The 144,179-nt window shown below is 34.7% G+C and overlaps 11 protein-coding genes, 2 long non-coding RNA genes, 2 other non-coding genes and 1 pseudogene across 21 annotated transcripts; 8 read left to right on the plus strand and 8 right to left on the minus strand.

Moving 5' to 3' along the window:
- Positions 1-10,912: 10,912 nt before the first annotated feature.
- LOC130975593 (uncharacterized) lies at positions 10,913-12,901 on the minus strand. Its single transcript, XM_057900364.1, has 3 exons — positions 12,616-12,901; positions 12,350-12,441; positions 10,913-11,881 (listed from the first exon to the last, which is right to left on the minus strand). Exons 1-3 carry the CDS (start codon positions 12,899-12,901, stop codon positions 10,913-10,915), a joined length of 1,347 nt encoding a protein of 448 aa, XP_057756347.1.
- Positions 12,902-18,629: 5,728 nt separating this feature from the next.
- On the plus strand, positions 18,630-22,187 carry LOC130973174 (ATPase GET3A). 2 transcript variants are annotated; one of them, XM_057897612.1, is made up of 7 exons: positions 18,630-18,977; positions 19,822-19,946; positions 20,440-20,590; positions 20,811-20,921; positions 21,122-21,260; positions 21,366-21,481; positions 21,710-22,187. In XM_057897612.1, exons 1-7 carry the CDS (start codon positions 18,717-18,719, stop codon positions 21,746-21,748), a joined length of 942 nt encoding a protein of 313 aa, XP_057753595.1. In that variant the 5' UTR covers positions 18,630-18,716; the 3' UTR covers positions 21,749-22,187. The 2 variants fall into 2 exon arrangements, with proteins under 2 accessions (XP_057753595.1, XP_057753594.1); XM_057897611.1 differs by having other exon boundaries at positions 18,632-18,977; positions 21,727-22,187.
- Positions 22,188-23,195: 1,008 nt separating this feature from the next.
- LOC130976247 (digalactosyldiacylglycerol synthase 2, chloroplastic) lies at positions 23,196-26,534 on the minus strand. The gene is made up of 5 exons (XM_057901052.1): positions 26,382-26,534; positions 25,658-26,003; positions 24,991-25,257; positions 24,536-24,885; positions 23,196-24,231 (listed from the first exon to the last, which is right to left on the minus strand). Exons 2-5 carry the CDS (start codon positions 25,937-25,939, stop codon positions 23,628-23,630), a joined length of 1,503 nt encoding a protein of 500 aa, XP_057757035.1. The 5' UTR covers positions 25,940-26,003; positions 26,382-26,534; the 3' UTR covers positions 23,196-23,627.
- A 1,304-nt stretch (positions 26,535-27,838) lies between these two features.
- On the plus strand, positions 27,839-30,645 carry LOC130976400 (uncharacterized). The gene is made up of 7 exons (XM_057901263.1): positions 27,839-27,958; positions 28,799-29,144; positions 29,237-29,330; positions 29,703-29,824; positions 29,935-30,078; positions 30,185-30,274; positions 30,391-30,645. The coding sequence occupies exons 2-7, from the start codon at positions 28,818-28,820 to the stop codon at positions 30,439-30,441; spliced, it is 828 nt and encodes a 275-aa protein (XP_057757246.1). The 5' UTR covers positions 27,839-27,958; positions 28,799-28,817; the 3' UTR covers positions 30,442-30,645.
- Positions 30,646-31,304: 659 nt separating this feature from the next.
- Positions 31,305-32,616, plus strand: LOC130976466 (NAD(P)H-quinone oxidoreductase subunit S, chloroplastic-like). The gene has a single exon (XM_057901342.1). The coding sequence runs from the start codon at positions 31,520-31,522 to the stop codon at positions 31,973-31,975; it is 456 nt and encodes a 151-aa protein (XP_057757325.1). The 5' UTR covers positions 31,305-31,519; the 3' UTR covers positions 31,976-32,616.
- Positions 32,617-33,156: 540 nt separating this feature from the next.
- Positions 33,157-35,814, minus strand: LOC130976348 (uncharacterized). Its single transcript, XM_057901198.1, has 2 exons — positions 35,580-35,814; positions 33,157-33,918 (listed from the first exon to the last, which is right to left on the minus strand). Exon 2 carries the CDS (start codon positions 33,892-33,894, stop codon positions 33,316-33,318), a length of 579 nt encoding a protein of 192 aa, XP_057757181.1. The 5' UTR covers positions 33,895-33,918; positions 35,580-35,814; the 3' UTR covers positions 33,157-33,315.
- Positions 35,815-40,937: 5,123 nt separating this feature from the next.
- On the plus strand, positions 40,938-43,538 carry LOC130975594 (uncharacterized). The gene is made up of 2 exons (XM_057900365.1): positions 40,938-42,131; positions 42,858-43,538. The coding sequence occupies exons 1-2, from the start codon at positions 40,938-40,940 to the stop codon at positions 43,536-43,538; spliced, it is 1,875 nt and encodes a 624-aa protein (XP_057756348.1).
- A 21,999-nt stretch (positions 43,539-65,537) lies between these two features.
- On the plus strand, positions 65,538-68,341 carry LOC130973501 (uncharacterized). Its single transcript, XM_057898058.1, has 2 exons — positions 65,538-65,807; positions 68,020-68,341. Exons 1-2 carry the CDS (start codon positions 65,622-65,624, stop codon positions 68,104-68,106), a joined length of 273 nt encoding a protein of 90 aa, XP_057754041.1. The 5' UTR covers positions 65,538-65,621; the 3' UTR covers positions 68,107-68,341.
- Positions 68,342-71,127: 2,786 nt separating this feature from the next.
- LOC130976322 (NAD-dependent malic enzyme 59 kDa isoform, mitochondrial) lies at positions 71,128-78,459 on the plus strand. The gene is made up of 19 exons (XM_057901160.1): positions 71,128-71,420; positions 72,255-72,351; positions 72,600-72,718; positions 72,797-72,964; positions 73,777-73,905; positions 74,196-74,256; positions 74,611-74,714; positions 74,799-74,882; positions 74,996-75,102; positions 75,243-75,345; positions 75,639-75,746; positions 75,861-75,926; positions 76,101-76,173; positions 76,292-76,378; positions 76,512-76,566; positions 76,663-76,734; positions 77,182-77,244; positions 77,945-78,059; positions 78,206-78,459. The coding sequence occupies exons 1-19, from the start codon at positions 71,292-71,294 to the stop codon at positions 78,275-78,277; spliced, it is 1,812 nt and encodes a 603-aa protein (XP_057757143.1). The 5' UTR covers positions 71,128-71,291; the 3' UTR covers positions 78,278-78,459.
- Positions 78,460-94,693: 16,234 nt separating this feature from the next.
- On the minus strand, positions 94,694-97,261 carry LOC130975595 (uncharacterized; annotated as a pseudogene).
- A 9,233-nt stretch (positions 97,262-106,494) lies between these two features.
- LOC130975596 (uncharacterized) lies at positions 106,495-106,902 on the minus strand. Its single transcript, XM_057900366.1, has one exon. It carries the CDS (start codon positions 106,900-106,902, stop codon positions 106,495-106,497), a length of 408 nt encoding a protein of 135 aa, XP_057756349.1.
- A 6,166-nt stretch (positions 106,903-113,068) lies between these two features.
- On the minus strand, positions 113,069-113,176 carry LOC130978434 (small nucleolar RNA R71). The gene has a single exon (XR_009086078.1). It is a non-coding gene; the product is annotated as a small nucleolar RNA R71 (small nucleolar RNA).
- Positions 113,177-118,664: 5,488 nt separating this feature from the next.
- On the minus strand, positions 118,665-118,772 carry LOC130977610 (small nucleolar RNA R71). The gene has a single exon (XR_009085296.1). It is a non-coding gene; the product is annotated as a small nucleolar RNA R71 (small nucleolar RNA).
- A 10,317-nt stretch (positions 118,773-129,089) lies between these two features.
- LOC130973881 (uncharacterized) lies at positions 129,090-129,514 on the minus strand. Its single transcript, XR_009084312.1, has 3 exons — positions 129,362-129,514; positions 129,216-129,270; positions 129,090-129,132 (listed from the first exon to the last, which is right to left on the minus strand). It is a non-coding gene; the product is annotated as an uncharacterized LOC130973881 (long non-coding RNA).
- Positions 129,515-133,977: 4,463 nt separating this feature from the next.
- On the plus strand, positions 133,978-137,245 carry LOC130973302 (uncharacterized). Of its 6 annotated transcripts, none has more exons than XR_009084104.1 (6): positions 134,053-134,197; positions 134,735-134,902; positions 134,983-135,245; positions 135,572-135,647; positions 135,816-136,599; positions 136,689-137,245. It is a non-coding gene; the product is annotated as an uncharacterized LOC130973302 (long non-coding RNA). The 6 variants fall into 6 exon arrangements; XR_009084102.1 differs by having other exon boundaries at positions 135,816-136,834; positions 137,106-137,241; XR_009084103.1 differs by having other exon boundaries at positions 135,816-136,834; positions 137,085-137,239.
- A 4,922-nt stretch (positions 137,246-142,167) lies between these two features.
- LOC130975597 (uncharacterized) lies at positions 142,168-143,337 on the plus strand. The gene has a single exon (XM_057900367.1). The coding sequence runs from the start codon at positions 142,168-142,170 to the stop codon at positions 143,335-143,337; it is 1,170 nt and encodes a 389-aa protein (XP_057756350.1).
- The last annotated feature ends 842 nt before the right edge of the window (positions 143,338-144,179 follow it).

A 144,179-nucleotide genomic window follows, 5' to 3' on the forward strand; every position in this document is an offset into this window, starting at 1 on the left:
CCTAGAGCAAAAAGAACTCAAAGAGACGGATAGCTAAGAAAAGGTTTCAGAAAAAGAAAAGATCAAAAGAGGTATCAGAAAAACATGTATGCAAAAGGTAACTTAAAACCCTTATCCAAAAAAGGGTATTTATAAATATTTTTTGTTTACGGCCTTAAAAGGCCAGAAGAAATTGTTCAGTAGCCACCACCACAATGCAAATAAATTTAAAAAAGGGAGACCCACAGGCCGGGCCCCCAAATAACCAATAAATTATTTTTTCATAGAAGGAGTAGACAGATCATCACCACCAGAGTCAGGAGGAGCGCCACCAGGACCGGGAAGAGAGGCTTCCATAGGAGATGGAGAGGAAATCGGAGGAACTGCTGAGGAACTCGGGGCGTCCTTCCCACGAGGAGGAGACTCAATAAGTCTTTGCCCTCGAGTCTTCAATTCTGACTCACTCACCACCTCCGGAACAGGGGGATCAACTATGGCGCCGTCAATGACAACTTTATCAGGATGTAAAGGAGAGAGATCCAGGTCGGGAGCAATGACTCTGACCTGCTCCAAGAAAACCCTCCAAGACTCCTCGGCGCCATCAGCAATAGAGTCCTCCAACTCGTCATATGCCTTCCGAGAATTCAGCAGGTCATTCTTCACAGACACAAGATCATTGAATAAACTTTGATAGCTGGCCTGTGCTGCCTTCCTCATATCCACCTCCATGTTGTATTGGGCCTGCAAATCCTTCCCCTTCTCCCGGAGGTCATCCCTCTCCTCCTTCAGCTTGGCGATTTCCTCCTTCAACTCCCTCTCCTGCTCTTGATATGAACGAAGCCTTCCTTCCAGCTCCTCGACCCTCGAGGTCATCCCTAAAGAGCTGAGAGGAGCCTTCTCAAAATATCCAAGAGTTTACCACAAACCCCCGCCGCTTTGAGGCTCTCCTCAATCAGAGTGGTAAGGTGGTTCCGAACAGAAACATCATCCATGCTTATACGAGTATGAGGATAGATGTTCTTTCGGACGAACGCGCGAGCATCCGCCTTAACCTCACCAGAAGAGCCAGACTCTAAGGTCTTACGCTTCTTCTTCTCTGGCTCAGGGGAGGGTCGGACGACGGGGGGCGGTTGAGAGGAAGCTGAAGAAGAAATCACAATGGGCTTGGAGAGAGTCCCAATGTTCCGAGGAGGAGGAGGGGGAGAGATAACCCTGGCACCACCAGTCCTGGCGCGAGACCTTGCTTTGGCCTCCTGGACTCTTTGGTAAGATTCCTGGGCGTTCGTCTTTGCCATTTCTGAAAAGATAAAACAACAGCTAATGGATTAAACAAGTCGGAAGGATCAGTTAACAAGTCAGGGATCTAACAAAAGAACAAAAGCTACCTAGCTGTGCATGGACAAAGGTCGAAGACCCCTGGAAAAATTTTTTAGTGTCCAAGTAGGGGGCCCTCCCCCACACTTCTCGGAGGAACCCCACTATGGCCGCCTCCAATTCATTCAGGTCCTCCAGACCATATTTCTCACAGGGGGAGGCTTCCAGCCAGTATAAAGGAAAGCGGGGAGAAGAGTTATCATCCAGAAAAAAGGGGTGGTGACCCTCTACAGCCTGAACTTTGAAAAAATAATTTTTGAAATCATGGAAGGATTCATCAAAAAGGGTGAAGACCCTCCGACCTTGTATGGCTTGGAAGGACACCCATTGCTGCTTATTGTTTAGCCCACTGAAGGGCTTGGTCATGTGGAAAAGATGAAAAAAGATTTTCAGAGAGGTCGGAAACTCCAAAGCCTGGCTAATAAATTGGTAAATTTTCAAAAAACCCCAAGAGTTGGGGTGAAGCTGGGTAGGGGCAACCTGACAGTGTTGCAAAACAGACATCTCAAAATCTGAAAAAGGAAGAAAAACACCCAAACGGGTGATCATACACTCATACATAAAGAAAAAATGGGGAGCCGCCTCATTGACCCTCCCATGGCAAACCCGGTCTTGTGGACTCGGGACCACCAACTCGTACTTCGGTTCATCTTCTTCAGAGGTACAGACTCTGTGATGAGTACGGAGATGGGTAACAAACTCAGCATCAACCAATGGCTCCTCCCCTAGGACAGTGACATCGACCCAATCTACGGAGGCCATTTCTTTTCTTATAAAAAGATGAGGGAACCTACAAAGGAAAAAAAGAAAAGAAAAGAAAAGAAAAAAATAAGGTCTCTAGAGGGGAGAAAGAAAAATCAGACAGAAGTCTACACACCTACTTGTCTACAAAATAAAGGCATGAAAGAGAAAAAATTGACCTTTATCTAAAGACGAGGGTTGCAGGAAGTAAAAGCTTCAAGACGCAGAAGTGTGGCACAAACGAATGAGGAAACGAAAAGGAAAATTTGAAAAATCACAGAAAGGAAACAATGAAAGAGAGGGAAAAGTATTTATAAATACACTAGGGGCATAATGGTAAAAACGGGGCAGTCATTAATAAAGAACGCACTGTTACCAAAGCCATCAATCCCTATGCGCATCCCTAACGGACACGACGCTTGAATAGATGTAACTGTTAGAAACAAAAGGTCGCAAAATCACGTCGGTTTAAAAACCCTCGTCTCCTCTAAGCAAGTCGGCTACGAACCCGAGTCAAATACTCGAACCCAAGTCTTAAAGAGATCTTGGACTCGAGTAGGGGCATTGTTCATATCCTGGCCCAATAATAAAGGCCCAGGTCCAAACAAAAGGCCTAGTCCAAAGGATTGAGCCTTACTACGCACCGACCTTCGCTCTAAGAAGTCAGTCTCGACTACAACTTGCTCTAAGAAGTCGGGACGGAGAATAGCTGGCAGATAAAATGAGTAACTGCCCCTAAAATCTCTCTAACCACTTCCAGGAGCCATATCTTAACCTCCCTAAGATAAAGGGACGGTTATCACCCTAAAAGGGTGGCACTACTTCAGCGGTGGTTATTGGCTCGCCACTATAAGTACACTGACACCTCTCAGGTATCTCTAAGTCCCAATACTCTCTAGACCTGCTCACACCCTTGCTGACTTAGGTATTGGAGTGTCTTTGCAGGTACCACCCCCATTCTTTCACGCTTACAAGTCGGACGAAGGACTTCAAAGTGCAAGCCCACTCGAAGATCTCCTCCTTCAAACGATTGGACCAACCCACACCATCTAGCCCATTGATCTCCGGTTACCTACCGTAACAGGTGGCAAGAAAGTTGAAACTTTTAGTGCAAGCTAAAGAGGAGGATTACAAATTTACCAGACTCACTACACTATAGCATTATTTAAGGAAACAATAAAGATTGATTGAATAGAACAATATAGAGAATATTAATAACAACTCCAATTCCCGATAATACCGTTTAGCAGTAAACATTGCAACTAATAAGGGGCACTCCGGACACTCTATCTGCCACCCATTCAGGCCCTGCCGGGATTCATTGTATCCCCTCCTATCTCATTTATTGATTCTGATCCCTCAATCTTTTCTGTTTCACCCCCTATATCATTTCAACTAATTATTAAATATTTTTAATTTTTAGTGTCTTTAGTAAACTTTTAATAGTAAAATTAAAAAAACTAAAAAAATAAAAATAAAAATATCTTTTTTCAAAAGTTGCCATTCATATCTTTTTTAAAAAGATTTTTATTTTACCTTAAAATAGATGTTTTAACATTATAAATAGAAAAAAAAAACTTTTATATTATTGAATCTGATTCAAACATAATTGATAGATAAAAAGATATTTTTATATGAAATATCCAAACATAAAATTATTATTATTTTTGTAAAAAAAAATTTAAAAAAATTATTTAAAAAAATATATATTTTTAGAAGTTCACATAAACAAGTGTTTGGATTTGTTTCTACTAGAAATAGAGGTAGTTAAAGAGAAAAAAATTTGCAAAAGAATTTTTTTTGGTGACTATTTGCAAAAGAATTAAGATTATAAATTTATTCTCCTATATTTTAAAAAATAGAACTATTGGGTGACCACATTAATTTTGTAACAATATCTAGCTAAACATCTCCAAACATGTTTTCTTTCTTATCTTACGCGATTAGTTTTGAGTGTATCTTTTTTTTCGAGTAAACACCCAATTTGTTCCTTGTCCATTTTCACGAAGGACAAAGCGATTTCTGTCTAAAAAGAAAGGGACACTTCAACCCTCAATCTTTTTATTTTGGGACAATACAGTCTCTCTGTTAAAAAATTTATTAAATAATAATAAAAATTAGTTTTGTGGGAGTTTTATTTGTATTTTGTGGGGTTTTAAACCCCCACAAAAATCTTTTCAACAATATAACCATTTACTACCACTACTACCATTATCTTTTTCATCCTTATTATTATCACTCCTACTTTATTATTTTTATTGGATAACCATACTTTATCATCACCATTTTTTCCTCTACCGTCATCATCACCAATATCAATATTATCAACATTAAAATTCTCTTCTTTCATTTTTTATTCGATGTTATTTTTTTCTTTAAAAAGTATTGTACTATAATTACTTTTTTTTGTGGCATCATTTTTCTCAATGATTTTTCTTCACTTAACCACTATTAATGAAGGAATTTTTTAAAAACAAAGTTATTAATAGTTTGTGGAGGTTTAAAACCTCCACAAAATACAAATAAAACTCCCACAAAACTAATTTTTATTATTATTTAATAAATTTTTTAACAGAGGGACCGTATTATCCCAAAATAAAAAGGTTGAGGGTCGAAGTGTTCCCTTTATTTGGACAAAAATCGCTTTGTCCTTCGTGAAAATGGATAAGGACCGGATTGAGTGTTTACTCCTTTTTCTTCTTCTACATCTTTTTCCTCCAACTTCCTCTTCTTTTTTTTGGTGTAAAAGGAGGGTCAAGGACCCAAACAACAGGAGAAAACACTCAAATGGTACCTCTTATCCGAGGGCAACCATGAAAATCAGAAAACAGAAAATGAAGAGAATCAAGTGGTGGTGCATTAAAAATGTGCAGTCCGTTGGGGAGCTCGTGGCCCTTTTTGGCTAGGCAATCAGCAACAGTGTTTGCTTCTCTAAAAATGTGATTCCACTTAATAGAGGGGATACGTCCTGCAAGGATATTGATATCTTTAATCAAGGTCGCGCAAGGATGAGAATCAAGACATCCGTTTCTGACAAAATTAAGAGCCATCTTAGAGTCTGATTCGATGATGACATAATGAATATCATTTGCCGTTGCTATTTGGAGGCCTTTGATGACGGCCCATAATTCTGCATGCATTATGGAACAGCTGCCAAGGTTGCATGAAAAGCCTTTTAAGAATCTACCCCATTGGTCTCTAAAAATCCCGCCACAAGCGGTGTTATTGTTGTGCGAGTAAAACGAGCCATCAACATTGATTTTTATAATACTCTCCGGCGGTGGTATCCACCGGATGAGGTGATCTGACCTGTTGGGCTGCTCCTTGATAAGATTCTTTCTCAAGCAATTTAATACTTCAGTTGTCCGTTTGTGAATAGAAATAGCAACCGTACTTGAAGCAGAGATTTTTCCTTCGAAAACCAGCTTATTTCTATCATACCATAGGGCTGATATTCCCATTCCAAAAGTGCATGGCCAGTTACCTCTTTGAATCAGATTAAACAAAATCCACTCCCGCAACTCTGTGTTGAAAAACTCACTCAAACGATCTTGAAGAACTAGGGATGACCATACTTTTCTGGCGAATTGGCACTCCAACTTCCTCTTCTAATCTACTGTGTTGTTTCCTTCTTCTCTTGGGTGGATCTTCTATTCTTCTTCTACGTTTTCTCCTTTTTATGTATCTTTGTTTTTCCGAAAAATTTTATGAAGTATAAAAAAGAAAAGCAAAATAAAAAATAAAGAAAAAGATGAAAATCCTTAAATAAATAAATTTTGTGACGATAAACACATATATTTTTTGAAGGTAAATACAAATTTTTAATAATATTTTAATCCAAGATAAATGAGCAAATATCTATTATATAATTAAAATAAAATTTTTTCAATTATTAGCATGTATAACTCACGTAGCATGTTCTTGAAAGTATTTTTTGATTAACTTTGTCATTTGAATGTGTTCATTAATTAATAATTTAAAATATTTACATTTATTTATTATTATATCTTTTTTATAAAATATAATTGAAAACATTGACAAAAAAACCTTTAATAATATCCCCTATTTTAATTTAAAACTAACTACCTTTTTAATTTTAAATTATAAGTCTCACAAAATTTATAGTTTAAATTACAACTCTTGAATTGGACTAAAAATATTTAAATTTTAAATCTCAATTTTATTTTAAACATAAGTTCTATATAAGGAAAGAGGATATATAGAGGAAAATAATAGGACTCGTCATTAGTTAGAATCTGCAACGAACTATATGGGTTGTTTTTGTTTCAGTGGTGGTGAAAAGAAGAATGCTGAAGAGAAAGTAGATAATAAGAGAGATGCACGTACAACAAAAACTGCTCCAAAACCAAAATCTCATAGAAGCGGTAGCGGCGGAACCAAAGACGGTGGCTTAGTTATTATGACAGCTTCTGCTTGCGGTGGCAGAAGGGGTGACGGTGGAGGTCATGGCGGTGGTCATGGAGGTTGTGGTGGTGGCTGCGGCGGAGGTTGTGGCGGAGGAGGTTGTGGTGGTGGCTGCGGTGGTTGTTGAAGTTTTATTTTGAATAGGTGAGGTTAGGCTAGTCCGGCGGCTATGGAGAACGTGGGTTTCAGTAGCTGATAGGGTTCAGTGTGGGTCTGTCTTTAATTTTTTCTTTCTGTGTATTTTGAAATTGGTTTCAAACTTCCTTTGCTACCAAACTATTTATGTTTGATGCATCAAACATAAGAATCTTAGTAAGGATATGTGGTGTTATAATGTTTAAGTATAGTATATACTTTGTATACACTTTAATAATTTGAATGAAAAATATATCCCTTTAAACTTATAGCTTCTGCCGCCGTCCATTGCACTCAGGGGCCACCGCCACCGCCACAGGGAGTAAGAAACTGCCTTTATTCGCCGCGTTGTCGTCCTGCTCCAAGTCTCCCTCTGTTCCCTCTCACGGTCTCACCAATTGCAGCTTCTTCTTTCTTCTGCTTAGCCCGCTGTATATGGCTGCCCGTGGTGGCTTCGTGGACCGTAGTAACTAAGAAGATTATAGCTCCGCTTCGATGTGTTGGTTGCATGATGATGCAGAATTACGTAGGTACGAATTTTGTCTCACAATAGCATTTTTTAAATTAAAATAAAATGATTACAATTAAATCAAAAATTAAGAATATCTTTCATTAATTACTCGTCATTAGAAACTTTAGACTTTTGAATTTTGGACAATTTTCTATTAACTAAGCCAGTGATAGTGACTCTTTAATTTCTTTGATTTATCAAGGAGTTTACTTGAAACTATTATTTGACGTAAAAACTCACTTGTAGTCTTTACATGAAAGTTGTTTTTGGATAGATGATATATGTTACTGTTTGATTTAAAAAAATCAATTTATTTTATACAAATGATTTAATTAAAAAAACCAATTGATATAATTATGACGTTAAATTTTTTCAAACAAATTAACTAATTTAAATTGAGAAATTGTAGTTAATTATTTATTATATAATTTTTTAACCAAAATTATAATTAAAAATTATTAAAAATAAAATTATCTAGTATATTAGACCAACTTAATGTTAATAAGATTTTTTATTTCTATTATAAAATATAAAAAAATATATATTCTAAAAAAAATTATGTTATTTTTTAAGATTTAATCTTTTTTATTGTGTTTTCATGAACTTTGTACAAAATTTACCTGTCACATTGATTAAACTTATTTATTTACGTAAAATTTGTTTATAAACTTCAAACTTGTTTACGTTTTAATACGATTTGAATTGGTATTATTATATTTAATTATTTTATATTTATTTAATAAGATTATTGGCCTAAAATGAAGAAGTTGATAAAATGGTAAAGTAAATAGTTAATCACCATTAATTTTGTAATTTTTATGAAAGGTATGACTCACTATTTTAATTTAAGAATAAAGTAAACTACTATTTCTACCCACGAAAGTTGAATAGGCTGACATATATACCCATACAAGAAGGAAATTACTATTTATACCCATGAAACATGAGTTCTGTATAAAAAAATAATCCAAACACTAAAAAAAATCTCAAATTACCCTTCTCTTCGTCACTACTACCATCATCTCCCTCTCTCTCTTTTCGTTTTTCTTTTTTTATTTTTTCTATTTCCCATTTTTCTCATTCTCACCCATCTTCACAATGGACTTCTGCTGCTGACCTCCCCAATGCTACTGCAGTAGTCAAAAGACTCACAATCACCACCACTACACCTTCTCTTCCATCTCTCGAGGCCTCCGACGCCCTTCCACTCCCGATCTGCTTCACCGAAAAGCAAACCCTATTTCTGCCTCCAAAAACCTTGAGTTTACTGGACTCCTTGAAGCACTGTCGTGTGACCTCCATCAGCCACAGCGACTTCAATCCACCAATCATCAGCACCGTCGTGCAACCTTCATCAGCCACAACGAGTCGACGTTGCATAGCGCGAAGACGCTGTCTCCGACGAGGATTGGACTCCGTGGCTTCGCAAGAAGATTGGAGGAGAATTTCATCCACCGGTGGTTATTTTATCGTTTTTAATATATATTTTATATTTTAATATTACTTTTATATGTATAACTGATTTAGTGACTTATTTTAATGTATAAATAACATAATTGAGTTACAACTTAGTCAAATTAGTTATATCAGATTAAATTGTTAGATTAGTCATAATAATGGAATTTCGATGTCAATATGTTGCTCAATAATAATAATAATAATAATAATAATAATAATAATAATAATAATAATAATAGACAAAAATAAAAGATTAACAAACTATAATTCAAATAACATAATCTCACAAATTCGAGTCTCACTCCTAATTTTAAAAAAATAAAAACGAGAAAAAAAATGAAAGGCTAGAAGTGTTGCCTACAGTCCTACACACATTATATAAAGGACCCTTCACGTATTGCATCGACACATAAACATAAACATAAACATAACCATATAACAATTGTGACCTTTTTGAAACTGAAACAAAATTTAAATGATATATAATTTAAATTTAAAAATTTTAATATAATTTAAACAATATAATTTGAATATTTTAAATAATAAAATATATGAATACTTTTATAAAATTTGTTATATTAAATTGGTAGTTTTAAATTATGTACTTAAATACATAATTTTAAATTACATAATTTGAGTTAAAATCGTTTATTAAAATCGTCTATTTTTAATATTAATTGAAAACGCTCCAATCAAATTAAAATGACTATACCTTGGATTTTGAGTTAAAATAATATTTATTTTGGATACCTGAATCCCCATCACAAATTGTTAAGATGCTGATATTAGTGCATGTTTTTATCACAAGTGCATTCGAGATATGACTGACCGTTATTCTATTATAGAATGGGGTATGTGCATCTGATATATACTCATTTTTTTAATTCCCTTAGCATTCGAAATATAAATGAGTATGTATTTTTGTAATTATTTTATTATTTATTTATTTTCGTAAATATTATATTTATTTAATTTAAATAAAAAATCCAAAATTTAAACCTAACACGTTTTTAAAATATTGAGTGTCAAATAGACATTCCCCAACCTACTCTTCAAATTATCAAATTATGTTCATTGTACTAATTGTTATATTTAAATAAAAATCTAAAAATTGTTTTATTTAAGAAGAAAACTTTGTAAATAAAACACTAAATTTATATCAATTATAATGAAATTATATAGAATATGTGGGACTCTCTAATTGTACTAATGTAAAGATAAGTAATATATACTTATATATATATATATATATATATATATATATATATATATATATATATAAGGTCTAGACCGGAGTACCATGGAAAATAAACAACCTCAATATCCGGTTCTTATCTTAAAAGGTGGACGGAGTAAGTAGGATGAGGCGGCCGGAAAAAGCAGAATAAAATCCATTTTTATTTGAAGAAATTTTTCTGATCTATTAAAGAAGTATCAAAAGAGTATCCTTTATTAGTACGACCACATCCATGATTCTGTCTTTGCGAAGACTGATTACTCACGGCACACACGCTATGGTTTTGTTTGGATATAGAAAAGAAAATGGAAGGAAAAAAATGAGAGGAAAGAAAATAGAAGAAAAAGTAGAGTTATTTGTATATTGTTTGGTATAAGAGAAAATGAATGGGAAAAAAATAGAGAAAAATTTTCTTTTGTTTGGATGGAAAGAAAAGTGAAAAGAAAAAAATCATAATAGTGTAAAATTACATTAATACCCTTATATATATTATATGTAAATTATAATTTATTAATGATAAGGGATAAATGTGTAATTTTAATCATATTGTCCCCATTTTTCTTCATTTTCTTCTCATGCGTGGAGAGAAAATAATTTTGTGGGTTCCACACTATTTTTTTCTTTCCTTTTTATTTTTTCTTCTCATCCAAACAACAAAAAATTTACTTTTGCATTTATTTTCTTTCCTCCCATTTTCTTTCCTTTCAAAATCCCTCAATCCAAATAATGTGTTTCCCATTCCCCTTGGTTAGATTGATTCCGTTGCCGAGGAATTACCAAAATGAGGAGGCTTTGTTATATTTAAATAAAAATCTAAAAATTGTTTTATTTAAGAAGAAAATTTTGTAAATAAAACACTAAATTTATATCAATTATAATGAAAATATATAAAATATGTGGGACTCTCTAATTTTTTTTTTTAAGATATGAAATTTTATTAATAAATTGCAATAAAGCAATATTAGTCCATGTCTGAACTCTAGCAAGGATAAGGTGGGCATTAACCCAAAGAAAAAGTATGAGAATAACCTAGAAGGAAATAAAAAGGAAAACTAACAATGACTTGTCTTAAGGTGAAATTCTTCGTTCATGTTGTGTGCCTCTTCCCAAATACCAGCCGGTTCACTCCTTTTGCCATCAAAAAGCCAATTGTTTCTAGATATCCAAATCCTCCATAGCACCATCGCAAGAAGACTTCGTTGCTTCTTATTAAAACTCTCTTGTTTTATCTTTACCTGCATCTCCCTCCACCAATTGACAAAACTATCCTCTGCATCCACTCTATTTGGACTGTTGAACAAGAACCCCATGTGATTCCACACTTGTCGCGAGTAAATGCAATTAAGCAAACAGTGGGTCAAAGTCTCGTCCTCCATTTCGCATCTTGGGCATATCGCAGGGACAGCTTGAATGCGGGCGTGCAGTTGGTGCCTCACCGGAAAACCATTATGGAGAGCTTTCCAGGTAAAGACCTTAACTTTGGCTGGACAGTCAAGATCCCAAATCGAATTCCATAGATTTTTGTCTGCGAAAATTGGTGGAAGACTTTCGAGTGGCGGGTGAAAAAAATTGAAGCATACCTCATATCCTGACCTAACAGAGTAAGAACCCCCTTTTTCTCTGTACCAAATCAAGTTATCTTCTTCTTTAATATTTATTTGAAGTATTTCCTGTGTAATTTCTGATGTGAAGTTGTTGGCTATAAGATGCTCATTCCAATTACCTTCCTCAGTGATGAGTTGAGAGACCCAAATTAAGCTTGGATTAGGCTCCTGATTCTGTCTCAGTGTCAATGGTCCTTGTCTTCCAACCCAGCAATCTTCCCAAATCTTCACTGCTGATCTCCTCCCAATCTGCCAGAAAATCCCCTTTTCCAGAACCTTTCGCCCTTCTAATAGACTCCTCCAAGCCCATGACGGATTGTATCCAATGTCAGCTTTTAGAAATGAAGAATGTCTAAAATACCTGCTTCTGAATACTTTAGTCACTAGGGAATTAGGTCTGGTCATCAATCTCCATCCCTGTTTTCCGAGCATGGCAAGATTAAAAGCTTTTAGATCCTTAAACCCCAATCCTCCTTGATTTTTTGGTCTACACAGTGTGTCCCACTTAATTCATTGAAGTCTCTTTTCTCCTTGTTTCTGTCCCCACCAGAATTGCATAAGCAGTCTCTGAATTTCTTCTATAAAAATTTCAGGTAGTTTAAAGCACCCCAAAGTGTATATCGGGATAGCCGTACCCACAGATTTAATTAGAACTTCACGACCGCTAACCGACAGTAACGATCTTTTCCAGTGCTGTAATTTTTTTGTAACTTTATCTTTGACATATGCAAATGTTGCTTTTTTTTATTTCTGGATTATTGTTGGTAAACCCAGGTATTTGTCTTGAGCGCCAACATTCGGGACTTGAAGGATGGCTGCAAAGGTTTTCCTCTCTGATTACGGTGTATTCCGACTGAAAAACACAGCAGATTTATTCAGGTTCACCTCTTGTCCACTTATACTATTGTAGTCATTCAACACCTGCATTATATTTTGGCATGCCTGAGAATTTGCTTTGCTGAAAATTATAGAGTCATCTGTGAAAAACAAATGTGTAATAGTAGGGCAACTACTGTTTAATCTGAGCCCTACAATATCATTAATCTGTTCTCTTCTGTGTAGCAAGTGGGAGAGTCCCTCTGCGCAAAGAATGAAAAGATAGGGTGAAAGAGGATCCCCTTGTCGGAGACCTCTTGTAGGTTTAAAGAAACCTTTAGGTTGACCATCCACAGTAACAGAATAAGAAACAGTAGTTACACACTCCTTCATCCATCCTATCCACTGATCACAAAATCCCAATTGACTCATAACCTTCCATAGGAAGCACCATTCCACCTTGTCATATGCTTTGCTCATGTCGAGTTTCAAAGCTAGATCCCAATCACCAAATTTTTTATTCTTCAAAAAATGCATGTACTCATGTGCTATTAGGACATTGTCACTAATCAACCGCCCCTTTATGAATGCACTCTGGTTATCACTAATTATCCGATTCATGATAAATTGCATACGATGTATCAAGACCTTCGAAATAATTTTATAGAAGACTGAGCTTAAACTGATAGGTCGTACCTATGACATGGTAGCAGCTTCGGGTATTTTAGGAATAAGACAAATGAGTGTATGATTGAAAGACCTCAGCATTCTTCCGCCTGAGAAAAAACTAGTGACTGCTTTTATAATATCTTCTTTAATAGTATCCCAAAAGAAGTGATAGAATTTCGCTGTAAAACCATCGTTTCCTGGGGCTGAGAAAGAGTTAATTGAAAAGACTGCCCTCTTAATCTCATGCTCACTAATTGGTCTTGTAAGGGCCCAATTGTTCTGTCTAGACACCTTCCTTCTCATTGTTGAGAGCCATGCACTTGGGTTAGCAGGGGAGCTCGAACTGAACAGTGTTTCAAAGTATTTCTGCGCTGTCCTCCCAATTCCTTCCGGATCAGAGTGCACCTCCCCTCTTTCATCTTCAAGTTTCTGTATTCTATTGTGCTTATTTCTCATTTGCGCCCTTGAGTGAAAATACTTTGTGTTTTGATCACCATATTTTAGCCATTGCTCTCTTGCTTTCTCTTTCCAATAACGTTCCTCACTTAGGTAGGCTTCTGTAAGTTCTTCTTCTAAAACCTTAATACAAAAGTTGTCTGCTTGCTGTGCTTTGCTTTTTTCTTCTTCTATCTTCTGTTTAAGCTGCTGGATCTGTCTTAGTGAGTTGCTGCCGGGCTGTTGTTGCCACTCAACAAGGCGATGTCGAACAATTTTAAGCTTTGTGTAAAGACGAAACATAGGTGAGCCTTCTATAGATTCCTTCCATGTGTCTTTTACAATCTGTCCAACCACCTCATTATCACACCACCTCTCATGAAACCTAAACCTCCTCTTAAACCTCCGTTGCTCGACCTCCGATTCAAACAGCAGTGGTCTATGAACAGAACCTTGATCATTTAAATGGAAGATTGCTGCACCCGAGTATAATTCCAATAAATTCATAGAGACCAAACACCGATCTAATCGCTCTCTTATCAAATTTTTCCCAAACTGCTTATTGCACCAAGTAAATTTGCTTCCTTCATATCCCAAATCAATTAGGCCTGGTACATTTATAAAATTATTAAAATTTTCAATAGATGCAACTGATTTCATCCTCCCTCCATCCTTCTCATCATGAGCCATTATGGCATTAAAATCACCAATAATCATATAAGGATCTTCCATACCTTCTAATTGATTCAAAATGGTGCCATACTGTTGGTTTCGCAGTCCTTCTTCACTGTGTAAATGCACTGCAATAACGCCACACTCCCTCTGTAGCCTCCTGTCTGTCCATCTAAAATAAACGAAAAATTCTGCACTTTTCACCACTGCAATATCTACACTTTCCCTCCATGCCAACACCAATTCTCCTGCTAGTCCTTGAGGTTCAACACAACTAACATTTGTAAACCCCAATTTATGGCATTGGCCTATCACAAACGAAGAACTATTCTTTGTCTCACATAAGAACAGAACTTCGGGGGAACGAGATCTATTGATCTCTTTTATGTTGTGAACTGTCAGGGGTTTTTCCAAACCCCGACAGTTCCACATCATCATCTTCATACCCCTTCGGATGCCAAATTTGGGCTGGCACCCTCCCCCCTTGTCTCTGAGCTTTCATCACTAATGCATTATTTTTTTCCTCTGTTGTCTGCTACCTTCTCTAATTAATACAATTAGTACATACAGCAACTCATTGATAAAATTATTTTTCAAATAATTTATTTAGATAAATTATCTATATAATAGCCAATTAGAATCCATAGTTTATTTAAAATACGTTGAGTACAAGTATGGATCTAATTTCTTCAAAATGAAGAATGATATGGGAAAAATTGAAAAATAGTTAAAAAACCGAAAAGGATAATCGTGTGATGGTGGCTAATATTCTGATTTACAAAATTTAAAATTTTTGGTAACAAGATTAACGAATAATTATGTAATATTATTTTAAGGTGTTTGTTACGGTACAATGATAAATTTATACGTACCGATATAATAAAAACGTGGACAAATAACAAAACGTCACGTGAATTATATTATCTCCGTCAGTATTTAATTTTTATTTTTTTAAAATATATATCTTAACATTAAATGCTGACGGAGATAATATATATTTTTATAATTTAATAAAAATAAAAATTAAATGCTGACGGAGATAATATAATTCACGTGACGTTTTGTTATTTGTCCACGTTTTTATTATATCGGTACGTATAAATTTATCTTAAATGCACAGAAATCTAACTAACCAATATCTATCTATTTTTATTAGGAATAAATCTCTAAATACAAGTAAATTAACCAAACCCGTTCAATAAGTCATTTGTACTCACGCGTGTACTTTTTTCTTTGTGTTCTTTTTGCACACATTCTTCTTCTTTTTCTTTTCTTTTTCTTTTTCTGCTTACTCCGCGTTCTTTTTCTTCTTTTTCGTCATCCCTGATATTTCGTCTTCTTTTTCTTCTCTTTTTTTTCATTATTTTTCTCTTTTGTTATCGTCGTCAACATCACCTCCTTCTCCTTTTCTTTTCTTTGTCGTTGAAATTTCTTCTCCTCCATCATCTTTATCATCATGATCATCATTGTTATAGTCATCATTGTCTTCTTCTTATGCGTATCGTCGTTATTGTTATCGTCGTTATTATTATCGTTATTGTAGAATTTTTGCCATATTGATGGTGTTGCCTGCTCCAAAATTGATTTGGATATGTTTTTGTTGATAATTCAGTTTTTTATGTGTTATTTTTAAACTCAGTTTGTGTGTCGTAATCATTAAAAAATATTTTTGTATATTTATAATAAAATTTCGGTGTAAAAACTAAAAAATTTATGTGTTGTTAACAAATTTCGGTATATTTATATTCTTTAAGTTTTGCATAATTCAAAACTCTTCTTCATCCTTCTCATCATCTTTTGCTGTTGTTTCTTCTTTTTTTTTTTCATCATCATCATGATCTTTTTTTATTCATCTTTTATTTTTGTTTTACATTCTCAAGTTTATTCTTACTTTACTCTTTTAACAAGAATAAAAAAAAACACATAATATTATAAATTTACTTGAAAGAAGATGAACATACATTCATTCAACTAAATGAAAGAAATAAATAAAGAGAAAAAAGAAAAAATGCAATAAAGGAAACATATTTATGCATTTGTAGCAAAATTTCAGTGTAAGAATTCTGAATCTGAATTATTATTATGATGAATTTGTTCCATTTTCGTTTTGGTGTATTTTGGAAAACCTTCGTTGTATTTTGAAAATATTTCGGCGTATTTTGAAAATTTTTTGGTGTTGCATAATTCAAAATTTTTTCTCTTTCTCCTTCTTCATCTTTTGCTGCTGTTTCTTCTTCTTTTTCATCATCATTATTATCTTTTTTTTTCTTATTCATCTTTTTCTTCTTGTTTTACCTTTTCAAATTTTTTCTTGTTTTACTCTCTTAACAAGAATAAAAAAATTAAATAAAGAAAAAGAAGAAACATATAATACTGCAAAATTATTTGGAAGATGATAAAACTACATTCATTTAACTAAAAGAAAGAAAGAAATAAGGAAAAAAGAAGAATAAAAAATGCATTAAAGGAAATATTTTTATGCATTTGTAGCAAAATTTCGGTGTAAAAGTTCTGAAATTGAATTATTCTTGTGATGAATTTGTTCCATTCTCATTTCGCTGTATTTTGAAAAACTTTTAGTGTATTTTGAAAATCTTTCGTTGTATTTTGAAAATTTTTCGATGTATTTGTATTCTGATAAGTTCTGCATAATTTAAAACTTTTCCTCCTCTTCTTCCTCCTTATCATCTTCTGCTGCTGCTTCTTCTTTTTTCATCTTCATCTTTTTCTTTTTATTTATTCATCTTTTCCTTCTTATTTTACCTTCTCAAGTTTTTCCTTATTTTACTCTCTTAACAAAAATAAAAACAAAAAAATCAAACAAAAAAATTATTTGAAAGATGATGAACCTACATTTATTCAACTAAAAGAAAGAAAAAAATACATTAAAAAAATATTTTTATACATTTGTAGCAAAATAGGAATTCCGAATCTGAATTATTATTATTGTGATGAATTTGTTCTATTCTCGTTTCGGTGTGTTTTGAAAAACTTCCAATGTATTTTAAAAATTTTCCATGTATTTGCATTTTGATAAGTTCTTCCTCTTCGTTCTTCTCATCTTCTATTGTTGCTTCTTCTTCTCCTTTATCTTTTTATTTCATTTAAGACACATCTTCAGATGAATAATATATATATATATATAAAGATGGAATAAAAAAGATAATAGATCAGAAAATATATACAAGTCAATAATTCAAAAAAAATATGTCTCCACAAAAAACATATGATAGGAAAAAGAAAAAAAAAAACTCTAACAAAAATCGAAAATAAAAAGAGGACAAACGCCATATAAAAAGACTAAGTCCGTTCATTGAAACAAATGCAAAAATAAAAAACAACAAATGAAGATGTAATTTTGTACAATTTTAATATTAAAAATTTTTGTATTACAAAATATTTTAAATAAAAAATACATCAAATTTAACATTAGTTTGTATTTATATTAATTAATTTCTAAAAAATATAATACTTACAAAAATATACTATATATTATTACTAATTTATCACTCTGCACATCACACGGATCTCACTTTAGTTATCCATAATTTTATAATATAATCTTATTTAACTTCTATTATTTTTTTTTGTTAGACTAAAAACTAACCAACTACGAATCTAAATTCCAATAAATTGACTAATTTAAATTGATTATTTGACTTCCATTATGAAATATCTAATGTCTTTTAACCAAAATTTGAATAAATAATTTAAAAAATTGAGACAGTCTTTTATTTTTATCAATTTAGACATTATTAAAAAAACGAGTAATTTTACTTTAAAAAAAATTTAACTCTTCTTTAACATTTTCGTTAAATTTATGATTGAAATATTAATAATGAATACAATAAATTTTCAAAGTAATTTTTAAGAAATTTTTAGTAGAATATTTTAATTGTCAACAAATTTTAATAATTAAATCAATATCTAAATTTTTATTTATTAGACAAATTAATTCTCAAATTAAATTATTCGTCTATATAAAAGAGTTAATCTAAAAATTTTAAAAAAATTTAAAAACTATTATATCTTTATCAAAGAATAATTCGTCTACATTTTTATGAGATTGAAAATATTACTTAATTCTACATTAGTTTAAGAATATTTCAATAGATAAACTAATTTGTCCCAAAATTTAAAATATGCCATGTTCAAGCATGATTGATCACTTAGCAAAAATTAACAAAAATACACTCAAATTATTTTATTATTAACAAAAATATTTTTAAATTTTTTTATTAATTAAAATATCTTCAAATAATTTAAAAAATAACAAAAATATTCCACTGTGATAAAAAATTTAGTCATTTTTAATTGCAATTTAATATTGTTATTATATTTTTAAATAATTTAAAAATATTTTATTAATAACAAAATTTAAAAGAAATTTTATGAACGGCAAGATAATTCAAGTATATTTTTTTGGTTTGTCCTTGATTTCTAAATCCTAATTATTTTTAAAATTTTATTTCAATTAGTACAAAACACAATGGTTCTTTCTTACTCTTCTACTCCTCCTTCTCTCAAACTGTGTTTTCGAATATTCCATCAAAGCCAAAAAAAAAAAAAAAAAAAAAAACATAAATCAGAGAAGAAAGAAAGAAAGAAAAAAAGAAAGAAAGAAAGAAAGGAGGAGAGAGAACACAGGAGCAGTGTGGCCATGGCAGATCAGCAGAATTTGCCAGAAGGAACGGTGCAGAACATTCTAGAACAAGAAACTCTCAAATGGGTCTTCGTTGGTGGCAAAGGTGGCGTTGGCAAAACCACATGCAGCTCAATACTCTCGATTCTTCTCGCCACTGTTCGCGACTCTGTTCTCATAATCTCCACCGACCCAGCTCACAATCTCAGCGATGCTTTTCAACAGCGATTCACAAAGACTCCAACTTTGGTCAATGGCTTCACCAATCTCTATGCTATGGTACCAATTAGAGCTTCCCAATTTTAGTGCTTTATGCCTTATTCGTGTGTGGTTTTCCTTTTTTGGACTCGATTATCATGCTGTTAGGTCAAATTTCTGAAATTGAGTCGAAGCTGAATGAATCAATGGCCCTGGGAATGGGGGCTTGTGTGAAGAGAATTTGCAACTTGCAAGAGGAGTTGCTTATGCTCCCTGAATTGAGATCTGTAGAAGAAAGCTTGTTGGTTTTGATTGTTTATCCAAGCAAAACACATACTTTATGTATTGTTTGTTGCTGCTGCTGTTATTTTCTATTTTGGAACTGGTGGTTTTGTGGATTTATAGTGGTTGTGCCTTTTATAGGTGTGTATGAGATATGCAATGTTCGCAATGTTCATGCTTTTTAGGTTGTTGCAGTGGTTTTCCTGTTTAGTAAAGGATTCAATTTTCACGCTTTATTGTTCAGAGAGAGATTGGTGATATAAGAAGAACATGTGAAGCTTAGTTTTGTGTATGATCTATTGTGTAGCCATGTTGTTACTTGTTAGGTTAGATATTAATAGTTTTTTGTATGAGTGTAGAAAAGTAAAGCCTTTTTTTTTGTTTGGGGGGGGGGGGGGGGGGGGGGGGTATAGCTATGATGATTCTGTTGTCATCGATGAGTCAATTATTTATCTGAATGATTAACTATTTCTCTTTTACTAATTCAGGTTACATGATTTGTCTCTCTTGGACCTTTTATTAATTACTGAGTGCTTCACACTTGAATCATTGTTTGTTTGAGTTTTTTTTGTTATCCAAAATGATCTTATTTTTATTTCATTCATCTTGGTGTTAGTTTTATCTTAATTGTTTTCCATTGTAGGAAGTGGATCCCACTGTTGAGCATGAGGATGTGGGCACTTCTGAAGGGATGGACGGTCTGGTCTCGGAGCTAGCAGGTGCAATACCTGGGATTGATGAGGCGATGAGCTTTGCTGAGATGCTGAAGTAAGAATGATGTCATCTTTTTTTATTTAACTACGAAAATATGACTTGATATTATGTCTACTATTGAATTATTACGATTGATATTTTTGATGTCATGTGTGTAATGTTTATGACGGTAGAATCAATTAGTTGGTAACCCATATATGAGGATTGGAGTCCTTCAAATGCCAAACAGAAAGAATAGAAGTATGGAAGATTACATTTTCTCATCAATTTCATGGGACATTTATGAATATACAAATTATACAATAGTGAATGTATTTATTGCCGAGCTTAGAATGTTGAATCTTGACACTTGATTTGTATTGACATTTCTGATATTTGGCAAAAGAAAAATCCAATCTCTTGAATGCATACTTGATTCATCTAGAAGTTTGTTAAATACGTGTGGTGCTCCTAGTATTTTTTTATTCTGATTTAAACATCCCTTATTAACTCAATTCAACTGTTTCTTTACTCTTCACTGTGGATTGATCTATCTTAATCGATATAGATTGGTGCAGACAATGGATTATTCTATAATAGTTTTTGATACTGCTCCAACTGGCCATACACTCCGACTCTTGCAATTCCCATCAATTTTAGAGAAAGGTCTTGGAAAAATGATGTCCTTGAAAAATAAATTTGGTGGTTTATTTAACCAGGTATGATTAAGGTTTATGAATTCCTTTTATTGCCTTGACTACTAAACAATTTGTGAAAAGTTCAATATTCTGGACCCTTAAATATGTATATTCCATGCAGATTTAACTACGAGTCTGTGACTATTCTATTTCCCAACACCAAACTATTTGGATTATATGTTCAGAGTTTGCATGCCTTCACCAGTCATGGAATAATTCGAATTTTGTTCTTTCATCACAGATGACTCGCATGTTTGGAATGGATGATGATTTTAATGAAGATGCAGTTCTTGGGAAGCTTGAAGGAATGAAGGATGTGATCGAACAAGTTAATAAGCAATTCAAAGATCCGGTAAGATTTTATCCCCTCATGTGGAAGGGTGTTTGAACTTATGACCTCCAGGTCACGATGCAACAATTTTACTATTGCACCGAGGCTCAGCCTCGTATCTCCATTTATGTAAAATTGAATCTTTAATGCATAAAATTTTAACCAGTTGGACTGTTGAAGGCTTTCCAATCACCATATCTGCTTATTTTCCTTGATCACAGGACATGACAACTTTTGTCTGCGTTTGTATTCCGGAGTTCCTTTCATTATATGAAACAGAGAGATTGGTTCAGGAACTTACAAAGTTCGAGATTGACTCACACAACATCGTTATTAACCAAGTGATCTTTGAAGACGAAGGTAGTGTGTTCCCATGTCTTTGATATCTCATTATGTCTATTTTTAATTTCTCTGTCTTGCATTATGAATTTATGAGTATTCTTGCCGCTTTTTATATGTTTGTAGTTGTTGAATCCAAGTTACTTAAAGCGAGAATGAAAATGCAACAAAAGTATATTGATCAATTTTACATGTTATATGACGACTTTAACATTACCAAGCTGCCATTGCTCCCAGAAGAGGTTAGTTCTCATGTCCTTGAGTTAATAACTAGGATTTTGTGAAGGAGAAAGTAAAAACATTAAAGACAATAATATCCTATTTTCTAATTCTGTCTTCTTTTTGCCTTCTTGTTCGCAAAATCTTAAAAATAGAAAATATTGAGAATGTAAACAAACACCAAAGTGGACTTAAAATTTTGCTTTTGAATTCAGCTGATTTTTGTGAACTTTTAGTAAATCTTTGATCAGCTATGGGATCTTTATAGGTTACTGGGGTCGAAGCTCTAAAAGGATTTTCAAGACATTTTTTGACACCTTACCAACCATTATCTAATAGAGATCAAGTAGAATGGTTAGAGAGAAGAGTATCAGAATTGAAGGATCAGTTACAAGAGGCTGAGGAAGAATTGAATACACTCAAAAAGGGGAAGCAAAAGGTTTGATGACATCTTTTCATCAATAGTTATCATTGTAAGCTTTTTTGGTTTTCAAGTTTATAAACATAGATGAAGCTTTCCTATTAAGTCGATTCATTTAGTTGAATAATGTTGCTTCCTTGTATCTTCCAAAGTCATGGTAGTGCTGTTTATTTGTGTGTTGGATTCTTTTGGTAAGAAATTATTAGCTAGGCAAAGTCATACCATAGCATGTTTTTTGTACTCAAATTGTTATTGACTTCATTAAATTAATTTCAATGATAACTGCACTTCTATTATTGATATTCCAACCCTATGCATGTCAAATAAGGATTTACATGTATGCTATAGACTCTATTTAAAAATTACTCATCTCTCTTAGAAGACATTACTAGAAACACATTGGTTATCAACTACTAAGAGAAATTAGGTGAGCACTTACATGCAGTTGTTTTCATGTAAAGTTTATAGTTGAGAACCATTAGATGATAATCTAGTCAAACTTGTCAAATCATCTAACGATTCTCAAATGTCAACTTCATATAGAGACAACTGCATAAGAGTTTTCACCGAGAAATTGTTGCATATTTTTGAAGCGGCATTATTTTATTGCTTTTCTTCTTTTTCTTTTTATAACCAAAGACATTCATTCAAGAGAGGGGTTGAGAGTTGAATGGATAGTCTCAAACTCAAATGAAATGCAGGATAAGCTAAGGTCCAAATTGCTAATTGTTTTGTATTCATACAGGATGTATATGATTATTCATTTTGATAATAATTTACAATATATAAATTTGGAGAATTTATTTGGCGAAGAATAGAATTTGGTGCAAAGTGAAGATTCTCACTAATTTGTAGAGAACATGGGCATGTTCATGATCCTTTTTCTTTTTCTATTATAAAAAGAACAATCTTCACTCTTCTTTGAAAGATATAATGCACCATAGCATTATTCATAGATTTGTAACTTAATTGGTTAAATCACTTTTTAATTTTTCAAAAAATGCGTAAATTATTGAGTCCAAAATTAGGGCTATTCAACGGTTAGTGCAACTCGGATTTGGATTAATATGATATCAGAAACGAATAAAATCTAAAATCTCACCAATAAGATAAAAAGAAAAATAATATTTTAAAAAATACAAAATTTGCCATAAGAGAGGAAATTCTCTTTATATAAGTAATAGAAATATATAATAGAATTCATGATATTTACTGAATGATCTTTATCAATGGCAGCAGAACATGCCAAAAAGCCAAGGGATAACTTCCATAAGCTCATTTAGTGAGTATAAGTTTTGGCAATCGGTCCCTTGCTCTTCACAATAACATCAGGAGTATGTTTTGATAACTATACCATACAATAGAGATTTTAATTAGCATCACTCAAATAATATTCATTCTGTCATAATCACTTCTAACATAAACACTTTCAAACAAATCACATTACCACCAACTCAACTTTATTAAAACAAAATTTCAAGAAGCTGCTTTATTAGTGCCTTTTGCTATACTGGCTTTGAACTAAACAATGAGAAACTCAACAATCATCCAACAAATAAAATAGTTAGAACAAACTAATTTTGCAGCATTTTCATAGCCATAGAAGGTTTAGCCTAAATCAGCACTAATTTAAAACCTGCCTATGCTATACGAGGATGCTACCTTTACAAATAAAATTCCAGGCATGAATTCCTTTTTCCCCAAGTAACAAGGAACAAGAATTTCGCCGAATTATAAACCTCCCGATATCAATTTGGCTGGGCTTGTTTCATGGGAGTATTAGTCGTTCCAAGGTCCTTGCGTAGCACTTCATCTGGTTGCAAGCTATCTGGAGTTGCACCGTCTTGTTTCTTGGGAGTAGTTTTCTTGGGAGTATCAGTTATCCCAAGTTCCTTGCGCTGCACTTCATCTGGTTCCAAGGTATCTGGAATGGCACCGAATATCCTTCGCGAAATTTCATTCCCGGAAGCCACATGATGAACAAATGCCGATGCGTCCTCCATCCTCTCCTGCAGACTCATTGTGGCAGACATATAGTTTGAAGTAGTTCTTGACAGTTTTCTCTCCAAGGGCTTGTCAATTTCAGCAGTCTTAAGAAAACGTTCGGTGGCAGCCTCCCAAGAAAGGTCATGTATATGAGCGTCAGTGAGTTGAGCAGGCTCGGAGGCCAGTGCCTTATGTATGAGTTTAACAAATTCATTGCCATCGTTGAATGTCCAACAGTTCGGAAACTGCTTGAAAAAGTCGTTTGAGGTGTGGTTGGCACACACAACGATTTTTCCCATTGCTAAAGCTTCAGCTGTGGTTGTGCAAACCACATCTGTTGTGCTTGGATTTATGAACAATTTGTAACTGCAACAAAGGAAAAAAAAATGTATAAATTTTTTGCCTAAATTCTATCCCAACTCCATTGCCTAAATCTCATAGTGTAAATTTTTTGAATTCATTAATTTCCAACTAAATAATAACAATGAATATATAAATTTGATAAAAATCCAATTGAGCAATGAATATCACATCAGATTTCCATTTTTTTTCTTTTCCAAAATACACACCACAATACATCATGTTATCAATAAGCAAAACCTTCTATAGTAGATCATCTCAACTAAAATGGAGCCAAAACATAAGACGAGCAAATTAGTATGTAACTTACTCATGAAATTCAGGGTCAGCGTGATCACGCGCCGGGTGAACTCTAACTGGAAGTTCCAACTTTTCGGCAGCTTTTTTAACTTCACCTGAGTCCTCTCCACTGCCAACCAAGTCAACCTCAAGCCCAGCTAATTCCTTTTGATGAACACGAAGAAGTTTTAACAGCTCCTTGTAGCCTTTGCTCCATATCATCTTCCCAATAAAGTATGCACCTTTGGTAAAGGCCTTCTCTCCATTCTTTTGTTGTTCCCTCTTTTTCTTGCCAATGGCAATGAATTTTGGATTAACTCCATGTACATTACAAATGACGGAGTCAGAGTAATCCTGGGTGGCACCTGATAGTCTAATTACCTGAAATTATATAGCTAATTAACTCCAAGAAAACAAGCATGCATTGCTTGCAAGTGTAAACTTCTTTTTTTCTTTATGTAAGGCCTTGAGGATATAATAAATTACCTTGTGACAGTATATACCAACAACCCAGTTGTTTAGATATTTCAGTAGAAATGCTTGCACAGTTCCATTCTTCTCTCGCTTCACATATTCCAGATAATTTGTGTGAATAATTCCCACAACTAGCCTGAATTTAGTCTTCCATCTTTTCCCATGGTGATACCATGTCAGGTGCTCGGGCTCCTCAAGAACAGCAATATCTGCCTCTTCATCTGGGACAATTTCTGAAATATCTCCCACAGGAAGAATGCTCCTTTTATCTCTTGAAAACTACATTATAAATGAATCATGCATTAGCAACTACATACTAAATCATAAATTAGCACCACTACATAGCAATAAGGCATCGTGATAGCTGATTACAAAAGCAAATAGGAACAGAAATGGGAGAATTCTAAACAGTGATAGATGGTTACAATCTATGGATCGGATGACTTGAGAGACAAACATATTGGTACGAAAATATCAGTGATGAAGATCGCATATCCCCATTTAAAACATCCTTTATAAACCATTTAAAGAGAAAAAAAGCATATATTTTCATGATGGCCAACAACAGCTTCTGATCTCCAAATTGCACATCTGCATGTCATTTATGTTGATTTTGTGTGTTAACTTGCAATTATCCCTATTAAAGGGAAAGAGTAAAAACAATGAGAGGAATCATCACCTTTGCTGGATAAAACTCTATGTTAAACTTTGGCACAAAATCGATTCTCTCTTCGAGCCATTTACGGATATATTGCTCTTGCTCCGAGGGTGAAGCATATGTAATCTTGTTGGGGTATACTAATCCTTGATCTTTCAAAGATAGCCAAGGGATCCCCAAAACTACATCTCTTTTCCCATCTTTGGCAAAATATGCAGCGCGAAACAAAGGGTTCACAGCTGTTCCTGTTAGCCATGGAAGGCTGGCAGTGGTGAAAATTGCAATATGCTGTTTCTTTTCCATCTGATTTTCAGGTTCAAAAGCAAAATCTCATCCTACCTCAGAAAAATCACTTTAATTGCTTTAACTGTCATAGAGAACAAACATTAGCCTGCATTTATGTCTTAAACCATAGATTATAATAAAAATTAATTAATAATCATCAGTAATTTTTTATCTGCTTTTTCATTTCTATTGAAAAAAAAAATTGATCAGTGATCACTAATTAAGAAACCATTAACAAAAGTCAGAACAAAAAGAGAATCAGAAAAAATCAGGACTCATTTCAAAACCAAAACACACCTAATTGGCACTCACAGATACCAGTTTTGGCCCCTTGTTGTTTTACCAATCTCGATTACCCAAAAAATTCAGACTTTACATATAGATATAGAAACAATTGAAGAAAAATGGAATAATCTTGATGGCGTAAAAAGTAAGAGATTGTTCATAAGGGAAAATGTACCTTGAAGAAATCAACAAGAAAGGGAGAATGAAAGTGTTGTGGTGAAGGAAGGGACTTGAAGCTAGCGAGAGAAATTCGTGGAAAATCAATGGCGGAGTAGAGAGAGAGAATGTTGAAAACGCAAAGGAGGAAAGAGAATATGCTCGATGTGTATCGAAACGGTGACGTATGGCCTAGTCAGCTTTTCGAACTGTTAAACGGTTTTCTACCAATTACAATTTTACATCTAGTCCCCACAAATTATTAAAAGAAAACAAAATAATGGGTTAACCGACCTAGGGTAGTAAACTAGTAATCACCACCCCAAAAAAAAAAAAAAAAAGAGAAAGAAAAGAAAAAAGATAAACTAGTGTAATAACATTTTTTTTAAAAAAACACAAGGGTAAAGTATATATTTTTTATTTTTTTAAAAATTGGTAAAAATTTTAAAAATACATATAAGTTTTATTTTATTTTAATTTTATTTCAGAAATTTTTTATTTGCATTAAATATATTTTCGATGCCTAAATTTTTAAAAAATTTAAGAACAATTTAATAATAATGCATGAAAATTATGCTTAATTTGCTTATATTAGGAGTTGTTCTTATGAAATTGTTATTGAATTGATCTTAAATTTTTTGAAAAATTAGTTGTTAAGAGTATATTTGATGCAAATCGAAAATTTTTAGGACAAAATTAAAACAAAATAAAATTTAGGAGTATTTCTAAAATTTTTATCAAATTTTAAAGACAAAAAATATATTTTACAAACATGTTTATCTAATTTCTTTTTATTATTAATTTATCACATTACTAAAAATAATTAACCTTAAAATTTATTATTTAAAAAAATTTAAATACATAAATATAACTAAATGATTATATAAATTTTTTTTTATATTATTAGTATACTAAAATTAAATTCATCTGAATATGTAGTATAAATTTTAAATAATTAATTTTGTTGTATACATTTTATTGTTCTAGATATAAAACTCTAAAAATATCTAGGTAATTTTAAACTGTATTTAATATGTTTTTAAAATTTTATTTTTATATAACTAAAAGTATATTGTATTAATTAAAATTGTTATTATTTTATGTATTAAAATATATATATAAAATATATTTATGATATAATCATAGACAATAAAATATAATTTATCTTTTAATTTCTAGATGATACAGTAGAAATTACTCGATAATCGATATTAATATAAAGTCAAAGATAAGTTTTTTAAGTAATCTATTCTTTTTATATATAGCTTAGGAAAAAAAAATTATAATTTTTACATTAAAAAAATAAAAAATATTATTTATATATTAAAATTAATTATTAAATATCTATTAATATATTTATATATAAATATATATATAATTTAATTTATTTTTAATATATATTTTATATTAATAACTTACTTTAGTTCCTGATTTTAATTTTAGTGTACATCGTTAAGAAACATATATTTGTGTCAAATTTGGTTGGCACGTGTTCCTCAGCTGCCAACTCTAAGCCTAAGCTCCTTACATCGTTCTTCTGGAAACTCCACTTCACTTTGAGTTGAACGTTTGGTGCTCTTTTCCCCCAACTCCGAGGTAAAGTTCTCACCTTTCTCATCATATTCATACCCCCATTTCACTTTACTTGAAGAATTCGTAGTAATCTTTATTTTTTTTTTATAATTACTATATAGCTGTTTGGTAAAGAAGGAAACTTGATACCAACTTCAATTCGTGCTTCTGAGACAAGTGCACTGACAACTCGTTTCATGCTGTTTGTGTTTATTTCATTTTTCTGATCCCCCCTCCCTCCCCTTTTTCTTACTTAGTTATGTGAAGAAGGTTTTGTTGTTTGATTTAGCTATTGCATTTTGTTGTCATGTTTTGTCTTGAATGATAATAGTGTGGGAAATATGTCAAGTTATTTTTAAATTTTTTTAGATATGTAAATACGTTTAAAAAAGAAGAATTACTGGTAAGCTTCTTGGAAACTAGCTCTATGAGTTTTCTGTATTCTTTATAATGCAATTCAATTCAGTTCAGCTAAGTCAGTGTGATCATATGCTGCATAAACCCTTGTTTGCTAACCTTATGAAGTAGTCACATTTTTTTGGTGTTAGCAAAATTACACCTCTCTACTGAAGCAGCTGCAAGAATAGTAAAAGATTAGGTCCTAAGAAAGAAAACTAACCCTCGATGATACTTGTTCGGCATAAGTGCTCTGTAACTAGGAGATTACTGATCAGAAAAAATAGAAAAGAAAAAACTCAACTATGTGTGTATGTGTGCGAATGCTCGCCATGTCTCTATGTAGAAAACTTTGGAAGTTTTTATGTCAAAATGTTCTGTGTGTGTACTTCTTGAACGAGGAGAAAAGATTTTATAGTATTTTTGGACCTAATCTTTTACTATTTGTGACCCTTTACTGTTTAATAGTGGATCATCATTGGAAAAGATGTTGATGGGTCATGCAGATGGCCTCCCAGAACTGAGGTCACAAAAAGATCAAATACTTGCAGAACCTATGTCCGAATCAGGTGATGATGATAAAGGGCAAGAAGATTATTTGGAACAGATACTGTATTCGGCATCCTTCGAAGAACTCGCAAGCAATAGCCTTAAATATGATACGGTCATATGGCTATCTATATCATTGCTCCTGGCTTTGGCTTGGGGTGTTGGCCTTATTATGTTGCTCTACCTGCCAATCAGGCGGTATGTGCTTCGGAAGGATTTGTCCTCTCGTAGATTATACATCACTCCTACCGAAATAGTTTACAAGGTATGCATTAATAGTGTTGTATGATCACGAGTTTGTAATACGGGTAATGAAATGAGAAATGATAGGTGACCAGTTTTCTCAACCTTTGTAAGGTGTCAAGGCCTTCATATATACCCTTCTGGGGGAAGGTGACGATTGAGAGGCATATACCTCTTTCTTTGGTGATCGATATTATTATTGAACAAGGTACTCATGCAGACCTTATTTACCAAATCATTTCCTTGCCATGCTTTGTTTAAATTACGAACCTTTATCACCTTATTATGTGTCAACAGTTTCATTGTAGACATGATACATGATAGGATCTAATGGTGTCGTTTGATCCATATAGCCGACCCTACCTAGTGGGATAAGGCTTTGTTGTTGTTTGTTGTTGTTGTTGTTGTTGTTGTATTATCACCTTATAAGTTGTGTGTTAGGATGTTTTATATCATTCAAATTAAGAGAACACTTGTGTTTAAAATGGACAAAGTCCTAGCTTTGATCTTCTTGTTGAAACCTCATATACTTGATGTTCACTATGCACTCCAACAATTTTCTTCCCCGTTCTTTTACAAGGTTGCCTGCAGTCTATATATGGAATCCGTACTTTCCGTGTCGAAAGTATTGCACGTGGAAAAGCAGCACTTGTAGATGAACTACAGATTCAAGGAATTTCTGATCCTGATATTTTCAGAAAGGTGACACAAAATATGATCCTATACATTCAATTTCTTTTTTAACAGTAGTGGTTTTTTCCACTTTATAATACTAAAAGGGGGGATCATGAAGGACTGGAATTGATCTGCAGGTTATTGTAACGGAAGCATCAAAGAGTTTGCGAGATGTACGGAGGAAGTTGACTGCTCCGAGCACAAATGTGGAAAACATGGATCATATGCCTGCAGCAACTGAGGGATCAGTTGTTATGAGATCACCATCAAAAAGTTGGAAGGTATAATATAACAGCCATTTCTGAAAATGTTGCAGCATATAGTTCTAAGAGCTCTACACTGCTTGAATTTTTCTCATATAAAACACTATCATACTCTCATCTGCAGACGCCGGGTGTGGCCTATTCCGCTCTAGACCGCAGATCACCCGGAGGATTGCTGCTTAATAAACTTGAAGAAGTCAACAAATCAGTAAAGGTCTGTTTTTCCTTCTCTCAATATAGCATGGATTGTATCTATTAAAGAATTTATATTTATTTGTTCTGTTTGGAAAATTCTCTTTACTTACTGATTTTATGATTATTTGTGACCAGAGACTTGAGATGCTTATTGAGAAGTCACACGCTCCTCCCACCAGTAGCTGAAGTAAGGAACCATAGCTCAATAGTGTAAGAAAAGAATTGAAGTGAGTTTCAAAATTAGTAGTACTATTACACCATATTTGTAACTATGTAGAATGGAAATGAATGTCTGTTATTATGTTAATGGCTGAGAATGTTCTGTAGATGTTTAGAATCTCTAATCGTAAATGGAGCTTTGTTTTTTCCCATAAGTTTTCTCTATTTTCTTTCAATTCTTTTCTATTCATTATGATTTAAAAAAAAATATTTGTTAGGGTAAATTAGACTAACTTTTCTTGAGGTCAAGTGATATTCATGTTTGATGTATGGTTTGTTCTTTTAGTTTTGCCAATATTTTCTTTGAGCATGCATGGCGTTTGAATGCTGAGAATGAAGAGAGAATATTGTGAGTTTTGCTTCTACGAATATCCAAGGAATAAAAAAATTTCTATGTATTTTGTGAAAAGATTTTAAATATTTATTCATGTATTAACATATCAACAAAATAGTTTGATTTAATGATTTATTATGTTAAAAATTTTGCAAATATAAATATATGGCCTGTAATTCTGTATGGTCTTTACAAGTGTTGATTAGTTTTATCTTTTTGGGATAACTATTTTAGGGTCAAATAATTCTAATATAATCTTTTATAGATTTTTTTTTACAAAAGAAAATTTTTTTATTCATAAAAAATAGTCAAATGATACTTATAGATCGTATAAAAAACATTAGTTTTTAGTTTTAAAAAAAAAAAAAGATAAAAACATAGACAAGCTTATCAAAATTATATATAGAAAGTCATAAAACCATAGTAGATATTTTATCTCAGAATCTTAACACTTGGAACATCACCAATTCATTCAGCTTCTTTCAAATTTGCATGTTACTTGTCAAACCATACTTGTGCAGCTAAAATGAACCACAAACCATGTATGTGTATGTACTGTGTACGAAACTAATTTGTGGTTAGAATTAAATGTCAAATCTTTTCCATTTAATTTTTGTTTCTTTGCAAACATTAATATATCTCATGTATGTTTATATCAACAACTAGCATGCTTCTCTTTATCATAATAAAACGCAGTTGAAAATAAAGAGAATGGCTTCTCTTGCAACCCTTTATGGCTTCCATCATGGTTCTCTTCTAAGAACTCAGTTCCTAGGCCAAGATCATAACCTCACACACTACCCTCTAAAGCACCCTTCATATCATCACAACAAACCAAGTTTTGAACCTCATGCCAAGTTCAACATAGTTGAGATCATGGGAGGGAGAGGGATATGCAATGGAGAAAAAGGCCTTCAACTAGAGCTTGAAAGGCAAGTGGTAGTTGAAAGCCGGCAACAAGCGCAACCGCGGCCGCAACCGGATAGTGGTGGCGAAGAGGAGGAGGAGGAGGAAGAGAACTTTGAGGTATCAGAAGATGCTTTTGAGAAGGAAATGATGGGGCTAACTGGTGGGTTTCCTGGTGGTGAGAAAGGGTTGCAGAAGTTCATTGAAGAAAATCCACCTTCCAAATCCAAACATGGAACTCTTCTTGCCTTGTCACGTTGAGTAGAATCCAAATTCATCAATGGAGTCATAGGTTTTCAGTTCTCTTTCTGTAAATCCTCTCTTTCTTTTGTTTCTGAGTTATATGGTATTTGTACTATGATTTTTGACAAACTTGAATGTTTGTGTTACTCTTTAATAATTCATTCTTAAAAAAAATGCAGAACTTAATATCAATTTCATCTTAGTAACTCTCCCTCAATTTCAAATTTCAAAAATGTTGCAAGATAAATATGATCCAATGTTGTTGTTCTCACTTAATTTTTTTTTATGACCTGCTCTTCTCTGTGTTCTTGAATCAATTGAAGAACTTCATTTTTCATGGTCTAGTCTTGTGTTTCAATCCTATGCTTGTTCATTGCTTCCAACTAAAATCAATTCTTAATAACATGAAATTGGGATTTGAGAATATTTAAGTTGATAATTTTTTGTCAGAATTATAATATCAAACAGATATTAAAGAGTAGAGAGAATGTGTCTGTCATCTTCAGAATATGTGCTTGATAAGAAGCAGCACAACAAAAATGCCTCAGCATTCCTATTGGAAGCTAGATTTCTTCTGGCTAGAAAACATTCTCTGAGCATAACAAAATTATTGTATCCTATTCCTATGGAGACACTATTTACTTTGTTATATATCATTAAATTTTAATGTAGTCCAGATTCTTACACAGTCTTTTTTTTTTTAATTTAATTTTAGATTTTATTAGTGTTAAAAAAAGGCATAGCATAAATGATAAAATAACCTATATTTTCTCACGTTTCCGTGTAATGTTTGTTCTTAGTATATGTGCGAATGAAAATGGACCACAGCTTCATTGTCCTGATTTGGAAACTTAATTTCATTGACACTATTCAACTTGGCCATATTCAGTTAATCTTAATCACCACAAAATGTAACACGTCCCATGTTTCCTTTTGTCTGTATTTTTGTGGATTCTTTTCTTCAAGCCTAGGGTTATCCACTTATCCTCTTCCAAGGTGGACTCTAATTACAACTATAATTTGTTCAATTTTTTTTATAATTAAAATTGATTAAAAGTTATAATTGTTAATTTAGATCATTTTTGTTTTGTTTACTTTATTGTAATACTTCCGATTATACAACATGAATTTTTTTGTATTCGATTGAAATTATAAAAAAAAATTAATCTTGTATTGTTACAAGTTGCACTTATTCTTTTAACTTTTTTGAAACTCGTATTTTCCTTATAATAACTAATTACAATCGTATTGCACGTACACCAATAATTATAATAAATGATATAAAAATTAACTAAAATTTACAGTCTACTATATTAAGTCCTAGATATTCACTTCACCCCTAAACTGGAAACAAATAATCAAAGCTTTGTCTTGTATTGGCACTCTTGGTGGCCAACTGTCCTATTAGAAAGATTCACAGCAAAATCACAAGTTGTGGAAGAAACCACATGAACTTTGATAAATCCTAAGATGCTAACTTTACCTGACATTTTCACGAAAGTGCTGAGGGGCAATGAACCAGATATGACATCTGAGTAAACCTGAGAATTCGAAAGCAACCGGTCCGCCATGATAGTGAGGGTGAGGTTGAATCCTTTGGTTTCATCAGAAGAAATCTCTCCAGCAGGTATAGGGACTTCACCCACCTGTTGCCCTCTGTAAATGAGCTGAGCAGAGCTATCTGAGTACTTGAATCCCACCTTGTTTGGGTTCTTCACTGAGACATCCACATCGAGTGTCACGTTCAAATCGACACTTAGTCGGGCGATATCTAAGCTCACCTTCAAGTCCTGTAGCCTTAGTGAGTCAACTGTGTTGACAGGATGCTTGGCTTTGAAGACTGTCATTGCTAGTATCACTATTAGCAAGACGATTGCTATCACAACACCTGTTATCACCAAGCACACTTTTCGCCCTCTACCGGAATTTACCTTCATTTTGTTTTTCTCTTCCTCGTCAATCTACAACGGCAAGCAAAATGTGTTGGTTTCAGTTAACATAAATGCAATGCGACTCGCACCATTCTTTTATGTAAAAGACATGCCAGTGCTTGTCAAGCCATCATTTTTTTTTATCAATATGAATACAGTTAACTCGGAGTAATAAACAAGTTAGATATCTTCAAATGGTGAGAAGACTATTTAAAAGTAGCATGGGATAAAAATAAATGAAAACCCTGCATAATTTGTTTAATAAGTGCTGTAGTTGAAAATTGCATACATGATGATAAGAAGTTGCTTTATGGACATTATGGGTAGTTAAATTGAGGCAAAGAATTGGAAAAAAAGAATTTGGAAACCAAAAATCCAAAACACTCCAATCCCCTTTTTGTTAACTAGTGAATTAAAATGCACTAGCATACATATTGATCCACTTTTTATTTATTAAATTTGTGAAATAATACAAATATGAAATTAGTCAAGATGATAAATATTTTAAGATTTATGGATATATAGAAGGTATAAAAGAAGATATGGATGTAGAGAAGAAGATGATGACTATGATAGATGATGGATGTAAATGTATAAACGCTGAAGGGAAACATACTAGCTTACAGGTATTAAGTTGTTTTATCCAATAACATGTTTAATTAGTAAAAGCCGGTCTGGTAAATTTTTTACTTTTGGAAAGTAGTTTATTAAAGCTACTTTTGAAAGATAGTCTTTTAAAACTTGTAATACCTATATTTGATAAATCAAACTAAAAAGTAAAAATGACATTCAATAAGTACAAAAGAAAAACAATTGTCTTTCATGAAATGTTTAAAATTAAAAAAAAAAACATAATAAATATTAATATGAAAAAAATTGGATATCTGTTAATATATAAAGTTACACTAGACTTTCTAATTTTGAGAAGTACAATGAAAAACACCTCTTTAAGTGCATCGCTAACCTTTAAAAACGGCAAGGGCAAGCACGCAATCTTCTTAATTACCAAACAAATAATGAGGTGCACCTCTCTAAAAAAACACTACCAAATCAAGTCTAAATCTAATAAAACTGCGCAAGTTAATCACTTTTGTTTTATATTAGTAAACCAGAAAAGCAATGATACAAAAAGACACAATGATGTACTAGCATGGAGAACTTCAAAATTGACTTAATTTGTTGTCTTGCTATACATGCTGGATCTTAATTAACTCTAGTCTCTAAGCAATAAGCATGCCACCACCCTAAAACGAAATTCTTAGTTTCTAATTTACCAATTTGAGTTTGCCCTAATATCTTCTTTTCCTCCCCAATCCATATCCATTACAATCCACTTCTCAAGGTAGATGCATAGATCCAAGTAGTAAATACACTCATCATGAAGACAAATAGATAAGCGTAGTTTTTATTTTTTATTTTTTTTCTTTCACACGAAGAAGATCCTTTAATTTCTTCCACGTCTCATATTTCAGAAGGAAAAGAAAAAGATCTGATAGGGAACGATAGATTTAATAGAATGTGAGTACGTGGGAGAGTACAGGGGATTATAAGAAGAAATCATTCACTAATTGTACAAAAATTTCAGTCAGATTCAGGTAGATTTGGATGTGTAACAGTTCAATGAATCTCAAATTCAGTCGAATTAATAATTTCTGAAATTGATTCAGATGTGAGAGAATAGAGTAGCCAACCTGGATCTTTGGAAGGGAGGACTGCGGCGGCGGTGGATTCCTCAGCTGAGTGGTGGAACGTTCAAATTGGTAACCGTCCCAGCATAGATCATGCTACCGTTACTCTCTGATTGGGGAAGAACAAAACAAAACAAAAAAATGGAAAATAAGGAGTTTTGATATGGTTATTCAATTAAAGATTTCATTTAAGAATCCAAAGGATGGAGATGGAAGTAAAACTTATTATATTATTTTTTCAAGCCATTAATTCATAGTTGAGACTACGACTTTGGATTTAGTTATATGTACTTGTCCGCATAACAAAATTAATTTCATTGACACATGCTAAACACAAGTTAATTAAATGAAAAAGATACTACAAAATAATTATTATATTTTTTTTTATAGACAAAATAAATATAATATTATTTTAGAACAGATTGTATTCTGCCACTAAATATATTTAAGTAGTATATTCCAGTGCTAATTTATAAATATTTTCTTTTTTAATTATTTTGTAAGAGAGGCACTATTTATATAAAAATGACAAAAATAATTTTTTTAAAGTTATTATTTTGGCGACAGTACGAAAATATACTCTAAAAAATATAAATTAATACTAAAAGTATAAATTATAAATAAAATTAAGAATCTAAGAGAAAAATAATTATATTAGTGATTCTAACTAATATTAATTCAAATAATACTAAATTTCTTAAATCCATATAAAATAATTTTTTTCTAAAATTTTAATTTTCACAATAATTTTATTTAAAGAATTCAAAAATATAAAAATTACTAGACTAAAAATAGAACAATTAACAATAAAAATTAGTAAATTAAAATATAGATCTTCAAAGACAAAAAAAAAATATTAAAAAAATTATAACAATTGTAAATAAAAACTAAACTTGTAAAAAAGTTTAAATTCGCAAAATAAGAAAAAGTATCAAAATGATAATAAAATGAAAGTAGAAAAATAATATTATAAAATTTATAGAAAATAATAAAAATAAAACAATCTTATAATAAATTTTTTGTTAAAAATTTAAATTTTAAACATTAAAAAATTAGTATTAGAATCAAAGTAACGATTTTAAAAATATAACAACATTTTTTAATAAAAATAATACTTTTAATTTATGCCACGTGTTAAAAATTTAATACATGATAATTTATTTAATGGGCCAGATCAAACATTTTTACCTGAATCTCTATCTTAAGAAAATATTATTTAATCAATCATACATAAATTAATATTTAATAAATATTCATATTAAAATTTGTCAATAATTCTAATATTTTATTTTATATTTTTGGTATTTATTATTATTACGATTTTTTTTATATTTTAGTAAGTTAAACATCAATAAATAATAATTTAATAATTTTAATCATTATCATTATATTATTCTACAACGAATTACATTTTAGCACCAAATATATTAACATAATGTATTCTGATGTTAATTTAATTCGTTTTTCTTCTTAACCATTTAAAAAAAAGTATTATGATCAGTCATACAAATTAATATTTAATAATTATTTATGTTAATTTTTTCAATAATTCTAATATTTTATTTTATATATTTTTAATAATTATAATTTTTGTATATTTCAATTAGTAAATCATCAATAATCAATAATCATTGCGGGCACAGTATATTCTCGTGCCAGTTTTTATGTATTTTTCTTATCAATAAAGAATGTTATCATACACTAAAATCAATCACTAATGTATTTATGTATAAATATATGTATGATTTAATTTATTTTTAAAATGTATTTGTATTTCAATATATATTTTATACTGGTAATTAATTTTGATGGCTAATTTTAATCTACACGTAGCATAATCTTTTTAAGAAAGTATTATGTAATTAATCATACATAGATTAATATTTAATAATTATTTATATTAAAATTTGTTAATAATTATAATATTTTATTTCATATATTTTTTGTAATTATTATTATAATAATTTTTTCTTATATTTCAATAGATTAATAATCAATAATTCAATAATTTTAATCATTATATTATATTATTCTATATTCTGACGCTAAATATGCTGACATATCACATTTTGGTGTCAGTTTATATACATTTTTTTTCACATATTTTTTTTAAATATTATATAATCAATCATACATAAATTAATATTTGATAATTATTTATGTTGAGATTTATCAATAATTCTGTTACGGTCCGGCCCAAAGTCAGCACGGGTTGACCCGACCCAAGCAATACCCGACCCGGACACGCGCCCTCTAACCGACCCGGACACGCGTCCTGTACGGCTCACACACGGCTGCAGGACAGCGTCCTTGGGAATATGGGCCTGCCCCATAAGGGGCCCACTACTGACATATATATAAGGGGAAGATTGGCTCTTCCCCCGAGGTACGTCATATCTTTCAACCCTTCATTCTGCTCGCCTGCACATTGCTGACTTAAGCGTCGGAGTGTCTTTGCAGGTGGCACCCCCCCCGTCCATTCACCAGCACAAGTGCTCGTTAGCTCGGCAAACCCACAATCAGCGCGACCAAGGCTAAGGTATCCTCACCTGTCCACCCTTGCATCTTCTGTCCACCCGATCTGTTCGGAACCCGACCAACGAACATTGGCGCCATCTGTGGGGACCCTTTGCCTGAATGGAAGTCGCGCCAGGTCCCGGCGACCGAGCTCGAGCAGCCGGCACGGAGGGGGCTGCCTCCGTCGCCTCGCAAAGGGGAGGGCGGAGATCCCCCCGACAACACACGAGAACCCGACCATTCGGGAGAACGGGCGGCGATAGTGCCATAATAATGCAGGAGCTACGCCACAGAGTCCAGAACCTGGAGCGACAGCTGGCAGACAGGGAGAGGGACGGATGGTCTACCGATCCAAGCTACACCCCATCTCCCGGGAGCGAGGAGGAGAGCTCTCACCGAAGCCGCTCACGGCGTATATCTGCATCCCGGATGGAAGCAGAAAGCACGCGAGAGGAGTCACCCATTCCGAGAAGACGAAATGACACAGTCATCTACTCTCGCGGCAGACAATCCCGCCGAACGGCAAGAGGCCGTGAAGACGGAGAAGGGAGACCCGAGAGAACACGACAACCTATGATAATAGGCATCACGCCGTTCCACCGATCTATCCTCGAGGTCCGGTTGCCGAAACACTTCGACAAACCAACGGACATGAGATACGATGGAACACAAGACCCTCTAGAACACCTCACGGCCTTTGAGGCCAGGATGAATCTGGAAGGAGTAGGGGACGAAGTGAGATGCCGCGCCTTCCCGGTAACCCTAGCAGGACCGGCGATCAGATGGTTTAACAGCCTCCCTCAAGGTTCCATCTACAATTTCTCAGACATCAGCCGCGCCTTCCTGGCTCAATTTACAACGCGAATAGCAAAGGCCAAGCATCCTATCAACCTTCTCGGGGTAACCCAGAGACAGGGAGAGCCGACCAGGAGGTACTTAGATCGGTTCAACGACAAATGCTTGGAAATCGACGGCTTAACCGACTCGGTGGCCAGTCTCTGCCTGACGAACGGCCTCCTCAACGAGAACTTCCGAAAACACCTTACTACGAAGCCTGTTTGGACGATGCATGAAATTCAAACGGTGGCCAAAGAGTACATAAACGACGAGGAAGTCAGCCGAGTCGTGGCTGCCAATAAGCGGCAGTCCGGTTACGGCCAGGCTCGTCAGTCCGGTGGCGACGGGGAGAGAGCAAAAGAAAAGGCTAGGGAGGAGACATCAAACAAAGCACCTAGGCCGTTCCCTCGAGTCGGGAAGTTTACTAACTACACTCCACTCACCCTCCCCATCGTGGAAGTCTATCAACAAATAGCTGAAAAGGGAATTCTTCCGAAGCCCCGACCACTCAAGGACCGCACGGGTGGAAACAAGAACCTTTATTGCGATTACCATAAGGGATATGGCCATCAAACACAGGACTGTTTCGACCTGAAGGATGCATTAGAACAAGCGATAAGGGAAGGAAAGCTAGCAGCGTTCTCCCATCTCATCAGGGAACCGAGAAGGCGTTATCGTGATCAAGACGAGGAAGGCAAGACACGCTCGACCAAGCGGCGACAGGAGCCCGAAGACAGAGACCACGGCCTCACGGTAATAAACGTGGTAACGGCAAAAAACACTGCACCAAAGTCCCGGTCGGCACACAAGAAAGACGCCAAGGTTCTGGCGATCTCATCTCCACCGATACAGAGCACCAAAAAACCTCCGTCCATTTCTTTTGTCCCAGAAGACCAATGGTTTAGCGACGCCCCGGAAAACCCTCCCATGGTCATAACGGCCAGAGTGGGAACCGGCCTCGTCAAGCGGATCCTGGTCGACACAGGAGCTGATTCAAACATCATGTTCCGCAACGTGTTCGACGCACTAGGGCTAAAGGATGCCGACCTGACGACTCACCAGCACGGGGTTATCGGGTTAGGCGACCACTTCATCAAACCAGACGGAGTTATTTCCCTACCAATCTCGGTGGGACAGGTGCAAGGCCGAAGATCGGCGATGGCCGAGTTCGTAATCCTCCGAGACTCCACAGCCTACAACATCATCTTGGGAAGAAAAACAATCAATGATTTTGAAGCCATAATCAATACCAAACTGCTAGTTATGAAGTTTGTCACCGACGATGGATCCATAGGGACCATAAGAGGAGACCTCGAGACGGCGGTCGCTTGTGACAACGCCAGCCTTTCCCTCAGAAAGAAGTCCAAGGAAGCATCTGGCGTATTCCTAGCCGACCTTGATGCCAGAGTAGAGGACAAGCCGAGGCCGGAACCAGAAGGGGACCTGGAGAAGTTCAGCATCGGTGACGAGGGGGAAAAGTTCACATTCATTAACAAGAACCTCCCACATGAGCTGAAGGAGCCTTTGATTGAAATGATAAGGGCCAACAGGGACTTGTTCGCATGGACACCAGCCGACATGCCGGGCATAGACCCACAAATCATTTCACATCACCTAGCCGTCAAGCCGGAAGCACGCCCAGTGGCTCAACGGAGGAGAAAAATGTCGGCGGAAAGAGCAGAGGAGGTAGCCAAGCAAACGGCCGGCCTCCTAGAAGCAGGCTTCATACGGGAAGTGGACTACTCGACGTGGCTCTCAAATGTGGTACTGGTGAAAAAACACAATGGCAGGTGGAGAATGTGCGTCGACTACTCTGACCTTAACAAAGCATGCCCCAAAGATTGCTTCCCCCTCCCCAACATAGATGCACTCGTCGACGCCGCGGCGGGATACCGGTATCTGAGTTTCATGGACGCCTACTCCGGTTACAATCAGATACCGATGCACCGACCAGACGAAGACAAAACGGCGTTCATAACGCCAGGAGGAACTTTCTGCTATAAGGTAATGCCATTTGGCTTGAAAAATGCGGGGGCGACATATCAAAGGCTGATGAACAGGATATTCCACGACCTCATAGGAAAAACGGTTGAAGTCTACGTGGACGACATCCTGGCAAAAACAACACGACCTGACGACCTCCTAAACGACCTGGCAAGTGTATTTGCGTCCCTCCGTCAACACGGTATGAGGCTGAACCCCCTCAAGTGCGCCTTCGCCATGGAAGCCGGCAAGTTCCTGGGATTTATGATAACTCAGAGGGGGGTAGAGGCTAACCCGGAGAAATGCCAGGCAATACTCCAGATGAAGAGTCCGGGCTGTATCAAGGACATCCAGAGGTTGGCAGGACGGTTGACCTCACTTTCCCGGTTTCTTGGAGCCTCGGCGACAAAGGCCCTGCCGTTTTTTAACCTCATGAAGAAAGGGATGGCGTTTGAATGGACACCCGCATGCGAAGAAGCCTTTCAACACTTCAAGGAAATCCTGGCGGCACCTCCCGTTCTCGGGAAGCCAAGGGACGGGGAACCACTGTACCTATACCTTGCCATAACAAGCGAAGCCCTGGCCGCAGTACTGGTACGGGAGGACGGGAAAGCCCAACAGCCAGTCTACTTCATAAGCAGGGCCCTGCAAGGGGCAGAATTAAGGTATAGCAAGTTGGAAAAGCTAGCCTTAGCACTCCTAACTTCCTCGAGAAGGTTAAAACAGTACTTCCAAAGTCACCAAGTTGTCGTTAGAACGGACCAAGCGATCCGGCAAGTTCTCCAGAAACCCGACCTAGCGGGAAGAATGATGACTTGGTCCATCGAACTCTCTCAATATGACATACGATACGAGCCCCGGCAAGCCATCAAGGCGCAGGCCATGGCAGATTTCTTGGTTGAAGTAACGGGAGATCCAGGCGAAGACATGGGTACACGGTGGAAGCTCCATGTGGACGGAGCCTCCAACCAGACCTTCGGAGGTGCCGGGATCATCCTGGAAAGTCCGATTGGGGTTGTATACGAACAGTCGGTTAGATTCGAATTTCCCGTCTCAAACAACCAAGCAGAATACGAAGCCCTCATAGGAGGCTTGGCCCTAGCAGCGGAAGTCGGCGCAAGAAGACTGGAAGTGTGCAGCGATTCCCAAGTCGTCACTTCCCAAGTAAACGGCAGCTACCAAGCCAAGGACCCCTTGTTGCAGAAGTACTTGGAAAAGGTTAAAAGCTTGAGCCAAAAGTTCGAAGAGGTCACGGTCCAGCATGTACCCAGAGAAAGGAACACACGGGCAGACCTCCTATCAAAATTGGCCAGCACGAAGCCAGGGGAGGGGAACCGGTCTCTCATCCAAGGCATGACAAGGGAACCAGCGATTGCACTGCACGTAACAACCCTAAGTTCTTCATGGCTAGACCCCATCACCAACTTCCTAGAACACGGCCAAGTCCCTGGTGACGAAAAGGATGCGGCAAAATTAAGAAGAGAAGCGGCAAAATACGCCGTCATCCAAGGACAGCTGTTCAGAAAAGGGCTTAGCCAACCCCTACTGAAGTGCCTACACCCCGACCAGACGGACTATGTCCTCAAGGAAGTCCATGAGGGCTGCTGTGGGCATCACATCGGAGGCAAAGCCCTAGCAAGGAAGTTAATCCGAGCTGGGTACTACTGGCCGTCGATGGTGGCAGATTCCAAAGAGTTTGTCAAAAAATGCATAAAGTGCCAACAGAACGCCAACTTTGCCAAGGCACCAGCCTCCGAGTTAAGCTTGCTAACGACCTCACGGCCGTTCGCTCAGTGGGGAGTCGACCTCTTAGGGCCCTTCCCAGTCGGCCCTGGGCAGGTCAAATACCTCATAGTAGCGATTGATTACTATACCAAATGGATAGAAGCCGAACCACTGGCTAGCATATCCTCGGCCAATTGCAGAAAATTCATGTGGAGGCAGGTGATAACACGATTCGGGATACCAGAAGTCGTCATCTCGGACAATGGCACGCAGTTTACTGACAAGAAGTTCACAGAATTTCTCAGCGGCCTGGGTATAAGGCAAAGGTTCTCTTCGGTAGAACACCCCCAGACGAACGGACAAGTGGAGTCCGCCAACAAGGTTATCCTTTCAGGGTTGAAAAAGAGGTTGGACAATAAAAAAGGTGCTTGGGCCGACGAGCTAGCGTCGGTCCTCTGGTCTTACCGAACAACCGAGCAGTCCTCCACCAAGGAAACTCCTTTCCGATTAACGTACGGGGTGGATGCGGTAATACCCGTAGAGATCGGTGAACCGAGTCCGCGATTGCTTTTGAAAGGAGTGGAGGAAACTGTAGAAAAGGACCTGATAGATGAAGCCCGGGAAATGGCCCATCTGACGGAAACGGCGCTAAAACAAAGAATAGCTCTGCGATACAACACCAAGGTGCTCAAGAGGGAATTTGAGCCTGACGACCTCGTCCTAAGGCGGAATGATATCGGCCCACCAACCCCCGGAGAGGGCAAGCTAGCGGCAAACTGGGAAGGTCCCTACAGAGTCAAAAAGGTGATGGGAAAAGGAGCCTTTAAGTTAGAAAGGCTCGATGGCAAGGAGGTCCCGAGGACATGGAACGCGGACAACCTCAGAAGATTCTACTCCTAGAGGACGGAGCGACATGCCGGCTAATTTAGCTAAGTAGTAAATTTGTCATTTATAGTAACTTTCGAGTCCTTTATGTGGCTACCGAATAAGATATACTTGTGCAAATTCTCCACCCTATTCTATCTCCGTTTTTCAGATAAACCATCCCGTTATGACTAACGACGACACCTGACCCGGGACTGATCACCCCGGGAGATCATCAACTACCATTCTAACGAATAACTACACGAGAGGCCACGGGCCACCAGAGTAAACAACTATAAACCAAAAACGGTTAATAGAAACGGTAACGCAATCAGACAAGTAAGAAAAACATTATCGCGACAACACGAGCAAGCGACCAAAAAGTCATTGTTCACAAGCCAAAATAAAAACGGCTAAGATTAAATTGTTCATAAGCCAAAACGGCCAAAATCAACTGTTTACAAGCCAAAACAAAACGGCTAAACAAAAAACGATGAAACAAAGAGTTCATTTCTTGGGGGCATCGACAACTTGGCCATCTTTAATAATCTTAAAAACACCGATTGCCGACGTATCGAACTCAGGGGCAACGATTCTAATTTGAGCTTTCAGGGCTTCCTCGGTGTCCAAAATCGCGCCTTTGCCCTGTTTGACGACATCTTTGTACTTAGCTTTCCATGTTGCCAGTTCGGCCTCCACGGCCTGCTTCTCCTTCTCGACTTCGGCCGCACGCTTCTGCGCCGCGCCGACTTGTCTCTCCAAAGCCATCTCGCACTCGACTAAACGTGCAACCGTCGCATCCGATTCCTTTTGTTTTGCCTCAGCAGTTGTGGCCTTCTTTTCGGCGGCAGCGGCTTTCTGTTCGGCAGCGGTGGCCTTCTTCTCGGCGGCATCCAATTTTTCTGAAGATTGAGTCAGCTGCTCCCGAAGGGTCTCAACTTCACTTTTTAACTCATTATTGGCCTTCCCAGCGGAATCCAACCTCCGGCGGAGAGACTCCATCCCGGACAGTTCGAACTCGGCCTTCCGAGCTATGACCGCACCGCGCAGAAGAGTGCGGTACATCCACCTCGCCTGCCCGGCAAGGGATGACTCATGGAAATGCTCCTCGGTACCGGGGATCAGCTGGGTGTCTATAAAATTTGAAGCGTCGAAATTCCTTTCCATAACGATAAGGACACCCTCAGGACTGGACGACGCCGTGGATGTCTTCTTCCTCTTTCTCTTCAGGCTGGAGACTTCTACCACCTCCTCCTCATCATCCAGATTGGGCACCGAACCCCCGATCCCGGTCACCTCACGGATAGGGGAAACGTGGACCGCCCTCCCACCTTCAACCGTGGCGCCCTGAGCCGAGGTCCCGATCTCGTCGGTTGCGGTCCTCTGCTCGGGAGCATCCTGGCCCTCCGGAGGAGCATCAGGCCCCTCGGGGGCAGGCTGCTCGTCACCCTCCTCGTCATCACCACCGGCAAGAAAGGTTTGAAACAAGTCGGCAAGGCCCGTCACCGACGCAGACATATCCACTGCAGGAAAACAAAGAAGGTCGGTTAGTCGTCACACAATATCAATTAAAGGAAAAAAGACAAAGGGCAAAGTGGAAAGCTTCTCACAAATATAATTACGACCGGACTCCCGGTCACCCATGAGGAGATGGGGATTTACTGGGTTCTTCCCAAAAACTGCCATCAACACCTCGGCAATCTGCTTATCCACCTTCGACATACTCCTATAAGCTACCTTAATAAAAGAATTGGACCCTGCCCCGAAACTCCAATAAGTCGGGATGAGCCGTACCCCCTCCAAAGACAACCAAAAGGGATGACGACCTTTGGCAGGGCGGACCTTAAAATACTTGTCCTTAAACCCGTGGTAGGAATCTTCGAACAAACCGAAAATCTTCCGACCCTGGGCAGCTCGGAAGGACATAAACCCCTTTCTGTGCTTCCCCTCCTTGGAAGGGTTTGTGAGGGTGAAGAAGAAGAGGAAGACATCCACGGACACCGGCAGTTCGAGATATTCACAAACCATCTCAAAACAGCGGATCGAGGCCCAACTGTTCGGATGCAACTGCGACGGTGACACGGAGATCCGATTTAAAAGCGCCATTTGAAAGGCTGAAAACGGAATACGAACCCCGACTTGAGTGAACATGGCTTTGTAGAACCAAATCCAGTCGGCGACCTGGCGGGGTTGGAAGTTGATTTCGTACAATCGCTCGTGAGGAGCCGGGACGAAAACGTCGTAATTGGCCTCCTCGTCAGTCCCACCGCACAAGTACCCAGCTTGTCGGAATTCGGTGAGCTCCTCCTCGCCCATCTGATTGGGCGAATCCCTTATATCGGAGACGACCCAAGCATATTGATCGTACGCCGCAGGGTTAACGGATGCCCGGGAGACCGTGCGAGCCATACCTACATGGGGGGACCATCCAGTTAGTCTAAGAGATCGGTTGCTCAGGCCGAACACAAACACCACCCCCCACGACTTCCCGACTAAGGCCAATCAAGACTAAATGGCGAAAAGGACGAGGAAAAGCCTACCCTGGAATGGTACTTCCCCCCTAACACGTCTACTCGCGACTAAAAGGCTATACAATAACATCAAAGAACCGAGCAACAAGCACACAAAAATAATGCATAAAAAGGGGAAAGATTCGAAAGTTACCTAAATTGATGAAAAGAGGATGAAATTGCGAGTCTGGGAAAAAAGCAAGAAGGACGAACAGAGGCACCACAGCAACGCCTTGAAATCTTGCAGCGTACGATCAATATGCTTGGGTCGTCTCCGATATAAGGGATTCGCCCAATCAGATGGGCGAGGAGGAGCTCACCGAGTTCCGACAAGCTGGGTACTTGCGAGGCGACGGAGGCAGCCCCCTCCGTGCCGGCTGCTCGAGCTCGGTCGCCGGGACCTGGCGCGACTTCCATTCAGGCAAAGGGTCCCCACAGACGGCGCCAATGTTCGTTGGTCGGGTTCCGAACAGATCGGGTGGACAGAAGATGCAAGGGTGGACAGGTGAGGATACCTTAGCCTTGGTCGCGCTGATTGTGGGTTTGCCGAGCTAACGAGCACTTGTGCTGGTGAATGGACGGGGGGGGTGCCACCTGCAAAGACACTCCGACGCTTAAGTCAGCAATGTGCAGGCGAGCAGAATGAAGGGTTGAAAGATATGACGTACCTCGGGGGAAGAGCCAATCTTCCCCTTATATATATGTCAGTAGTGGGCCCCTTATGGGGCAGACCCATATTCCCAAGGACGCTGTCCTGCAGCCGTGTGTGAGCCGTACAGGACGCGTGTCCGGGTCGGTTAGAGGGCGCGTGTCCGGGTCGGGTATTGCTTGGGTCGGGTCGACCCGTGCTGACTTTGGGCCGGACCCGTGCTGGCGTCTCTTGGTTGCTTAAGCAATCGTTTCATCGCTTCGTTTCCTGCGCCGAGCATTGAATGCTCATAATGGGGTGAAAAACCCCGTTTGAAAAGACCCTTCTGCCCCCAGGCGTTTCGCGCTTTGGGAGCAGTTTTTAAACGGTTGGTTTCGGTGCTTTTACACCTTTTCACACTCCCCATTTTTTCCTTTCTTCCTCCCTGCTGCAAGATTTCAAGGCGTTGTTGTGGTGCCTCTGTTCGTCCTTCTTGCTTTTTTCCCAGACTCGCAATTTCATCCTCTTTTCATCAATTTAGGTAACTTTCGAATCTTTCCCCTTTTTATGCATTATTTTTGTGTGCTTGTTGCTCGGTTCTTTGATGTTATTGTATAGCCTTTTAGTCGCGAGTAGACGTGTTAGGGGGGGAAGTACCATTCCAGGGTAGGCTTTTCCTCGTCTTTTTCGCCATTTAGTCTTGATTGGCCTTAGTCGGGAAGTCGTGGGGGGTGGTGTTTGTGTTCGGCCTGAGCAACCGATCTCTTAGACTAACTGGATGGTCCCCCCATGTAGGTATGGCTCGCACGGTCTCCCGGGCATCCGTTAACCCTGCGGCGTACGATCAATATGCTTGGGTCGTCTCCGATATAAGGGATTCGCCCAATCAAATGGGCGAGGAGGAGCTCACCGAGTTCCGACAAGCTGGGTACTTGTGCGGTGGGACTGACGAGGAGGCCAATTACGACGTTTTCGTCCCGGCTCCTCACGAGCGATTGTACGAAATCAACTTCCAACCCCGCCAGGTCGCCGACTGGATTTGGTTCTACAAAGCCATGTTCACTCAAGTCGGGGTTCGTATTCCGTTTTCAGCCTTTCAAATGGCGCTTTTAAATCGGATCTCCGTGTCACCGTCGCAGTTGCATCCGAACAGTTGGGCCTCGATCCGCTGTTTCGAGATGGTTTGTGAATATCTCGAACTGCCGGTGTCCGTGGATGTCTTCCTCTTCTTCTTCACCCTCACAAACCCTTCCAAGGAGGGGAAGCACAAAAAGGGGTTTATGTCCTTCCGAGCTGCCCAGGGTCGGAAGATTTTCGGTTTGTTCGAAGATTCCTACCACGGGTTTAAGGACAAGTATTTTAAGGTCCGCCCTGCCAAAGGTCGTCATCCCTTTTGGTTGTCTTTGGAGGGGGTACGGCTCATCCCGACTTATTGGAGTTTCGGGGCAGGGTCCAATTCTTTTATTAAGGTAGCTTATAGGAGTATGTCGAAGGTGGATAAGCAGATTGCCGAGGTGTTGATGGCAGTTTTTGGGAAGAACCCAGTAAATCCCCATCTCCTCATGGGTGACCGGGAGTCCGGTCGTAATTATATTTGTGAGAAGCTTTCCACTTTGCCCTTTGTCTTTTTTCCTTTAATTGATATTGTGTGACGACTAACCGACCTTCTTTGTTTTCCTACAGTGGATATGTCTGCGTCGGTGACGGGCCTTGCCGACTTGTTTCAAACCTTTCTTGCCGGTGGTGATGACGAGGAGGGTGACGAGCAGCCTGCCCCCGAGGGGCCTGATGCTCCTCCGGAGGGCCAGGATGCTCCCGAGCAGAGGACCGCAACCGACGAGATCGGGACCTCGGCTCAGGGCGCCACGGTTGAAGGTGGGAGGGCGGTCCACGTTTCCCCTATCCGTGAGGTGACCGGGATCGGGGGTTCGGTGCCCAATCTGGATGATGAGGAGGAGGTGGTAGAAGTCTCCAGCCTAAAGAGAAAGAGGAAGAAGACATCCACGGCGTCGTCCAGTCCTGAGGGTGTCCTTACCGTTATGGAAAGGAATTTCGACGCTTCAAATTTTATAGACACCCAGCTGATCCCCGGTACCGAGGAGCATTTCCATGAGTCATCCCTTGCCGGGCAGGCGAGGTGGATGTACCGCACTCTTCTGCGCGGTGCGATCATAGCTCGGAAGGCCGAGTTCGAACTGTCCGGGATGGAGTCTCTCCGCCGGAGGTTGGATTCCGCTGGGAAGGCCAATAATGAGTTAAAAAGTGAAGTTGAGACCCTTCGGGAGCAGCTGACTCAATCTTCAGAAAAATTGGATGCCGCCGAGAAGAAGGCCACCGCTGCCGAACAGAAAGCCGCTGCCGCCGAAAAGAAGGCCACAACTGCTGAGGCAAAACAAAAGGAATCGGACGCGACGGTTGCACGTTTAGTCGAGCGCGAGATGGCTTTGGAGAGACAAGTCGGCGCGGCGCAGAAGCGTGCGGCCGAAGTCGAGAAGGAGAAGCAGGCCGTGGAGGCCGAACTGGCAACATGGAAAGCTAAGTACAAAGATGTCGTCAAACAGGGCAAAGACGCGATTTTGGGCACCGAGGAAGCCCTGAAAGCTCAAATTAGAATCGTTGCCCCTGAGTTCGATACGTCGGCAATCGGTGTTTTTAAGATTATTAAAGATGGCCAAGTTGTCGATGCCCCCAAGAAATGAACTCTTTGTTTCATCGTTTTTTGTTTAGCCGTTTTGTTTTGGCTTGTAAACAGTTGATTTTGGCCGTTTTGGCTTATGAACAATAGAACAAATTTTAATATTGTATATTTTTAGTAATTATTATTATGATTTTTTTTATATTTTAGTGAGTCAATGATCAGTAATTAATAATTCAATAATTCAAATCATTATTATTATATTATTTTATAATGAGTTATATTTTAACGCCAAGTATGTTAATATAGTACATTCTGGTGTCAATTTATTAACCTTTTTTTCAACTATTTTTTTAAAAAATATTATATAATTAATCATATATAAATTAATATTTAATGATTATTTATGTTGAAATTTGTTGATAAGAAAATTAATAGAAAAAAATAAGAGTAAGAAAACATGGATGAACAAATGAACCATAAGAAATGATAAGATAGAACAAAGGAATAAGAAAAGAAGAATGAAGTTGGAAGGACTAAGTAAAGACACAGCATAAACATAAAGATAAATAAAAGTAGTTTTTTATTATATTTTTAAGAAATTTATTTTTAGCAATTTAGGTTTATTAGAAGGATTTTTTTTATTAGACATTTAAAAAATTTGTCCTTAACAATCTAGATCACAAGACTAAAAATTAAAAGAATTAACTCTAAAAATTTATTTAGAGTTAGATCATTCAAATTTCTTCATATAACAAACAAAATAAATTACTCACTTTAATTGAATACACATTGAAAAACGTATATAAAGCAATTATGAAAATTTATTCATAAAATATTATGTAACTTATCTCACAAAAAATATTTAAATAGAGCCTAAAAATAGGCCAAATCTTCTTAAATATGACTCTAAAATTAAAAGATATGATAACTAATTTAAATTAAAAAAATTTTAAAATATATAATAATTAATTTAAATCAAATTTAATTTTATTAGATTAGATCCTATTTAATTTAAATTTAAAATACTTATAAATATTACTAAACAAATTAAAACAAAATCAAATCTTTTAATAATCCTAACAACAAATCAAAACTAAATGAATTTAGGTATATGTACAAAGGATGGAGATGGAGATGGAAGTAAACATATTATATTATTTTTTTCAAGCCATTAAATTCATAGTTGAGACTACACTTTGGATTTAGGTATATGTACTTGTCCGCATAACAAAATTAATTTCATTGACACATGCTAAACACAAGTTAATTAAATGAAAAAGATACTACAAAATAATTATTGTATTTTTTTATAGACAAAATAAATATTATATTACTTTAAAATAGATTGTATTCTGTCACTAAATATACTGAGTTAATATATTCTAGTACCAATTTATAAATATTTTTTTTCAACTTTGTAAAAAAGACACTACTTATATAAAAATGATAAAAATAATTTTTTAAAATTATTTATTTGACTATAGTACAAAAAATATACTCTAAAAAACGTAGATTAATACTAAAAAAATAAATTATAAATAAAATAAAAAATTTAAGAAAAAAATAATTTTATTAGTAATTCTAACTAATATTAATTCAAACAATACTAAATTTTTTAAATTTATATAAAATATTTTTTTTAATTTTAATTTTCACAATAAATTTTATTTAAAAAATTCAAAAATAAATAAAAATTATTAGACTAAAAATAGAACAATTAGTAATAAGAATTAGTAAATAAAAATATAGATCTTTAAAAATAAAAAAATAATAAAAAAATTATAATAATTGTAAATAAAAACTAAACTCGTAAAAAAGTATTAAATTTGCAAAATAGAAAAAAATCAAAATGATAATAAAATAAAAGTAGAAAAATAATATTATAAAATTTATAGAAAATAGTAAAAAATAAAACAATCTTATAATTTTTGCTAAAAATTTAAATTTTAAATAAATTAAAAAATTAGTATTAAAATCAAAATAACAATTTTAAAAATATGACAATACTTTTTAATAAAAATAATGCCTTTAATTTATGTCACGTGTTAAAAATTTTATACATGATAATCTATTTAATGGACGAGATCAAACGTCTTTATCTGAGTCTTTGTCTTTTTAAAAAAGTATTATTTAGCCAATTATACATAAATTAATATTTAATGAATATTCATATTAAAATTTGTCAATAATTTTAATATTTTATTTTATGTGTTTTAGTAATTATTATTATTGTAATTCTTTTTTATATTTGAGTGAGTCAATCATCAATAATCAATAATTTGATAATTTTAATTATTATCATTGTATTATTCTACAACGAGTTATATTCTAACACCAAACATGTTGACATAATGCATTCTGATGCTAGTTTACATACGTTTTTCTTCTTAACCATTTAAAAAAAAGTATTATGATCAATTATACAAACTAATATTTAATAATTATTTATGTTAATTTTTTAATAATTTTAATATTTTATTTTATATATTTTTAATAATTATTATAAATTTTTTATATTTTGATGAATAAATCATCAATAATCAATAATCATTATATTAATTTACAACGGGTTACATTTTGACACTAAGTATGCTGACGTAATATATTTTGGTATTAGTTTATATGTGTTTTTCTTTTCAACCAAAAATGATATTCGTACACTAAAATCAGTTATTAATATATTTGTATATAAATATATGTGTGGTTTAATTTATTTTTAAAGTGTATTTGTATTACAATATATATTTTATACTGGTAGTTGACTTTTTTTTGTGAGAAAGGGGGGTTCAAAGACCCCAAAGAGAACAAAATAAAACAACTAGACCAGTCCTCTAAAGAGGGAACAACAGCTATATCAATGACAAGAATATGTGCAATCTCAGCAGGGGCCGAGTCAAAAGTATGCAATCCAAATGAGAAGTGTTGTCCTTTCTTTGCTAAATGATCAGCAGCAAAGTTTGCTTCCCTGGGAACATGACTCCAATACACTTGAGGAATTCGATTAGCATGGATTTTAATCTCTTCAACAAGGGAAGAGCACGGGTGGCCAGCCAGACATCCATGAGAGATAAATTTCAGAGCAGCAGCCGAATCAGATTCCACGATAACAATAGACTGAGTAAGATTAGAGGCAAATTTAAGACCATGGATTATACCCCAAAACTCAGCATGCATAATTGAGCAACTTCCAAGGTTACAAGAGAAGCCTTTCACGAAGCCTCCAAGATGGTTCCTAACAATTCCACCACACGCTGCATTATTTATATGCGCAAAAAGAGAGCCATCAACATTTAGTTTCACAACACCTTCGCTAGGGGGAGTCCAGCATATTGGACGATCATGCTTAGCACTATAGGTGCTTAACTGAGTCATATTCCTTGTGAACCGGCTGAACTCATCACTTCGGGTTCGAATTTGAGCTAGGACTGAAGGTGCAGGACTGTTTTTACCTTCGAAAATTAGCTTGTTGCGGAAGAACCAGATTGAGGATGTAGCGACACCAAAAATGCATTGCTAGTTGTTGTGTGCGGAAATGTTAGCTTTAATCCAATCATGCAAGCTTGAATTAAAGAAACCTTATTTCCACATTGGGGGTAAAAGGGCATCCCAGATGCTAAACGCAAAAGCACAATCTCTTAGTACATGAAGTGTGGTTTCACTGTGATTGCTACATCTTGGACAGAGAGGGGAGTTTGATAAGTGACGACGCTGTCTCTCCGCATTAGTTAGGATTGCATTATTAGCAACTAACCAAAGAAAATGCCTGGTACGTTCGGATCCTCTCCAACGCCAAACAAGATAGAATATGTCATTGAGAGGAGGCTGATTAGTACAAAGGGCTTGGTATGACAGTTTGAGGTTGAAAGAACCATCCGATGACAGGTTCCATGCCACTTGGTCCGGCATTTTCCAAGGGGAAGGCGGGAAGATGGCCACAATCTTCTTTACAACATTCTCTGGAAGCTAACCATTTAGCTTGTTCACATCCTAGTTTCTTGAAACATCAAGAAAATTCATAAGAGAACTAGATGTATCTAAAGGAGAGTTATTTACCTGTGTAACATATTGTTCCAGCTTGCCCAAGTTAGGACCCAATTATGCTTCCGAAAACTTATCTCAGTGCCATCTCCTATCCTCCAAATATGGTTTTGCGAGATATCGGGCCATGCCTTACAAACTCCCTTCCAAATGTTAGAGCTCTTTAGTTTTCTATCCACGATAGGAATAATATCGTTTCCGGCTGTATACTTAAAACGAAGCACTCTAGCCCATAAGGAGTTTCTCTTCTCCACCAGGCCCCATCTAGCTTTCATAAAAAATGCATGGTTCATCAAACTTGCATGCCTAATGCCAAGTCCACCCGCTTTTTTGGGAAGGCAGACTCTTTGCCAGTCAATGAGATGAATTTTCTTTGATTGTTCTGTATCACCCCAGAGAAAGATCCTGTATTTACGATTCATGACATTACAAGTAGACACAGGTAATAGTGCAGTTTGCATAGTATAAAGAGAAATAGAAGAAAGGACAGATTTCACCAGAGTTGTCCTCCCAGCTAACGACAAGGAAGAGGCTTTCCAAGAGTTGAGTCTGGAGTTAAGCTTGTTGATAATATCGTCATAAGTGCGCTTAGATACTTTGGAATGCAAGAGAGGAACTCCTAGGTACTTCCCAAGGTTATCCGTCCTTGCAAACTGGAGGGTTTCACTAATCTCAGTTCTGACTTGGTTACCCACATTCTTGGAAAAATAGACCCGAGTCTTCTCATTATTAACTTTTTGCCCCGAACTATCACAGAACGCCTTGAGACATCTCTTGATGATGTCAACTTGTTGGAGATTGGCTTCAGCAAAAAGAATAAGATCATTCGCAAAGCACAAATGGGACAGACTAGGACCATTTCTATTTAGTTTGATAGGTTTCCAGAAGCCATGGTCAACTGCAGCATTGATAAGCTGTGAGAGACGCTCAATACACAGAACAAAAATGTATGGTGAAATAGGGTCTCCTTGATGGATGCCTCTGGACGGCTTAAATTCATCCAACTCCTCCCCGTTCCACAGGACTCGCATCCTAGCCATAGAAATGCATGACATGATAAGGTTGGTAACCTAATCAGGGAACCCAATATCTTCAAGAGTCTCTTGCACAAAACTTCACTTCACTCTATGATATGCCTTTTCTAAATCAATTTTAATAGACATCCAACCGTTCGGTCCTTTCTTAATTCTCATAGAATGTATGACTTCCTGAGCAATAATAATGTTGTCCGAGCTATGCCTACCCGGAACAAAACTGCATTGCGTAGGCTTCACCAGCTTTTCCATAAGATTTCTAATCCGATTCGCCAAGACTTTAGTAACAACTTTATATGAGACGTTACACAAACTTATCGGTCTCATCTGCTTGAGGCTTGTGATAGGTTCCACTTTAGGAATAAGGGTGATAAGAGTCTCGTTAATCTCATGAATTCTCTGAGGTTCTGCGTAGATGCATTGAATAAGGTTGCAAAGATCATGCCCAACTCTATCCCACTGATTCTGATAGAAAACTGCTTGTAAACCATCTCTTCCAGGAGCTTTGAAACTTCCCATTGTAAAAACGGCCTCTTTTATCTCCTGAATAGAGATACTTCCCCTATTATGTTGTGGTCATCCATACTTAAATAGGGAAAAGCATTATTAAGAACAAAGGGAACAACAGGTAGAGAGTCTGTATAGAGGTCTGAATAGAAAGAGAGAGCCATACTTTCTAGTACATTTTTATCAGTAACTAGATTACCTCTAGAGTCCTGCAAAGAGTGGATTTTATTTTTTCGTCTCCTCACCATAGTTGAACCATGAAAATACCTGGTATTCCTATCACCAAACTCGACCCATTTGCATCTTGATTTCTGGTACCAAAGAATTTCTTCTTGTGTCAACACTTCCTCGTATTTCTTCCAAAGTTGCACTTGAAGATCCTCAAGGAAAGAGTTGCTGCCCTGCATTAAACTATTTGTGATTCCCTGAAGTCTCCACAGAATTATGCTTTTACGTTTTCAAATGTCACCAAAACATTATAGTTTCAGTTCTTCAGGGAGTTCTTGAAATTTTCCAGGCCTTCTGACCAAGAACTCTCCATATGCCAAGATTGATGAATCAGATTATTGAAATCAGGATGCGAAAGCCAAGCTGCAAGAAACCTAAACGGCCTTCTCCCTCTATTCAAATCTGGATACATAACAAGGTTAAGACATAAAAGGAGTGATCCGACTTGAGAAGAGGAAGGTGTTTGACATGTGCCTCAGGAAAGGTAAGTTGTCAATTAAGATTACTCAGACCTCTATCTAATCTTTCCACAAGATTGCCTCTCTTCCAAGTAAAAGGCCAGCCAATGAAGCCTAAGTCAATAAGGCCACAATCAGACACACATTCTTGAAAATCACTGCAAGCACCCGAATTCACTCTATTAGATCCTCTTTGCCTTTCGTGATCATGGAGTAAGGCATTGAAGTCCCCGAAGAGGCACCAAGGGAAATGAATGTTCTCAGCTAAGGATCGAATTTTGCTCCACAGTGCTCTCCTATTAACCCGTTGCGGACTCCTATAACAAGCAGAAAGCAACTAAAAATTAGAGTTATTGCAAGAGATTTTAAGGTAAACTAATTGATTATTATGTTCCAAAACACAAACATTCCAAATACTATCATCCCAAAGACACCATATGCCCCCAGAATGACCAGTGGCTTCCACAACGAAGGATCCACTCAATCCAATCTTATCCCTGATGTTCTTCCCTTTAACACCGCTCACATGAGTTTTGAGCAAAATAATGAAACTAGCAGAGTATTATTTACACATATCTCGAATAAGAGAGTGGAACGACTTACTCCCCGCTCCCCGGCAATTCCAACAGATAATATTCATTAAAAACAAAAATAAAAGAGGGGTCACAGAGGACCAAACTCACAGCTGGGGGAATATCCCCTGCACCCGAATAACATTGCCCAAGGAAAAATTCCCATCTTTAGTCAAAATAGATTCCTTATCAACACTAGCACTCACTGCCATGTTTGAAGATGATGCCACCTCAGTCCCTGGGTCAGGTGGCTTCAATAAAGGGGTAGAATTTTGGGTTTGAGTAAGAAAACTATTTTTTACCACATGTGCTTCAAGCAAAGATGGACTCCTTCTAGATATCTCAAAAGCCTCTCTCTGTTCACCCTGAAGATGCCTCATGTGTTCTAGCATCACAATCTCCATGGCCGCCATCTCTTGTTTCTTCTCTGCATGAGTCACCGTTTCGGGAAGCCTCTCTTTAGGAAATTCCACAATGTTTCCCTTCTTTGGTTCTTTTGATTTAGGTGGGTCTTGATCCATGGATTTGGATTTCAGTTTGTTTCCTTTCTCATTGGGCCTAGGCCCAGTTGCCACATGATTTTGTTTTCTAATTCCTTGTGGATTTTTGCTAGCTCCCTGTTTAAGAAATTTCTTATATATGGGTTGGAATTTTTCAAAAGAATTTTGGGCCTTAGCTACATGGAGCCTATCTTATGATAAAGGAGTTTGCCTATCCATATCTTCTTGAATTTCATGCATGTTTGTGCCACCTGGTTCCTCTTCATAGAGGATATTATAGCGAGAGCCACTCCCCTCCTCATGATTCACATGATCCACACCAATATCATCACCGCCAGATATTCCGCCTTTAACATTTGAATGGACTGTTCCTCCTTTTCCGTACGTGATTGGTGTTTTTTCCTTCCTGATTTGCCTCCGCACCAACATCCAAGGGCCAAAATCTGGTGAGTTTTGATTTGCCCAAGCTTCATGTTGCCTTCCGGATTCCGCGAACTTGCCTATTTGGTCACTAGTATCTCCACTTTCCTTATTGGTTCCCTGTTGATCCCCGTTGCACTCCGATCCCCGATGCTCAGCAGACTCCACCACTGTTTTACTACACTGGTCCATTCTATGCCCATATCGACCGCACAAAAAGCAAATTTGGTAAAGTCCTTCATATTCAATATTCAATTCACTACAAAGCACCGAGATACGTGGAACAAGTTTCTTAGCAAGATCGATTTCCACACATATCCGAGCAAATCTTCCTCTTGAGTGGATGGAAGTATTACGATCAATTTTAAGCATATGCCTAATAGCCGATCCTACTCGCCATAAAAAACGGTGATTGTAGAGTTCAATTGGCAGATTTGGAATACGAACCCAAACCGCAATCTTCCTAACATGGTGCTCTGACTTCAGGAAGAAAGGTCTCTAGCGTTGCACAATGAGATAGTGTCCAGCAACCATCCAAGGTCCCTCCAAAAGCGCGTGTGAGTAGTCTTCCTCATCTGAAAAATGAACAAGAAAATAGTCACGATCCATATCGATAACATGTATCGTACCTTTCTTTACCCAATCTCTTTGGAGACGTTGCTCTAGGAATGCCAATCCCACACGCTTGCCTAAGACTTTTATGATAAGAGCATTCCGCCACCGTTTACACCAGTCCTCGAACTCTTCCTTCGATACCGGAATGATGGGGCACGGATCAAAAGGCCTGTCTTTGAGATCGTCCTTATCGGTATCCTTATACCAACGATCTTCCGGATCTGAAGACTCTTCATCAATGTCATCCATATTCATGCTTTCCTCTTCAGGAACCATGCCTGGCGATTTAAGAAGAGAATCCTTATAAGTGACTTTTGGTTCATTCTCGACATCAGCCTGATCTTGCACAACGATATCCATGCAGTCACTGGATTGATTCAAGTCAACTCCTTCACCCGTTTTGACTTTTTTAGTGCTTCACTCTTTCATATCTTCTTTCTGGGAGAAAACTCTAGCAAAGCCTCCTTTCATCCTTCCCTATTAGTAAGTTTCTCTCCACTGGTAGTTGACTTTGATTGCTGATTTTAGTATACATGTAGTATAGTATTTTTAATAAAGTATTATGTAATTAATCATACATAAATTAATATTTAATAACTATTTATATTAAAATTTGTTAATAATTATAATATTTTACTTCATATCTTTTTGTAATTATAATTATAATAATTTTTTTATATTTCAATAAGCCAATAATCAATAATTCAATAATTTTAATTATATTATTTTATAACGGATTATATTCTGACGTCAAACATGCTGACATAGCATATTTTAGTGTCAGTTTATATACTTTTTTCTTTTCACCTATTTTTTTAAGTATTATGTAATCAATTATATATAAATTAATATTTACTAATTATTTATGTTAAAATTTTTCAATAATTCTAATATTATATTTAATACCTTTTTAGTAATTATTATTATTATGATTTTTTTATATTTTAGTGAGTCAATCATCAATAATTAATAATTTAAATCATTATCATTATATTATTCTACAATAGATTACATTCTAATATGGCACATTCTAGTATCAGTTTATATACTTTTTTTCTCAACTATTTTTTAAAAAAATATTATGTAATTAATCATACATAAATTAATATTTAATGATTATTTATATTGAGATTTGTTGATACGAAAATTAATGAAAGAAAAATGAAAGACTAAAAAAACACAGATGAACGAATGAACGATAATAAATGATAAGAAAAGATAGAACGAAGAAGGAAGGAATAAGAAAAGAGGGATAAAATTGGAAGGAATAAGAAAAGACACAGTGGAAATACAAAAATAAATAAAAAGATTTTTTTATTATAACTTTAAGAAACCTATTTTTAGCAAACTAGGTCATGGGAAGAGTTTTTTTATTAGACTTTAAAAGAATTTATCTTTGACAACCTAGATCAAAAGACTGAAAACTGAATTATACTAACACTAAAGAATTACCGTAGGTTGAATCTTTTAAATTTCTTCATGCAACAAACAAAACAAATCACTCACTTCAATTGAATACACATTGAAAAACATGCATAAAGTAATTACGAAAATTTATTCATAAAAATTTATTCACAAAAAGTATTTAAATAGACCTTTAACAGATTAGCCTAAAAATAGACCAAATCTTCTTAGATATGACTCTAAAATAAAAATATATGATAAATAATTTAAATTAAAAAATTCTAAAAAATATGATAACTAATTTAAATCAGATTTGATCTTATTAGATTAGATCAGATTTGATTTAAATTTAAAATACCTATAAATACTACTAAAAAAATAAAATATTTTAACAACCTTAACAACAAATCAAAACTAAATAAAGCCTACATATATTCGAAAATAATTGCAAAATTTATGGCTTCTAATAAACTTGAAAAACACTGTTGGTCTCTTACTGTCTTAACTTAGTTCAATGTGCCATATGAGTTACTGTTATTTTAGCATTGCTGTTTTTAAAATGAACTCTTAGTCTTCTTAATGTCTAAAACCAACATAGTATAATTAGTCTAGTATTCAAATTTTTGAACGTGATAAAATTATTCTTCCTTTTAGCTCAAAATTGTCAAAAATACTCTTTTAAACACTTATCATTTTTCAATAATTCTAATATTCTATTTTATATCTTTTTGGTAATTATTATTATTATTCTTTCTTATATATGAGTGAGTGAATCATCGATAATCATTATATATTATTATATATAATGTACTAGTGGATGTAATTTTTACATAATAAAAGCCCCTTTGAGGCTTTGTATGATAAAATTGTAGATTATCACTTAATAAAAGTGGTTGGATGCACTTATTTTCCATTCTCGAGACCATATAATCGAGTTAAGTTTGATTATAAGTATGAGAAGTGTATTTCTTTTGGGATATAATAGTCAGCATCGAGACTACAAATGCATGAGTAAAACTGGCAAAATTTATCTCTCTAGACATGTTATTTTTTATGAGAGAGAATTTTTTACACTACTTTATTTACATCCCCTCATGATAGTTATACTGATAGTCCTTTTGCTTCTAATAACAATTCTTCTATTAGTCCTGTTTTTACATTTCAATAACCACAGCAATACTCTACTCCAGTTACATTTCATGATCTACAATTCTACATATATTCCTAATGATACATATATTTGTGATAACAATAGCGCGTGCCAACTTGCTGCCAACCCCGTTCTTCACAGTCGCTGCAAACATCTTGTGGTTGTTGATCAAATTGCATACATGTTCACCAAGCTCCTATCATTGATGCATCTGTTTTCTAAGTTTGAAGAGAAAGGAGGGGGGGGGGGGGGGTGTTATTGGCAGTAGCTAGTGAAGTTAGTAGTGGTCCATCACAGTATGTAATCTCTCACATTATATATAATGTAATGGTTGATGTAATTTCTAGTTGAATCAATAACAACTTTACCCTTTTCCTTTTTTTTTTGTTCCAAATCTTGTTCTTAAAAATTAATAATTCTGCATAATTAGTTCTAGCTGTAAAAAACTTTCAATATCATTATATTATTTTAAAGTGAATTGTATTCTGGCACCAAACATATTTTTAATAATTATAATATTTTATATCATATTTTTTAATAATTATCCTCATTCTTTCTTATATCTCAATGCATGAATATTATATATATTATTTAAATAATTTTTAAATTTTTTTATATATTTTGGATATAGTATATTTTTAATTTTGGAATAAGGTATATTTTTGTTTTTGAAATTTGTTGAAAATTTTAAAAATACCCTTAAATTTTATTTTGTTTCAATTTTGTTCTTGAAATTTTCAATTGGCATCAAATATATCATTGACAACTAAATTTTAAAAAGTTAAGGAGGAATCTAACAATAATGTATGACAACTATATCTAGTTTTCATGTACTGAAGGTTGTTCTTGTGAAATTTTTACTTAATCCTAAATTTTTGAAAAATTAGCTGCTACCGGTATATTTGTTGCAAATAAAAAACTTTTGAGATAAAATTAAAATAAAATAAAATTTAAGAGTATTTTTAAAATTTTGGATAAAGTATATTTTTTGTCATCGAAGTTTAACAAAAATTTTAAAAATATTCCTAAATTTTATTTTGTTTCAATTTTGTCTTAAGAGTTTTCGATTTGCATTAAATATATCTTTGATGGCTAAATTTTTAAAAAATTTAAAACCAATTTAACAATAATGCATAAAAATTATGCTTGATTTATTTATGTTGAAGGGTTGTTTTTATAAAATTATTGTTGAATTGATATTAAATTTTTTGAAAAATTAGCGGTTAGGTATAGTGGATAATGTCTTCAATAAGACTTGACGATTTTGCAAACATGTCACGTTAGGCTTTTGAATTAGACTAGGCTTAATCGAGGTAGATTGTAATGATTTATTTGGGACAACTTATTTTCTGTCTAATAAAATAACGTCGATTTGGAGAGTGAATTTTTTTTTTTATTTTTTTAATTATTTAATAAAATATAATCTCTTATTATTTAATATTTTTTTGGCTCATTTACAAAATATAAAATGAGAAATTATAGATTACCAAACAATTGAGAGAAAAAAAATGGAGAGATTCATTTTCCGTCGACTTGTGGGGAGATAAAATGCGTGATCAAAGGGAATTTAACCCCCCGCCTCCATGTGTCTTCAGAAAGTCCAAAAAAAAATCCTCATTTTCCACACAAAATTACTCTGAACTCTAACCAGCTATTACATTTCTCTCTAAAACGAGCTAACAAGACTGTGAAGTGAAGAGTTGTTGATGTTATTGTAAGGGGTCGATGGAGCTACTAATGGAGACTCAGATGCAGAGGTGAGTCTGGTCCTCTTTTCTCAAAGCTTTCTATGTTTTTCATTTTTAGTGCATGGTCCTAAATTTGTCGTGTTATGGTAGCTTTGGTTATGAAAATTAGTCTTCTAAGCATTGGTAGTAGTGAGAAAATTAGTTTTTTAATTTTTATTTGTGTTTCTATTTTTGCATGTAGATGTTGTATGAGATTGTTCTCGTTTTTCACCATGGTGGTTAGTTTGAAAGAAATTTTGATAGAGAAATGTATTATATGGATGGAAGTGCATACATATATTACATTAGATATAAATTATATAAATTTCATAGAGTATGAACTGATATTTAAGGAGTTAGAGTATCTTAGCTATAAAAAAATGTACTGATATGATACTAGTGCACCTAATCTAAAACCTGGATTCCATATTCTTAAAGCGATAAAGAGATTAATGAAAAATGTGATAAGAAGCTGCATAATACAAAAATTAATTTACTTTTGATTTATTTTAATCATCCTGTGAATAAGTCACAGGTTTTAGAAGAAGATAAAAAAGAAGATTTAGTTGAGGAAAGTGATTCTTCTTTCAATGACGGATATGAGAGTGTCGAGGTTGAGCCATATAAACCTCCCTAACTCTAAGGAAAGGGCTTTTTGAGAGTTGAGGAAAAGGCTTTTTGAGAATTGGATTGGAATTTCTCGTCGTAACTCTGAGCATAAGAAATGGCTGGTAGGTTTTTTTACAATTATTTAAAACATTTGGTTGGAACGAAACAGCAGAGTTTTCTAGAAATCAGAGATATGTGTTGATGGTATAATAAATAGGTCGTTTTTGAACTACAAGGAATGATGGGGTGTTGATCCGTTTGGTTGTTGATGGCTATGCCGGAGATGATGACGGATAATATCTTTTATCTGTGCTCATTCTCTCGTGTTTTCAGTTGTATTTTGTACCGATTCATGCTCAATTTTATTGTGTTGAGCTCTCTTTGTTAAAAAAAAAAACTCCCTAACTCGGATTTGACTCTGATAGTAAGTAGTGATAGCAGTATTGAGATAGTTAAAGCAAAAAATAAGACTGTCAGGAATAAGGGTGTGAAGAGGTCTAAAAAAGAGTCATCCAAGAATGGTGGTGGGACTCCTAGAAAGAAGTCTAATGTGCAATATGTGGGCGCTGATGGGTAGAAATGTCTCCTATGACAAGGGGGGAAAAAGTATAAAAAAGATGTACTTTCACAAGATGAAGCAAGGAATGGGCCAAGGAATAAATCATAAAATGGTTCTAATTGTGATGGAGATAAAATAAACAGTGGACTTAGAGATGGGCCAAGGGATAGTACTCCAAACTCAGAGGCCTGGGATAGACCCAACTCAGATCCAATTGTGGAGGAGGTGGACTCAGCCATATGTATATGAATTAGCGGCCTTTGACTCTCCTATTTCAAATGAAGATGATGATGGACCAAATTATCCAGACTTCAATGAGGATGCAGAATATGGTGAAGTGCAGTTTGAGTTTGGACATATCTTTTGTGCCACGACTTCAATAAAATAAGCCTTGAAGAACATCTTTGTGTTTAAAGGCAAAGAGCTTCAATATCTCAAGAATGAGCCAAAGAAAATCACAGCAAGATGTGCAAAGGAAGGGTGTCAATGGCTAATTTTCTGTTCCAAAATAGTGATATATAGTGTATTTTGTGTATTAGTGTTTGTCTTTTGATATCAATCTGAATACATTAGGTGCTTGACTTAGTAAATTTGGTCTTTTGGAATGGATATAATGTATGAAGTTGTTACTTTTGTACTGCTATGATAGCACCTTAACAAACTTAAACAATGGTATTTTGGGATGGTAATATATTGTTTATGTATGGAGTTATCACTTATGTGCTGCTATGATAATATCTTAACAAACTTAAACAATGATATTTTGAGATAGATAACATATTGTTAATGTATGAACTTGTTAGCTTTGGATGGACATATATTATGTTTTAATTTGTTGTATATATTGTTATAGAAATTATTTGTCGTGCCAAATTTATTCATAGAGTACTTGAATAAAATCAAAAGGTGATAATCCATTCATAAAAGCAAGGTTCAAAAATAGAGAAGGGCTTTTAGCCATAGTTCTCTTCACATTACACAACAACTCACTAGAATACAATATACATAAGGGAGTTATCCAAATGAAAATATTAAAAATATTTTTTTATAAAGATGTTTTGTATAAAAGTGTAATTTATTTATTTGTCCAAAGTTTAAATTAAAATAATATTTTTATAATATATCAAAATCTAATCCTACAATTCATCATCTAAGGATGAAAAAAAAAAAAGAAATTTTTTTACATAAAAACAATTATAAAATCTTTATTGGAATATCTATCTGTACATAATACCTATAAATATAAATAATATACACATAAAAGAATAACTATAAAAACTTATATTTTTCTCTTGTTTGTTGTTTCTTGGTTGCTAAATTCTAACTTTTTCTTTTAATTTTTCTATTTTATCTTCTAGCAACTTCACATATATTTAGCATGATTTTTGTACACATTGCTAAACTGAATTGAAATTAGCTCATCAAACCACACAAAAATTTTGGAATGTAGTCAGTGGCTCTGAAATAAAGTTCATTAAATCACTACAAGCAAACATACTAAAACTATCAACCAAGTTAATATCAAAGTTCACACAATATTGACAAATCTACCTTGAACTTAAACTACTCAAAACATACTTGAAGAAATAATGGATATCCACTTATATCATAGTAGCAGTAACCAAGATAAATTTTCTTTGACTTTTTCATTGTATGTAATTCTTGCATGTCAGCATACGCTCTATATTCGCATTTAGGGTGTTCGAATTTTCTTCTCCTATTACCTCCACTTGCATTGCTAGTCGAATCCATGAATTTTGCAATCTTCTTTCCTCCAACACGTCGCTGAGAAGTTGAAGATCGATATACATTACTCATGATTTGTTTTTTTGTCATAGAATTAGCTGTTTCTATTAGGTTATGTAATGGGATCTATTTAAATGACGACGTCATTTTGATTATTAGGTTGAGACTTAATTGTCCCAAACAAATCGTTATTATCCACCTCAGTTAAGTGTAGTACAAGTGGATAACTTAAAAACCTAACATATGTAAGTAAAATTTATCAAGTTTTACTTAAACATTAAAATATTTACACAAGAGAGTCGATGTGTCTAATGAAATTGAATTTTATGGACTGATTTATCTTTATTTTAACCAATAGAATAACAATGAAAATAGATTTTTTTCATTTTTTTAATATTTAAAAGAATAAAGTGTGATTTCTCATTTTTATTAATTTTATAAGTGGAATAAAAATTAAATAAAAAATATAATAAAAAATAAAATTAAACACTAAATACCATCTAATTTTTTTTTTTTATACTGGAGATAATCCACTCCCAACAAAAATTATCCAAAATTTCAAATTGAAAATAGATAAAGACCAAAAAGAGTTTTACTCTAAAATTAAAAAGGGTCAATTTATCAATTTTTAAAAATTTCTGAAATTGTAACCAAAAACATTTTTTTTTGAAATAATAAAACATTTTAACCTGGACTCTCTCACACATTCATTCTCATACCACTCTTGCTCCATTCTGTGACCAATTTTCCGAAAGAAAACCGAATCGGAAACAACCATGGGAGGAGGCGGAGCTGCAGATCACGGCCATGGAGCTCATGGAGGAGATTTCAGGAGCAAAGTATGGAGCATGACCGGAGGCCCTTACTGCCGCCCTAAGCACTGGAGGCGCAACACCGCCATAGCCATGTTCGGCGTCTTCCTCATCTGTGTCCCACTCGCTATGAAATCCGCGGAGCTCGAGGTCCCTTTTCTCAATCTATGATCTTACTTTTTTTTTCTGTTGAATTTGTTGCAGAAATTTTGAATGTTTAGGTCGATTTTTTAGGGTTTGTTGATTGATGATTTTATTGACTGATTGCGCAATCTGTTTGTGTTATTTGGGAACTCTAGGTGTGTTGATGGAATCTGGGTTTTCTAGTATCTTATTCTGGAGGTGGCTGAGGATTTAGGATTACTCTATTGAACTTTGTTCTTTATTTATTTTTTATTTTTTTAACATAGGATTGTTTTGGAGCCTAAGATTTGAAAGTTGTTTATTTTACATTGTTAGTTAGAATGCTGGAACGTTGATCTATGTTAAGATTGATGATTACATTATTATTCTTTGTTTCTCGTGCTCATCTCTAGGATGAAAACAACAACCTTTTCAGCCAGTTTTCCTTGTTTTCACCTTGATCAAGCATCTGTTTAGATTTTTAGATTTTTTATCAATCATTCAGTTGGATAGCGGGCACTGTTTTTCACATTTTGTCATTCTAGCTTCACTTTGTGCATTTTGTGAAATTGGGTTTGTTTGCAGATGAATTAAGTTACAGCTCAAAAGCATCAAGCATGTTATAAATTGTGGCTTTATTTAATTCAAAGGATGTAAATTGTTTACTGCTTTTCTCCAATCCATCGTAATTGGGTTCTGTTGCTGCGCTACCAGGCTATCCGAATTTTAGAGTACGTCTGGAATCGCAAGAATTTGAATTCACTCAATAATGGAATTCTTTTTCATGTTTTGGAATAGATAAAAATGAATTAAATTTCAATGCTTATTTTTACTTTATTTATAAATCAGACCAAAAAGGGTTTGATTTCCAAATCAATTCTCACAACAACCATACTTAACATTTGAAATGTAAAAAATATCCCTATTTATAAGTGATTGTTTAATGAAAATGATTTTATCAAGGGTGAAGTTGTAAAAGAAGAATTCAACTCGTTTAAAAATCATTCCAAACCAAAAAATTGAACTCAATTCTACTAGTATATTAAAGTCATTCCAAATCATAGAATTGAGTTTTAAGTAGAAATGAATTCTTTTCTCACATTAAAAACTTTCCAAAAGAGAAATAGTTATTACTATAAAGTTGAAGAAGTTGTGCATGGCTTTGCCCATCTCCCCCGCGTTCCTTTAATTCATAATGAAGATTGAGCAGTTTTGCTCAGCTTTTAGGAGATGAGGATGTTGTATGAGAATGAATGTTAATTGAGATGATGAGGATGTGGAGTAGGAAGCTGTTCAGATGGGGGGTGATTAGATGGATGAGTGCACACATTAAACTAGATAGAATTTGGAATAAATGTACCAGGAAGAGAGTTGGAATAGAACGGATTAGATGGTAAAATCTCATCCTATAGAAGACCTGGTATGACTCCAATAAGGAGAGTGGATTAGATGGAGGGTAGTTTTGCAGCTAGAGATATAGCAAGACCTAAGAAAAGTTTTGAGGCAGTTATTGAGAGAGATACTATGGGTTGTTTGATCTGTATGGCTAATCCCGTCTATTGGAATAAGGCCTAGTTTTTGCTGTTGTAACTAAAAAAGTAAGGTCGTATTGCTGTGAATAAGATGTTTAACCATCAAAGTTTAAAGTTACTCTAAAATGGCAATGTTACTCTAGAAAGTATTGGTAAATAGCTGAAGTATGAACCTCTAGGTGGAAATTTGGAATAAAGGTATATATGCATCAGCATATATCTAAACTACAAGTGGCAATGGTAGATGTTTATGGTCATTTGAAATTGGTTGTTTATTATCCGTATTTTTCCCATGAATGTCTCTCAGACATCAGATACTTATCCTCCACTATAAAGCATTAACCTTGTATATTAATGTCTAACTATTAATGTCTAACTGTAAATAATGCTTAATAGTTTGTTAGCTTGGAACATATTCTGTATCAGCCATCTGGATTTTATTCTGGCTTCCAGAATTTTGGTGGATACAAAATGGAATGTTGATCTGTTTTTACCTCAACCCTTGATTTACTTTCAAGTTTGAATGGCTGGATGAGTTGAACTGTTTCTTCTCATTTTTTAAGTGGTAGAAAAAAGTTGGTTCAACTCTTTAAGTTGTATGTTATTCTTTAATTTTCTTTCTAATGAAAAAGGGATGACACATTGTTTTCTTTCCTTTTATACTTTGGATCTGTTGGCTGAGAAGAATTGTTTTCTTAATGTTTCAGCAACGGCCACATCACCCTGTTCGGCCGATCCCTTCCCAAATCTGGTGCAAGAACTTTGGAACTAAAGACTATAAAGACTTTGAATGATAATATCTGATCGCTGTCGCGGGTGCTCACAGATTTGTTTGTTAAAATGCTGAGCATATGAACAACTTTAAAGTGTTGTTATTACTGTTAATGTTTAGTAAGCCTTGGATCATGTAATGGACATGCTTTTTTTTTTCTCTATTTTTAAAAATTATGGGTACATCCATTTTAGAACTCATGAAATTACAATAATTTGCTCATGTTGGCTACTTTAAATGAGAAGATTATTTGTCAATTTTGTCTATATCTTTTTTGTGTTTGAGCCAATAATTTTCTTTTTGTATATTAGACTCTATCTTTTGTCGAGAGATGAGACATAGACAGCCTTTACAGGTTTCGACATCCTTTTTATACTTGAGCTACTTTTAATTTTACAAAAATGTTATTTGTATATTAAAATTAGCCATTATGTATTTCTGATATATGTGTAGTTTAATTTATGTTAAGGTGTATTTTGTATTTCAATGAGTATTTTATACTAGTGACTGATTTTGGTGTTTAATTTTAGTGTACACTTAGCATAATTGTTAATTTTAATACTATAATTTGCAGTTTAGTGTTTTTTTTTTCCTCCACAAATATTATAGTAGGAAAATAATATGATCTGTTTCCATTGCTGAAGTGAAAAACTGGAGCTTTATGCTTAGATAATGTAATAATTAAGAACCTGGATTGTTACTTCTCTGATAATAATTTTGAACCTACATGCGTTATAGAGAATGATAAACATGGTATATGTTTACTAATGTGAGAAATATTGTAGAAAAAATATTAGGTGACCGATAACAAATTTTTTTTGTCTTATATTTGAATCCACACTAGTTAACTCTATACTTAATGATCTGTCCCAATGAGGAACAGAAGAGTAACCAATAATTATAAACTACTAACCAAGGAAATTATTTGGTGAGTTCAAATGTACAAATTAGGAAGTCACCAAAAATGTACAAATTAGGATGTAAAGTAAGTGATGTTGGCATATCGAATTACAATATCTAAAGAAAACTATGTGTACCAATGCATGATAAGATTCTGAAATATGAAATCTACAGGCAAGTGGCAACAAGGAAAACAATGTGTACTAATCATAAGTCCTTTTCGTTTAGTAGTAATAGATAGATTATCCTTTTTTAACCATATATAATGTAATAATTGTTCTATTCTTTTTTAATATTTAGCCATTAGTCAAAACAATTTTGAGCAGCATGAGAGAAAGAATCCAATGCTTAAAACTGGTGGTAATGCCATGTTATCCAGTATCCACTGATAAAATTCACAAAGGAATAGAATGTGCTGATGCTGATTTTGGTTCCATATTTTATAATGGTCAATCTCTCTCCATCCATTGCACTAAAATAATGGAATCAAATTCCTTTGATTTCAACCTAAATCAACCTGCTAATTGCATCCTTTTTGCCATTTTATCTTCCTAATAGTTCCCTAACCATGAGAAGAAAGGCTTTGGTTTAATGGTTTTTATTCTATGAGCCAAGTTATTCTAACCACTTTCTAAAACAGAATATGTTTTCTTGTATTCGAATAACAAATTATTTGAGCTTTGTATGCCTCTCTGGTCTCAATCAATCCCAGGTTTGCTCATAACTTTTCGTGAATGGTTCCAAAATAAGGCTGTTTTGCTCACTTTGCTGGCCATCAAATGTGGAATATGACATATTCCTTACTTGCTTCAAACTTAAACTTTCTATTAGCTTACATGTTTTCTATAACAATGCCAGATATAAAACTAATTCCCCCCCCAACTATTGTACAATCATTCATAAACACTTTTTATTATTTCTAAAATTACTTTATTTGGGTCAATTTCTGAGTATAAATATCAATAAAAATCGTAATTGTAGTTTAACATAGTTGTCTAATACTGGAATACAATTGTTAATATTTCTTGTAGCATTTTTACTTTTTTAGAATAAAATATTAACATTAATATAGTGAAATTTTTGTCTTAATCATGAATCAACTTAGAATTGAGAAATTAACATTTTTTTTTCTTGTTTTTGCCTTAATATTTGAACTAATGCTAGCCAACTCTGTTTTCTCTTACATTAAAGATATTGATTCCTTACATTTCCCAAGTAACCAACAGGGAACAGGTGCTTTAATTTAGTTAGTAAGGATTTGTATTAGCTTAACTAAGGACAAGGGACGAAGCCTCATTCATAGTAAGGGACAATGCCCCCCCAACTTCCCTCTATTTTTTTCCCTCTATAAATTATATATCTAAATTTCAGTTAAATTTTTTTAAAAAATATTTTAATTTTTATTACAAAATTAATTTTTAACTCTTTCCTAAAATTCAATCTAAGGTTTTTAAGGTTAAGTTCTATATATTTTGCTCATTTAATAGGTAAAGAAATCAATTAGATTAATCATTATCTTTGAATTTAACCATTATTAAAATGTAAATACAATGATAAAAAATATTATGTATACACTAAAAATTAGTCATTATATTTTTGTATAAATATATGTATTTTTTAATATGTATTTGTGTATTTTAATTTGTATTTTATATATGAGACTAATTTGATGATTTTTTTAGTATATATATAACATCGTAACTTGTAGAAGGATTTAATTGGATAAGTAATAAATACAAATACAAATATAAACTTTTTTACCAGAAATATATTATGATTTGATATTTAAAATGTAATAAATTTAATTTTTAAAATAAGTAAAACTATTGTACTAAAATCGAATTTAAGGGTTGGTCGCTATCTGTTTTAATTACCGACACGGACCCCTCTCTCTCTTTCTTTTCAGACCCTACCCAGATCTCACACGGGCAGCTTCCTCCAGCAATAGCAAACCTTCTGTGCCCTGCCCGAATCTCTCTCGGGCAGCACCTGAGTTCCGCCACTCGAACATTTCAAACTGTTCCACCTTTCCGAAACACAAATCACACACAAAAAAACAAAAAAGAAGGAAATACTCATCAGAGTCCTTATATATAGTAACCACGCACCACGTGCACTTCAACTAACTCTTTTTTCCTGGAAAATCATACCGAACATTTTTCACTTTCTCGGGAAAATGTGCCTCCTTCAGTTCACGTAATCGCGACATTAAACCAAAAACATTCGTTCTCTGTTTTCTTTTCTTCTTGTTTAGCTAGTTACGTCGTTGCAGTGCGTTCGAGCTTTTTTCGGATCGGTTTCTCAGTAATGTGGAAGCTCGCACGATTCGCCGCAACAAGTTTGGCCCGATCGCGGCGGTTCTCGACGGCGATTCCAGGTCCGTGCATGGTTCACAAGCGCGGTGCAGATATCCTGCACGATCCATGGTTCAACAAGGTCTTCACTTCTTTCTCTTTATTTAGCTTCACTTGCAATCTATCGTAGTTTTTTCTCACTTGAAGTTCGCAACTCTCTCTTTTCAGCTTTGAATTTCGAGAATGTAGATGTTCACTTATTAATACTTTATTCTTTTGCGTAACGAAGATGTTGAGTTTATGATTTTACTTTCGTTAATTTGACAGAAAGGAAGTAACGAACTAACTAACCGTTTAAGCTGAAATGATTGCTAAAACGATGAGTTTTTCACATGGTATAGTTTTTATTTTCTATTTGTTAAAAGATAAAATTGTATTTATTGATTTTTGTGTTCTTTCTCTTTTTTTCCGTATATTCAATACAAGATGAGTTTTTATAGAAAACTAGAATAAAGTAAAGACAGAGGGGTGCTGATTGTAATAGTTCAGTAATAAATATTTGAGTGAAAACCATTAGTTTCGGCAACGGAATGAGTGTTGACATAGAATATGATAGTTCCTGTGCTCAAAAAGTTGTTTCCAGAGTTTTTTGGATGACATTTTGATAATTGTTATGAAATTATTTATTTTAAAAAAATCGTCTAATGTGTATATGTAAGTAGATAATTTGATGTCAGTTAGTGCTAACTGATTGGAGCAAATTTTTGTAGTTGCTTGCTTATTTACATCGAGAGAGAGATTTTACGTTGCATTTGTTCGAAGTTTGTTTAAACGTTGAAAATGTTGATTTATTACGAAATTATGCTTGATGAGAACCTTTTTTCTATCTGATATACGTTGCTTTGGTTTATATTTTCCATCCTAAAACTCTTTTTATTTATTTATATATTTATTGTTAAATTCTCTAAAAATATAGGATACTGGGTTTCCCTTGACTGAAAGGGATCGGTTGGGGCTTCGGGGTCTCCTTCCTCCTCGTGTCATATCATTCGAGCACCAATATGAACGTTTCAGTAAGTTTGATACTGATCTTTGGATATTATCTTCTTAGAACTATTTTAGCACTTTGGTGTTGTTTGATTTGATCCTTGTAGTAACTGACTATACTTAGTGACACAAGAAGGCTTAGTTGTTGCTGTTCTTTTAGCTATTTTATCTATGCTAATATCTAAGCTTTGAATTCCTGTTTCTTACTTGTCTCTAATTCTTTCTTCAGTAATCTTAAATCAGCTGATTATTTAATTTATTATTTTTCGTTCAGTGAATTCATACAGGTCCTTGGAGAAGAACACCCGGGGCCAATCAGATAAATTTATTTCCTTAGCGAAATGGAGAATCTTAAATAGACTGCATGACAGGAATGAGACTCTGTACTACAGAGTGAGTTTCATCACTAAGTTAGTTTTTAATCCAAGAGTATAAGGACATTTGATCTTATTCGTTACCTGCCCTCTTCAGGTTCTTATTGATAATATTAAAGAGTTTGCTCCAATAATCTATACTCCTACAGTTGGATTAGTGTGTCAAAATTATTCAGGGTTATATAGGCGCCCACGTGGAATGTATTTTAGTGCCAAAGATAAAGGAGAGATGATGTCGATGATCTATAACTGGCCTGCAAATCAGGTAGTACTGAATTAACCATGGTAAATGCCACACCTTTTTCTCTTCATTCGTGATTGAAATATGGCAATGGCTTTTTCGCCTTTCATTCTTCCCTTATGATATCTAAAAAGTATTGCTCAAGATTGTATCGTAGAACTTAAAGTATGTTTAGTTTAGCATTTTGAAAGAACCAGGCCATGGTTTGGACATATGCTGCAGGAGACAACCTAAACCAAACTTACCAAACACGCTATCAGCAGCTAGAAGTTGGAACAACTAAAACCTATGTGAACTTCTTTAATACTTGAAATAAGTAATTCTGTTCCTGAATTTTGTAAATTCTGCATTCCTTATGGATAAAATTGAAGGTGATTACTCACATGTCTTCATGTGAAGATGATATCTAAGAACCATTAGATGTTTTGACATCTTTATGTGAGTAGCCATCAAAATTGAATTCATCTGACCTGGATGTCATATTCTCTTATGATTTATTTTGTAGTATGTCAAAATTCATAATAATTAAGGGACAAAAGAAGTACATAGGTTTACAATGTATTTTATTATTGTTATTAGGTTTTAGGTTCATAAAACAGACTGGAGGCATATAAAAAATTAGGAACTATGCAGGCAGTTACAGTATTTTATTCTTATTTCTCAACTTGATAAATGTTTTGGTAAATTGATTTATTCAACTGTTACGTGACTATCTTCTTCACCATGTCTTTAGAAGAATTTGATTCATTATCATTAAGTAGCAAACTTCTTCCTGGCCTGCCTTAAATTGTTTATCTATCATTATTGGTTTTAATAATTTATTTCCACCATTTCAGGTAGATATGATTGTCTTGACAGATGGTAGTCGTATTCTTGGCTTAGGTGACCTTGGAGTTCAAGGCATTGGAATACCAATAGGAAAACTTGATATGTATGTTGCTGCTGCTGGTATGAACCCACAGAGAGTATGTGTTTCTTCCTTTAGTTTGATATCTCTCTTCTTTGCTAATTTCCTCTTCAACTTGAACTCCACATGTTTGCTGGCATGTTTGGTTCAAGTTAATCTTGTTCATTGTTGCTTAGTTAATTATTGATCCGATGGTGTGTGTGTCAAATTTTGACTTTGTTATAACTTATAACTATTTGTTATCGGTGATAGTTTAAATTTTAGGCATTCTCTTTAAATTTAACTTGACTTGGTAAGCAAACCATAACTCTGGTTTAACTTGTACTGTTTGTTATTTTCTTGTGGCAGATACTTCCAGTTATGTTAGATGTTGGCACAAACAATCAAAAGCTACTTGAAGATCCACTTTGTAAGTAACACTGTTTCTTTAGATGTTTTGTTGGCTTATCTCTTAGTTTGGTTTTGTCTCTTTCTTGTTTTTTCCGAGGACGTGTTTTTTATGTAAGAGGACTATGATGTTATTCAGCATTCTAGATTTTGTGGTTGCCTTTCAGTTTTAATACCTTGCAGAAAATAACTCTTTCACTTTTGTTGGCATGGTATAAACATAATTAACTTTTGCTTCCTGATTTTTGAAGTGTTGGAGTAAAATTCCTCAATTGTTTTACACATTCTTGGTGATCGTGTCGAGAACTAGGATGATAGTTCATCCTAATTTACATCGTGAAAGTTATTGTGTTCTAACATGATTTCAATGTGACAGATTTGGGAGTTCGACAACCTAGGTTGGAAGGTGAAGAGTACCTAGCAGTTGTGGATGAATTCATGGAAGCTGTCCATGCTCGTTGGCCTAAGGCTATTGTGCAGGTTTCTTCTTCTAGACCATATTGTTCTCAATGTTCAATTTAGATTTGATTAATTTGGTAACTGGATGTTTGGCTGATTTATCAGTTTGAAGATTTCCAAATGAAGTGGGCTTTTGAAACTTTGTACCGATATCGCAAAAAGTTTTGTATGTTTAATGATGATATTCAGGTGAGGAAGTGATGCAATATTTAGTACGTATACAATCTTCAAGGTTTTAAGCAATGCACTGTGTTCTTTAAGTATATGGAAGTTCAATTTTCTTCATGTCCATTGTCCAACAGGGCACTGCTGGTGTTGCACTTGCCGGATTACTGGGAACTGTAAGAGCCCAAGGTCGACCATTGTCTGATTTTGTGAATCAAAAGATAGTTGTGGTTGGAGCTGGGAGGTACTTGCAAAATTGATTGTGATGTAATTCTTAATGGTGTCCACTTTGTTTATCCCATTATTGCTCCTTCTTCATGCCTTAAGATTGCTTCCATGTTACTGTCGAGTTCTGCCTTACATGTTTTCTTTCCTGGCTTTCAGTGCAGGTCTTGGTGTTCTTAAGATGGCTGTCCAGGCAGTTTCAAGGATGTCCGGGTGCAGTGAAACAGCTGCCAAAAGTCAATTCTATTTAATTGATAAGAATGTACGCTTCCAACTTCTTACTAGTGTTATAACTAGTTTTTTAAATTAAAGTATTCAAACGGTAATTGTGTTCACCACAGTATATGATCTGGTTCACTCATGATTTTGGTGCTGCTTTTTCTTATCCATATAGTAGAAATATCACCTTATCTTCTATCATCAAATTACTTTTGTCTGAGTACATTCCTCTATCGATTCTGTTACTTTATCATATGAACGTGATTTGATTGTGAAGATTATATTAGATGATTCGTTATTTAAGTATGTTGTTAATGACATGATGTCTGAATGCAGGGTCTTGTCACAACAGAAAGGAGCAATCTAGATCCGGCTGCAGTTCCCTTTGCTAAACACCAAAGTGACCTAGAAGGTCTTGCAGAGGGTGCTAGTATAATTGAAGTGGTAAATGTTACTCGTGGAAAATTCAGTTGGATCTAGTATGTTTATGATGTATTTAAAACTTACTTTGCTATAAGAGAGTTAAACTATTTTACATGTTGAACCTATTTTCTTTAGGTTAAGAAGATTAAGCCACATGTGCTTGTTGGATTGTCTGGGGTTGGTGGTATTTTCAATGAGGAGGTAATTACCTACTATACTAACACTTTTATTATGTCATATTCCTCGGGAAATATATTTATTACTTAAATGCAACAGACATGTTTGAAAATGTCTGTTTCACAGCTTTAGGTTCTGAATCTTATGCTTTATTACTGTATTTAAGTCCTTAATTTTAATGGTTGAGATTCATCTCAGGTGCTTAAGGCAATGAGAGAATCTGTTTCGACAAAACCTGCTATCTTTGCAATGTCTAATCCCACAATGAATGGTTTGTTTGTACAAGGCTCATTAAGCACTCACAATTGCTTAATAATGTCCTCAATTTTCCTTTTAACTTCTTTTTCTTTTTTTCCCCACTCCTTTTTTTGTGTTGGTTATTCGGACAGCTGAATGCACTGCTACTGATGCTTTTAACCATGCGGGAGAAAATATAGTGTTTGCCAGTGGAAGCCCTTTCGAAAATGTAAATCTTGGTAAGTACGTCTTCCTGTGAATAATTAGTTTTGAATTCAAGTATCTTGTCTTGTTCAGATTCTCCTCAGCTGCAAAGGCTTCAGAAGATGAATATTGCTATTTATTTTGGTCGATATTTTCAATTGCACACAGGTGATGGAAAATTTGGCCACGTAAATCAAGCCAACAACATGTACCTGTTCCCAGGGTAGGGTGCATTTGCAGCTTAGAAATTAAAATTATTCATCAATTTTCTCTCGTGGTGGAACATTGGTGTCATTTGTATTGTGATTTTCCATTTCAGGATTGGTTTGGGAACACTTCTGTCAGGTGCTCGTCTCATAACAGATGGAATGTTGCAGGAAGCAGCTGAATGGTATGTTAAACTGGACATGCTGCTTTTTCAAGCCATACCTGGTATCAATGAGAATTTAGGAAATAATCTTATTTGATTTATGTAGGGATGCTCTGGTTTTAGGAATAACATTTCAGCCATTTGACCTTGTCTTATGTTTTGTCTAATTATTATTCTTTCTGTTTCCTATATCCTTTCAATTAAATAATTTCTTTATATATCTTAATGTTCGAGAAATGATTTTTCCAAAACTAATACATGTGCACAATATGATGAGGATTTTGATGTTAAAGGTGTAAATAAACGCCATAAATGATAGTCCATTGCGCTTTAAATTTCTACGAGCTATACGGTGACAAACTTATTACATTTTCTTTTCAGTGTTTCATATGCCATTTTAATATTTCCTTTAATGAGATACCACTTGTCTTTTTCTAATGAATACCTAACATGCTGTCTTTCTAACAGTCTTGCTTCATACATGACTGAGGAAGATATCCATAAAGGAATTTTGTATCCATCAATTGATTGGTAATGCTCTCCCTTTTCCTTGTCATCATTTGATTTTTGTTTTCTCTTAGTCTCCTTTTTTCCCTACTACCTTTTTGAATCACTGCAAGAAAGGAAATTCAATTTGTTAACACAACTTTTGGATGGATACACTGTTGGAAAATAAATATATAACGATACAACCATATTAGGTGTATACCAAAATTAACCACTAGTATAAAATACAGATTGGAATACAAAATAGACATTGAGAATGAGTTAAATAATACATGTATTTATGCACAAATACATAGTAATTGATTTTAGTGTACAAATAATATTTTTGACAACCATATAGTTTTGGTTTTGGTATTTGGTACCTTCTCCAAATTAGACCTTGAAAGAGTTGTGGGATCTCAACTTAGTTCTCAAGATTTCTGACACAATTATTGTTTTCCAAAGAGTTGTGCGATATTGATTTGGTTCAGAAAAAATCTGCCACATTAATTTGTTTATTGAAATTAAACTATCATTCCAAGTTATGTCAAACTCCTTTGGACCAACTTGACATAAACTCTACTCTTTTGCAAAGCAAGTTGATAATCTGATATAACGGCTTTTTTCAATATCCTATACCTCTGTTGAGGACTAATTTGAAGTTCTACTATTGGATAAAATTTTCTTAATAGTTTTTATGATAGGCTACAGCCTCCTCTGATTGATACTACTTTCCATGCTGCAGTATACGGAACGTTACAGCAGAGGTTGGGGCTGCTGTTCTAAGAGCAGCAGTTGTAGAAGGGCTGGCTGAAGGACATGGTGATGTAGGATCAAAAGAACTTGCACACATGTCAAAAGTAAGGAAAATATCTTATTACTTACCGATGATATGTACAAATGTTGAGCATCAGAATATCTTTATCCATTTTTGACATGTAAATGTCATCTTTATTTCACTTATATTCTGCCACTGCTAACACATGCTTTGTTTCACTGATTACAGGAGGATACAGTAGGGTACGTTAGAGAAAACATGTGGTTCCCTGAGTATAGCCCCCTTGTTCATGAGAAGTAAACACTTCACACAGCTCAATGCTGCAGTAATGCCTTCTTTTCCATTTTTTGTTTCCATCCATAGAAATTCATAACTTGTAAGTTGTAACGTTTATGGTTGTTGAGGTCTTAGGGTTGAAAGAGATGTGTTCTCCATTGTTGTAGCAGTGAATTGTCAATGTAACGGTGTTTATCTAGATTTAACTTCCGTTGATATAAAATTTTATTGGCATTGTGAAGTCCTATCGATCTCTAATTTTGATGTGCATCGAAGTGGGTGGTAAAACACTAAAACTATAAAGTTACTTCATAAGTTGGAAAAAATGATTAAATTTCAAAGTTATCAATTTCCTTGAATTTTAAATTATAATACTTTTACTTATTACTAAGTATATATTAATTTTTAAATTAAAACTTAGAGACAAATGTAAGATAGGCTTTAATACTCTATATATTTGTATAATTATGAGTTCAAATTCATTTTGACCGCTGAAATTTTTACTTAACCTTAATTTTGATCTCCAAATTTAAGTTATCAAATTAAGACTTTAAATATTAGATCGTGACTCACGTTTGTCTTTGGAGTTATCTCCATTAACGAAAATCTGATGTGGCACGTTATGTTGTCAAAATGTGCATTCATGTGGCACTCAACTTGTCAAGGTGGATGTGTAATGGTTGAATGATGTGACAAAAGTTATTCTACTCAATTTAACCCTTCCAAAGATGTTAAAATTCTAATTTGCAGCCCTCTTTTTTCAAAATGTTCGAAATTTTGCTGGAGATACGATGAGTTCAGGAAGCCAAGATTCAGGGAGTTCTACGCGGTCACGTTTTCATGACGCTTCCGTGAGGAACCTTAATCGTGGGAGATTAGGAAAGATTCATGATTGATGTGGTTGTGGGATGCGTCCAGTACTTCGGTGGTCTGAAACAAATGCCAATCCCAAGAGATTCTTTTATGGTGTCTAAATTATAATGTAAGTTTAATGTCGTCTTCTTCCATGTATTGTTCTTGGTTGTTGAAGAATTGATAGAGTTCTAGGAGAATGTGGTGTGATTTTTTTATGTCGGCAAAGTACAATCTGCAAACAATAATGATAGTTGGAAGATGAATTTGACATGGAGAATCAACACAGTGAAAGCTAACATTAGGTGTTTAAAATTATGGATTAGTATTTTAAGTTTGCTTATTTGTTTAGGTGTGTTTGAGACTCTTGTGTATGATGTAAGTATGATTAAATTTTGATTAAAAGTATGTAACTAATGGTATATATGTTTAGTATGAATGAAAGTATTGTAAAAAACAAATATACAAAAGAAGCATATTTTAGCTCCTTTGATACATATGTAATTTTGTAACAGTGAAGAAGTAAAGCTAAATATTAAATATGCTAGTATTATTTATATACTTTAGTTTAAGTCTACATTTAGGATCTAAAAAAAAGGCATACATAGCCATTAATTGAACAAAACAAACTGACCAAAATAAATATGGTAGAATATCATAAAATACATCCAGAGAGTCATCAATAGCTAAGTATATAGACACATACATAATTATATTTCAGTGATACAAGATAAACATAATTAAAAAAGCAACTATCCTAATTATAATAATTCATCATTGCTGAAAATCAATCACTTTTTTTTAAGAGGTTTGAATGCTGGTTTTGTTTCTGGTGTAGGGACAAATTTCATGAATTTAGCTATTCTTAAAAATGTTCCAGAACTTATTTCTTGCATTGGATCAATACTTGCTAATCTTGGGACTAGAGATGCTTTATTTTTAGGTGTAGTTTGTTGGGCCTCGTTGCAGAAACTACCTATAGTTGTAGGAGTGGAATACAAATCCATATCAGTTTGAAACATAATTAAACTAAGCAGACAATTAAAATAAATCTTAAATCCACAAATGTAAGGACAAATTGGATAGTTACTTGTTCTCCATCTTCTGATTGTGAAAAAAATGGCTCGGATAGCATAATCTCTGAAGGAGCACTAGCATTTGTTGGGGTCTCAAAGGTAGTATCATCAGTGGCTGGAGTAGGCTCATCCTCTCCTTCTCCGCCTTCTACAGGTTCACACTTTATGGTTTCATTTGCATTAAAAGCCATTTTTTCTTAGAAATTACAACTACTGCAACAGTAGTAAGGGCAGCTGCAACATCATCAGTTTTTTGTAGGAGCAGTTTCTCTTCATGTGATCTTTTATCCCACAATAAATACAAGTAAATTCCTTGTATTTTTTATTTAGTTTCGTTGCTTCAGTCTTACTCTTTTTACTTTCTAAAGGCTCTTCATCTGTATTCTTCCGTCTTTTTATCTTCAAAGAATCTGGCTTTCTCCGAATTTTGGAAGCTTGAGACCTAATACACTGAGACTTCTCTTACATTACTTATCTACAGATAGGATTCAACGAATGCACATATGTTTTTTCTATGAATTTATGGTCAACCAAATGTGACAATAGTCTTCAAAACTTTCATTCAGTCTAGCTATTGCAATATATGTGTAAATACATGGTATACCTAAAACAATTTATATCCAATCAGAATTTGTTCCAACTTCCAACCTAAAATCTAACACAGTTATTTCAACCAAAAACACAATGCCTACAATTTATAGTGGTGGTTGGAATGGACTTCTCATGTTTATTGGATTGTGCTTTAGAAGAACATGGTCTCGAACGAGGTATTGATGTGAGCTGGACTGGAGGTGCAGAAGTGGTGGACTGAGCTATAGGCTTTGAGGTGGTCTGGGTTGGAGGTGGACTGGACTGGAGGCTTTGAGGTGGGTTGGACTGAAGGTGCAGAGGTGGGCTGAGCTGGAGGTACAGAGGTGGTCTACGTTAGAGGCTTTGAGGTGGGTTGGGCTGGAGGTACAAAGGTGGGCTGGACTGGAGGTGTCAAGATGGGCTGACTTGGGGCGTTGGATATGGACTCCTCAGAGAATGTGGTCATTGTTGGCAAGGGTGTGGAAGAATTTTGTTTAGAAAGTGTGTTTGAGATACATTGAAAAAAAAAAAAAAAAAACTCAATAATAATTTCAAAAAACAGAGGATAATAGCTGAACTTACTTCAAATACCAAACAACTAAACAGAGCATGCATCATTATTTTTTATCATCATTATTCAATGATGATAAAAGATACAAATAAATTTTTTTTTTCAGCAACAAAAATAAAAAACAAACCCTAACATCATTTAAATGCAATAACTTACAATACTCTAGATATAGATAACAGATTACATAAGAAAATATAATGCAAAATATAAACCAAAACGAAAGTCAATAACAGAGTATCAAAAAATTGAAAAAAAAAAAACTTTACTTCCTAATCTGATTTTTGTCCTTTGATTTTGCGCTAATGTTACTTGTTTAACAACTTTATCTAACAATTTAATACATAATGAATATTACTCGCATTTCTGATTCTCCTTTCTCACAGTAAAACATGCGATAAAAACAAAAACGTAGGAAAGAAAAATAAAAAAAAAAGAAAAAAAAGGGTCAAATTAGGTCTATATATTTGACCCAACTTTTTTAACCCAACTTTCGGACATGTTTGCTATGTCATTCTCCTAATACAGAGTGATATGATTATTTGGGGGTGTTTGTTATGGTGCCTAAAAGGTATTGTCTAATTACTAAAATAGATAAAATAATTAATTCTAAATTTAAAAGTATAAAAGTTAAAAAATTTTAAATATTTTAAAATTACTATTAAAAATAATTTAGATAAAAATTAGGCACCAAACAAAAAGTACCATAAAATTACCCTTATTTAGGTGAGAAAAAGGAACTGACACAGTGACATGTATCAAAAATTCAAAATTGACATATGATGAGTGATTCTAAATCTTAAGCAATCATGGAAGGAATTTTGTATTTAACGCTAAGCTAGAAGTATGAAATACTCATATCATATCTATTTATAATTTATTAAAATCTTTTATTTTTACTTCTTATGTACTTTATTATTATAGCTTAGAATTTTTTTTATGTTTTTTCTTATTCTCATGACATTTATTTTTTTTAGGTTATTCTATAATTCTCTTAATAATACAGTAGTTAGTATAATAAAATTGCTGGCGAAAGCAATTGTGATGACCAAGGTCTTTTTATAACAAATATATGTATCATTCATTCATCATAGTACTGCAAGTAGCGAATAATATATTCCACCAACTATTTCATGATTGAGCACGAAACATGGCAGCATATGCTTTACCTCCTTCCTTCGTTATTCACTGCTTCTTTGATTTGAATTGCTATATAGCAATTAGCACATCATGACCGATGATGGTTGTGGGCTTCGTCATCCTTATCAGAAGGAGGCATGTATGATGTTTTTCTGAACTTTAGAGGCATGAAGAAAACAGAGAAGGCAAAGACAAGGCGGAAGCGTGGAAGTTGGCTTTATCTACACTTTGCACGGGCTAAAGTGGACAACACATTGTTCAGAAGGGAGATCAGTGAGTTCTTTTGGAGTCAATGAAATAGTTGTGCAATGTGTACAATAAAGGTTTACGAAATATTAGAAATATAATCATTAGTGTTACCTTTTTTTTATCAGTTGAAGATTTTGAAACGAGTGGTATCATGACATAATATTGAAGCGCTAGATCCGAAAGGTCAAGAATTCAATTTTTGGTAAATTCTAAAATCATTACTTAATAGTCTATTGTTTCCCTAACGGGATCCTTTTAATTAATTATTTAATTACCTAATTGTTAATCAAGGGATGAACTTATTATAATGAGAAATTAAACTCTTATAATTTAGTTCAAATTTTAAAAAATCTACATTTTTATAAACTTGTAAATTTAAAATGGAACAATAAATGATTTCTAAAAATTCATTAAAAATCATTCTTTCACAAATTAAATGATAATTTAATTGATATAATATTTTAATTATTTCTCAAATTAAATTATATATTGTATAAATATAGTTTTTTATTTTATATTGTATAACTATCCGTACTTTTGACTCTAAAAAAATTCAAGTTTTAACTCCTATGCTACTATTGAGGGTTTTACTTTATATTAATTTTTTTAATATCAAAAGTCCCGATAATGATTTTTTTAGATGCTAATGGATCAAAGAATGATTTTTCTCGAATTTGAATTAAAACATAAAAGTTGAATTTTTATTCTTGTTTTGATTTTTTTTATATTTTATTTGAATCCAAATATGAGTATTTTTTTATTGACATGCATAAGTAGTAAATCAAATCTGGTTGATTCAATTTACTATTATTATAGATAAATTGAATCCAATTAATTCGATTCACATAAAGATATTTTAAAATAGGTGTGTAACGAAAATTGATTTAGAATATCTGCGTAATTTTAAACTCCATTCAATTTATTAGTGTAAATTAGTTTATTTGTCATAATTCATGATAAAGTTTTTTTATTAATTAGTTGGTAGACATATTTTTTCTAAAATAATAATTACAAAGATATTAATATTTTGATGTTGTGATTTGTAGTTATGAAACAGGGGTCATAGGCAAGATTGCTGAACAAATCTCAGAAAAATTTCTAGAAATCAAGTAACAATTAAATAGATTTGATTATCAATTCGAAATGGTTGAATCACTTTTGAACGTTGAATCTTGTGATACTGTTCGTGTGGTGGGAATTCATGAAGATCTGAGAGGCAAAAGTTACATAACAACATTTGTTTTTGAGCTATACTATAGATCAAATATGAATTCAGAGCGGGAAGTTTTGTTGTTGATGTCAGTAAACAGTTAAGGAAAAACACCGCTAATTTCTGATATGGCCTTGGAGCCCATGCAGGAGTTGCAGTATAAAAGAGTGCTTCTGGTTCTAGAAGGAGTTGATAGTAAAGAGCATTTGGAGTTGCTAGAGGGAATGAGAATAGTTGATTGGTTTGGTCCTGGTAGTAGGATCATCATAACAACAGAAAACAAAGATATCTTTCAGAATTCTCATGTGATGAATGGTGTGGAGCTTGAGACACATTGCATTCGTGAAGGTGATATGATTGGTATCAATAGGAGTGTGAAGGAAAAGAATGTAGTGGGATTTGTCAAAGATTTCATTGATGTAATTAATCAACTGAGGGAAGAAGATTCAATGAGGAGGAATGTGCGGGTCGGGCAAGACTATCCTTGCCCGAATTGTCTACGATAGCAATGAGGTGAGGAAGTGTAAGTATAATAGCCACACTATATTGACCCTAGGATCACTCACTCATATAAATGACGCTATCATATTTTTCATCTTTCAATCTCACTAACACTCATAAAACAAAGGAGAGAATTTCAAAACATACTCATTTCATTGTGGAACACATATACAATACACAAGGCATATGTGCCTTTATATAGGCAATGCTTCCTACTAAAATAATAATTTATGAATCACAAATCAATTTTGTAATGACTACCATGCTATGAGTTGTCTTCATGAATCTTCCTTCAACTTATATTTATGTAGTTTCTATAATCTTCTAATTTAGGTTGCTTGGTCTTCAATTTCAATTCAATTTGATTTTGAATTTCTTTAATATTGTAGAATGTTCTTCAAAAATCTTCAAACTTCCAATATGTTAGCTTCTAGCAATATCTAGTAAATTGATGATTATTGTATTCAACTAAAACTTTGCTTCTTCTTTGACCATTTTGACTTTAAAAACTCTTCATGAAAATTCTAGTGATGCAAGTTGATTTATAATGAATTAACATTGCCTCCCTTAAATCAAGCTTGCAGAATTAATCATTCCAAGCATCTTCTTCAATTTGTAAAATAACTCTGTCTTCAATGGCTTTGTAAAGATATCTGCAACTTGTTCTTCAGTTGGACAGTACTCGATCATAACTTCTTTTTCATTCACCAACTCTCTGATTTTGTGAAATCGAATATCAATATGCTTCGATCTTTCATGGAATACTGGATTTTTGCAAAATGCAATAGCTGACTTGTTATCGCAAAATATTGTTGTTGGAGTATTTTGTTTCTCGTTCAATTCCTCAAGAATTCTTCTTAGCCAAACTGCTTGTGTTGCACAACTTGCTGCTGCTATATATTCTGCTTCTGCTGTAGATAGTGCTACTACTGGTTGTTTCTTTGACGACCATGAAATTGCACCAGAACCAAGATGAAATACAAATCCTGAAGTACTTTTTCTTGTTTCTATATCTCCGGCCCAATCACTATCAGTGTAGCCAACAAGGTTTACTTCATTAGTATTCTCATAATAAATTCTATCATTTAAAGTACCTTTGATATATCGAAGAATTCTCTTTGCCGCTTGCAAATGGTTGGTACAAGGCTCCTCCATAAATCTGCTAAGCAAACCAACTCCAAACACGATATCTGGTCTAGTCGCAGTCAAGTACCTTAGACTTCCAATCAAGCTTTTGTGATATGTATGATTTACTGCTCCTCCTTTATCTTCTCTCAGCAATTTGAACTTCTCTTCCACTAGAGTAGAAACTGGCTTTGAATGTTCCATTTGAAATTTCTTCAAAATATCATTTGCATATTTCTTCTGAGAAATGAAAATACCATAATCTCTTTGAACCACTTCAATGCCAAGAAAGTAAGACATCAAACCCATATCTGTCATTTCAAAGTGCTTTATCATAGTCTCCCTGAATTCTGCAATTATCTTCAAATTGTTGCCAGCAAAGATTAAATCATCAACATAAAGATACACGATCAAGATATCTCCAGGTTCAACGAACTTGATATAAAGAGTATGTTCAAATAGACATCTTTTGAAACCATTCTCAATAAAATAAGAATCAATCTTCTTGTACCATGCTCTTGGTGCTTGCTTTAACCCATACAAAGTTTTCTTCAATTTGTAAACTTTATCTTCCTTTCCAAGAACTTCATATCCTACAGGTTGCTCAACATACACTTCTTCTTCTAAAGTGTTATTTAGAAATGCAGACTTAACATCCATTTGATGTATCTTCCACTTATTTTGAGCCGAGAGTGAAATAATCATATGAATAGTGTCTAATCTAGCAACAGGAGCAAATACTTTAAAATAATCGATACCTGGCTTTTGTTTGTATCCCTTAGCAACTAATCTTACTTTGAAACGATCAAATTCACCACTGGGTTTGTACTTAGTCTTGTAAACCCACTTTACTCCAATCGGCTTCTTATCTGCTGGTCAATTTGTCAGCTCCCATGTGTCATTCTTTTCAATGGCATGAATCTCCGACTCTATTGCTTTCTTCTAATTGTTATCTCTAGAGGCTTCTTCAAAGTTTAACGGTTCACAATCTGAAAATAGAGCAAAATTTATGATTTCTTCATCAGACGGATCGTTGTCATTGCCAACCTTATAATCTGCTAATCTAGCTGGTAGTCTCTTCTCTCTTTGAGGTCTTCTAGATGATTCTGGTTGCTCAGTTGCATCAGGTTGTCTTTCTTCTTCATCATCACATGTATTTAAAATTATAATCGGATGCTTTTCTGTCTTTGTGTTCCAGTTCCATATGTCTTTCTCATCGAACGTCATGTCTCTGCTGATGATCACTTTCTTTGATATTGGATTGTACAACTTGTAAGCTTTTGAGTCTGTGCTATAGCCAATAAAGATACACTTCTCGCCTTTGTCATCTAACTTCTTCCTTAATTGATATGGTACGTGTGCATAAGCAATACACCCAAAGACTCTGAAATGATGAATGGAAGGCCGCTTTCCACTCCAAGCTTCCTCTGATGTTTTATCACAAACACTCTTTGTTGGATATCTGTTTAAAATATGAACTGCTGTTGCAACTGCTTCTGCCCAAAACTCTTTAGGCATTTGTTTTGACTTGAGCATGCATCTGACCATATCCATGATGGTTCTGTTCTTTCTTTCAGCAACTCCATTTTGTTGAGGAGTGTATCTAGTTGTTAGTTGGTGTTGAATTCCTTGTTGCTTAAAGTATTCTGAACACGCAACATATTCTGTTCTTCTGTCTGTTCTGAGAATTTTGATTCTATAGCCACTTTGTTTTTCGACAAACGCCTTGAGTGTCTTAAAGACATCACATGCTTCTGATTTCTGCTTCAGAAAGTATACCCATGTATATCTACTAAAATCATCAATAAAAGTGATAAAGTACCTGCTACCACCATTACTTGGAACTTCTACAGAACAGAGATCTGAATGCACAATTTCAAGTAATCTTCTAGCTCTCCATGACTTTCCTGTAGGGAATGGATCTCTGTGCTTCTTTCCCAGTTGACAAATCTCACAAACACAATTGGAAATATGAATCCGTGGTAGGCCAGAAACAAGTCCTTTTCTTGACAGGTAGTTTAGGCCAGAAAAATGAAAATGTCCAAACCGCATATGCCACAACCAATTATCATTAAGTATCACATAACTCATGCAAGAGGGATTAACATTTTGAATTTTTAATGGAAACATTCTGTTTGAAGTCATCTTTGCTTTATCTATGAACCTTCCGTTGTTGTCAAACACAGTGCAATATCCATGATAAGTTATCATCTTATATCCCTTCTCAGATAATTGCCCCATACTCAGTAAATTGTAATCAAGTTCAGGAGCATAAAAAACATCAGAAATATAACTCAGAGAACCATCTTTCAATCTAACTGGTATGTTCCCTTTTCCTTCAATAGGGATCTTTGTACTATTACCAAACTTCAATAACAGTTTAACTGAATCATCTAATGAAGAAAATAACTCCTTTCTACCAGACATATGATTACTGTAAGCATTATCCAAGTACCATATATTTTCATCTTCAGCACATGAATTACTTGTAAAAAATAAAGTCTGAGTACCCGGATTGTCATCAGTATTTTGATGCTGATTTTCTGCAACGTGTGCTTGATTGTTATTCACCATTTTGAATCTACAATCTGCTGCTTTGTGTCCATACTTTCTACAATGAAAGCAATTGAAATTGGTTCTTTCTTGATAAAAATTACCTCGACCTCTTCCTCGGTTGACAGATCTGAAATTCGTTCCACCTCTTCCTTGATTAGGTGGTGTAAAATTATTGTAACTTCCTTGGTTGTAATTGCCACGACCTCTACCTCTGAAACTTCCTCTGCCTCTACTTTGAAAATTAAAACTACGACCTCGTCCTTCTTGTGTACAGCTTGATTCTGCAATGTTATTGAAATTCACTCGGCTTTTCAGGGCTTCTTCGATTGATTTTTCCGATTTCTCCAATATTCTAATGATGTGGCTTTTCATGGTTCCTTGCAACTCTGCAATCGTCATGGTATCCATATCATGGGACTCCAGTATCGTAGTCACCACATGGTCATACTTCATCGGCATGGTGCGAAGAATTTTCTCCACTACTTTGCTATCGGGCATATCTTCTCCATAGACTCTCATCTTATTGACAAGGTCTGTAACACGAGTAAAATATTGCTCAACAGTTTCTGAGCTAGACATCTCGTACCTTTCATATTCTCTTCTCAAAGACTGTAGCTTTGCTTTCTGAGCTTTATCTACGCCTTTGTATGACAGCTTCAACGTGTTCTATGCTTCTTTTGCACTTTTGGCATTTGTTATTTTGCCAAACACCGTATAATCTACTCCTTGATGAATTTGAGATAGCGCCAATTGATCTCTCCTTTGTTGGGCAGCATCTGCTCCTTCTTGCAAACCCGGTTCAATGAAGTTCCATAGGTTCTGGGCCTTCAAATGGGTAGACATCAAAGTCTCCCAATAACTATAATCAAGTTTCCCATCTAACTTGGGACCGGATCACACAATGTTAAAAGTGTTTGCCATACCGACTCTATGAATAAACAACTATGTGAGAACTCTCTCACACCTCACAAAATCTCCAACACCAGATGCTGGATTAACCAGCTCTGATACCAAATGTAAGTATAATACCCACACTATATTGACCCTAGGATCACTCACTCATATAAATGACGCTATCGTATTTTTCATCTTTCAATCTCACTAACACTCATAAAACAAAGGAGAGAATTTCAAAACATACTCATTTCATTATGGAACACACATACAATACACAAGGCATATGTGCCTTTATATAGGCAATGCTTCCTACTAAAATAATAATTTATGAATCACAAATCAATTTTGTAATGACTACCATGCTATGAGTTGTCTTCATGAATCTTCCTTCAACTTATATTTATGTAGTTTCTATAATCTTCTAATTTAGGTTGCTTGGTCTTCAATTTCAATTCAATTTGATTTTGAATTTCTTCAATATTGTAGAATGTTCTTCAAAAATCTTCAAACTTCCAATATGTTAGCTTCTAGCAATATCTAGCAAATTGATGATTATTGTATTTAACTAAAACTTTGCTTCTTCTTTGACCATTTTGACTTCAAAAACTCTTTATGAAAATTCTAGTGATGCAAGTTGATTTATAATGAATTAATAGGAAGGTATTTCCTTGCCGTGCATGGGCAACTGAAAAGGGAGTTTTCTCAAGCCTTGTTCGATCTCTGATGTCATCATCCACACATATAACGGAAAACGAACAAGAGTTGAAGTCCAAGGTGAGAATACATTTGAATGAGAAAAGGAGAAAGTATTTGGTAGTGCTGGATGACGTGTGGAACACTCAGGTGTGGAACAAGCTGAAGTATTATCTTCTCCCAAAACACAATAACGGGAGCAGGATATTGGTGACTACACGAAATGTTATGCAGGGTCAAAGGAACCTCACCATGAACCTAGCCGTTTGAATGGAGAAAAAGGTTGTGTCCTGCTGAGTTAGAGCCTATTGGTAAATCAATTGCCGAAAGTTGCAAGGATTTGCCATTGGCTATTGTTTGCAAAGAGGAAGAGATCAGAAACAGAATGGAAAAGTATTGAGAATTTAGTTCCTCATTGGTGTGATGATGATGATATCGACCAGACGAAGAAGATATTGAAGACAAAGGTGAGGGAGTTAATCAGACTATGGATGGCACATGGCAGAAGGTTTCATACAAGTAAGACAAACCGGAACATCAAAGGCACCACCGCAGCCTGAAGATCTTGGCGAGGATTACTTGAAGGCATTAGTGGATCGTAACTTAGTACAAGTGGCAAGAAGGAGTAATGACGGGGAAGGCGTGAAAACATGCCAGATCCACGATCTCTTTCGAGATTTGTGCAGTAACATGTAGTGAATCACAGACATGTTCGTTTAATGTGCTTTACTTATCGCCTTTCACTAAGGAAGTAGCACATGAGGAGGTTATGGAGAAGTTGATCCATCTAAGGTACTTCAGAGCAGGCGCATATTGGGACGTTCCAAATTATTTGTGCAAACTTGAGGAGACAAGGGGACAGACATAAGTATTGGACAGATTAAACAGCTGAGACATCTTCACTGCAGTCACGAGTATTTGACACTATCACAAGAGGAAGGAACTAGGGACAAGATGCAAAATCTCCAATCTCCAAACCTTAATTGTTCAATGGAGTTTCCCGCAGCTTGGAGTGCTTCACATGACAAGGGTGCGTCTCAAATGCCTTAGATTAGGAAATGGTTCAATGCCTCGTCTTCAGCGTGTGCACATTCGTTGGTGCCCTGAATTGAAGCACGTTGATAAACGAGTGTTTTCCTTGGCTCGTAACTTCGAGAGAGTTATTGATTTAATATATCGGCTTGTTAATAATTTGGGAGAGGGAGATTCTTGAAAGGCTGCTGTCCTTGAGTATCAAAAACATTTACCATCTAAACTAAACTCAGACTTGTTAATGTAGTTTGAATGACATATGCACGTAGTTTCTTTCATGTCATAAATGAATATGATATGAGTTAAATTATTAGTGTATAGTATAGCGTTAAATATTCTCGATCATGGCAAAGATTTAGAATCACTCGATCATATGTCTACTTTGATATATATATATAGGTGAATACTACCGTACCCTCTCTAAAGTAACATGTAAGTTACCCTCTCTGATGTGTCACATTTTAATTGGGTGTTTATTTTAACCTGAGTTACCTTCTCCACTCTTTCGTCGTCGTTGCTCCTCCCAAGCATCACCGTCTCATTGGTGTTCCATTTTCTCTTCCCAAATCATTCTTCTAGAAAAGGTACCTTTGTCGTCTTCATTACGCCTCCCAAACATCACGGTGGCTATCTTATTTTATCTTCCCAAATCATTCTTTCAGATAAGGTATTCCAACTCTCTCTAATTGCGTTTACTCCTCCCCATTGTACTCCTTCATCGTCGTCGTTACGCCTCCCAAGAATCACCATCTCATTGGGTGTCTTGTTTTCTCTTCCCAAATCATTCTTCCAGAAAAGTATTCCAACTCTCTCTAATTGCGTTTACTCCTCCTCATTCCTTTGTCGTCGTCGTTGTGTCTCCTAAGTATCACCATCTTATTAGCCGTTGCCGTCTTCCAAGATATTAACTCTCATGAGATTAAAGTATCTCAAGTTAAAATAAACACTCAATTAAAATATGACATATCAGAGAGGGTAACTTACATGTTACTTTAGAGAAGGTAGGGTAGCATTTACCTATTATATATGGTGAGTTCTATGGTGACATAATATTAAATGACTAAAGGTGGTTAAGGTTTGATCGACTAATTTCATGATAACACGTGCCAAAAGGAATCATTTCATTGAGTAGATCAATGCTTAGTAAGTAGTAACTCGGGATATTTCAAAGATTTTCCCACCCGAAAACTTTTTCTATTATTTGGACTTCAGTACAGACCAAAAATATAAAATGAAAAAAATGGTTGAGTCTCCCCAAAAATTAAAAAAAAAAGAATGAATATAGATTTTGGAATAATAATATGAAATTAAAGAAATTAAAGAAATTAAAGAAATTTCATTTATTACTTTTACAAAAGATAAATATTTTCCGTTTCAAAAATTTATTTGTGGAAAGTCTTCAAAATTTGTAATAGAATGAAATGATTTTGTAGTGTTAATTGGGGCTCATCCTTAAACGCTCCTTGTTAAGTATGGAGTGCTGCACACCTTGTGAATTCATTAAATCTGAAGTCTTTATTTATTATATTTTATTTGAATGGTCTAGATTTAAAAAGGCAACCTGTTAATCAGGTTAATTAACTTTTTTATAAATTTTAGATTTTTTTTTGTAAATCTAAGATATTGAGTTGAAGTTCAAAATAAAAAAATAGTATATAAATATTAAAAACAACATGTCTGTACAAAAAAATTATTGGACTTTAAAATTAAAATAAATAATACATAAAAAAATAAATTGAAAATTTATGTACTAAATCCAGAAAAAAAGGATATATTAGAATCTTAAAAAAATAATATTAAATATATATTATGTATATAATATTAAAATTTAAATAAATTTTGTTTTGTGTGAAATAAAACCATAATATTAAATATAAACACAATGATAAAAAAATTTTGTGTTATATATATATAATATTAAAATTTAAATAAATTTTGTTTTATGTGAAATAAAATTATAATATTAAATATAAAGACAATAATAAAAAATTTTGTGTTATATATATATATATATATATATATATATATATAATTTTATTTTGTGTGAAACAAAATTAAAACATTAAATATGAATAAAATGATAAAAAAGTTTGTATTATATAAATTTAATTAAAAAGAACATATATACAACATAAAAAGCAAACAAACATATAATAATTTTATTTTGTGCGAAACAAAAATTTATATAAAAATATTATATAATTTTTATTAACAATTTTTTATTGAAATATGTTATTTATTATATTTATAATATATTATTTTGGATAATTATATTATTTTAGTTAATATATATTATTTAAAAAATATTTAAAATTTATTATTTTGTATTAAGAATATTATTAAAAATATATTATTAGTTTTTCTTAAAATAATATTTTTTTTTATTTGGTTCAAACACTATGACAATAAAAAAATTTTACGTCTACTCAATAAATATTATATTCATTTATTTCTATATTGCATGTAAAATAAATAATTAATGTTTAAAAAAAGTTAATAAAAGAAAGAAGTATTCTTTTTTTACCAACTCTTAGACGAAAACTATGTCATTTAAACTATAACTCGTTGATAAAGAAAGAAATACTCTTAATTATATATTAAATAGAATAATTATTTATTAGGCTCATTCTTATACAAATATTTTTTTTTAATTTTATATCTGTAATATTTTATACCAATTAACTTTAAAATTTAATTATTTTTTGAATAAATTAATAAAAAAATAATACAAATAATTGTTTAAATATAATTATATTTTAATTTTTTATTTTATTACGTACAATTTGAGGATAATTTGAAATAAAAGATAATGAACTTGTTGTAACTGCCATCTATTTTGTGCTTTGACTATGTCGTCATCTGAGAATCATGGCGCCTTCATGGAGACCGGGTTCTTCTACAGAATCGATTTTGCGTTTGGAGTTAGCCAACCAGCAGCAGTGACAAACATGCGTCTTCCTTTTCTATGGCAGCAATTTTTCGGACTTTGAAGGTCATTTATGGTAGAGGTGAAATGTGGTGGGTTCAAGAGCGTTAAAATCTGTGACTAGTCAGAACGATAATGGAAGCACCTGCCAGGCTGCCAACAAATAAAACAGTGAAAATGCTTAAAGACATCACATCGACAATAACAGAGTAATGGAGGAATTCAATCAAATTTTCCGAGTACTTTTGTGGTGTAAAGGTCGTTCGTATGTTAAATGAGGGAATTAATATTTTTGTTAGTGTGGGTTTGTTTGTTCAGCCCATGACAAAAAAAATAATAACAATAATAAATAAATTTAATTTACTTGATAAATTTTGATAGTAGGTTAATTTTTAAAGAGTGTTGCACTCCCTACTTTACCTGGAGTGCACTAGCTTTCGCCGTTAATTGGATTCAATTTCAATAATACTTGTGTTGTTTGAGTGAATTTTTTCTAAAATTTTTTTAAAATAATTTAATATTTGAATACTTTATATAAAAATAACTTTTTATTATCAATTATATTTAAGTATAATAACATAGAAGTAATTTTTGTTTATTTATTATGTTATAAACATTTTTTAAGTAACAAAGATATTTTTAAAAAAATATAAATTTATAGCTTCTTAAAAAGATTTTTTTTATTTTTAAGTAATTTATTTTTACTATTAAAATTTGTCAAAAATACTAAAATAAAAATATTACTACTTAATAGAACCTAAGCAAACTTTATATTTAAATACAACAATATAAAAATATTTTTTTATTTATTATGTATGTTAAAATATTTTTTAAGCAAATTTTTTTAAAAAAGATATAAATTATAGTTTTTAAATGGAACAACTCATTAACCAATGACAAACTCTTAAATAAAATTTAAATCTGGAACGAATCAGTTTTTGACTTGTCGAATTAGATGATACTATAAAAAACCAAAACATAAGTTGATAGGTTATTATTATTGCCAACTATAATAAGTAACACTTAGATTCAATCAAAAATATATTCAGGTGTCTATGTTGACATAACATATCTGCAATTAGGAGTGTGAACGATTAAAACATTAAAACAAATTTAAAATTTAACACCTAGTTTATTTAAAATTGATATTTCTATCGACTCATAAAAATACAATAAAAAACAACAAAAACCAAAACTCATTATTCATAATTTTATTTCGTGCTAAGACTTTTCATACAAGTCATTCCATCATATATTTTATTTTACGATAGACAATTTACTCATGAAAATACAAAATTATAAATAAAAATAGCTTAAATACATTCATAACTACGATTAATTAATTATATGTTTATTTTTTGGGTAACTTAATTATATGTTTATTTAGTAAAGAAAAAATATTCATTAACTTGTAAACTATATAGTTACAATTATAAATATGGTTTAATACTGAACTGAAAACAATGACATACACTTCTAATTAATTTTTAAGATAAATAAAACTTCTGTTTTTTCATAATGTCCGTTCATCTTAGTTTATATTGTATTTTTAAAAACCATATTCATTTGGTTTTTTCAATATTTGTGGACACCTAACCATTCGTTTCATTGTATGTTTTTGGTCTATCCAAAAAGGAAGGTCCACTTAACAGAAAAATATTTTCGGCCAGAAAAATTCTCAAATGTCTTTCTAATAATTTATTTCTCAATTACCGTACTTAACTAGTGATGTGATGTTGATTTACTCAAGAAAGGGATTTTTTTTACCGGGTGTCATTACAAGATTAGTCTGTCAAACTTTAATTATTCTAAGCCATTTAAATCGTTGCCACCAAAGAAATCACCTTTTTTTATTTTAATTTTAACTCGATTTATCACCAAAGAAACACAAAGTTCTCAAAAGTTATGACCGCTCTAAAAGTAAGAGATGAAGGCATCAAAAGGTTTCTTGCCAGTAAAAAATTGTTGTATTTTGATATACTGGATTCGTATAATAGTTGGTCTTTTATTTCAGGATATCTCGAATCTTTTTTTGCGGTAGTTTTATTTGATTCTGCTGCAGTCATCTGTCAAAAGAATCACTAGTTGAGTTCTACAATAACAATATCAGAAAAGTTAGTTTAGTTCATACCTCTTCAAATCGCGCTATCGCATGCTTGGAGGACTAACAGCTAAATAAGCATAAGCCATTAACTCCAAATCTCCAATGGCCAACCAGTAATCTGTATTGGAAAACATTGAGATCTGACCAAAAAATAGAACAAAATAAGTTGGTAACTATTAAAGTTAAAAGTATTCATCAGAATGATATCTTAAAGGCATATCAGATAATATAAAGTCATCAAAAGAGAGTAAGAAACGAAAGGTTATGGGCTTATAGCCATTATGAAAACAGAAGCTATATTAGTAAATAAATAAAATTCTAAAAGATAACGAATTTGCTTAAAAAAATAGTAGTACATTTAGTTATTTTTCATTAGTGTTCCACAGTTCAAAAATGGATATTTGGGACGTTACTTTGTCATGGAAAAAGCTATTATGTAAATTAGAAAATGTCAAATAACTACGGATCAAATTAGAACTATTTTTGAAATATCTTTATCGAAGCAAAAAGAAGGAACTTCAACCATATACGAATGGTGGTAAAATTTTGGAGTTCTAGGTACTCACCCTGATAATCCATACTTCTTCAAAAGTTCTAATTTCTCCTTGTAGGATTTATCAGATTTCTTGAGTGACACTGACAACTCAACTGAATCACAAGGATTGGCGCCTTCCCTTGGAACAAACCCATACGATAATAGAAGCTCCCCATTTGATTTTTTTCCATATGAAATGAACACCTAAGTAGTATGATACAAGCAGTCAAATCTAATCTTTGGACTTAACGCTTAAACTTACTCCTATGATGTCATACTGGTGAAAAATATCATGATCAAATAAAGCTTTAATCAATTAATAGCTTATCATTTTGTTTGAAACTTGTTTGCTTGGTGCTAACTTTATCCTTGATAACAAATTCCAATCTTTCAATCTATGTTTACCTGCTCACCTGGTTGATACGGCCAATCTGTAGTAAAGACAATTTCCTTTGATAAATTATCATAATCCAAAAAGGTATCCACCTAAACCAGTGAAAAGAAATTGGAGTTAGAAAATTTCATGGGCGAAATCATAATAAGGAAATTTCTTTGGAATAGACCGTACATACATCACAACTATGATTCAACATATCTGCCCAAGGAACCAAGGCAACCCTTCCGTCCATTGAGGGTAACCGAACCTGCAAGGTAGAAAAATCTCAAATGACGTTTTCATAAAATCAACTGTTTGTCTTAAATGAGACAAAAAATTATAATAGGTGTTTAGTTTTCGACTTCATTCTCTTCAAGAAACAGCTCTATTATGCATTCTCACAATTGCTGTACTTTATTTAAGCAGAAGAAGCAGAGAATTATCTATAGTTATATTTTGTATATGACGTTGACTTACCAAACGAGAAAAGTGAATGCCCAATGACCATTTGAAAGGTGAAGAAGATATCCAAGACTGCGATTTTCTTGCATGATGAAGCGGCAACTGCTTGGAACAGTGTTAATTCTACCATTGACATCATTCAAGAAATTTCCAATGAGGAACAAATGGCAAAGGAAGCAGTTCAGAATGCAACCATGGCTCTTTCATTGGCCGAGGCTAGGCTTCAGGTAGCCATAGAATCATTGGAGGCTGCAAAAGAAGAGCGTGATTCGGCACAAGGTTCTAATGAGAGCAATGATGAAAACGACATAATAGAAAAGGAGAAGGCACTTTTGGTTGCTCAAGAAGATATCAAGGAAACGGTTGCAAAATAGAAAGGAGGAGTTGCAGACGGAAGTTAGCAAATTGCATGAAATTGCTGAAAAGGCACAGCTGGATGCAGTGAAAGCCGAGGAGGATGTCACAAATCTGTTGCCTTTGAACTTGAGGCTACACAACGTGTAAATGATGCAGAGATTGCCTTACAGTGAGCAGATAAGTCTGATACCATTGAAACTATACAAGTAAATCAAGATGTTGTGGCTGTTCCTGAAGAGGAGAAAGTAGTTATCTTCTCTAGTGATGTCAGTGTTGAAACGGTTTCTCTGGTGATGTCAGTGTTGAAAGAGACGAAGGTTTGCCTATGGATGATGAATCTTTGCTTGGCGCGTTATCTTCTGAAACAATATCTGATAAAAACCAGCCAACTTCTGGAAGAAATAACACAGTCTGACTATTTGAGTGATAACGAGAATGCAGTTCAAACTAGAAAACAAGAAATGCAGAAAGATTTGACTAGAGATAGTTCGTCCCTTGCTCCCAAGGCATTACTGAAGAAATCTTCTCGATCCTTTTCTGCATCATCTTCTCTTTTACTGAAGAAGATGGAACCGAGTTCACACCAGCATCAGTTTTCCAGAGCCTTAGTTATCTGCAAAGAAGCAGTTGCCCAAGCTGGTTCTTGGGTTATTGTTTATGGGAGCAAGGTACGTATGATCTTGATACATTTTATTCCGTTGTTGCCATTGCTTTTCTTCTAACTTTTCTAATAGGGAAGACCACATGCATCATGTGTTTGGCTTATTACAGTATACATGCCAAAAATTAGGATGAAATTTATCTATGTTTGAAACTGATTTTAAAGCTTACTTAAGCGTTTGGAAAGGGATATATGCTCTGGTATGTGCCAGCTTTGCTTGAGTTGTACTGTATTTTTATTGGAAAATATATTGTGCCTTCCTGCTATGTTATTTTAAATGCAAGATTTAGTATGAAGACTGACCATAATAAACAAGTGGTGGATTTTGTACTGCAGGGTTGCCTTCTATGCCAATAGAGGAGAAAGGACTGCTCAGTTGCTTCAACAGCCTGAAGTTATTGTGACCAGTGTTAAAGAAGCTTCCAGTAATGCAAAGCCACTCGTTAAGCAACTTAAGAAACTCCCTAAAAAAATAAAGAAAATTATTGCATCGTTATCTCAGCAAGAGGTTTGTTTTCCAACCTTTTTTTTCCATTCATTGATGTTAAATTTTAAAATTTCGTGGTTCTATGTGAGTTTTTAAATTTCCGGGCCATTGGTATAACAATTAACAAGACTCGAGGATAGATATTGAAAACCGTAGAACTGTACTTACTAAGATTGATTTTTATGCAGCACAGTTATACGTGACATTTTCAAGAGTTAAGAGTAAATAAGGGACAGAGGTTTTAATCAGAATCATGAGATCTTTAAAAATTATATGATTAATGTTGTATATAGAGAAGTCTTTGATTGATAGATAAAAATAACCAAATACTGTTTAATTAATTGGTATCTCTTTATTGTTAATTGTGTTTTTTATTTCTTGTTTGTAGTTAGATAAAAAAATTTATATAAATAATATTTAAATTTTATTTGATACAGAAACAGAGATACAACCTATAGATATACAACGAATAATATTAAAGACAAAAAAATGTGTACGCATATTTTTCATAAAATTAAGACATTAATTTATTGCATATTATGCCTTTTTTTTTCAATTAATCCAATTATTTTGTGAATTTATTTACTATGTATTATTGTTTACTATTCGCATAAATAAAAAAAATAAATTGAACTTAATTGAATTTAATTTCAACAAGGCTGGTTTGTTTGAATAAATTTTTTAAAATAATTTAATATTTAAATATTTCATATAAAAATCACTTTTTATTATCAATTATATTTAAGTATAATAAGCTATGAAGCACGGACACTTCGTTGAGTTATCGTGTTCGCGTGTCGGACACATTTTGGACATAACACTCACCGATACTCGTCCGACACACGTGTTTGTTGTCTCCAACCGTGTCTTAATAAAAAATAAAAAATTCTTTTTCGGACATGCCTGAACACACCTAAATACTATCACGTGTCCAGTCTTATTCTTAATATATATTTTTAAAATAAATTTAGATATAATATATATTATTATTTATTAAAACAAAAAATATTTTAAATACTTAATATAATTAAAATAAGACATTAAAAATAATTAAAAATTTTAAATTATATTTTAATATCAATAAAATATCAAAATATCATTACAATTTATCTAAAAAATACTTTATATTTTATATATATGCATGTCCTCGTGTCATGTAAGATTTTAAAATTCGCGTATCAGCGTGTCTCGTGTCATGTCGTGTCTCGTGTCGTGTCGTGTCTCGGTGCATCATAGATAATAAGATAGAAGTAATTTTTATTTATTTATTATGTTATAAATATCTTTTTAAGTAAAAAAGATATTTTTTAAAAAAATATAAGTTATAGCTTCTTAAAAATTTTATTTTTATTTCTTAGTATTTTATTTTTATTATTAAAAATTTGTCAAACATACTAAAATAAAAATATTACTACTTAATAGCACCTAAACAAATTTTATGTTTGGATACAATAATATAAAAATACTTTTTATTTATTTAGTATGTTAAAATATTTTTTAAGCAAATTTAAAAAAAAAGATGTAAATTATGGTTTTTAAATGGAACAATTCATTAATCAGTGACAAATTCTTAAATAAAATTTAAATTTGGGACGAATTAATTTTTAATTTGTCGAATTGAAAGATACCGTAAAAAATAAAAAAATAAGTTGGTAGATTATTATTATTGCCAACTTAACGGTTAGATTCAATCAAAAATGTATTTAGGTGTCTATGTTGACATAACATATTTGCAATTAAGGGTGTGAATCATTAAAAGTTTAAAACAAGTTTAAAATTTAACACCAAGTTTACTTAAAATTTATATTTCTATTGACTCATAAAATACAATAGAAAACAACAAAAGCCAAAACCCTACCTCCTGTACGAAATTAAAATAAGAAAAGTCTAGGAGTCAGTAACTTTGTTAAATTATGGGCAGCATGTAACCAATGAAAAAAAGTGAGTCATTAGATAAAATTTCACACCAATCTCACACTATTAAAACTATCATTGATGGCTATTTAATGGCTACAAATCACAAAAGTTGCTGGTCCCCTAGCATTACTCATTAAAATATTCGAAGTACTGAAAAGCTTTCTGACCGAGCTGTCGAAGAAGAAAACGTCGAAAATCGTTTGTACCTTCTAAAATTTTAATTGGTCGAATTCAAGGGGTAGAGGAGCTACATCGCCATTAATTTTCATCTATTGAAAGTGACACCAACACGTAGAAGAAGAGGATACAAACACTTTTACTGAATTAGATTTTTTATTGAGATTACGAAACTCAAAAAATCAAAGCCGAAAGTTTTGGTGGTTACGATTCTCTCTTTTTCTCTCGCTCACTCTTTCTTCTATATTGCTCACCGTGCATGCAAATGAGCTTAGCTAAAGCTAAATAATGATGATTAATGAGATGAAAATAATTATGTATCAATGCATACACAAGCCTCATTTGTTTTTTTTTTTTCTTTATTTACCATTTTCTTAATGGCTTTCCGCCAACTAATAATAATAGCCTCATATATATATATATATATATGAGTAACTAAGAAACTTTGTAAAATAATATATATAAGGTTAAACGTATATAAGTTACTAATATAAATAATATTAATAACTTAGGAATATAAAGATATTTTAAAGAATTTTAGTAATGCTAAGTTTATTAAAAAATATCTATAATTTATTTTATCGGTAAAAGTTGGACTTGATAATAATATTTAATATTATTATTTAGACTTCATTATAATTAGAGTGTTACGCATTGCCGTCCTCACTAGATACTTGGCATTAAGGCCTAATAACACTCAATTTTTTTTTTAATTTTTGCTCTCTATTCTATTGCGGCAGAAATTCCTTTAATTAATATATTATTCACTATATACTCTACTATGGCAGATGTTCATTAAAATCTTTTCAGTCACTGCTCTCTGCTCTTCTGTGGCAGAGATCTTTTTACTTAATACATCATTTTCTTTTAGTTCTTTTTCTTTTCTTTTCTTTCTTATCCTTCTCTTTTATTTTCTTACATCTTTTCGTTCTCTCTTCTTTTCTTCGATCTTTTAATTCTTTATCATAATTTAACTTCGCATTCTTCCCTCACTTTTCCTTAATGTCTTATGAAAAAGAATTATAAGATTCTTAAATTAGATTTGTCTTTCTGAAACTTTTAGGATAGTTTTCTACTTATCCTTTTATTATGTCATAAATAAAATAAAATAGTAATATATTATAATGATACAAATAATACTAATTTTAATAATTAAAGAGTATTAATATTACTATTTTTATATTAAAACCTGCTTATTAACGTTCTATTCTTTAAACTTTTAAATATTTTACTTTTAATCCAATATTATAAAAATTACTAATTTAATTTTATATTTCTAAAAATAACCCTGATCTTTTGTCAAACTACATTTTCATATTCAAAATTAATATTTAAGTTGGTGACAAAAAATTTTTCAAAATTAAAATATTTTCTTGTGACCTTTCAAAATATATACTTGATTTTAGATCCATTTTTGAGCGTTTATAGTTATCGATTTTTTTCACAGCTTTTAATTTAATTCCTCCGCCATTAAACCTCATCTATTTTATTCAAAACTAACACAATGACAGCCCCAAATCAATCTTATTATCATGGTTTGGGCAGCACAAACATAACCAAATCACAAACTTAATCACATATAACAATATATCCACAAAATTCAATATAAAGTCAACCAAACTCCATCAATACTTAATTAATCACAACAATCATTCACTTATCCAACTCAAATTTAATCGGTGAGAATTTACCGAAATCCTACCTCCATACGAAATTAAAATATTTAAAGTACTGGAAAAGCTTTATGACCGAGTTGCTGAAAAAGAAAATGTCCGAAATCATTTGTGCCTTCTAAAATTTCAATTGGTCGAACTCAAGGGGTAGAAGAGCTACATCGCCATTAACTTTCACCCATCAAAAATGACACCAACATGTAAAAAAGAAGGATACAAACACTTTTACCGAATTAGATTTTTTATTGGGATTACGAAACTCAAAAAATCGAAACCGAAAACTTTGGTGGTTACGATTATCTATCTTTCTCTCTCGGTCACTCTTTCTTCTATATTGCTCACCATGCATGCAAATGAGCTTAGCTAAAGCTAGATGATGATGATTAATGAGATGAAAATAATTATGTGTCAATGCATACACAAATATATATATATATATATATATATATATATATATATGTAACTAAGGAGCTTTACTTAATGTAACTAATAAACTTTATAAAATAATATATATAAGGTTAAACGTATATAAGTTACTAATATAAATAACATTAATAACTTAGGAATATAAAAATATTTGATGGAATTTTAGTAACACTAAACTCATTAAAAAATATCAATAATTATTTTTATTGGCAAAAGTCGGACTTGATAATAATATTAATATTATTATCTAGATTTCATTATAATTAGAGCAAGTAAATTAAAATAGATAAATAAGATAATAATAAAATTATATTACTATCTATTTTACTTCGAGGTTCGAAATCGTCTCGTCAAAATAAAACTAATCGCTTTAAAATATTATTTTAAAAAATTCGCGTTAGTGCAAAAATTAGAGTTGTTACATCGGATTAAGTAAAAAAAATTGGTGAGATTTGAGGGCCGAGAGATAAAATTAAAAGTTACGAAAAATTGATAATCAAAAAATTCGAAAACAGATTAAAATGCAAGTAATATTTTAAACGAGAAAGGTTTAGAGTTTCGATTTTGGTTAAAGAGGGAGATTAGTAATTAAATTTTGTTTCAGCTATTATATGCCATATTGAATACAGTGTTTTACTGCTCAACGCGGAAATGAGTTAATGTTAAAATTGGCTTTTGATCATGTGGGAGTTAATTTGGTTCTGGAAAATTTAATATATTTAATTTGATTCTTCAAAAGATACCCATGTGAGTTCTATTGGTCCATGTGAGTTCTATTGGTCCATTTTGATAATTTTCTGTTTACCTGTTATTGTTAAAAATGTTAGAATGTGATATATGTAATACCACATCATTCTTCATCCCTGGCCACCAGAACATCGCTTTCAGATCCTGATACATTTTAGTACTCCCTGGATGAATTGAGAACCCACTCTTATGAGCTTCCTTCAAGATACTTTGTCGCAGGTCTCCAATATTAGGCACAATAATCTGATTCTTGAACCTCCATAAACCATCCTGACCTTCTGACACTCTCCACTGTTTTCTCTGTTCAACTGCTGGTAATACCTTACGTAACGCTTCGCTATCTCGATGAGCCTTCAAAAGTTCTAATTTAAAATCACTTGAAATCTGCAACTGACTCAAACACAGGATTCCAGATTCTTCTCTAATTCCCAAATTCAAACCATGAAATGCCTTTAGTAATTCTTTCTCCTGTAGCATCATCCAAGCTGCATATAAAGACTTCCGACTCAAAGCGTCCGCCACAACATTCGCTTTTCCTGGATGATAATTCAATTCAAAATCATAATCTTTCAGAAGCTCCATCCACCTCCTCTGACGCATATTTAACTTTCTGCTAAAAAAGATACTTCAAACTCTTATGGTCTGAGAAAACATGAAACTTAACGCCATAGAGGTAGTGCCTCCAGATCTTTAAAGCAAACACAACAGCAGCAAGTTCTAAATCATGTGTTGGATAGTTCATCTCATGCGGCCTTAACTGCCATGAGGCGTACGCCACAACATTCTGGTGCTGCATCAGAACGCACCCTAAACCCTTCAGAGATGCATCACAATACACTTCAAACGGTTCACTTGGTTCAGGTAATACCAATACAGGTGCAGTAGTCAACCTGTGCTTTAATGCTTGGAAGCTCTCTTCACATTCCGGAGTCCAGATAAAAGGCGTATCCTTCCTAGTCAATTTAGTTAAAGGTAAGGCGAGCTGTGAAAATCCCTTAATGAATCTCCGATAATACCCCGCCAAACCTAGAAAACTCCTGATCTCTGTTACTGAAGTTGGTCGCTCCCAATTCATCACTGCTTCTACCTTAGGAGGATCCACAGCTATCCCCTGCTTACTCACCACGTGGCCGAGAAACTTCACTTCACTCTTCCAGAACTCACATTTAGATAACTTAGCATATAACTTCCTGTCTCTCAGAATTTGCAGCACAGTTCGCAAGTGTTCAGCATGTTCCTCTTCAGACTTAGAATAAACAAGAATGTCATCAATAAAGACAATAACAAACTTGTCCAGATACGGTCGAAAAATCCTGTTCATAAAATCCATAAATACGGCTGGAGCATTAGTTAATCCAAAAGACATCACTGTATACTCATAATGACCATAACGGGATCTGAAAGCGGTTTTTGGAATATCCTCGTCTCTAACCCTTATCTGATGATAACCGGATCGCAGATCAATCTTAGAAAACACACCGGCACCCTGTAACTGATCCATTAGATTATCAATTCTAGGCAACGGATATTTATTCTTCACAGTGATTTTATTCAATTGCCGATAGTCGACACACAGCCGCATACTCCCATCATTCTTCTTTACCAGTAACACTGGCGCTCCCCACGGAGAAACACTTGGTCGGATAAAATGCTTACCCAACAAATCTTCCAGCTGAGCTTTCAATTCAGCCATTTCTAAAGGTGACATCCTATAAGGAGTAATCGAAATTGGACCGGATCCAGGTACCAACTCGATTGCAAATTCAACCTCTCGGTTAGGGGGAATTCATTAATATCATCCGGAAACACATCTGAAAATTCACATACAACCAGAATCTGCTCTAAACTCTGATCATCACCTGATACTCCCGTAGTTAATAACATAATACCCTGACATTCAGTTCCAGAACAGTTTACTATCATAGAATTCAAATAGTAACTATTCACCACAACCGGTGCTTCTGACCCTTCCGGCATAAACTGTACTGACTTCTCGGAACAATCAAGCAAAACATGATTCTTGGATAACCAATCCAATCCCAAAATGAGATCAAGACCAGTCATAGGCAAACAAATCAAATCATGCACAAATTCACGCTGTTGTACTCGAAAGAGAACTTGTGGACATCCTATCCTAGTCACCATAGCATCATGAGTAGCATTATATACTTTCAAATCATAACCTAAAACCACCATTCTCAATCCTAACTCATGGGCCTTTTCAAATGCAATAAATGAATGACTTGCTCCTGAATCAAATAAAGCATTTAAGATTTTACCAGCCATTTCACAATTACCTCTAATAAGTGTCTCAGATCCCTCAGCACCTATGGTAGAAGTGGTGTATACTCTCCCTGGCTGCTGCACCCTACCAGTCTCATACTTCTTCTTCTCTGGGCAATTACTGGCTATATGCCCGGGCTGTCCACAGGAATAGCATACTCCAAGTCCTAATCTGTACGGAACTCCAGGATGATATTTTCCGCACTTCTGACAATTCAGATCCTGCTGTGGCTGCTTCCCAAACCTTCTTCCTTGATTAACATTGGTATTCAGCCTTCTGTAATTACCTTGACCCTGAGTCTGCTGTGGAATAGAGCCTCCACGCTTGAAATTCCTACCTTTCGGAGCAAAGTTCCTTCCTGAAAGTCTCTGAAAAGGCACCATCAAACTTCCTTTCTCTGCTGCCGCCTTTCTCACACAATCTTCAGCTACTCTACTCTTATTCACCAGTTCAGAAAATACCCTGATCTCCATTGGGGCAACGAAGCTCAGAATATCGCTCCGAAGACCTCCTTCAAACTTAATACACTTTCATTCAGCAAAATCTTCTGGTGCCCCTTGACAGATACGAGAAAAACGACACAACTCCTCAAACTTACTAGTATACTCAGCAACAGTCATCTATCCCTGTTTTAACTGCATTAATTCAAGTTCTTTGGCATTTCTGCTGAATTAGGAAAATATTTCTTATAAAACTCTGTCCGAAAAACCTCCCAAGGAATTGCAGCACCATCAGGCTGCAGGATACGTCGTGTCCCCTGCCACCAATACTGAGCTTCACCTTGCAACTGATAAGTTCCAAATTCAACCCATTGCCCCTCAGGAACCTGATGTGCCTGTAACGCCTTTTTCATAGCCTGAATCCAATTATCTGCATCAGTGGGATTTGAGGTTCCTCTAAAAGTTGGAGGGTGAACTTTCAGAAATGTAGCAAGTGTCATAGGACCATGCTCATCATTATTATTCCCATGATTACCCTGATTTATCTGATTACCCAGTGCCTCGGCTGTCGCCTGCATAGCTGCAGCCATATTTCCCAGAGCAGCCATAAAGTCTACTGGATCAGTCCCTATGGGGGCAGGAGTAACGGTGCCTGTCCTACCTCTACCTCACCCGCGACCGCGTCCGCGAGTTGACATCTGGTCCTTATACACACCAAACAAGTGATATTAAGTTGATCAGTCTCAATATCGCAGGTCTAATGCTTTAAGTTCCAAATGCATGCTCACAAACGTTTATGCCATATATATCAATCAGATATCCTAATAGCACATAAACACATATACAGAGAATGCACAGAAGTACAATCAGTCCGTCTTTCAGGCTCAATAGGAACGAACTGCTCTGATACCATAATGTAACACCCTACCACACTAAGCTTTACGCTTAAGTCGTAAAACAGAGGTGATGTGATATTACGACCTCTAAAATAAAATGAGTACACATAATAGCAGAAAAATTATAATATGCTAGGAGCCTTGAAGAATAGAGGAAATAAAAATCACGAATATAAAAGCGCAACGCTCGAGAAATGAGTTAACTGGCGTGCTAAGAAAGCTACAGCTGTCAAGTGTAAAGTAACCCAAAACAGGAACAGAGAGTCAAAGATACAAAATAACGAGCTCCTGACTCAGCCTACGAAGTCAAGACTGGTCGGAGAATATACACACATATATACATATATATACATATCCAAAACCCAAATGTACATAAACAAAATCCTGCCTCTCCATACACCTCTAGGAGGATCAAAACGAATAAGTTATGTGGAGAGATAGCTAAGTACATATATATACATCATAGCATAACAAAATAACCCAGTAACCACTCCGCTTCAAGAGTCCAGACGCCTAACGAGATGCCTCTCGACCTGCATCTGAAAAACAACAACATTGTATGGAATGAGAACCGAAGGTTCTCAGTATGGTAAAGGTGCCACACACATAATATATAAGGTCCTGGGAATGCCAGAGGCAATCCTAGAACGCCGACACTCAGATTATAGAGCTTAAAGTATTAAATAGAAGCCATAAAAGGTGGTTTTCTAAGAATATGTAAACTTGATTTAACTTAATCTTAAACCTAAATCTCATATTGCCATTCCTCCAAACCTCCATCTCCATCAGGATTTCACAGACAAACAAACAGATAAAGCAAGCACAGGAAGGTTACAAGTACTGCGGTAACAAATATACATTTAGCATGGCAGATCCATTTAGGCACACCCAGTTAATGCACAAGCAAGTAGTTCAAATAGTATGCATATGATGCATGCCTGTCCTATGGCTGATGAGGCTCATCTGTCGGTTATCCAGCCAACCCGACAAGTCTGAATTGTCCTTAGACTGTCCCCCGACGTGCATCCCCAAGAGTCTATGCATAGCTTTTTCTCAAATAATCAATATTGCTCAATGGGGGTAACATTCCCGGGAATTTATATAGTGCCCGGTCACACTTACGTCGTAGGGTCAACAGAGTATCGAGTTTTCTACCTGGTACACGTGGTGGCAAGCCATGGCACTTTATCCAGGGAATCTCGTATCTCAGATCATTCAAATTCATAAGCCATATAAATAATTCAATTATAATTCATCAACATCCACATCATTCTCAATTACATCTCATTCATCATCATACATTAAACATAATCAATCCTTATCCTTCATTATCACACCTCTCATTCCGTCCATCAATAGTTCCAATTCAAAACATAATTCATTCTTTTCTAAGAATCAAACTTCAAACTAAAACATACTCATTTTCTTAATAACTCTAAATCAAACCTTATAACCTTTGAATCTAAATCTTTTTAGATAATCATATAAACAAAATCTTTAATTTTTATAAAATTTCGACAGCATCTCCTCTAAAACTTAGACTTTGCCACCCTTTTCGGGTCCAAACCTGCTTTCTTTTCAATTCAACATACCCTTCCTCATCATCATAACAGTCACCATAATAAATCTACCTCAGATCCACAATTATACTCATACAATATTCAAATCCAACAACCAAAATTCAACAAAGGTTCATAGTTCACTAATCCTAGGCTTCTAACACAAAATACCTCAAATCAATAATTCACCAAATTATTAGTTAATCAACAAGTACCAAACCAATCATGTTCATCAACAATAACATTCAACCATAATTCTCTCCAAATTAACATAACAACATTCACCATCCAAAATTAATAACTAATTATTCAATAAACTTCAACCAAATATATTCATCAACAAATTACTAAACATTAAACATACACCTGCATTCCAACTTATCCTATGGTCATTGATGAGCGGATAATTTGTACACTTTTTGGCATTGTTTTTAGTATGTTTTTGGTAGTTTTAGTTGAGTTCTTAGTATATTTTTATTAGTTTTTAGCTAAAATTCACTTTTCTGGACTTTACTATGAGTTTGTGTGTTTTTCTGTGATTTCAGGTATTTTCTGGCTGAAATTGAGGGACCTGAGCAAGAATCTGATTCAGAGACTGAAAAGGACTGCAGATGCTGTTGGATTCTGACCTCCCTGCACTCAAAGTGGATTTTCTGGAGCTACAGAAGCCCAATTGGCGCGCTCTCAACGGCGTTGGAAAGTAGACATCCTGGGCTTTCCAGCAATATATGATAGTTCATACTTTGCCCAAGATTTGATGGCCCAAACCGGCGTTCAAAGTCACCCTCAGAAATTCCAGCGTTAAACGCCAGAACTGGCACCTAAATGGGAGTTAAACGCCCAAACTGGCACCAAAGCTGGCGTTTAACTCCAAGGAGAGTCTCTACACGAAAATGCTTCATTGCTCAGCCCAAGCACACACCAAGTGGGCCCGGAAGTGGATTTTTATGTCATTTACTCATCTATGTACACCTTAGGCTACTAGTTTTCTATAAGTAGGACCTTTTACTATTGTATTAGACATCTTGGTAGCTATCTTTGAGTTTCATGCTATCTTAGATCATTTGGGAGGCTGGCCATTCGGCCATGCCTAGACCCTGTTCTTATGTATTTTCAACGGTGGAGTTTCTACACACCATAGATTAAGGTGTGGAGCTCTGCTGTACCTCGAGTATTAATGCAATTACTATTGTTCTTCTATTCAATTCCGCTTGTTCTTTGTCCAAGATATCACTTGTTATTCAACTTGATGAATGTGATGATCCGTGACACTCATCATCATTCTCACTCATGAACAAAGTGACTGACAACCACTCTTGTTCTACAAGCAACAAGGCTCTAGTGTTTATCTCTTGGATTCCTGATACACGATGCATGGTTGATCGCCTGACAACCGAGTGCTCGTCTGACAAACGAGCCAGCCATTCCGTGAGATCAGAGTCTTCGTGGTATAGGCGAGAACTGATGGCGGCATTCAAGAGAATCCGGAAGGTCTAACCTTGTCTGTAGTATTCTGAGTAGGATTCAATGATTGAATGACTGTGACGTGCTTCAAACTCCTAGCAGGCGGGGCGTTAGTGACAGACGCAAAAGGATCGATGGATTTTATTCCGGCCTGACCGAGAACCGACAGATGATTACCCATGCTGTGACAGAGCATAGGCAACGTTTTCACTGAGAGGATGGGAGGTAGCCACTGACAATGGTGAAACCCTTGCATAAGCTTGCCATGGAAAGGAGTAAGAAGGATTGGATGAAGACAGTAGGAAAGCAGAGAGACGGAAGGGAAGGCATCTTCATACGCTTATCTGAAGCTCTCACCAACGATATACATAAGTATCTCTATCTTTATCTTTATGCTTTATTCATCATCTATACCCATTTGAGTCTGCCTGACTAAGATTTACAAGGTGACCATAGCTTGCTTCATAGCAACAATCTCCGTGGGATCGACCCTTACTCGCGTAAGGTTTATTACTTGGACGACCCAGTGCACTTGCTGGTTAGTTGTGCGAAGTTGTGTTTATGCCATGGTATTGAGCACCAAGTCTTTGGAGCCATTACCGGGGATTGTTTTGTGTTGTAGTGATCACAATTTCGTGCACCAAGTTTTTGGCGCCGTTGCCGGGGATCGTTTGTGTATGGACAACTGACGGTTCATCTTGTTGCTTAGATTAGGTATTTTTTTTTCGAAATTCTTGAAGATGAATTCTAGAGTTTCATGATGATTTGTTGAAATCTGGCTGGCTGAGAAGCCATGTCTAATCTTATTGGACCGAGGTTTCAACTGATCATCACAATAGCTTGTTGATCTCTATCAATCTTGCTATTGGAGCAATGATCTGCTAAGGCTTGGCTGGCCATTGGCCATGTCTAGTATTTTGGACCGAAGCTTTCTTTGAAAGCTTGGCTGGCTGTGAAGCCATGTCTAATTCCTGGACCGGAGTCTTAGACTAGCATTGCAATGATTCCTGGAATTCTCATTAAGAATTTTGATACCTTTATTTTCTTTTTCTACATAATTTTCGAAAAAAAAAACACAAAAAAATTATAAAATCATAAAATCCAAAAATATTTCTTGTTTGAGTCTAGAGTCTCATCTTAAGTTTAGTGTCAATTGCATGTTTCTGTTCTTATTGCATTCATGCATGTGTCTTCATTGATCTTCAAGTTGTTCTTGATGATTTCCTTGTTTTGATCTTTGAATTTTATTGACTTGAGTATTTTGTTGTTTCTCATATGCATTCTCATTTTGTTAGTGTCAGTAGTAAACAAACTGCTAAGTTTGGTGTCTTGCATGCATTGTTATTTGATTTTAGTTGCATTTTGATTATTCCTCATCATTAAAAATCCAAAAATATTTTTAATTTGTGTCTTTTCAAGTCAATAATACAGAGAATTGAAGACTCATAACATACTGCAGAGGAATTGCACAGAAAAAGCTGGGCGTTCAAAACGCCCAGTGAAGAAGGACAGACTGGCGTTTAAACGCCAGCCAGGGTACCTGGTTGGGTGTTTAACGCCCAAAAAGGTAGTTCATTGGGCGTTAAACGCCAGAATGGATACCATTCTGGGCGTTTAACGCCAGGATGGCACAAGGGGGAAGATTCTGTTTTTAATTCAGATTTTTTTCAAGTTTTTAAAGTTTTTCAAAATCAAATCTTTTTCAAATCATATCATTTCAATCAAATGTTTTCAAAATTAATTTCTTTCCTTTTTCAAAGATACTTACTAACAATTAATGATTTGATTGAACATTTCAAGTATGTTGCCTTTTCTGTTGAGAAAGGTTTAATGTTTGAATCATATCTTTTCTTGTTAGGCAAGTCATTAATTTTTAAAATCAAATTTTTTTAAAATTGTTTTCAAATCATATCTTTTCAATCATATCTTTTTAAAACCATAACTTTTCAATCAAATCTTTTTAAACACATCTTTTTCAAAATAGTTTTCAATCAAATCTTTTTCATTTCTAATTTCAAAATCTTTTTCAAAAAACACTTGATTTCTTTCCCACTCTTGGTTTTCGAAAATCAATCAAGGTTTTCAAAGTATTTTCAAACCTTTTCACTTAATTTTCGAAAATTTCTTCCCCTCTTCTCACATCCTTCTATTTATGGAGTATCACTCCTTCTCAATGCACAATTTGAACTCTATCTAATTAAGTTCGAATTCTTCTACCTTTTTCTTCTAATTTTCTGTTCTTCTGACACCTCAAGGAATCTCTATACTGTGACATAGAGGATTCCACAATTTCTTGTTCTCTTCTCTTTCATATGAGCAGGAGCAGAGACAAAGGCATTCTTGTTGAAGCTGACCCTGAACCTGAAAGGACCTTGAAGCGAAAGCTAAGAGAAGCTAAGGCACAACTCTCTGTAGAGGACCTAACCGAATTCTTCAAAGAAGAAGAAGACATGGCAGCCGAAAACAACAACAATGCCAACAATGCAAGGAAGGTGCTGGGTGATTTTACTGCACCTACTCCCGACTTCTATGGGAGAAGCATCTCTATCCCTGCCATTGGAGCAAACAACTTTGAGCTTAAGCCTCAATTAGTTTCTCTAATGCAACAGAATTGCAAGTTCCATGGACTTCCATTGGAAGATCCTCATCAGTTTTTAGCTGAATTCTTGCAAATCTGTGACACTGTCAAGACTAATGGGGTAGACCCTGAGGTCTACAGACTTATGCTATTCCCTTTTGCTGTAAGAGACAGAGCTAGGATATGGTTAGACTCACAACCTAAAGAAAGCCTGGACTCTTGGGAAAAGCTAGTCAATGCCTTCTTGGCAAAGTTCTTTCCACCTCAAAAATTGAGTAAGCTTAGAGTGGAAGTCCAAACCTTCAGACAGAAGGATGGAGAATTCCTCTATGAAGCTTGGGAAAGATACAAACAATTAATCAGAAAGTGTCCCTCAGACATGCTTTCTGAATGGAGCATCATAGGTATTTTCTATGATGGTCTCTCTGAACTATCCAAGATGTCTTTGGATAGCTCTGCTGGAGGATCTCTTCATCTGAAGAAGACGCCTACAGAAGCTCAAGAGCTGATTGAAATGGTTGCAAATAACCAATTCATGTATACTTCTGAAAGAAATCCTGTGAACAATGGGACAAGTCAGAAGAAAGGAGTTCTTGAGATTGATACTTTGAACGCCATTTTGGCTCAGAATAAAATATTGACTCAACAAGTCAATTTGATTTCTCAAAGTCTGTCTGGAATGCAAAATGCACCAAGCAGTACTAAGGATGCTTCATCTGAAGAAGAAGCTTATGATCCTGAGAACCCTTCAATGGAAGAGGTGAATTACTTAGGAGAACCCTATGGAAACACCTATAATTCTTCATGGAGAAATCACCCAAATTTCTCATGGAAGAATCAAGAGAGACCTCAACAAGGTTTCAACAACAATAATGGTGGAAGAAACAGGTTTAGCAATGGCAAACCTTTTCCATCATCTTCTCAGCAACAGACAGAGAATTCTAAGCAGAACACCTCTGACTTAGCAACCATGGTCTCTGATCTAATCAAAACCACTCAACGTTTCATGACTGAAACAAGGTCCTCCATCAGGAATTTGGAGGCACAAGTGGGACAGCTGAGCAAGAAAATTACTGAACTCCCTCCAAGTACTCTTCCAAGCAACACAGAAGAAAATCCAAAAGGAGAGTGCAAGGCCATCAATATGGCCGAATATGGAGAGGAAGGGGAGGAAGTGAACGCCACTGAGGAAGACCTCAATGGGCGTGCACTGACCTCCACTGAGTTCCCCAATGAGGAACCATGGGAATCTGAGGCTCAAAATGAGACCATAGAGATTCCATTGGACCTACTTCTGCCTTTCATGAGCTCTGATGAGTATTCATCCTCTGAAGAGGATGAGTATGCCACGGAAGAGCAAGTTACTAAATACCTTGGAGCAATCATGAAGCTAAAAGACAAGTTATTTGGAAATGAGACTTGGGAGAATGAACCTCCTTTGCTCACCAAAGAACTGGATGACTTGTCTAGGCAGAAATTACCTCAAAAGAGACAAGATCCTGGGAAGTTTTCCATACCTTGTACCATAGGCACCATGACCTTCAAGAAGACTCTGTGTGACTTAGGGTCAAGTATAAACCTCATGCCTCTCTTTGTAATGGAGAAGCTAGGGATCTTTGAGGTGCAAGCTGCAAAAATCTCATTAGAGATGGCAGACAACTCAAGAAAACAAGCTTATGGACTTGTAGAGAATGTCTTGGTTAAAATTGAAGACCATTACATTCCTACTGATTTCATAGTCCTAGAGACTGGGAAGTGCATGGATGAAAACATCATCCTTGGCAGACCCTTCCTAGCCACAGCAAAGGCTGTGATTGATGTTGATGGAGGTGAACTGATCATTCAAGTGAATGAAGAATCCTTTGTATTTAAGGCTCAAGGATATCCCTCTGTCACCATGGAGAGGAAGCATGAAGAGCTTCTCTCAAATCAGAGACAAGCAGAGCCCCCACAGTCAAACTCTAAGTTTGGTGTTGGGAGGCCACAACCAAACTCTAAGTTTGGTGTTGAACACTGATGAGCGGATAATTTGTACCCTTTTTGGCATTGTTTTTAGTATGTTTTTGGTAGTTTTAGTTGAGTTCTTAGTATATTTTTATTAGTTTTTAGTTAAAATTCACTTTTCTGGACTTTACTATGAGTTTGTGTGTTTTTCTGTGATTTCAGGAATTTTCTGGCTGAAATTGAGGGACCTGAGCAAAAATCTGATTCAGAGACTGAAAAGGACTGCAGATGCTGTTGGATTCTGACCTCCCTGCACTCGAAGTAGATTTTCTGGAGCTACAGAAGCCCAATTGGCGCGCTCTCAATGACGTTGGAAAGTAGACATCCTGGGCTTTCCAGCAATATATGATAGTCCATACTTTGTCCAAGATTTGATGGCCCAAACCGGCGTTCAAAGTCACCCTCAGAATTCCCAGCGTTAAACGCCGGAACTGGCACCAAAATGGGAGTTAAACGCCCAAACTGGCATAAAAGCTGGCGTTTAATTCCAAGGAGAGTCTCTACACGAAAATGCTTCATTGCTCAGCCCAAGCATACACCAAGTGGGCCCGGAAGTGGATTTCTATGTCATTTACTCATCTCTGTACACCTTAGGCTACTAGTTCCCTATAAGTAGGACCTTTTACTATTGTATTTTTCATCTTCGGACATCTAGTTCTTAGATCAGATCTTGGTAGCTATCTTTGAGTTTCATGCTATCTTAGATCATTTGGGAGGCTGGCCATTCGGCCATGCCTAGACCCTGTTCTTATGTATTTTCAACGGTGGAGTTTCTACACACCATAGATTAAGGTGTGGAGCTCTGCTGTACCTCGAGTATTAATGCAATTACTATTGTTCTTCTATTCAATTCCGCTTGTTCTTTGTCCAAGATATCACTTGTTATTCAACTTGATGAATGTGATGATTCGTGACACCCATCATCATTCTCACTCATGAACAAAGTGACTGACAACCACTCTTGTTCTACAAGCAAACAAGGCTCTAGTGTTTATCTCTTGGATTCTTTAATCGGAATCTTCGTGGTATAGGCGAGAACTGATGGTGGCATTCAAGAGAATCCGGAAGGTCTAACCTTGTCTGTGGTATTCTGAGTAGGATTCGATGATTGAATGACTGTGACGTGCTTCAAACTCCTAGCAGGCGGGGCGTTAATGACAGACGCAAAAGGATCGATAGATTTTATTCCGGCCTGACCGAGAATCGACAGCTGATTACCCATGCTGTGACAGAGCATAGGCAACGTTTTCACTGAGAGGATGGGAGGTAGCCACTGACAATGGTGAAACCCTTGCATAAGCTTGCCATGGAAAGGAGTAAGAAGGATTGGATGAAGACAGTAGGAAAGCAGAGAGACGGAAGGGAAGGCATCTTCATACGCTTATCTGAAGCTCTCACCAATGATATACATAAGTATCTCTATCTTTATCTTTATGCTTTATTCATCATCTATACCCATTTGAGTTTGCCTGACTAAGATTTACAAGGTGACCATAGCTTGCTTCATACCAACAATCTCCGTGGGATCGACCCTTACTCACGTAAGGTATTACTTGGACGACCCAGTGCACTTGCTGGTTAGTTGTGCGAAGTTGTGTTTATGCCATGGTATTGAGCACCAAGTCTTTGGAGCCATTACCTGGGATTGTTTTGTGTTGTAGTGATCACAATTTTGTGCACCAAGTTTTTGGCGCCGTTGCCGGGGAATTAAATGTCCTAACTACAGTTTCGCATTTGTTCCCTGCAATAACAGTGTCAAGTTTTGATCCGGCAACAGCACCAAGTTTTTGGCGCCGTTGCCGGGGATTGTTCGAGTATGGACAACTGACGGTTCATCTTGTTGCTTAGATTAGGTATTTTTCTTTAGAGTTCTTAAGAATGAATTCTAGTGTTTCAAAGGTGATGTTCTTATCATCACCAAAGCTGATTGATTCTCATCAATTTAGCTCTTGAATGCAATGTCCTGCTGAAGCTTGGCCGGCCATGTCTAATTCCTTTAGACTAAAGCTTTAGACTAACATTGCATGATTCCTGGAATTCTCATTAAGAATTTTGATACCTTTATTTTCCTTTTCACTTAATTTTCGAAAAAGCACAAAAAAATTACAAAATCATAAAATCCAAAAATATGTCTTGTTTGAGTCTAGAGTCTCATCTTAAGTTTAGTATCAATTGCATGTTTCTGTTCTTATTGCATTCATGCATGTGTCCTCATTGATCTTCAAGTTGTTCTTGATGATTTCCTTGTTTTGATCTTTGAATTCTATTGACTTGAGTGTTTTGTTATATGCATTCTCATTTTGTTAGTGTCAATGGTATACAAACTGCTAAGTTTGGTGTCTTGCATGCATTATTATTTGATTTTAGTTGCATTTTGATTATTCCTTATTATTAAAAATCCAAAAATATTTTTAATTTGTGTCTTTTCAAGTCAATAATACAGAGAATTGAAGATTCAGAACATACTGCAGAGGAATCACACAGAAAAAGCTGGGCATTCAAAAATGCCCAGTGAAGAAGGACAGACTGGCGTTTAAACGCCAGCCAGGGTACCTGGTTGGGTGTTTAACGCCCAAAAAGGTAGTTCATTGGGCGTTAAACGCCAGAATGGATACCATTCTGGGCGTTTAACGCCAGGATGGCACAAGGGGGAAGATTCTGTTTTTAATTCAGATTTTTTTCAAGTTTTTAAAGTTTTTCAAAATCAAATCTTTTTCAAATCATATCATTTCAATCAAATGTTTTCAAAATTAATTTCTTTCCTTTTTCAAAGATACTTACTAACAATTAATGATTTGATTGAACATTTCAAGTATGTTGCCTTTTCTGTTGAGAAAGGTTTAATGTTTGAATCATATCTTTTCTTGTTAGGCAAGTCATTAATTTTTAAAATCAAATTTTTTTAAAATTGTTTTCAAATCATATCTTTTCAATCATATCTTTTTTAAAACCATAACTTTTCAATCAAATCTTTTTAAACACATCTTTTTCAAAATAGTTTTTAATCAAATCTTTTTCATTTCTAATTTCAAAATCTTTTTCAAAAAACACTTGATTTCTTTCCCACTCTTGGTTTTCGAAAATCAATCAAGGTTTTCAAAATATTTTCAAACCTTTTCACTTAATTTTCAAAAATTTCTTCCCCTCTTCTCACATCCTTCTATTTATGGAGTATCACTCCTTCTCAATGCACAATTCGAACTCTATCTAATTAAGTTTGAATTCTTCTACCTCTTTCTTCTAATTTTCTGTTCTTCTGACACCTCAAGGAATCTCTATACTGTGACATAGAGGATTCCATATTTTCTTGTTCTCTTCTCTTTCATATGAGCAGGAACAAAGACAAAGGCATTCTTGTTGAAGCTGACCCTGAACCTGAAAGGACCTTGAAGCGAAAGCTAAGAGAAGCTAAGGTACAACTCTTTATTGAGGACCTGACCAAATTCTTCAAAGAAGAAGAAGACATGGCAGCCGAAAACAACAACAATGCAAACAATGCAAGGAAGGTGCTGGGTGACTTTACTGCACCTACTCCCGACTTCTATGGGAGAAGCATCTCTATCCCTGCCATTGGAGCAAACAACTTTGAGCTTAAGCCTCAATTAGTTTCTCTAATGCAACAGAATTGCAAGTTCCATGGACTTCCATTGGAAGATCCTCATCAGTTTTTAGCTGAATTCTTGCAAATTTGTGACACAGTCAAGACTAATGGGGTTGACCCTGAGGTCTATAGACTGATGCTATTCCCTTTTGCTGTAAGAGATAGAGCTAGAATATGGTTGGACTCACAACCTAAAGAAAGCCTGGACTCTTGGGAAAAGCTAGTCAATGCCTTCTTGGCAAAGTTCTTTCCACCTCAAAAATTGAGTAAGCTTAGAGTGGAAGTCCAAACCTTCAGACAGAAGGATGGAGAATCCCTCTATGAAGCTTGGGAAAGATACAAACAATTGATCAGAAAGTGTCCTTCTGACATGCTTTCTGAATGGAGCATCATAGGTATTTTCTATGATGGTCTCTCTGAACTATCTAAGATGTCCTTGGATAGCTCTGCTGGAGGATCTCTTCATCTGAAGAAGACGCCTACAGAAGCTCAAGAGCTAATTGAAATGGTTGCAAATAACCAATTCATGTGCACTTCTGAAAGGAATCCTGTGAACAATGGGACAAGTCAGAAGAAAGGAGTTCTTGAGATTGATACTCTGAATGCCATTTTGGCTCAGAACAAGATATTGACTCAACAAGTCAATTTGATTTCTCAAAGTCTGTCTGGAATGCAAAATGCACCAAGCAGTACTAAGGATGCTTCATCTGAGGAAGAAGCTTATGATCCTGAGAACCCTTCAATGGAAGAGGTGAATTACCTAGGAGAACCCTATGGAAACACCTATAATTCTTCATGGAGAAATCACCCAAATTTCTCATGGAAGAATCCAGAGAGACCTCAACAAGGTTTCAACAACAACAATGGTGGAAGAAACAGGTTTAGCAATGGCAAACCTTTTTCATCATCTTCTCAGCAACAGACAGAGAATTCTAAGCAGAACACCTCTGACTTAGCAACCATGGTCTCTGATCTAATCAAAACCACTCAAAGTTTCATGACTGAAATAAGGTCCTCCATCAGGAATTTGGAGGCACAAGTGGGACAGCTGAGCAAGAAAATTACTGAACTCCCTCCAAGTACTCTTCCAAGCAACACAGAAGAAAATCTAAAAGGAGAGTGCAAGGCCATCAATATGGCCGAATATGGAGAGGAAGGGGAGGAAGTGAACGCCACTGAGGAAGACCTCAATGGGCGTGCACTGACCTCCACTGAGTTCCCCAATGAGGAACCATGGGAATCTGAGGCTCAAAATGAGACCATAGAGATTCCATTGGACCTACTTCTGCCTTTCATGAGCTCTGATGAGTATTCATCCTCTGAAGAGGATGAGTATGCCACTGAAGAGCAAGTTGCTAAATACCTTGGAGCAATCATGAAGCTAAATGACAAGTTATTTGGAAATGAGACTTGGGAGAATGAACCTCCTTTGCTCACCAAAGAACTGGATGACTTGTCTAGGCAGAAATTACCTCAAAAGAGACAAGATCCTGGGAAGTTTTCCATACCTTGTACCATAGGCACCATGACCTTCAAGAAGGCTCTGTGTGACTTAGGATCAAGTGTAAACCTCATGCCTCTCTCTATAATGGAGAAGCTAGGGATCTTTGAGGTACAAGCTGCAAGAATCTCACTAGAGATGGCAGACAATTCAAAGAAACAAGCTTATGGACTTGTAGAGGATGTTCTAGTAAAGGTTGAAGACCATTACATCCCTACTGATTTCATAGTCCTAGAGACTGGGAAGTGCATGGATGAAACCATCATCCTTGGCAAATCCTTCCTAGCCACAGCAAAGGCTGTGATTGATGTTGATGGAGGTGAACTGATCATTCAAGTGAATGAAGAATCCTTTGTGTTTAAGGCTCAAGGATATCCCTCTGTCACCATGGAGAGGAAGCATGAAGAGCTTCTCTCAAATCAGAGTCAAACAGAGCCCCCACAGTCAAACTCTAAGTTTGGTGTTGGGAGGCCACAACCAAACTCTAAGTTTGGTGTTGAACCCCCACATTCAAACTCTAAGTTTAGTGTTGGGAGGTTCCAACATTGCTCTGAGTATCTGTGAGGCTCCATGAGAGCCCTCTGTCAAGCTACTGACATTAAAGAAGCGCTTGTTGGGAGGCAACCCAATGTTATATTTTATCTATTTTCTTTTGCTATTTTATTTTATTTTGTAGGTTGATGATCATAAGAAGTCACAAAATCAATTGAAAAAGCAAAAATAGAATGAAAAACAGGAAGAAAAATAGCACACCCTGGAGGAAGAACCCACTGGCGTTTAAACGCCAGTGAGGCTAGCAGTTGGGCGTTTAACGCCCAGTCTGGCACCATTCTGGGCGTTTAACGCCAGAAAGGGGCACCAGACTGGCGTTAAACGCCAGAAAAGGGCAAGAACCTGGCGTTAAACGCCAGGAATGGGCACCAGCCCGGCGTTTAACGCCAGAAATGGCTCAAAACGTGATTTTGAATGCCATTTGGTGCAGGGATGACTTTTTCTTGACACCACAGGATCTGTGGACCCCACAGGATCCCCAACCAACCCACCACTCTCTTTCTCTTCTTCACCCATTCACCAATCACCTCAACACCTCTTCCCCAAAAACCCTTCACCTATCAAATCCCATCTTTCTCTTCACCACTCACACCCTAAACACTACTTCTTCCCCCTTTTGGCCGAACCACACAACCTCCTCCATCTCCTCCATTTTCTTATTCTTCTCCTCTATTCTTCCTTCTTTTGCTCGAGGACGAGCAAACCTTTTAAGTTTGGTGTGGTAAAAGCATTGCTTTTTGTTTTTCCATAACCATTTATGGCATCCAAGGCCGGAGAAACCTCTAGAAAGAGGAAAAGGAAGGCAAAAGCTTTCACCTCCGAATCATGGGAGATGGAGAGATTCATCTCAAGGGTGCATCAAGACCACTTTTATGAAGTTGTGGCCATAAAGAAGGGTCAACTTTGATCAAAGGTTGGACCAAGTCCTCATAGACATTTGTGAAGAGGGCGTTCAATGAAAGAGAGATTCAAGAGGAAAGCCGGTTCAACTGAGAAGGCATGACCTCAAGCCCATCACTAAGAAAAGGATGGAGCAACCAAAAGACCCCTCTCATCATGAGATCCCTGAGATGCCTCAAGGGATGCACTTTCCTCCACAAGACTATTGGGAGCAACTGAACACCTCCCTAGGAGAATTAAGTTCCAACATGGGACAACTAAGGGTGGAGCACCAAGAACATTCCATCCTCCTCCATAAAATTAGAGACGATCAAAGAATCATGAGAGAGGAGCAACAAAGACAAGGAAGAGACATTGAGGAGCTCAAGCACTCCATAAGACCTTCAAGAGGAAGAACAAGCCGCCATCACTGAGGTGGACCCGTTCTTTAATCTCCTTGTTCTTTATTTTCTTGTTTTTCGAATTCTTATGCTTATGTTTGTCCATGTTTGTGTCTTATGATCATTAGTGTCTTAGTGTCTATGCCTTAAAGTTATGAATGTCCTATGAATCCATCACCTTTCTTAAATAAAAACTGTTTTTATCACAAAAGAACAAGAAGTACAGGATTTCAAATTCATCTTTAAAACTAGCTTAATTAGTTTGATGTGGTGGCAATACTTTTTGTTTTCTGAATGTATGCTTAAACAGTGCATATGTCTTTTGAATTTGTTGTTCATGAATGTTAAAGTTTTTGGCTCTTGAAAGAATGATGAAAAAGGAGACATGTTACTAAGGATCTGAAAAATCATAAAAATGATTCTTGAAGCAAGAAAAAGCAGTGAATACAAAAAAAAAAAAGAAGTAGAAGCGAAAAAAAAACGAAAAAAAAGGGGGGAGAAAAAGAAAAAGAAAGAAATAAAGTTGTGATCCAAGGCAATAAGAGTGTGCTTAAGAACCCTGGACACCTCTAATTGGGGACTTTAGCAAAGCTGAGTCACAATCTGAAAAGGTTCACCCAATTATGTGTCTGTGGCATGTATGTATCCGGTGGTAATACTGGAAGACAGAGTGCTTTGGGCCACGGCCAAGACTCAATAAGTAGCTGTGTTCAAAAATCATCATACTTAACTAGGAGAATCAATAACACTATCTGGATTCTGAGTTCCTAAAGAAGCCAATCATTCTGAATTTCAAAGGATAAAGTGAGATGCCAAAACTGTTCGGAGGCAAAAAGCTACTAGTCCCGCTCATCTAATTTGGAGCTAAGTTTCATTGATAATCTGGAGTCTATAGTATATTCTCTTCTTTTTATCTTATTTGATTTTCAGTTGCTTGGGGACAAGCAACAATTTAAGTTTGGTGTTGTGATGAGCGGATAATTTGTACCCTTTTTGGCATTGTTTTTAGTATGTTTCTGGTAGTTTTAGTTGAGTTCTTAGTATATTTTTATTAGTTTTTAGTTAAAATTCACTTTTCTGGACTTTACTATGAGTTTGTGTGTTTTTCTGTGATTTCAGGTATTTTCTGGCTGAAATTGAGGGACCTGAGCAAAAATCTGATTCAGAGACTGAAAAGGACTGCAGATGCTGTTGGATTCTGACCTCCCTGCACTCGAAGTGGATTTTCTGGAGCTACAGAAGCCCAATTGGCGCGCTCTCAACGGCGTTGGAAAGTAGACATCCTGGGCTTTCCAGCAATATATGATAGTCCATACTTTGCCCAAGATTTGATGGCCCAAACCGACGTTCAAAGTCACCCTCAGAATTCCCAGCGTTAAACGCCGGAACTGGCACCAAAATGGGAGTTAAACGCCCAAACTGGCATAAAAGCTGGCGTTTAACTCCAAGGAGAGTCTCTACACGAAAATGCTTCATTGCTCAGCCCAAGCACACACCAAGTGGGCCCGGAAGTGGATTTCTATGTCATTTACTCATCTCTGTACACCTTAGGCTACTAGTTCCCTATAAGTAGGACCTTTTACTATTGTATTTTTCATCTTCGGACATCTAGTTCTTAGATCAGATCTTGGTAGCTATCTTTGAGTTTCATGCTATCTTAGATCATTTGGGAGGCTAGCCATTCGGCCATGCCTAGACCCTGTTCTTATGTATTTTCAACGGTGGAGTTTCTACACACCATAGATTAAGGTGTGGAGCTCTGCTGTACCTCGAGTATTAATGCAATTACTATTGTTCTTCTATTCAATTTCGCTTGTTCTTTGTCCAAGATATCACTTGTTATTCAACTTGATGAATGTGATGATTCGTGACACCCATCATCATTCTCACTCATGAACAAAGTGACTGACAACCACTCTTGTTCTACAAGCAAACAAAGCTCTAGTGTTTATCTCTTGGATTCTTTAATCGGAATCTTCGTGGTATAGGCGAGAACTGATGGTGGCATTCAAGAGAATCCGGAAGGTCTAACCTTGTCTGTGGTATTCTGAGTAGGATTCGATGATTGAATGACTGTGACGTGCTTCAAACTCCTAGCAGGCGGGGCGTTAGTGACAGACGCAAAAGGATCGATGGATTTTATTCCGGCCTGACCGAGAACCGACAGCTGATTACCCATGCTGTGACAGAGCATAGGCAACGTTTTCACTGAGAGGATGGGAGGTAGCCACTGACAATGGTGAAACCCTTGCATAAGCTTGCCATGGAAAGGAGTAAGAAGGATTGGATGAAGACAGTAGAAAAGCAGAGAGACGGAAGGGAAGGCATCTTCATACGCTTATCTGAAGCTCTCACCAATGATATACATAAGTATCTCTATCTTTATCTTTATGCTTTATTCATCATCTATACCCATTTGAGTCTGCCTGACTAAGATTTACAAGGTGACCATAGCTTGCTTCATACCAACAATCTCCGTGGGATCGACCCTTACTCACGTAAGGTATTACTTGGACGACCCAGTGCACTTGCTGGTTAGTTGTGCGAAGTTGTGTTTATGCCATGGTATTGAGCACCAAGTCTTTGGAGCCATTACCTGGGATTGTTTTGTGTTGTAGTGATCACAATTTCGTGCACCAAACACCCACATTCAAACTCTAAGTTTGGTGTTGGGAGGTTCCAACATTGCTCTGAGTATCAGTGAGGCTCCATGAGAGCCCACTGTCAAGCTACTGACATTAAAGAAGCGCTTGTTGGGAGGCAACCCAATGTTACATTTTATCTATTTTCTTTTGTTATTTTATTTTATTTTGTAGGTTGATGATCATGAGAAGTCACAAAATTAATTGAAAAAGCAAAAACAGAATGAAAAACAGGAAGAAAAATAGCACACCCTGGAGGAAGAACTCACTGGCGTTTAAACGCCAGTGAGGCTAGCAGTTGGGCGTTTAACGCCCAGTCTGGCACCATTCTGGGCGTTTAACGCCAGAAAGGGGCACCAGACTGGCGTTAAACGCCAGAAAAGGGCAAGAACCTGGCGTTAAACGCCAGGAATGGGCACCAGCCCAGCGTTTAACGCCAGAAATGGCTCAAAACGTGATTTTGAATGCCATTTGGTGCAGGGATAATTTTTCCTTGACACCACAGGATCTGTGGACCCCACAGGACCTCCACCAACCCCACCTCAACTCCTCTTCCCCAAACACCCTTCACCTATCAAATCCCATCTTTCTCTTCACCACTCACATCCATCCTTCATAAAACCCCACCTACCTCACCACCTAAACACCACTTTCCCCCCCTATTTGGCCGAACACAAAAGCCACTCCCTTCTTCCTCATTTCTTCTTCTTCTACTCTCTTCTTTCTTCTTTTGCTCGAGGACGAGCAAACATTTTAAGTTTGGTGTGGTAAAAGCGTTGCTTTTTCGTTTTTCCATAACCATTTATGGCATCCAAGGCCGGAGAAACCTCTAGAAAGAGGAAAGGGAAGGCAAAAGCTTCCACCTCCGAGTCATGGGAGATGGATAGATTCATCTCAAGGGTGCATCAAGACCACTTCTATGAAGTTGTGGCCTAGAAGAAGGTGATCCCCGAGGTCCCCTTTTCACTCAAAAAGGGTGAATATCCGGAGATCCGCCATGAGATCCGAAGAAGAGGTTGGGAAGTTCTCACCAACCCCATTCAACAAGTCGGAATCTTGATGGTTCAAGAGTTCTATGCCAATGCATGGATCACCAAGAACCATGATCAAAGTGTGAACCCGGATCCAAAGAATTATCTTACTATGGTTCGGGGGAAATACTTGGATTTTAGTCCGGAAAATGTAAGGTTAGCATTCAACTTGCCTATGATGCAAGGAGATGAACATCCTTACACTAGAAGGGTCAACTTTGATCAAAGGTTGGACCAAGTCCTCACAGTCATATGCGAAGAGGGCGCACAATGGAAGAGAGATTCAAGAGGCAAGCCGGTTCAATTGAGAAGGCATGACCTCAAACCCGTGGCTAGAGGATGGTTGGAGTTTATCCAACGTTCAATCATTCCCACTAGCAACCGGTCCGAAGTTACTCTAGACCGGGCCATCATGATCCATAGCATCATGATTGGAGAAGAAGTGGAAGTTCATGAGGTTATAGCCCAAGAACTCTATAAGGTGGCGGATAAGTCCTCTACCTTGGCAAGGTTAGCCTTTCCTCACCTCATTTGTCACCTCTGTTATTCGGTTGGAGTTGACATAGAAGGAGACACCCTCATTGATGAGGACAAGCCCATCACTAAGAAAAGGATGGAGCAAACAAGAGACCCCTCTCATCATGAGATCCCTGAGATGCCTCAAGGGATGCACTTTCCTCCACAAGACTATTGGGAGCAACTAAACACCTCCCTAGGAGAATTGAGTTCCAACATGGGACAACTAAGGGTGGAGCATCAAGAACACTCCATTCTCCTCCATGAAATTAGAGAAGATCAAAGAATCATGAGAGAGGAGCAACAAAGACAAGGAAGAGACATTGAGGAGCTCAAGCACTCCATAAGACCTTCAAGAGGAAGAACAAGCCGCCATCACTAAAGGTGGACCCGTTCTTTAATCTCCTTGTTCTTTATTTTCTTGTTTTTCGAATTTTAGTGCTTATGTTTATCTATGTTTGTGTCTTATGATCATTAGTGTCTTAGTGTCTATGCCTTAAAGTTATGAATGTCCTATGAATCCATCACCTTTCTTAAATTAACAATGTTTTTAATTGAAAAGGAGAAGAATTGCATGAATTTTGAATTTTATAACAGTTTAATTATTTTGATGTGGTGGCAACACTTTTGTTCTCTGAATGTATGCTTGAACAGTGCATATGTCTTTTGAATTTGTGGTTCATGAATGTTGGATCTTGAAAGAATGATGAAAAAGGAGACATGTTACTGAGGATCTGAAAAATCATAAAAATGATTCTTGAAGCAAGAAAAAGCAGTGGATACAAAAAAAAAAAAGAAAGGGGAAGCAAGCGGAAAAAAAAAAACCGAAAAAGAAAAAGAAAAAGAAAGAAAAAGAAAGAAATAAAGTTGTGATCCAAGGCAATAAGAGTGTGCTTAAGAACCCTGGACACCTCTAATTGGGGACTCTAGCAAAGCTGAGTCACAATCTGAAAAGGTTCATCCAATTATGTGTCTGTGGCATGTATGTATCCGGTGGTAATACTGGAAGACAAAGTGCTTTGGGCCACAGCCAAGACTCAATAAGTAGCTGTGTTCAAGAATCATCATACTTAACTAGGAGAATCAATAACACTATCTGGATTCTGAGTTCCTAAAGAAGCCAATCATTCTGAATTCCAAGGATAAAGTGAGATGCCAAAACTATTCAGAGGCAAAAAGCTAAAAGCCCCGCTCATCTAATTAATACTGATCTTCATAGATGTTTTTGGAGTTCATTGCATATTCTCTTCTTTTTATCTTATTTGATCTTCAGTTGCTTGGGGACAAGCAACAATTTAAGTTTGGTGTTGTGATGAGCGGATAATTTGTACACTTTTTGGCATTGTTTTTAGTATGTTTTTGGTAGTTTTAGTTGAGTTCTTAGTATATTTTTATTAGTTTTTAGCTAAAATTCACTTTTCTGGACTTTACTATGAGTTTGTGTGTTTTTCTGTGATTTCAGGTATTTTCTGGCTGAAATTGAGGGACCTGAGCAAAAATCTGATTCAGAGACTGAAAAGGACTGCAGATGCTGTTGGATTCTGACCTCCCTGCACTCGAAGTGGATTTTCTGGAGCTACAGAAGCCCAATTGGCGCGCTCTAAACGGCGTTGGAAAGTAGACATCCTGGGCTTTCCAGCAATATATGATAGTCCATACTTTGCCCAAGATTTGATGGCCCAAACCGGCGTTCAAAGTCACCCTCAGAAATTCCAGCGTTAAACGCCGGAACTGGCACCTAAATGGGAGTTAAACGCCCAAACTGGCACCAAAGCTGGCGTTTAACTCCAAGGAGAGTCTCTACACGAAAATGCTTCATTGCTCAGCCCAAGCACACACCAAGTGGGCCTGGAAGTGGATTTTTATGTCATTTACTCATCTATGTACACCTTAGGCTACTAGTTTTTTATAAGTAGGACCTTTTACTATTGTATTAGACATCTTGGTAGCTATCTTTGAGTTTCATGCTATCTTAGATCATTTGGGAGGCTGGCCATTCGGCCATGCCTAGACCCTGTTCTTATGTATTTTCAACGGTGGAGTTTCTACACACCATAGATTAAGGTGTGGAGCTCTGCTGTACCTCGAGTATTAATGCAATTACTATTGTTCTTCTATTCAATTCCGCTTGTTCTTTGTCCAAGATATCACTTGTTATTCAACTTGATGAATGTGATGATCCGTGACACTCATCATCATTCTCACTCATGAACAAAGTGACTGACAACCACTCTTGTTCTACAAGCAACAAGGCTCTAGTGTTTATCTCTTGGATTCCTGATACACGATGCATGGTTGATCGCCTGACAACCGAGTGCTCGTCTGACAAACGAGCCAGCCATTCCGTGAGATCAGAGTCTTCGTGGTATAGGCGAGAACTGATGGCGGCATTCAAGAGAATCCGGAAGGTCTAACCTTGTCTGTGGTATTCTGAGTAGGATTCAATGATTGAATGACTGTGACGTGCTTCAAACTCCTAGCAGGCGGGGCGTTAGTGACAGACGCAAAAGGATCGATGGATTTTATTCCGGCCTGACCGAGAACCGACAGATGATTACCCATGCTGTGACAGAGCATAGGCAACGTTTCACTGAGAGGATGGGAGGTAGCCACTGACAATGGTGAAACCCTTGCATAAGCTTGCCATGGAAAGGAGTAAGAAGGATTGGATGAAGACAGTAGGAAAGCAGAGAGACGGAAGGGAAGGCATCTTCATACGCTTATCTGAAGCTCTCACCAATGATATACATAAGTATCTCTATCTTTATCTTTATGCTTTATTCATCATCTATACCCATTTGAGTCTGCCTGACTAAGATTTACAAGGTGACCATAGCTTGCTTCATAGCAACAATCTCCGTGGGATCGACCCTTACTCGCGTAAGGTTTATTACTTGGACGACCCAGTGCACTTGCTGGTTAGTTGTGCGAAGTTGTGTTTATGCCATGGTATTGAGCACCAAGTCTTTGGAGCCATTACCGGGGATTGTTTTGTGTTGTAGTGATCACAATTTCGTGCACCAGTCATCTAACCTAAGTTTTCACAGAACATTATATATTAAATGCAAGAAACCTAAACCATACCTTGGCCAATTTCCACGTAACGACCAAAGCAAATTATTTAAAACCAAGGCAGCCCTTTCAAAATTCAACTAATCAGCTTCCTCCAAGCTCCAATATTCACAATTTCAAGCTCCAATTATTTATTCACAACCTAATACACATTTATAACACATATATATCCAATTTAATACTCAAAGCTCAAATTCAAAGAAAATAAAATTATCGTATCCTCACCTTACCCAAGCTTCACATAAGCAAGAGTGAACGTTTCTCTCAAGCTAATTGGATCCTAAAACATCAGAAATCAAAGAAATTCAACCTTCCCATTAAAAATTCAAAAATTGGGGGAAAAGAGGGCTGAAAGTGATTAAACAAGTTACCAGTAAAATTGTTCCGATAGAAACGTAGAGCTCGACGCGGTGAACGCGTGGCCACAAACGGTGCGGCGATTGAAGCTCGAACGGAGAAGTTATGGGATTTGGAAATTTATCGTAGGAGGTTCGGGAGTTTTTTCTTTTCCCTGGAGTTCATCGTGATGCAGCAGGAAAAATGAAGAAGAAAGGGGCTTTCGGCTCTTTTAATGTGTTGGTCCGGTTGAACCGACAGCCCGATTCGGATCTGGTTCAACCGATTCAGCCCGTTCGATCTAATTTTGGATCGATTTTTTCGAAATTGGTGTCAAAATTCTCATTTCAATGAGCTCTATCCTAATTTGATATAATATTCACATTTATAATCCTCCTTATTAAAAACTAATTTATTGACTAATTATCTACTAATTTAACCAGGATTTACATTATTCTCTTTCCATTTTCTAAAATTTGAATTTTATTTTTTAGTATTTCTATGTTTCTTTAAAACTTAATCTAAAAAATGAATAACAGACAAGGAAATTAATCTACAATATAGTCTGCCAATATTTTGTGATATGAGAAAATAATTTTGACGTGTTATTTTTATTCATAAATATTCAAAATGACAAATTAAAAAAAGAATTAATTTTATATTCATAAAAAATAGATTTTTGTTAATAAAATTATTCAAATTATATAGTACCTAGTCTCTTTTTCATGTTAATCGAAACGAAAGAAAAGAAATGTTCACAGTAAGCAATAGGTAATAAAAGGTTCATAATTCTTATGTCAACCTTTCATGTAGTCATGGCTAGAGTACTATAGTTTGACTCAATTTTCGATTAGATTTTTCATAGTTTATTAGAAGTTTGTATTCAGCCAAACCCCTATAGTTTATGATGGCACACTCAAGGGCAAGATTGGAACGGGGAAAATATTAACAATGGACCCAATTTGCAATCATATTCTTTTTGTTAACTTATTAAATTTATAAGCTTAGCACAAAATCTAAGACATTGAGTATTTCATGCTATATATTGCAGATGAGTAATGAAAATCCTTTTGTTATACCCGAGATGGATCCAACGGTTACCAAGCAAATCCACGAGATTGTGAAAGTGGAAAGACTATGTGCATAATCCCCTCCCTCTCTCTCTCTCTCTCACTCTCTCTCTCACTCTCTGTTTGCAAAAGTTTGTTACGTCGTCTCCTCTCATCCTCTGTCACTCTCTTTCAAAAGTTTGTTATTGGATTCTCTCTCTCTCAATGATTGGCTGCCTATATATTGGATTGGCAAATGCCATTCATCCTCCACATTCACACACACACACTCTCTCTTTTTCTCCACAAATTAATGGAAGTTGAGGTGGTAGGCGCTGGCGGAGCCGCACTAGCGGCGGGAGGTGGAGGCGGGGGAGCAGCGGGTCATGGAGGTGGCTGTAACTGCACGAAGAATTCTGGTTGCAAGACCAGCAATCTCTGCTCGTGCAGGACAACGGGTCGTAACTGCGATGACAATTGTGGTTGCTTAGCCACTAAATGCCACAATCGGGGAGGCAGCCCTCCAGAGAGAATCATCTTTTGTAACTGTTTTGCAGGGTGTGTCCAGAAAGAACATTGCCGTTGCGTTGATGCAGGGATAGTGTGCGATGCTGTTAGCTGTACATGCACTCATTCGAATTGTCGAAATGATAAGAAAGCACTTCCAACACCGAAGAAAACGCTTAATTTATTTAAGTGATCAGTCCAGTTTTCTCCATGGTGAATGAATAGCAGTTTAATTTGTTTTGTTTTTAAAAAAATGTTGAGCTGATGCTCCTTGTAGTTCTATTTTGAGGTTCAGTGCTCATTTCTTCTTTCTTCATTTTTTTTTCACGTTGCATTTTGTGCCATTGATGGTTGGGCTTCACTGGGTGTTTTTATTGTTAGTTTATTATTGTCTGCTCCCTTTCTTTTTTCTCAATGTTTGTATGTCATACATAATAATACAACAATGGTGATCATGGTGATATGTTCCTCGAAAACAATCCTCTTGATTCTTGAGGAGAAGCTCCGGTAGCATTGGTTTCTTCAGAGAGAGAGACAGAGAGGAATTGGAATCTAATTGGGTTGGCGGGTTAATTTGTGGGTTCAACTGCGGGTCGGCTGGGTTCTGATTGTGTGGGCATTGCTTCTTATTTTGGCCAAAGAATCATAAACTAAGATTTTTCTTTTTTTGTTTTAAAAAATTGTGGTTTTGGGTAACTCGGTGGGGTAACAGAATAGGTTAATTGATTAAGTTTTTTGGTTATGGGTCAGATGGAATTCAGTTGAATTTTTTAGTGAAAATGCAAAGGAAAAGTTGAATGGGTCTAAGTTTTAGGTTTATCCATTTAACTTGTCATTTTTGTGAGTTTATCAGGCTATATTCGTTTAATATTTTATTTTTTTACGGGCATAATTTTAAACTGGATAAATAGATTGGTATGCGAGTTTGATCTATTTTAATAGTCCTACCTGTATCTTATAGTTTTAAGTTTTAACATTATTCTTAACTAAATAAGATTATATATTATAAATTTTTTCTAGTCCCATTAATTAGATATTTATTGTCAAAAGAGACGATATTGTAAATGTAGAACTACAAATTTAACATGAAAAATAGCAAGTACAATCTTTTGTTGCCGCATCGCAATGACCACTTGCTCGCACTCCATATATTTTCTTGCAATCATTGTTGCATTGGTCAGCTCATGGGATACAATCTCTTTCATTTTCTGCACAACACAATCTTGCTTTGCTTCTGATACTTTTAATAATCTTTCATGGCCTATACGCATCAAATAAAAATCAAGATTTTATTATTTTTATTATTTTTTTTCACAAAATTTTAAAAATAAAAATAGAAAACAAAAACACAAACTAAACTAAAGGTATCTTTAGAGTTCATTTGGTTTTAGATTTTTTTCATTTTAATTATTTTTATTTTTAGTATTTTATTTAAGAAAAATAAAAGTAATAAAATTTTATTTTTTATTTTTAATTATTTTCTTGTTCTCTATGAATACTAGAAATAAAAAATACTAGTTGGATTCTTCGAAATTTGTTTTTGAGACACATGAAAAACTAACTTATGCTTGATCATTTATTTTCTAAATTTGTTTGAATTTTTTGGTCAAATATCATTTAAGCATGACATATTTATTAGTCATTAAAATTTTTATTTATTCTGTTATAAAAATAATCATTTGTATACGTAGTAAAATGAGTATCCATGATATTTTATTTGAATATAGGAATTTTTCTTTTCTAATGCACAAGAGAATGACTTGATAGTGTTAAAATCATGGACACTCTACTTTTTTTTCGGGAATCTGTCATTCTGTTGGAATACCTGCTAAAGTTTATATGGTTTGACCATCTTTAAATAAAAATAATCATCCAATTACTCACTAAAACGACCATATACACATGTAATAATTGAAACAAACAGCATGTTTAAATTGTAAGCAATTAAATAACCATCCTAGTAAGATAAAGAATAACCATCTAACATCGTAATGAAATAAAAATAAAAACATAAAGAGCATTTGTATGTAACAAAAATAACATTTTCAATTATACAAGCTAATACCAAAAATAACACTTACAAAAGTAACTACAGTTGGTAAGTTTATTGATTGTTAGCTATTTTGTTAATCAGATCTATGAGATTAATTTAAATATCCATGCTGAAAATTAAGTACAACATGAATAGATTATTAAAATTTTATCTATTTAATAAACAATTTTAGAAATAATCTTAATAATAATAATATCATTAATTAATTTTGTTATTTAATAGAATACACTAATAAATTTTCAACGGAGCTATGGGCCTCATGAATAGAAATATGCTGATTGCTCATTGAAGAGCAAGGTCTCCAATGAAGCCAAATCTTAAGCTTATACATGTCACGTAAATTTGATTAAATAAATACATACATATATATACAAGATTACAAATTTTAAATAGTTTCAAACAACGTCAAATATATATGAGATGATTCATTAACACATGCAAATTCTTCATACATGTATTTATACTATGAATTTACTACCATAAGAATCTTAAATGCATCGAGAATTATTATCTTGAATCTAGTTAACCGATTGATATAAAATAGAAAATTCTACTTGCACTAAAAAGAATCATTTAATTCATATAAAAATAACTATTCGTTATCAATGCATCAACCTACATTGCTTACTTTATTAGATTGCTCACCCTCCAAGTCGCAAAGGATTGAGAAGGTTGTCAATTGTATGCGTGGAATTGTCGTCAGTGACTGAAGATGGAATATGACATAGCGGTTGCACCAAATTGCATTCTATTTACGTGCTTCTGAAGGGTGATGCACGTATAAAAACGACACCCTTATCTGTCCTTTATATACTGTGAATGAAGACGTTGGGAGGGTGAAACCCGCCGGCTATAGGGGAGGGGCTGCACAACCACTACAAGAAAAAAAATTTTTAGCAACAAATTTTTAGCGGTCATAATATTATTGCCATAATTTTTCTTTTTAAAATTAAACCATCTTTTAGTGACAATTATATATTTACCATTAATACCATAAATTATAATGGCAATTTAAACTATAGCCACTAAAAAAAACTAAAATTTTAAAAATTACGACAAATTACTCTTTACCCCCTACTCAAACTACTCTTTAATGCTTCATTCCTTCTGAGAAACCACACACACATCTCCATCATTCCATCTTTTTCATTGCTCGAATTTCTTCCAAGTTTTCATCTCAATGTTAATCGCGATCTGAATCCTTTTCTCGGACAAGCTAGTGCTGATTTTGATTGAAATCTGAATCGCGCTCTAATCATCAGGTACGAGTTCCTTAATCTCCCTCTCAATTCTGATTCTTGTGCTCCCAATTTGTGTTCTATCGTAACCTGGTGCTTTTTCCCAATTCGTTTTTGTTCAATATACATTACTAAAATTCAATTGTCACTGTTATTCTGAAATATTCATTTGATAGGATGAATTAGGATTATTAGAATATGAAATTGAGCTTTGCTTTTTCTCCTTTATTTAATGGTTATAGATAGAAGTAGGAGGTGATTCTGATTTGAGGAGTGAAGTTAGAAGGAAAGTTAAACCTAGGGCTGCAACATTTGGGAGACAGAGGTTTGATTGGTTGGATTAGGTTTGAGATTTATTATACATTTGTAAAGCTGTTTTGGCATAGATGAATTAAGATTTTTGTTTATATTTGATGAAAACTTGTATTGCCTTTGATTTTCTGTATTTAGTGAGTTAAATGTAATCTTTGCTGATTGAGTGTTAGGGATCTTTCCTTCTTCTAATTAGGTGTGGCTTTAAATTGTGTAGTTTTTATTGCTTGGCTCTGTTTTAATTTCTAGGGTTTGAAGCCTTATTCAAATTGAATATATGTTTGATGAAGTGAAAAAAGCCTCTGCATCTTGCATTCCTTACATCAAAGCATTCTTGTTGATACTGCTATAACTCAGCATAGTATGGGTGATGAAGCTACTATAATGGAAATAATTTCTTAGGTGAATACAGATAATGTAAGTTGGTTGTAAACTTAAATCTAGTGAACTTCCTTATGAAAATATTGTTATCATTACTGAGATTTTTAAACTAACAGGATGGAAGAATAAACTATGAGGAATTCTTTGCAATGATGAGAAGTGGAACCCCACACCCAGGACAACTACACTAAATCTCTTGAATTCAGTCAATTTCATACCATTGATCTATATTTGTTGAAGTATTGTTTGGTACGAATTTAAATTCGAGCTGTCACATGTTAGTGTACTGAAGCCGAAATTTTCATGTTAAAGTATCAGCTATGATGTCCTATGAGGATTTATCATTCTGTATGTTGACTGAGGAAAGAGCAGCAATGAGGTAAGGCAAGTTTGGTTTGTTGAATCTGTAATGAAGTACAAACTTAAATATAGTTGTTCAATTTGAAATCCTTTCCTGCATATTCTTTCTGGTCATTACTTTTTATTCTTGTGTGATTACTTATTGAAATCCTTTCCTGCATATTCAATTTGAAAGTTTAGTGAAGTTACTTATTGAATGAATTCTGAAGAATTTAAACTTTATTTATCACTTTAAATTTTATAGTATTATTTTTCCTGAAGTAACACCAAGACTTCTCTTCAGATATTTTATTTCTGCGTTAAAGTACTGCTACTTAATGCTTTTATTTCTTGTTTGACACATAGGTCTTGAAATTCTTGATGGAAAGAAAGTGTCAATGCCCTTTATGGTCAGGTTACAATTGGAACACTAATTCTGCAGGTTCGTACTATTATGTTTATATTTCAGATGCATATATTTGACTGAAACAGTGTTTCCACCAATTCTTAAAAATAGAGTGCAGACTAATACTATGAGCTGATATTCCTTATTGAGGATTTCTCTCACACAATTTCTAATGCAATATTCAAAATCATTGGTTCCTGTCAGGATTGTGCTATTAGTTTGCTCTTTGCATTGCTTCCAGTATTGAGTGGTCAGGTGTTCTTGAGGGAATAACATACATGACTAAATCGTGAGTAAATTATAGAATTGATTGTTAGTATTTTATAAAAAGTTAATGACTAAATTAATTATAGCTTTTTGGTAGCTGCCTCTATTATCTCTGCTATATTTGGCTATTCTGAGTATCTATTTCTTTTCTTACTATGTTCTAATTAACCTGAGATTGAATTGTTTTATTGAACAAAATGATTAGAAACTTAATTAAAATAAGCTTGATTATCATACATTGCACAAATTAAAGTAGAACTGATTTGATGGTCCTGTACTTGTTTATCTTTTATCAGAATCACTAGATCTTGCTATCTAGAAAAAGCACTTTATGTGAATGGACTAGTGATTTTTTTTTCTTGACTTCTTGCAATAACCAATTAATTAGAAGCCAAAAAGGATATAAAGTGGTGAAAAAGCATTTTATATTTTGGTTGAAGTGTTAATTAAATATATTCTATTAGACCATCACAACCTATCGTATATATAACGTAATGTTAGAAAAAGAGAAAATTATTCCAAAGACAAACAGAATATAAAAAAATCAAGTAGAATATAGATAGCATATATAGGAGATATATGAGCATTTTTCTTGTATGGTAATCTTCTTCTATTATGTTCTACTGTGTATTATGTTCTAGAATTTAGTACTTTGTTAAGTTCGAAGGTTGCAATGGACGATGGTTTAGTTACGTCTCACTTGCAAATTTCACTCTATCAGGTATCAATCTATTATCTATTCATCTAGACCTTTTCGTCTCAGTTTTTAACTTGGATTAATTTAATTTTTTAATTGTTGCTGTTCATCAGTGATGTTAAGATTTTTGAGCTGGTTAATTGTCGTTAGTATTGCAAAGATCAGCTAGTTCCATGGAGGTGGATGAACTTGTTTGCCCTAAGATGATGCTTCAAGTTTTGCAGAGACACGTCAAATGCTAGGGAACAGTTTTGAAATGGTGAGCCTAATATCTCCAACTACTAGTAGAGTTCTTTTGATGTTGTACATCTCTTAACTCTCTCTCTCTCTTTCTCTCTCTCTTACTTATTATTCTTCCCTTATTTTTAGTTTCAAACAAAACATAACCCACCATTTAAATCTTGCTTCTATTACTTATGTGTACTTATCTCATGATTGATTAATTCATCCCAATCTTTCTTTTTTTTTGGGCTTATTTATTGCAACTTCCTCCAAAATGGACCGACTAGTTTAATTCTGGCATTCATCAGGTCACTCCTGCGGGAAGCTCATTTTGCAGGAAGCTCATTTTGAGTTTATAGATTTGTAGTATTTTTTGTTGTTTAGATTTGTAACATCATTTATTACTTTTCAAAAAAAAATTGTATATCAATATTTTGAGTTTAATGAAATATCTCATTTTATAGTAATTAATTTCAGTATATTTATATTATACATAACAATAATAATTCGAAAAAAAAATATGAGTGATTATTTTACTTTGTCTATATATTGAAAAATAATGCCATCTAAATTTATTATTGGTATTTTTATTAAATAATCTCGTTTTATTATGAATGCAATTAATTGAGTTAAAATAGCAATTTATTTCATATTTAATACCGTATAAAAATTAATGTTAATTTAATAAAATTAAATAACTAAAATTATAATTGAATAAAAATATTATTTTAAAATTTAAAATATTAGAAATACATTTTGAAAATAGACTAATCAAAGTACCAAACCTATTTTCATTATTTTCAATGTTTGAAAATAAATTCTCTTTCCACAAATCAATCGTATTTTTTGAAATGTAAAAAGTTAAAAATAAAAATTATTTTTAGAAAATAAAAATAGAAACTATTTTTGCACACCAATCAGCCCTTAAACTATTTCATATTAAATGACTTATATAACGGTGATATCATTTATTGTCATAAATGTTAAATTAAATAAGTTATTATTATTTTTTATTTGGAATTAAATGAGAATAAAGCCATAGATACTATTTTATTTGTATTTTAGGATTTAATGTGTGTCACACTCAAATATACATAGTGACTTCAGAATTTTGGTCTCTAACATATCAAAACCATCTCTGTAGTTCTTTTTCCATCAATGTTGTGATTCAATCCTATCAGAAATACAGAAAGTTTTGGTCGAAGAAAATCAAACAATCAAACTCTCTCGATTGTACTCATGAATTCAGATTTGCTTTCGCATTTAAATATTTCTTTCTTAATGATTTAACAATGTATGAATGATCTTGGAATTAAGGAATCAAAAAAATTTCCAACAACAAATACTAAGTTAGAAAATTAAATTGAGTAAAATAAAATTTTGGAATCAAACTAAAACACTAAATATAATTTTAGTAGACAATTTTAATATTAACTATATGAATAGTGCTAGGAAACCAAAAGGGTATTAGCAAAAAATCAGCCAATCCAAAATTTTTACGAGTTAATATATATGGATGTTTCTTCTGCTAAGTATCAGAATGTTTTTTTTTTCATACTAAATGGATGTTCTTTTATATATTTTTCGAATTTTTTTATATTACAAATGTGAATGTCTTTATTTTTTTAAGAATTTCATAATTTTTTTTAAATTTTATAGATATTTAATTATTTTTATTAAAATATAACTGGATATTTTTTTTATTAAGTATTAGGATATTTTTTATATTAAATAAATATTTTTTTATATTTTTATGATTGTTGAAGACTCATTTTGGCTAAGATAATACCCTATGGTTTGGATCTGTGGCTCAGCAACCTCCCAATGATGGATTTTGCGAAGAACTCGCGGTTATGTGATGGAACTCAACAAGCACCTTGCTAGGGATGAAAGAATTGAAATTTGTCAAATTCCCGTTGGTGATGGCATTACCTTGTGCCGCCGTGTCATATGATCTATCGCTCCATTATATATGTGCCATTGAGTATCACCACCTCCATGGCTTTTCAAGCTGTGTCTCCGTCCTTGAAATCATTGTCGTCTTAAGGATCAAATTCAAATTCAACTCCAACTGTAACAGCGGCTTTAGTAACACATTTGGTTCACGAAAGGGAATTGTCGACGGAGGTAAATCCGACGAGACAGATGTCGGTGATAGAAAAGGAATGAATCGCGGTAAGGAAGCGAAGAGGGTCTTACGGTGAGAGAGAGAAGAGTCTGTGGGTGATTGTTAGAAGTAGGTATGTTAATATGAAAGAGAAGAGAAAGATTTTTATAGGTTTTAATTAGGTTTACTTAATCAATTATAAAATTTTTAAATTTTGAATTTAAAAAATTTAAAATTAATTAATTATTAATATAAATTAATATGGTTTTGTTTAATTTTTGACTGATAACCTCTTGGTTACATATATTTTTCCTATATATATATATATATATATATATATATATATAAAATAGTTTAAGAAGTTACAAAAACAAATTCGTTTATAAATTTTTGCCATTCATGAATAGTAATAGAGTCTAGGGTTTTTTACTTAAATAAATTGTATGGAAGTCAAAATTACTTGATTTCCCTAAAACGGATTCTACAACGTAAATCCCCTCTTGGCATTATTATATAAATCGTCCTAGGCTGCACAGGGTTACATAAAACGTGAATCATCTCAACCTAAGACGATTAATGCATGAACATGTAAGGCAAATCAAACGTAAATCGTGGCAGGATCTCCAGGGTTAGAAGAAGAGCATAAATCGTCCCAGGGTGGTAGGTTTCACGTGTTAATGGGCTAACTCTCACTGAGCTGCCACGATTTATGCATTATTGGGACCCTCTCTTTAGCCTGGCATAATTTATGTGTTAGTTTGTAACACTAGCTGGGTTGGGATGATTTATACCCCAAGTTAGTAACCCTAAGAACTCAAGAATTTAATGATTTAGAGTGTATGTAGTTTAGCATAAGACGTTAGAAATCAAGCTTTTTAGTAGCTTAGTTAACACTCTTACTATAGAGTGATGGTTGCGTAATAGAATACTCTTATTTATAATATTTTAATTTAAATTATATCTATTTAAATTTTAACTTAAAAAATAAAAATATACTTTTTATAATTTCAATTATTGATTTTATTGAGAAGATTAAATTAAATTAAAAAAATACTAACAAATTATAATAAAAGAGTACTAAATTTTAATACATAAATTTAAATTTTTTCTTTAAAAAAATGTCAAAAGTGTTAAAAAATATTAATTTTACATAATATAAATTTATGTTGTTTTAAATAACATAAATTTAAGTTTTTATGAAATTTTTAGTATTTGTTGTTTATATAATTTTTTTTAATTATTTTTATTAATGCATATTTTTTATAGAATTTTTTTGTCATTTTTTATTTGACTTCATATAAATTTTAATTATTTATTTATAATTTTAATTATTAATTCTATTAAAAAAATCAAACTAAATAAAAAAATACTAACAAATTATAATAAAAAATATGCATTAATAAAAATTATTAAAAAAATTATATAAACAACGAATACTAAAAATTTCATAAAAACTTAAATTTATGTTACTTAAAACAACATATATTTATATTATGTAAAATTAATATTTTTTAACACCTTTTGACTTTTTTTTAAAGAAAAAATTTAAATTTATGTATTAAAATTTAGTACTCTTTTATTATAATTTGTTAGTATTTTTTTAATTTAATTTAATCTTCTCAATAAAATCAATAATTGAAATTATAAAAAGTATATTTTTATTTTTTAAGTTAAAATTTAAATAGATATAATTTAAATTAAAATATTATAAATAAGAGTATTCTATTACGCAACCATCACTCTATAGTAAGAGTGTTAACTAAGCTACTAAGAAGCCTGATTTCTAATGTTTTATGCAAAATTACATACACCCTAAATCATTAAATCCTTGAGTTCTTAGGGTTACTAACTTGGGTATAAATCGTTCCAACCCAGTTAGTGTTACAAACTAACACATAAATCATGTCAGGCTGAGAGGGTCCCAATAATGCATAAATCATGGCAGTCCAGTGAGAGTTAGCCCATTAACACGTGAAACCTACCACCCAGGGACGATTTATGCTCTTTTTTTAACCTGGAGACCCTGCCACGATTTACGTTTGATTTGCCTTACATGTTCATGCATTAATCGTCTAGGCTGAGATGATTCACGTTTTATGTAACCCTGTACAGCCTAGGACGATTTATATAATAATACCAAAAGGAGATTTACGTTGCAGAATCCGTTTCAGGGGAATCAGGTAATTTTGACTCCCATATAATTTATTTAAGTAAAAAACCCTAGAGTCTATATAGAATAAAATAAAGCAAACTATAATTAGATGGATTTGGATTTTCTAAAGTTTGAATTTCACTTTAAAGAATAAAGTGTAATCTCTTACCATTTATTTTATAGGTGGGACAAAAAATAAATATGAGAGAGAAATTATTTAAGAGTAGAAAATCACACTTTATTCTCTAAAGTACAAATTTAAAATTTAGAGGATCCAAATTCATAATTAGATAGTGAAAATATCCGCCTCATTGTGATCTCTATTTGTATCTTATCTCATTGTATTATAAAAGGTTAATAATTTATACATACCTCGTTTTATAGTACAAGATATGTGTAACTTTTTCTAGTTTTATAATGTAAGCAAATTGGAATAAGTATGAAAAAGAAAAAAAAAAGGTGTTTTTATTGTCGTTTGAATTAATTTTAAAAGTAAAAATAGGTTTATTTGATTTTGAAAAATAAAAATTAAAAAATTGCATCCATTCTAAATTTTAAAGATTTCGTAATTAAAAAAATTTATATATTTTTTTTGTCAAAATCGAATAAATCGGTTCAATGCAAATTGTATTAAAATCAAATTGAATTGGACTTAAACTTTAAGTGGGTTGATTTATTCGGTTTTAAAAAAATAAAATTAAAATCCGAATAAATCAATTCAATCTAATATAATTTAAATCATAATAAATTATTATATTATATTTTCGATCCAATTGAATGGATCGTTACTTTTAGATCGTATAGCAATCACCCTTAAACAAAATCAGTACCACCAACAAACTCCGATTCTCCTCGTTGCCCATATCTCGTTACTGTAAGTTCGTAACAGTAATATCACGTTGTTAATAATGCAATGTAAAGATTCCTTGGATTATCCTCGTATTCTTTAAGGAAAAAATCAGTTTAAATTTTGAAAAATATGATAACTAACTACCCATGCTTAATTTAAAACGTGCCAAATCATATTTCATCTTTAAATATAATAACCATGACTTTTGACTAGTCTTCTCCATTTCTTCTATCGTCAGTTTGAGTTCATCTGAAATTTGCAATGGGTGAGGTTGATCGATGGTCAAACATTCATCAAGATTTGTTAAACGAAGTTACAAAGCGGTTTTATTCATATGACAATGACTACCTTCAACTACGATTGGTTTGTAAGCAATGGAACTTGAAACTTCCAAAGATCCCCACTGGCAACAAAGTTCCGTGGCTGCTACTACCTATTAGTGGTGGTGCTGCTAAAGAATCTTTTGAAGCAGTTCGTTCTATTGAAGAGGAGGACATCTATCATATCATGCAATTACCTACCATTGACGAAGCAACTCTTGACACAGATGGTCTTGAAGAGGAGGGGATTTATCATTTCATGCTATGGGAGCTTCAAGACAACAGCATATGCGGTTCTTGTCATGGATGGTTGATCATCGTAATGGTATATGAAGGTACGATAAAAATGTTAAACCCGTTTACAAAGGTTCACTTAGATCTTCCTCCAATCTCAACTCTCTCCAATGTAATTGATATTAATGGAAATGAATGTATTAAAATTCCTATGCATAAAACCCAAATTTGGAAAGCTATTATAAACTCAGCTCCTACAAATGACAATAATAATGATTTTATGGCTGTGGTCATATATGGATGTAAGAGTAACTTAGCCTTTTACAAGCCCAATGACAAGAGATGGCTTAGATTTTCAACAAGATCCATGTGCGATGTCATATTTTTTCAAGAGAAAATATATGCAGTAGATTATGAAGGCCAACTATACGAATTTGATACCAAAAATAAATCAGGACCAATGGGAAGAATTTATGAAGCCACACCACCTCCATCGGATAAAGGAATCTTCAAGTGTTACTATCTGATTGGATGTGCTAATGGAAGTTTATTGATGTTGATAAGACCTGTAACACGTCGTTACAAGGTTGTGGAGACCGTCAAATTCTATGTCTATGAATTGAAGAAAAATGAAAAAGCATGGTCAAGAATATATGATTTGGGAAATTATATATTAGTAATTGGTCTCAATTCTTCTGTTCAAATGTTGTCGAGCAAAGGAAATCAAATCTACTTTACTGATAACATGCGTATCGCGCACTCACCATACCTTGCTGAACTTCATGACGTTGGTATCTTCAATTTGGAAGATGGGAGTTTCAAAAAATTGTTAACAGATGTGAAATTTTTTTGTCCTCCTGTTTGGATATTATCCTAAGTTTTTTTTCTTTTATTTTTTTTAAGCCTCTGCTATTAAGGCATGCTTATCGCCTTTTTTATTATTAGCATACAAGTTTGTTCGCATTTTACATTTAATTATATTTTAGTCAAATATATTTATTCTCTTCACCGTGTGTTTTTAGAGGATTTTTTAAAAAAGTCATAATACACTGTATATATGATGCATGAGATGTGAAATACACATGCGTTAAACTCATCCAAATATGAGCATATCGATTTATTTTTTCTCTCGTCAAGGGGAGATCAACCCTCTCTCTGGAGAGTACCCCAGAACAATAGGTTCTGTATTAGGAGCATAAATCACCATCTCAACACAAATCTAAACCTTTGAATCACCAGTTTAACAGAACAAATTCACCTCAAGTTCGAACTACAAAAAAGACAGAAGACTAAAGAAAGGTGAGTGGAATAATCTAAAAAAAAAAAAAAGGAAAACTGGACACATGAGAAACCAAGTTGGCCTCTGCCCAATCAAGAACCCAATAATAATATGCAATACATGCAAAGGAGTGCTGACAAAGAAAAAGGACCAATAGATATCAGCAGGCCCCTCAATACAAATACCAACACAAGAAGCCTCAATACAAAAAGCAGGATGGACTACAAGCAAGCATACGAGCCCACTAATACCAATCTGCCTACTATCAATGAAGGTGAGTTATATGGGGAAGTGAGTGAAGAAGGCCTGATTACACAATTGGGGGTTAATGCAGCGAGAAATAAAAACAATGGCGAGTTAATATGGGCTCCAAGAAACTCAGAGAGAGACAAAAGGAGTAAGGAAATTGAAACGCACACCACTGAAACAGGGACCAGTAT

The sequence above is a fragment of the Arachis stenosperma genome, chromosome 4 (assembly GCF_014773155.1).
Source record: "Arachis stenosperma cultivar V10309 chromosome 4, arast.V10309.gnm1.PFL2, whole genome shotgun sequence".
Taxonomy (NCBI): domain Eukaryota; kingdom Viridiplantae; phylum Streptophyta; class Magnoliopsida; order Fabales; family Fabaceae; genus Arachis; species Arachis stenosperma.

What these genes read in the sequence shown, in the direction of transcription:
- LOC130975593 (XM_057900364.1), bottom strand. Translation starts at nt 12,901, where the DNA reads ATGAATCGGATAATTAGTGATAACCAGAGTGCATTCATAAAGGGGCGG. An exon ending in TGTGGATGGTCAACCTAAAG is followed by an intron (nt 12,442 to 12,615) that starts GTTTCTTTAAAC and finishes TGTTTTTCACAG; the next exon opens with ATGACTCTATAATTTTCAGC. An exon ending in ATAGTATAAGTGGACAAGAG is followed by an intron (nt 11,882 to 12,349) that starts GTGAACCTGAAT and finishes CTCGGAAAACAG; the next exon opens with GGATGGAGATTGATGACCAG.
- LOC130973174 (XM_057897611.1), top strand. Translation starts at nt 18,717, where the DNA reads ATGGCAGATCAGCAGAATTTGCCAGAAGGAACGGTGCAGAACATTCTA. An exon ending in AGTGATCTTTGAAGACGAAG is followed by an intron (nt 21,261 to 21,365) that starts GTAGTGTGTTCC and finishes ATATGTTTGTAG; the next exon opens with TTGTTGAATCCAAGTTACTT. An exon ending in TGCCATTGCTCCCAGAAGAG is followed by an intron (nt 21,482 to 21,726) that starts GTTAGTTCTCAT and finishes GGATCTTTATAG; the next exon opens with GTTACTGGGGTCGAAGCTCT.
- LOC130976247 (XM_057901052.1), bottom strand. Translation starts at nt 25,939, where the DNA reads ATGGAAAAGAAACAGCATATTGCAATTTTCACCACTGCCAGCCTTCCA. An exon ending in TAGAGTTTTATCCAGCAAAG is followed by an intron (nt 25,258 to 25,657) that starts GTGATGATTCCT and finishes TTTATAATGTAG; the next exon opens with TTTTCAAGAGATAAAAGGAG. An exon ending in GCTGACCCTGAATTTCATGA is followed by an intron (nt 24,232 to 24,535) that starts GTAAGTTACATA and finishes CCTTTGTTGCAG; the next exon opens with TTACAAATTGTTCATAAATC.
- LOC130976400 (XM_057901263.1), top strand. Translation starts at nt 28,818, where the DNA reads ATGTTGATGGGTCATGCAGATGGCCTCCCAGAACTGAGGTCACAAAAA. An exon ending in CGATATTATTATTGAACAAG is followed by an intron (nt 29,331 to 29,702) that starts GTACTCATGCAG and finishes TTCTTTTACAAG; the next exon opens with GTTGCCTGCAGTCTATATAT. An exon ending in AAGTCAACAAATCAGTAAAG is followed by an intron (nt 30,275 to 30,390) that starts GTCTGTTTTTCC and finishes ATTTGTGACCAG; the next exon opens with AGACTTGAGATGCTTATTGA.
- LOC130976466 (XM_057901342.1), top strand. Translation starts at nt 31,520, where the DNA reads ATGGCTTCTCTTGCAACCCTTTATGGCTTCCATCATGGTTCTCTTCTA.
- LOC130976348 (XM_057901198.1), bottom strand. Translation starts at nt 33,894, where the DNA reads ATGAAGGTAAATTCCGGTAGAGGGCGAAAAGTGTGCTTGGTGATAACA.
- LOC130975594 (XM_057900365.1), top strand. Translation starts at nt 40,938, where the DNA reads ATGCCATTTGGCTTGAAAAATGCGGGGGCGACATATCAAAGGCTGATG. An exon ending in TGCAGAAGTACTTGGAAAAG is followed by an intron (nt 42,132 to 42,857) that starts GTTAAAAGCTTG and finishes ATGTGGAGGCAG; the next exon opens with GTGATAACACGATTCGGGAT.
- LOC130973501 (XM_057898058.1), top strand. Translation starts at nt 65,622, where the DNA reads ATGGGAGGAGGCGGAGCTGCAGATCACGGCCATGGAGCTCATGGAGGA. An exon ending in TGAAATCCGCGGAGCTCGAG is followed by an intron (nt 65,808 to 68,019) that starts GTCCCTTTTCTC and finishes TTAATGTTTCAG; the next exon opens with CAACGGCCACATCACCCTGT.
- LOC130976322 (XM_057901160.1), top strand. Translation starts at nt 71,292, where the DNA reads ATGTGGAAGCTCGCACGATTCGCCGCAACAAGTTTGGCCCGATCGCGG. An exon ending in GGCCTAAGGCTATTGTGCAG is followed by an intron (nt 74,715 to 74,798) that starts GTTTCTTCTTCT and finishes CTGATTTATCAG; the next exon opens with TTTGAAGATTTCCAAATGAA. An exon ending in AACTTGCACACATGTCAAAA is followed by an intron (nt 78,060 to 78,205) that starts GTAAGGAAAATA and finishes CACTGATTACAG; the next exon opens with GAGGATACAGTAGGGTACGT.
- LOC130975596 (XM_057900366.1), bottom strand. Translation starts at nt 106,902, where the DNA reads ATGGCTGCTCTGGGAAATATGGCTGCAGCTATGCAGGCGACAGCCGAG.
- LOC130975597 (XM_057900367.1), top strand. Translation starts at nt 142,168, where the DNA reads ATGGGTGAGGTTGATCGATGGTCAAACATTCATCAAGATTTGTTAAAC.